The following is a 144,179-nucleotide window of genomic DNA, read 5'->3' as shown; positions in this document are numbered from 1 at the left end:
ACTGTAGGCTCACTTTTCTTAACCAATATATTTTATTACAACTTATTAACCAAGAGTACATCACTTATAGCCCAACTAATCAGAACAATAGGAAAAGTGGATTAAAGAACACAACAACAAAACCATAAGGCTATCAGTTCCGAGGAACGATTCTCCTGCATCAGCAGGATTTCTTCTGCTGGAAACTGGAGTAACCAGAACCCAGAACCTCAGCAGGAGCTGGAGCCCTGAAGCCTTCCCTCGAGCAGTTCTCTCTAGGAGTGTCTCAGAGTGGAGCTATTAACAGCCAAAACATCCGGAAGTCTCCAAAAGCCCTGCCTCCAGTTCTGGGCTCATTTATATATCTCCTCCCAGAGTCTGGTCACGGGATCTTTTCAGCTGGCAACAATCAAGCTCCCGCACGAGGTGGTTTATCTTCTAGTGGATTAACCTCACCTGTTCTCTCACAAGACCATTCTGATCCAGCCCTTGAGATCATAACAAACAGGTTTATCTCTCCTTCAGGGCACAGTGGCACACGCCTGTAATCCCAGCACTCTGGGAGGCAGGGGCAAGTGGATCACTGTGAGTTTGAGGCCAGCCTGGTCTACAGAGTGAGTCCAGGACAGCCAGGGCTGTTACACAGAGAAACCCTTTCTCAAAAAACCAAAAGAAGAGAAAGAGGAGGAAGAAGAAGAGGAGGAGGAGGAGGAGCAGGAACTTAAAACCCAGAAATGTAATGACCTCAACAGTGTCCTCTGCCCTTTGTCTTGCCTGTTTAATCTATGGGAAAAGCTGTAAGATTTTGATGGATGATTATGGATTAGCATTAGTTGATCAGGTGCTAGTATTGTTAATTAGAACTATGATTCCCAAGTTGATGTCTTATTTGCAGTTTAGAAATTTATGTATTTGTTTGTTTATTTATTTATTGAGACAGGGTCTCCCTCTATAGCACTGAACTTATAGCTATGTACTTGCCCTTGCCTCCTGAATGCTAGGATCAATGAAGTGTGCCACCACACTTAGTCTTTAGTTTTATTTATGTGTCAGTCCATGTGAATGTCCTTAGAGGCCAAAGAGAGAATTAGAGTCCTTAGAGCTGGAGTTACAGGTAGTTGTGAGCTCTTCAACACACTTGCTAGGAAGCAAACTCAGGTCAAGTGTTCTTAACCACTGAGCCATCTGGCCAGCCTTCCAAAGTAATATCTTTACTGGAAAAAAAAAATAACCTAGCATTTGGTACAAGTTGCCTTACCAGACGTCAAAAAGAGCTTGCCTTCCTGGATGTGGAACTATGTTGTTGAAAACAAAAAGGTTGGGCACTGGAAAATGGCTCAGAGGCTAAGGGCACTCACTACTCTTACAGTTCCTAGCACCCAGCTGGTGGTTCACAGCCATTTGTAATTGTTTCAGGGGGTCCGATACCTTCTTCTCACAGCACCAGACATGCAGTCTGCACATACATACATACATGCAAACCATGCAAAGAATACACTAAGATAAAATAAATCTAAAAAATAAATTTTAAAAGAACATAAAAGTGTTTATACCCTTATTCTCTAACCTCAGTGTTAACTGCTGTCATAATCTATTCCAAAAGAAAGTTGGTTGTCTTTTTTATCCCACAGACATGATGAGGACATTATTCTAATAATTATGTTGAACAGGAAGAATGAAGCACACTAGATGCTTTATTGAAAAAGGATAAAAGATAAACCCCATAAGTGTCCAAGTGTCTGTTACATGGATGTTTCTAGATGGTTAAGCCATTTGGAACATGTTAAGACATATCCTTTAAAAAAAAATCAATGAAAGGTTTTGGTACATTGCTTGGTAGAATGCTTATCCAGCATGTATGAGGTTCTAGATTCAAACTCTAGCACCATGCAAACTCTCTTGGTGCTCACCTAGAATTATAGTATAGCACTTGGGAGATAAAGATAGCATCAAAAGTTCAGAGTCATCACAGCAACATATAAAGATTGAGGTCAGCTGGGAAACATGTGGCCTGTCTCAAAAATGAATAAAAAACAAAGTGCAGCTGTTTTCTTGTGTATCAACCACCAACAATAAATCCATCTTTAGTAGTCTCTCTGGATTTAGAAGGTAATATATATTTTACTTGGGTACATCGTTTTGACCCGTTTACTGGGTAAACTGTAGGACTGCCAATTTTGAATGGGCTCCGAAGAGATGGCTCAGCTACGAATCTGGACTGCATCAGCAAATTCATACAATTACTATATGACACTATGAAAAGAGAAACATAGAGTAAAACTCTCAAATCTGCCCAAGTAACAAGTCTGATTATGTGCTTTGGAGGAATAAAAGAATAAACTAGCCTAATGTGATGGTTCATACCTTTAATCCCAGCACTTGGGAGACAGAGGCCAGAGGGTATCTTTGAGTTCCAGGACAACCTGCTACGCATAGGGAGTTCCAGGATAGCCAGTACTATACAGAGAGATCCAGTTTCAAAAGAAAAGGAAAAAAGAAAAGAAACTTTTAGCCAGGCAGTGGTGGTGGTGCATACTCTTAATCCCAGCACTCAGGAGGTAGAGGCAGGTGGATCTCTGTGAGTTCAAGGCCAGACTGATCTACAAAGTGAGTTCCAGGACAACCAGGGCTAAAATAGAGAAACCCTGTCTCCAATAACCAAACCCCTCCCCACACCGGGGGAAAAAAAAAAAAACAAGAAAAGAAACTTTTGTTTTTTTGAGACAGGGTTTCTCTGTGTAGCCTTGGCTGTCCTGGACTGGCTTTGTAGACCAATCTGGCCTCTGAACTCACAATGATCCGCCTGCCTTGGCCTCTTCCAGTGCCACTGCCCAGGAAGAAAAAAAAATACTTTTAACGCAGCTGCCTCCACCACCACCACCCAGCAAGAAAAAAAGAAAACTTTTAAACTGCACTCATCCATGTGCAGGGACTAACAAACTGGCTATTGAAGAATGAGGAAAATCAAGATTGGAATTCGGTGATAAGAAGGCACAGGAAGACATAACAGAAACAGATCTCTAGCTTGGGCCTCACCGTGAAGATACAATTGCCTCAAAGTGTACCTGGTGTGGAGAAGGCCCCCAGTGATCTAACATATGAGGAAAAACAAGATAGGAATTTGGTGATAAGAAGGCCAGTAAGAGATACACATGCCTAAGACCTCTAAAATGGGCCCCACCGTGAAGATAAAATTACCTCAAAGTGTATCTGCTGCAGAGGGAGGCTCTGGCAATCTAATGACCTGTTATTGGACCTGTTTCCTCAGCTACCCTAGTGCTTCCTCAGGAGGTACAAGAATAAATGCCAGGACTGTTTAAGTGGGGCTGATGTATATAGACTCAACAGCAGTGTTTTCCTCACTGAAGTTGATCTGTCTGCTGCCACTGTTGAAGAGGGAGCCTGCTTATCAGCAAAGACCAAACACTGAAACATCAGAATGGCTCCATTCTTCAGGGAGAACATATAGTCACTTGGTGAAAGGTTGGTTAGAATGGAACGCTTCCATCATGTCAAAGATTCTAAGTGTCTTCCTAAGATGAGAAACATACTTTGCTTTTGTTTTGTTGATTTTGGGGGGGGGGTGAGTTTCAAGACAAGTTTTCTCTGTGTATCCTTGGCTGTCCTGGAACACACTTTGTAGATCAGGCTGGCCTCAAACTCACAGAGATCTTCCTGCCTCTGCCTCCAGAGTGCTGAGATTATGGGCATGTGCCACCAAGCCTGGCTTTAGGTTTTTTTTTTTTTAATTCCCTCTCTCTCTCTCTCTCTCTCTCTCTCTCTCTCTCTGCATGTGTTTGTGTGTGTGTGAGTGCAAGTAACCATGCAAGCCAGAAGAGGGTGTCAGATACCCTGGAGTTGGAGTTACAGACAGTTGTGAGTAACTAAACTTGGATCCTCGGCAAGACACTGAGCCATTTCATTAGCCCTAGAGTGGTCCTTCTCAGTAATATTTGTTTTCCAGCTTTATACCTAGAAATCAGTGAACTAGAAGAGTCTAGCAACAAAGAGAGAGATGCTTCTACTTGGGTAGCATCAGGAATGTAGTGTTTTAGGCATTGGCCCTGGTCTCAGACCTTTTTATACTTCTCATGATGTTGCACTAACAGGCAGACCAGAGTCACAGTACTGAGCAGGGTGGTTGTAATGGCTTTTTAAAAACAAGGTCTTATGTAGCCTCGGCTGTCCTTGAAGTCATTATGTAGCAGAGGATGAGTTTGAAATTCTGATCATTCTCCATGATACGGGGCAACAACAGGATAACTGGGAGGAGTCCCAGTGAAGAGCAAATATCAATGGTGTCACAGAAGCCAGAGGCTGGGAACCAGATCGATGACTCATTGCAATGAACATTTGCCAGTGAAGATGTGTGGACAGAAGGATATACTGTGGGACACACCGGAACACACTACAGCTTCCATGGTGAGATGTTTTCTATGCTTTTTTTGTTTATTTTTGTATGTGTGTTTTTATTTGGGAGGGAGGATGCAAGGGTTGAAAGCCAATACAAAGGGACAGGGAGATGAGTGGACTGGGGTGCATGATGTGAAACTCACAAAGAAACAATAAAAAGTTGAAAACAGAAAGAAATCCTGATCCTTGGCTTCTACATCCCTGAGTGTTAAGATCAGAGGCATATATAGCCATGCTGGTTTAAGAACTGCTGGGGATTGCATCCAGGGGATTGAATCCATTTATATATAAATGCTTGCTCTAATTTTCTACACCATCACTGACTATTTTGTCTACTTTCGTCTTTTAATTTCTGAGGAAATCTCTTCAAATGGAGGTAGGTTTATGTATTTCTCCTTGTAATGCCATTAGTTTTTCCTTCACATATTTCAGAGTTTAACTGAATACAGTTAAGATTGGGATTGTTTATTTTTATGGTTAATTGAAGTTTTATGAATAACACCTATTTTGTCAGAGGAATGTAACCTTTCATAGGACTTCGGTTGTTTTTATTATTGTTTTCCCCACCCTGCTCCTGGTAGCACAGGCCTTTGATCCCAGCACTTAGGAGGCAGAGACAGGAAGATCTGTTATTTTTTGAGACCATCCTGGTCTACACACTGAGTTCCAGGCTACACAGGGCTGAATAGAGAGACCTTATCTCAAACAACAACAACAGACTTCTGTTTTTTAAACACATAGCTCTCACAGCACAGCATATAGCATTTACATTTCAAGTTCTTCTCTTTGTGAAGTGTGGGCCATTTGAGAAGAATAGGACCAAGACCCGCTGTATAATGATATGTATCAAAGCATGTTGAACATCAAGATTTACCCAGACATTAAAAAAAAAGTGAATTTTCAATGAGGCACTGATGGTGCACGCCTTTAATCTCAGTACTAGGGAGGCAGAAGCAGGTGGATTGCTGTGTGTTTGAGGCCAGCCTGATCTACAAAGCGAGTCTAGGATAGTCAAGGCTACACAGAGAAACCCTGTCTTGAATACCAAAAGAAAAAAAAAGTTAATTTTGAGAGGCCTATCAGTGATGGCCTATAGGTAAAGTCTGGTTGTTGGCTTGTTTTGATTAGGGTTATATTTTAATGGGCTGCATAAAAAAACAACTAAGCAACAACAACACAATATGTGACAGAGACACATATATATTAAAATTATCATCTGGTTTTATACAGGAAAAGGTTGTTGACTCCATTTCTGTACAAAATCAATTGAAAGAGAAAACTGTGGGCACATCATGCTGCATATTAAACTAGACACTGCAATAATGGGCCAGTGCCAACAGCACGATTCATTCCTTAAATGAGGCACTTTTGTTTGAATATGTACATTTCCAAAACAATTTCATCTGGCAAGCTGCACTGCTACTTAACTCTACTCCCTGGTAATTAGGCCCACACGTGAAATCACAGTATGCTTAGGGAAATCCAGTGAAGCAGCCTAGAGTATTTCCAATGGCAGGAGTTATTAGTGGTTTGAGCCCCCTTAAACAGTAATAAGATCTATAATTTAAATATTGTTGATAGGTGACATTGGTGCATTATTTAAATACCACCTATAACAACATGTATGAATGTCCTGATTTATTATTTGCAGAAGCAAGAATAACTAATGAACTTAGTAGATACTTAATTTAAACATGGGAATATAGCATGAATGCAGTAAAGGGACTATCTGTGGGAGGAAGGAGACATAGGGGTAAGAAGGGAACCAGTGAGGACAGACATTTGAGGGTAATGTGGAACAAATATGAGCAGAGTATGATGATACATATGTATGAAAATATCCACACAGAAACTAATTTTGTGTGCTTATTAAAATTAATTTTTAAAAGGGAAATGAGTAAAAAGGAAAACAAAATTGAAAAACTGTAACTTAAACCCTTTGGAACACATAGGATCTCTCAGTCATTGTTCCCAAACTGGCCTGGCCTTCTATGCTGGTTTACAGTGGTTGCTGAGGGAAGTTTGTAGCTTGTCAGTAAGGCTTGTTAACAAATAGTATGTAACAGGCCCTTGAACAAATGCTTTCAAAGTAAAATCAGCTCAAGGTAGTTCAACATACATGGTTTCAGTGTGTTGATTAGACAGTTCCTAGCTAGTGTCACTATATTTAAGCCAAAGAAAAGCATGATTTCCTTTCTTCAAGCCAAAGTGGCTAATCATCAAATCCCATCTTTATAAATTTTTATCTTTTGTGTAGTGCATGGAGGTGTGTATGTATGTGTGCACGCAGGTGTGCATGTGTATAAGCATAGGGGCCAGATTGATAATCAGATATCCTCTATCTTCCTCTATTACTCTTTGCCTTATTATTTGAGAGAGTGGCTCTTACGGATTCTAGAGTTCACCAAATAGGCTGGCTGACCAGTAAGCCCCAAGGATCCCTCTGCTCCTGCCTCCCTGGTGCTGGGATTAAAGGACATATTGCCATATTCAGCTTTTAATATGGTTCCTTGGAATCTAAATTTGCTTGCATAGCAAGCACTATGATTATGCATTTTCGTTTCTCAGTAAGTTGTTGAAGGTTTGGATTTTCCTTTTTTTTTTTTTTTAAAGAACGTTCACAATCCCTAAATGTCATATGTTTTATTTGTGTACATGATGTTCAACCCAAAATGCCATTGTTATTTCTTTTTGACGCTTTTAAATGATTCTAGATTAGCATACAAAGTAATGAGTTTCATTACGGCATCGTGTGTGTGTGTGTGTGTGTGTGTGTGTGTGTGTGTGTGTGTGTGTGTGATTATTTTTCATTCATTCCTCTCATCTGCTGCATTTCCTGTGATCCATCTACCTGCAGCTATTCTTCCCACTTCTGCTTTCTTATCATATGTACTCAATTACACTTCCCCCCCCCCCAACTGTTGTGTGACATATTTTTTCCTGGGAAGACCCAACACACATCTACTCACCCAAGTTAGGGAAATCATGCCAGATCAAAGAATGTATACCATGTTTCTGATTGGTTGGCCTCAGGTGGTGCTTACCAGCTGTGCAAGGAACTCTGCGGGGGCGGGGGTGTTACTCTGAGAGGATGAGTTTTTACATTTTCACAGGTGGTGCACGCCTTTAATCCTCTCACTATGGAGATAGAGGCAGGTGGATCTATGTGAGTTCGAGGCCAGCCTGGTCTACAAAGAGAGTTCCAGGACAGCCAGGCAGTCAGTGCTGTTACATGAGAAACCCCATCTCAAAAAACTAAAAACCAACAACATTGTGAAGATTTGCTTGTAAGCAAGCCTGTAGTACATTTTCTTGATTGATGATTGATGCGGGAAGGCCTAGCCTATTGTGGGCAGTGCCATTCCTGGGCTGGTGGTCCTGGGTTCTATTATAAAGCTGGCAGAGCAAGCCGTGAGGAGCAAGCCAGTAAATAGCACTCCTTTATGTCCTCTGCATCAGCTCCTGTCTGCAGGTTCCTGTCCTGCTTGAGTACCTGTTCTGACTTCCCTCAGTGATAGACTATGGTCAGAAGAGTTATAAGCTGAAATAATCCCTTTCCTCCTCAAGTTGCTTTTGGTCATGGTGTATCATCACAGCAATAGAACCCTAACTAAGACCGCTTGAGATATATTGAGTCATTGAGCTGCACGTATGATGTAATACAAATAAGAAAGGGAATGGCATGTCCTCAGAATGACACACTTTGTGAGATGACACAGTGTGAGATTCTTCAAGGAATGTGTCTTGCAGTTCTTGCACAACACTTTGGGTCATAGAAGATACGTGCGGGAGGACTTTCTGAGATATGAATCCAAACTTGCTGTTTAGAATTTTATTTACGTGTCACAGAGAATCTGGATGGGCTTTTTAGCTGCCTCCTATTATGCTTGCTCTCAGTAAAGTATGCCAATTGCATCTTTAGTGGTCCTTCTTATCATGGAAATACTTTTTCTCCCTTGAGCAAAAAGCCCAGGTAACTTGCCATGCTGTGCTGCATCCTTCCCTAGGTGATATCAGTTTTTCCCTCCTTGATGTTTTCTTCCCTGTTCTTCGGCTGTGAGTTTTACTTTGTCACGTGACTTTCTGGTGGGATAATCAGAGACACCTTTCTATTGCTGCACCCCAGCCTGCCACAAACTTTGGGTCTTACTTTCTAATTGGCAGTCTTGCTTTGGTTTCCAAGGATAGTGGTGGGTTCTGATCTTGGTTAGGGTCCACACACTTCGACTGTCCCTGTAGGGAACGCTGGCCTCTGTCATCTTTGAGAAGCTCCACCATTGCCTGACTTTGTGAACTGGTTTCTCCAGTAGGGCCTGCAAATTGTCATTTATCTGTCACTAAATTGTGAGCTTGTTTTTTACTTTAGTATCTTGTAAGTTCATCAGAAATGACCTCGGCAAAGCCTGGCTTGCATAGATTGGAACCTTTCACAGTGATTTCCCCGTGTTCCAGTTGCAAGTCCAAGTTGCTGAGACTCAAGCCTCTTTTGGAAGGAGTTACATATTTACCATGGAGGGGTGAGGGGATTCTCACCTCCTCTGGAATTCTCCCTGTCATGTTATCACCATGGATTTTGACCTTTATGACGTGTTTTTCTCTGAGAACATCCAAAAAAGAGATATTTGCCTCTAGGAGAGTTGAAAGGCTGACCAACTTTTTTTTCCCAGACAGGGTTTCTCTGTGTAACAACCCTGGCTGTCCTGGACTCCCTTTGTAGACCAGGTTGCCTCAAACTCACAGAGATCTGCTTGCCTTTGCCTCCTGAGTACTGGGATTAAAGACATGAGCCACTATGCCCGGCTGGCTGGCCAACTTTTAAAACAAGGGTCCGGGTTGTAGAGTTCCATTTTGGAGCCTCCCTGTGCCCACCTCTACTGTTATTTGGATTTTGAACTCATCTGTACTTTCAAATGTGAAGTGGAAATATATTGTGGTTGCATTCATTGCACTGGCATTATGAGGCAGATAGTTCATCACTTATTGGATTGACATTGAAGGCACCTTTAATTCCTCTTGTGGCTATTTGTGGAAAGCTGAACTAAGGGAAGAACTTGCCTTTGGGGTTACACAGTGAGTTTGGTTTGGAAGAGGAGTTACTTCATGCAGTTCTTGCCTACAATCACCTTTGTCAAACCCACAGTGAACCAGGAGTCAGCATGCTCTCAGTTACAGTAAGAAACACTGGTACACGCCTTTAATCCCAGTAGTCTTGAGGCAGAGGCAGGTGGTGGATCTCTGAGTTGGAGTCCAGTCTGGTCTACAGAGTGAGTTCCAAGACAGCTAGGGCTACACAGGGAAACCCTGTTGTGAAAAACAAGACAAAACAAAACAAAGAAACACTGTTTATTTCTTTTTGAAACGCCATCTGTCTAATACCAGTATTTCTGATACCCCTGCCTCCTGAAAAATAGGTGACTCCCCCAACTGTTAGCGAAGAAATAACCACCATCCCAAATTTTCACAAACCTTATTGAAATAGCCATCTTTTAAAAAGATTTGTATGTATGTATGTATGTATGATTAATTAATTAATTAATTAATAGATAGGGTTTCTCTATGTAGTCTTGGCAGTCCTCAGATTACTATGTAGGTTAGGCTGGCCTGGAAATCAGAGAGATCCTCCTGCCTCTGCCTCCTAAGTGCTGGGATTAAAGGAGTGTATCACTAAGCCCAGCACATTTATTTATTTTTAAATGTTAATTATTTTCCTTGTATGAGTGTTTTGCCTGCATGTGTATGTGTGCACTATGTGTATTCTTAGTGCCTGGAGAAGCCAGAAGAGGGTGTCAAATCTGTGGTGTTATAGTTATGAGCTACCTCATACAAGTACTTGGATACCAATTTGGGTCCTTTGGAATATCAGAGTCAGTGCTCCAAGTAATCCAGAAGTCCTGATAAACATTGGCACAGATTGGTATAGGTCGTATAAAATAAACCTGGCTTTGGAGTGACTATCAAAACCATCTGGATAGATGTCTTTTTCAAAGATGACATATTCATTTAGATAAATACATGTTTGTGACAGTTGTTGGATATGACATGTATGACTTCTAATAGCAGGTGAACTGAAAGTAAGCACGTGGCTTAAATTTTGAAAGAAATCCTGGCATGTGATACTGTTGTCACTCCAGGATTGTTAAGATTCAGCCAGGATGGAATATGACCATAGGGGGCAGTAAAAATATTCTGAAGCCATGGTGCATATTTTAATAGACACAGTGATTATCTCAAATCTTCATTACAGTCAAAATAGCTGGCAGAAATGTCTTCTTCCTGTAACAAATAAGTGCAGCAATCAGTTCTCTGTCAATGATGGTCCTTTTCTTCTGTTTGCTTATGAAGGTCTTGGGTATCGTCTGGGCTATTACGTTTATAAAGGCCATAGTGGCCTCTGAATATTTTTTTTACATCCATCCATCTATCTATCTATCTACCTACCTGTTTGTGTGGGTATGGGTACATATGCCCTTGTAGGTATGTGGATGTCCGAGGACACTTGCAGAAGTTGATTCTCTGTTTCCATCATGCGGGTTCCTGGGATGGGTTAGGCTTGGAGGTTGGCACCTTTACCTGCTGAACCAAAGAGACAATTCTAGGCTTTTGTTTTGTTTTGTTTTGTTTTGTTTTATAAGAAAGCCTTTCTGGCAATTTTCTTTTCAATTGATTTGTTCCTGATGGACTGGTGAAAATACATTCTGGCCGGTGGGTGGTGGTGCATGCCTTTAACCAAAGCACTCGGGAGGCAGAGGCAAGCAGATCTCTGTGAGTTTGAGGCCAGCCTGGTCTACAAAGTAGGTCCAAGACAGCAAAGGCTACATAGGAAAACCTTCTCAAAAAACAACCCTCCTCTACAAAAAAAAAGTAAGAGAGGAAAAGAAAATATACTCTGAAAACCCAAATCTCCCATTAGCACTAACGAGAGGACTTCCTTCTTTGGTATCAAGTAAACTCCTCTGAACTGTCTGTCCTTGCCTTTCAACAGTCCAGTGTGGGCATCTTCGCCATTCTGAGTACTGTTGAAAAGAATGGAAACTGTAGTACAAGAAACTTTTGGTTTTGTCTCGTTGAATACATAGCTGTCAAAATGTAAAGAAGAAAATAGACATCAGGTTCTTCAGGGTGTTTTGGCCAGGCAGGGTGTGTCCAGGACAAGTACTGGCACCTTCAACAGACATGCCAACTGCTCCTTAACTCTTGACTGGCTCTGTTATGTGCCTCACAGCATTTCTCTCACTGCTTCCTGATCCTCTTCCACCTGTTCTCTGAGCTGCTGAGGATAAGTTTATGATCTGAGCCATTCACCAAGATAGAAACTCTTCAATTGCCTGGGGCAGACAGAGCCAACTGTGAAAGGACTTCACAGCATATTGTCTTTATAGGAACCAAACAAAACATTCCAGAACTACCTCTTAAACAGGAATGTGGAAACAGTGATTATGATGATACCTGTAAAAACTGAGGTGGTACCCATACCTGTGAGACAGAAGGATCTTGAGCAGCAGTATTGCCCAATGCCACTACAGGAAGAATGGATAAGCTCGCGTGTGTGTGCATGCTTGGGTGTGTATGTGCGTGTGTGTGTGCACACGCATGTGTGTGTGTGCGCGCGCGCGCGTGCGTGTGTCTGTTTGTGTTGTGCTAGGGATTGAAACTGGAGTTAACACTTGTTAATCAAATATCCCTAAGCTACCCTCCAGTCCCTAGTCTTTAATCTAATACTGATCTACCTAGCACTGCTTTGTTTTCGTTGATCTTAGTATTTGCCTGATATATTTTCTCTTCTTTTTTTTTTTTTTTTTTTTTTTGGTTTTCCGAGACAGGGTTTCTCTGTGTAGCCTTGACTGTCCTGGACTCACTTTGTAGACCAGGCTGGCCTCGAACTCACAGCGATCCGCCTGCCTCTGCCTCCTGAGTGCTGGGATTAAAGGCGTGTGCCACCACGCCCGGCCTCATTTTATTTTCAAACATTGTGTGTCCTTGTGATTTAGGGCTATCTCTTAAAAATAGCCAGACTTCTTTAAGTCAAAATTATATATATTTGGTACAACTGCAACATTTAGTATACTTACATTTCAAGAAATTTGGACAGCTTGGTGGAGCACGCCTTTTATTTCAGCACTCTGGAGGTAGAAGCAGGTGGATTGCTGTGAGATCCAGGCCAGCCTGGTCTACAAAGCAAGTCTGGGACAGCCAAGGCTACACAGAGAGACCCTATCTTGAAAAACAGACAAACAAATAAAAATTCAAGAAATTACTTTTATATTTAGACTTTAAATCCTATTTCATTCTTTTTTCTTTCTTTTTTTCTTTTTTGGTTTTTTAAGACAAAGTTTCTCTGTGTACCCTGGGCTGACCTGGACTTCCTTTGTAGACCAGGCTGTCCTCAAACTCATAGCAATCTGCCTGTCTCTGCCTCCCTGAGTACTGGGATTATAGGCTTGCGCTAATACACAGGGCTCCTATATACTTCTTTATTCTATTTGTCCAACTTTTCCATTTTCCCTCTTTGCTATCTTTTAAAAATTCTTTAAAAGGGCTGGAGAGATGGCTCAGAGGTTAAGAGTGCTGCCTGTTCTTCCAAAGGTCCTGAGTTCAATTCCCAGCAACCACATGATGGCTCACAACCATCTACAATGTAATCTACTACCCTCTTCTGGACTGCAGGTGTTACCTGCAGACAGAACACTATACTAAATAAATAAATCTTAAAATTTTTTTTTCTTTAAATGTGTAAGTAGATTCTTAATTTAATATTAATTTTTTTAGACATACAATGGAATTTTAATCAGCTATAAAAATGAGATAACAATTCTATCAGTTTCAGACTCTTCCTGATTTTTTTTTCTTTTTTTTTTTTTTTTTTTTCTTTTTTTCTTTTTTTTTTTTTTATTATTTTTTTCTTGTTACATCTCAATGTTTATCCCATCCCTTGTATCCTCCCATTCCTCCCCCCCCCCCATTTTCCCATTATTCCCCTCCCCTATGACTGTTCCTGAGGGGGATTACGTCCCCCTATATATTCTCATAGGGTATCAAGGGGCATGTCCCACGAAAGCCTTCACTTACCAGGAAACTGGGACAGAGGGGAAGGCATCCTATTGGGACTCTAAATGAAAGACGCATGGGAGAACAGCAAAATAAAAGGATCCAGAGGGTCCTAGAAATCTACAAGTAGAACAATATGATAGGCAGATTTGGGCCCAGGGGTCCCGCTCAAACTAAGGCACCAGCCAAGGACAATACAGGAGGTAAACTTTAAACCCCTTCCCAGATCTAGCCAATGGTCAGAATATTCTCCACAGTTGAGTGGAGAGTGTGATATGACTTTCTCACGTACTCTGGTGCCTCACATTTGACCATGTCCCCTGGAGGGGGGACCTGGTGGCACTCAGAGGAAGGACAGCAAGTAGCCAAGAAGAGACTTGATACCCTATTAATTTTTAAAAACGTTTTTGTTTTTATTTTTTAAAAAAATTTATTTATTTACTATTATATAATGGTCTGCCTACATATATGCCTGCAGGCCAGAAGAGGGAATCAGATCTCATTATAGATGGTTATGAGCCACCATGCAGTTGCTGGGAATTGAACTCAGGATCTCGGGAAGAACAGACAGTTCTCTTAACCTCTGAGCCATCTCTTCAGCAATATTTTTTTATTTTTAATTTGTTCACTTTACATCCTGATTATAGCTCCCTTCCTTGTCGCCTCCTGGTCCTACCCTCCCTCATGCGGACCCTGTCCCTCTTCCCCTAGTCCTCAGAAAGGGGAAGCCCTCATCCCCTATCGTCTGACCTCAGCCTATCAAGTCTCATCTGAACTGCTTGTATCCCCTTCCTCTGTGGCCTGGCAAGGCCACCCTGCCAGGGGGAGGTGATCAACCAATGGGCACCAAAGTCCATGTCAGAGGTAGCCCCTACTCCCCATATTATGGGACCCACAAGGAGAGTGTGCTGCCTATCTACTATATCTGAGCAGAGGGGCTAGGTTCCTCACCATGCATGGTCCTTGGTTGGTGCATCAGTCTCTGCAGCAACCCTCTCTTTTGCCTAGATTGTTTGGCTCCATTGTTCTCCTTGTGGAGCTCCTGTCCTCTTCAGGTCCTTTTATGCCCCAACTCCTCCATAAGACTATCTCCACTAAGTTCCAGCTCCACCAAGCAATAGTGGAATTTGGCAGCTTCCACCCACCATGTAGTTCTGGCTTTAGAGTCAAAGATAGATGAAGGGAGTTGTGGAATCCCCTCCAGGCTAAGGGAAACACAGGAGTGTGTCGGGGTATCAGTACATGGAGGCCCAGAGAGGCCATTGTGTGAAGCTGTGAAGGTGAAGCCCGGATTACCTTGGCGACCACAAGATGTCAGAGATGCCAGAACCATGAAAAGCCAAGGAAAGCTGCAGTCCTAGCATAGAACCAGCCCAAGAGAGAGAACTATGTTGCAGTCAACAAAGCTGAAAGGGGTTGGAGAGCTGAAGAGCATTTTGACATCAGACATGAAGTTGCAAGATTTGGAGTTTGCCCTGTTGTTTTTTGGTCTTGTTTTGGTCTAATAATTCATCGCTATGCTGCCTTTTCTCCTGTTTGTAATGGTAATGTATAGTCTGTGCCATCGTGTGTTAGAAGTATATGATTTGCTTTTACATGAAGCTACACTTAAAGATTTCCTTGAGTCTTAGAAGAAGCAGTGTTGAGACTTAAAGACTATGGGGACATTAGAAGTTGGACTAAATGCATTTTTTGGCATTATGATATAGCTACAAGCCCATGGGAATGGAATGTGGCTCTTCACAGCAATAGAACAGTGACTAAGACAAGGAGAGTGAGTCCTTTAGCCCCTTCCAATCACAATAGATACTGTTAGCCGTATGTGATAAAGCAAGACACAGAATCATTGAGAATAAATTATGTGCCCAATTTTACAGTGCCAAGTGATGAAACCCAAGTTCATATTCTAGTGTTAGGGGATGGTGCTTAACCAAGGAAAACTTACTCGCCTAGCATGTGTGAGATCCCTAGTTCCATGTGCACCATGACCAAAAACCAACCAACCAAAAACCCAAGAGAACCTAAATCGCCAGTCTTTCCTCTAAGCAGTACACAGTTAAGAAGGTGGGCCCTGCTATTTGACTGAGCTGTGAGAGGGTACACGAAAATTAAATTAAAGGGCAAACTACAATAAAGCACTGACAAGAGTCTTTATAGTCTGGCTCCGATAATGCCTATCAGATACAGGGTCAGTTATCAAACTGGTTGTTTTGACAATGCTGATGGTGACATTTTCTCTTTAAGGACTCTGGACCATCCTCTCTGCCCTGCTGTTTTTCCTTCTCTGCCTTCCATGTAGCATTCCAGCTCTAAACGGAAGATTTTACTACTAACAGACAATGAAAAGGCCTTTTTCACACCAAAGAAACAGCTTGCATTAAAATGGAGCTAAGGAGACTGGCTTGACAGAAACACCTCCAGCATAAAACACAGGGGTTATTAGGTAACTTGTGTTTAGGGACTTCACTTCGTTTTGGATGTTAGGAAAACTTCTGTACACCTTTTATTATACTTTTCTTCTTCTTCTTTTTTTTTTTTTTGTTTTGCTTTGTTGTTTTTTTGAGACAGGGTTTCTCTTGTAGCCCTGGCTGTCTTGGCCTCACTTTGTAGACCACGCTGTCCTCAAATGCACAGCGATCCACCTGCCTCTGCCTCCCGAGTGCTGGGATTAAAGGGGTGTGCCACCACACCTGGCTGATTATTCTTTTCTTTTGTCTGGCTTTTATGTGCTTCTTCTTTGGTTCCATCTCCTAAACTCTCATATGCTATCAAGACTGCTTGATCTTACAATTACCTAAAATCTACCTGTCACTCCATGCATGAGACTACAGCACACTACGTACCCAGTCCTAGCCCTTTTCACAGACCCTGTTGATATCTTTGAGTTGTTGAGATCACCAGGGAACAATACTCTTATCCACTGAGACAACAGCCAGATGTTGATGGCAAAGAGCAAGCAAAAGAACAAGGATACAAACGATATGCTAGCTTTGTAATCTTATAGGGCAAGAAGCCGATTAGCTGTGAGCAATTCCTAGAGGAGTCATCATATCATGTAAAAATAGTCCTGTTGGCTCCATGGAAAGGGAAAACCAAGGCCCCAAAGGACATCACCGCACTTGTGGCACCCTGAGTAGCATGCATTTTGCACACACTTCAGAGTTTGGGAAGAGACCTCAACATGATGTGTGGCATGGCAAACCATAATGTAGCAGAAAGAGATAATTTTGACCTCCAGGTGACACTGGATTTGTGTGTGTGTGTGTGTGTGTGTGTGTGTGTGTGTGTGTGTGTGTGTGTGTGTTTTACTGGTATCTAGTGGATTAAGCCTACAGATGTTGTTCAGCATCCTACAGTACAGAGGACCCACTTCCAACACACACACACACACACACACACACACACACACACACACACACACACACACACACACTGATAGTACCTAAAATGCAGATGAAGCTCAAAGTAGGGGAGAAGATCCCTAAGTTGGGGAGATTGCTATAAAAGACTATATAGAGAAGTATACATTTTTTAAAAAGCTGGAGTTAGAGGCCAGTCTGGTCTACACAGGACAGCCAAGGCTACATAGAGAAACCTTGTTTCGAAAAACAAAAACAAACCAAAACAAAAACCCACCAAAACCCAAAACTAAACAAAACTAAATAAAAAAGCATTTGGCTGGGTGTGGTGGTGCACACCTTTAATCCCAGTACCCGGGAGGCAGAGGCAGGTGGATCATTGTGAGTTCAAGGCCAGCCTGGTCTACAAAGTGAGTTCAGGACAGCCAAGGCAAACACAGAGAAACCTGTCTTGAAAAACTAAAACAAACAAACAAACAAAAACAAAACAAAGCAAAAAAACTTCCAGGGAGGATAATAGTATATGAAGATTCACAACATTGTTCTTTTTAACTTTGTATATATTTGGTTTTTCCATAATAATGAAATATGAAGAGATCTAAGGGTAATCATACTTGGACTGTCTTTGAAACAGCATAATGCTTTTAAAATGAGCCCAATTTATTGAAACTCAATACAGTATAGCTGTCTATTGAGTAGCTTTAGAACTTTACAGTCAGAAAAGACATTAAGATATTAGTTACAGGTATGATCTAGATAGTATAAAACTAGATAATAGTCTGAAATATTTCATCCTCTATTAAAAGTCATCGCTCTGTAAAATGATACAGCTGTTGGAAAACAATAATATATATTTTTAGTTTTCTTCAGACATCCTTTGAACATAGTCTACTCCTCAGTTTATTAGCACCAATAAACATGGATCATTCGATAAAACTTGCTAACTTTAGAAGGTAATCCTAATTCTAAATTTCCAATATTAGGGACTGGTGAGATAACACAGCAGTCAAGAAGTCAAGCCTGATGACCTGAATTTGATCCCTATGATCCACGTGGTAGTTAGAGGGAACCAACTGCCACAAGTTCTCTACCTTTCACACATTCACTGTGCTTTACATGTGATAGCACATGCACACACACTGAAAAACATATGTAAAGTTCATATATTACTATGTGTAATGCCAAGAGCTGCCCTGTTCAGGGAGCTCACTACGCATGTGGGCTGTCTAGGAGGTGATCTGGTGTTTGCAAGGTCTTATACCACGATGTACCCCAAAACTGCTTCCAGCCTCTGACATGCTGTCAGGAGCCATTGATTTGGGAAAGTCCAGGAGGCATGAGAGATCTCTGGAGGTGATCTGATATTTACAAGGTCTGTATCGTGATGTGCCCCAGAACTGCTTCCAACCTCTGACTACCCTGTCAATTGTGTACTGCTGTATCTCTCTGAAATCTGGCATTAGAGCCAGGCATGGTGGCGCATGCCTTTAATCCCAGCACGCAGGGAGGCAGAGGCAGGTGAATCACTGTGAGTCTAAGACCAGCTTGGTCTACAAAGTGAGTCCAGGGCAGCCAGGACTACATTCATGGTCAGCCCAGTCTACAAAGCGAGTCCAGGATAGCCAAGATTACACAGAGAAACCCTGTCTTGAAAAACCAAAAATAAATACATCTGGCATTGGTGTGAATTGTTAGCTTCTGGGTACTGACCAGCTCTGATTGAGCAAACTTCCTAGAGGATCTTATTGAAGATGTACTTTTTGTTTTCCAGATGAATTAATCCCTAATTATGGAATTCTTGATTTGACTCAAATAGTTTTAAAAGTTAAAGTTAGTTTATGGCTGCAATAAATACCTTTGTGGACCTCCAGATGCCTCACTTAGGATAGCCTACCAGCAGATTTGTGGCTTCAGATAAGCCTCCACCGCAGATAGCACCACGAATCCTGGTATTTGACCATAAATATAGCCAAATTTGTTTAAACTCCATGTGAACCTATATGGAATGAAGTTACCTAGAGATGTCTGAATTTACTCTGTTTCTTAGAATGAAAGACAGACAGAATTATTGTCCTGACCTCATAACGAACTAAGAGATAGCTGGATAATGTATAGTCAGGTCCGTCCTAACTGATAAGTTGTGTACTCGTAACTCACCATGAACTTACGTAATGGATACATAGATAATAAATGTTTAACTTTAAACCATGTAACCTGTTGTATTTTAGAATTCATCTGCTTTTGTGATTAATTATACTCTTCTGACTATGAGGTAAATCTCTTTTCTCAGAAGTATAAATATGGGCTACAATAAACGTGAGCAGGAGAACAAAGAAAAAGAAAGGAGAACAAGGGAGAAAAGGAAGGAGAACAAAGGAGAAAAGGAAGGAGAACGAGAGAGAAATGAAGGAGAACAGAGGAGAAAATGAGAGAGAACAGAGGAGGAAAGATTGAGCAGCTTAACTTCAGTTGAAGTTAAGACACCTGACTTCATCCACCTTTTCTCCTGGTCCTCTTCTCTTGAACGTATGTGTGTGAGTGGTTTATTTTCTATCTCACTCTCTTACTTCTTATTTCTCTATAGATTAGCAAATAAGTTAGCTGACTCAGGGGCATCAGCCTTCTATGGCTAATAAGCCTAAGTTTACACCAACTTATTGGAGATCTCCGTAAAGAGGCCTATCTACAGATCAAAGAGCCTCCTTTTACGACCCCACCCCCCCGCCGTGCAGTTTCTAGCCAGAAGCCCCTTTTACAGCCTCAGCCATAGGAAAAAAGGTGGTCAGTTTATGTTCTCCTCAGCCGCAGTACAGCCAGTCCCTAGAGAAGAAACCTTGGGCTCTTTTTCCCTTTCCTTCCTTTTTCTTTTTTCAATCCTGATCAGTTGCCTGAGCCATCAGCTCTAGTCACCCAAGAGATAAAGTAAACTAGAAGGGCATCCAGGTCCAATACCAGAGAATCTACCCTGGATCCTCTCCAGAGCACCAGCCGGGCATTAACAGTGTAATAAATTTTATTTTCCCATGTATGATAATAAGCTTTCTACTAAATGTGTATTTCTTTTTACATCTTTATTTATCTATGAACAGGTTACTAGGTTACCTCCCTGGCCCCAAATATGTGTTTCTTTCTTCCTATTTTTTTGAGACAGGGTTTCTCTGTGTAGCCCTGGCTATCCTGGACTCACTTTGTCGACCAGGCTGGCCTTGAACTCACAGGGATCCACTTGCCTCTGCCTCCTGAGTGCTGGGATTAAAGGCATGCGCCACTATGCCCAGCCAAATACGTGTTTCCAAAAACCTTCATATTTTAAAAAGTTTCACGAACAGAAAAGCACCCCTGTATTTTTTTAATAGGAGGGGAAAATGTCCTACTATCCTGTTAGTGTTCATAATTGAACTGATAAAATAAATGGATATTAGATTAGAGAAAAATATTCAAATATTTCAACTAAGTATGATCAGGAATCTTATATGCTCCCTTCACAAATTGTTATTACTATTTGGACTGGGGATATGCCCCTTCCTCCACGCCCTTGCATTCATGTAAAAACCCAAATGTGGAAGTACACTTTTGTAGCACAATTACTGATAAAGTGAAGACAGGAGGATTCAAGGGCTGCTGGTCAGCCAGTCTAGGCAATAGGTGAGCTCCATATTTGATGAGAGACCAGTTTAAAAAAAAAAAAAAGTGGAGCTGGGCGCACATCTGTAAGGCAGAGAGAGGAGTTTGAGTCCAGCTTGGTCTACAAAGCAAGTCCAGGACAACCAAGAATACAAAGATAAACCCTGTCTTGGAAAAAAAAATGAAGTGGAAGAGGATAAAGGAAGATGCTCAATGCATGTCTCAGTTCTTTATCCCTACCACACGCTTATTGTACAGGGGGTATGGTTCAGTGGGTAAAACACTTGCCCTGAAAGCCTGCTAACTTAAGGAGGGGGACAGTTTCCCCAAAAAATGTCCTCTGACCTCCACATGCATGTAGTCATACCCATGTGTCAAAAACACACAATAATATGTTTTTTAAAGACAAGGTCCTTCCACATAGCCCTGGCTGTCCTGGAGCTCACTCTGTAGACCAGGCTGGCCTTGAACTCACAGAGATTCACCAGCCTCTGTCTCACAAGTGCTGGATTTAAAGGCCTGCACCACCCTACCTGGCTAAATTTTATATATTTATTTATTTTTGGTTAACTTTTCAGTTAGCATGTAAAATAATGTTTCCTTGTAGCACCTTTCATACATATACACATTGTATTTGCTAACATGTACTCCCATTACTGTCCATTGTTCATCCTATTCCCACAGTCTCCCTTCTGCTTTCATGCTATAAATACATGTGTGTGACTATCTGGACTCTCCACGAGAGAAACCATGCAAGATTTCTCTCTCTCTCTTTTTTCATTTTACAAGTTTATTCATGTATTTATCAACCAAAATCGTAATGCTATTCTTCGCAGGTAACACCCAATGAGGCCAGTGATAAAAATCAAGACTTCTAGGGATTTGCTATTGATTATTGAGAAGATAACATCCATTGAAACAGTCTTACTCTTTTCCCTCTCAAATGTGCATGTGGGAGAACAGAAGGAGGGGTGAGAGATTTGAGGACAGCAGCAGAGGCTGGGCTGGGTTCTCAGGTAGAACATGTATTTTTAGACATGTTATTGTTGCTTGTCTGTTGATTATTCACATCCAGTTCTTTATTGGGCTGAGGCACTTGACTCATTTTCTGTAATTCTCCTTGTTGATGCCCTATGTTCGTTCCTCCATAGCATTTTAGCAATTCATTTCCTTTTGTGCGGTTTACTTAAACATTTCTTTGATTGGTATTTCATCAGCACTTGTGTCACAGTTCATCCATACATTCTGTCCCTTTTCCACACTGAAAGTTTCTAGTATCATTTTTCTTCATTGCATTGCCTTTAACCAGATTTTCTTCATAGTGAGATCAGAAGACTTTTCAACTGGGCCAAAGTGCTGAAGCTATGATGAACGGGCTAATGGAGAAAGGAGAGAGGGGGTTATGTGTGTGCTATCTCTTCAGCAATGTGAAGGAAGTAGGCACTGAATTTGGACATTGAACCTTGGCTCCTGCCTTTTACTTGTATAGTGGCAATAGATGAGCCTAATGAGGTCCTGAACCATGGCTGGCACTGATCAAAGTCGTTACGGTCATTGGCTGTCTGTTCTGCTCAAATGTTGGGGGTAGGAGTCTACTTTCTTGGTTGCAGTTGTACTCAGTAATGCTTGCCATTAAATTTATAATACCCATTAAACAGGTGATTCAGCTACAGAGGACACAGCTCCTGGCATACAGATAATATGGGCTGTTTTTGAGAGCTCTCTTGGAGGGTTTTTTTTTCTTTAAAGATGCTTAATTAACTTTGTTTTTCTTAGATAAATACCCTGTGTGGTAGTCCCAGAGAAGGGCTCAGTTCTCTACACAGATAATCTGATGATTGACGTGTCCTGATAGGGAGATTTAATGAATATGGTCTCTTTCCTGATGTCAAGGGTCAAATTGCTATAGGTCTCAGAGATGGAGATTGTATCAAAGGTGGCCTTGGTGGAATTGGCTAGGGTGGCTGGACATGGTTTGGTGGTGCATGCCTTTAATCCTAGCTCTTGGGAGGCAGAGGCAGGTGGATCCTTGAGTGTTCAGACTGGCCTACAAAGTGAGTTCCAGGATAGCTAGGGCTACACAGAGAAACCCTGTCTTGGAAAAAAAAAAAACACCTCCCAAAAGAAATTGTCTAGGGTGGCAGTGAAGCTCCTGGCTGACATGTGGAAGTCATCAAAACCAGCCATCATCCCAGCACTTGGGAGGCAGAGACAAGTGGATGGCTGTGAGTTCAAGGCCAGCCTGGTCTACAAAGTGAGTCTAGGACGGCCAAGGCTAACATAGAGAGACCCTGTTTCGAAAAACCAAAAAAAAAAAAAAAAAAAAAAAACCCAACAAACAAACAAACAAACAATAAAAAAACCAAACAACAAACAAAACAAAAAACCCAAACCAAAACAAAAAAACCAGCCATCAGTAGTAGTTTCTCGGGCAACAATGAAACGAGTGTATTCACGACCAGGCATGAGACACACCAGCACTATAGCCTGTTCCCTTGCATGGAACAGTGTGGGGCTCACCAATCTTGTTTCCTCAGTAGTTTCTCCACATATAGAAGATGAGAAGCTTGGCCAAATGATGGCCCCGCATGCCCATGCCTTTAATCCCAGCACTCAGGAAGCAGAGGCAGGAGGATCTCTGTGAGTTCCAGGACAGCCTGGTCTACAAAGTTAAGTCCAGGACAGCCAAGGCTACACAGAGAAAACCTGTCTCAAAAAACAAAACAAAACAAAACAAAAAAAACCAAACCAAACCAAAATATGGCCCCTTGGATATCAGTGGCACTCAGATAAACATGACACCGTTGTCCCCAAAGTTAACACAAACCTTGAACCTGATCTGCTGTCTAGTGTGAGTCTGCTTCACCTTGAACCTGATCTGCTGTCTAGTGTGAGTCTGCTTCTGCATTGGCACGATTGATCTTTAGACCCTCATTTTTAAGGGATGCTTCCAGGAAAAAAAATTAATCTCAGCAAGAAGAGGTAGATCTCGTTCATGGACATGTGTACCACGGGGCCGGGATGGACTTGATTCTTATGTCCTTGACTAGGCTGCCCAGCTTGGTGACAGGAATCCACTCCTCTCTGGCTTTGCCTCCAAGAGCTTTGTGATCTTACCCTATTCCTAGAAGGACACTCCTTGACCTCCCAAGCCTGGGCTGCACTGATCCTCCAGGCCATCCTGCATGGGCTATAATGCACCATTGTGTGCTTTCCTTGAGAAGCAAGGGATTTTAAACAAACAACACCATCCCTCAAGCTAGAGTCTTGCTGTAGTCATCATGCCTTAACATGAGTTGTGCTGGGAATTACAGGTGTGTGACACCACATTCACTGGCTCTATCTCCCATCCCCAAAAATTATATCATCATCATCATCATCATCTTTTTTTCAGACAGGGTTTCTATGTGCAGCCCCTGGCTATCCTGGACTCACTTTTGTAGTTCAGGCTGGCCTCCAACTCACAGAGATCCACCTGCCTCTGCCTCCCCGTGCTGGGATTAAAGGCATGTGCCACCATGCCTGGTGATTATTATTTTTTAACTCCTGGGTTGATAGCTTGATATTTTTTTCTCCACTGAATACTTTCTGTATTTAATCTGGCATGCTCAGTTTTTGTTGTCTTCTTTGAGTTACATTTGAGCAAAGTCCCAATGTGAGGGAATAGCTTCCGGGTGTTTATGTAGCCCCAAGTCTCACCCCTGCTTCCCTGAATTTCTGATCCACTGTCTGCAGGTTTGAAATGAGGTGGATCTCCTAGAGGTTAACATGATCAATGAGAAATACCTTAGACATTTTTATGTCGTTACTGGTTACCAGTGACTACTGAATATGACTCAGAATGGCAGGTACTTGGATGGTCCAAAAAGGCCATCTTTTCTAGTGGCTAACTTACTTAAAAGAGCTGGACCTGGTGGTGCATACTTTTAATCCTTTAATCCCAGCACCCAAGAGGCAGAAACAGGCATATCTCTGTGAGTTTGAGGTCGGCCTGGTCTACAAAGCACGTCCAGGAAAACCAGGGCTACACAAAGAAACCTTGTCTCTACAAACAAAAACCAAACCAAAAAAAAAAAAAAAATCAAAACAAAGAAAATATCAACCAACCAATCAACCAACCAAACAAACAAAAACAACTTCCTTAAAAGGCTCATTAAAAAAAAAAAGATTTATTTATTATGTATACAGTATGATCAGATCACGTTATAGATGGTTGTGAGCCATCAATGTGGTTGCTGGGAATTGAACTCAGGACCTCTGGAAGAGCAGTTAGTGCTCTTAACCACCGAGCCATCTCTCCAGCCCCAAAAGACTCACTTTTTGTTAATCAAATGATTTTTACCACATCACGTACTTGAAATTGCTTCCACACTCTGTGCCTGGTTGGCCCTGGGCACATATCTTTTACATAAAGGCATTGGCTCTGCCACATGTTCAGGTCCCTGCCTCTAACTACTCCCTTGGCTTCTAAGGAACCAGTGTTCCTCCTGGCCAGGTCCACTTAGTTGCCTCTTCTCAGAGTCACCCTCATACCTCTGGCTGCTCCCTGAGGTAAGAGTACACACACTTTTTGCTTTGTGCCCTATAAACAGATACACCTGGAAAAGCCACCCAGGTGTACTGGCAGTCCCCCTGCTGGGAAGGCACCATTTTATCTACCTGCTATATCACTCACTCTCATTCTTTTGTTTCTTCCTCTTCTATGCTTTTAAGACCTCTTCCTCTCCTCACACAGCTCCCCATTTCTTTTTCAAGTTTTATCTCTATCTTAATCTGGATTTACATATGCTCATAAATATTTGATTAAAGCTCTCTCTTCTGTGATAAGAGAGGCTTGTATTTTTGTTGTTGCTTTTACTCGATTAATGAGTTTTCCGTGGAGATGATCCTTGACTATCAGACAATTAAGAGGTATTTTCTTTCAGACTGTGTTATTAAAAGCATGCTCCTCCCTGTTACAATTTCTTAAGCAGATATGGTCCCCGAGGCCTGTAAATTCTGCTCTGGAGACTGAGGCAGGCTACTCATTGATGCTCTAGCTACTATGAAGTAATCAGCATATTATAGGTGCATATTCTGAGGTTAGCAGTTTCCAAATGCCGTCAATGAACATTCCTAAGGTGTTAACTTTACATTTGTTTACTCAAATTGAAATCCCCTTTAACCCCCTTCTCCCCTCAAAACATATTCGAAAATAAGTTGCAAAATTTGTTATTATTTCAGTGAGACTTTTTTTTTTTTGAGACAGAGTCTGTCTACATAGCCCTAAGGTAGCTTTGTTGAGAACAAGCGAAAGAAACTTCTCCATAGCTTCTGTTGTAAAGAAGCAGTTGTGTGAGTCCAGCCATCTAAGGGACAATTTGTAAGGACACAATGGTTTGAGTTGGGCCATTTCAAGGACAATTTCTTTGTCGTGTTGGCAGGGTCAAGCTAAGTTCAAGTTCCCATGCCCAGGAACCTACTCCTATCCTGATGATAACTCTCTTGCTCAACCCCTTATGTCAAAATATGATTGGACAATGCTACATCCCACCCTGCACCCCTCCGTTCAAGTTCATGTTCGGCTCTTGAGTCTGTTTTTTTTTTGGGGGGGTGGGGAGGGAAGAAAATCCCTTATATTTCTTTTTTTTTTTTTGAGACAGAATCTTGGCATGTAACCTTTTGGCTGGCCTGGTGCTTGCTATGTAGATGAGGCTGGCCTCAAATTCACAGAGATCTTTCTGCCTCTGCCTCTGCCTCTGCTTCTGGTCTTCATATATCTTGAAGAATTACTATCTTCTATGAGCTTGACAATTTTGAAAAGTGCAGGACAGTAATTTTGTAAATATGTTTGTTGCTCCTATGATATTAAATTAATATGTAAAATTTGGGCATTAACAATTAAAAAAAAGCTGACTAGTGTTTTCCTAGCACTTCATTGGCTGCCCCATGATGTCCGTGTCTTTTCACTTGCTTGCCCACCTCCAGGCTGATGGGAAGCCGCTATTTTCCTGCTCAGGCTCCTGAGTGTTGGAAATATATATATATATATATATATATATATATATATATATATGTGTGTGTGTGTGTGTGTGTGTGTAGCTGATCTTTGCTACTTTGTGGGTTCTTCTTTTTCCCACCCTTTATTTCACACTCCCCCTTTCACCCCCTAACCCTAGATAGGAAAAAACCAAGGATATATATAGAAAAAGACATGCCTGAATCTAATTTCTTTCCTTTTGTTCCTTCTTTGACCTGGCTACTAATAAATCAGAACCAACCTCCCTGAGAGACCACCCACCACCCACTGTGCCTCTCAGGACCTTCGTATTTATGTCCTCTCTGAAAAGGTCCTGTATTTTCAAATGTCACACAATCGCAGAAATTATCTGCAGCTGGCAAAACCATGCTTTGCTAGCATATGAGGCAAATCATGCTTCATATTGTCAGAAGCAGCTCCACATCTCTACACCTTCAATTAAAACAAAAATACATTCTCATAATATTTTTGTGTTTTTAAAAGAAATTAAAATTCCAGAATTCTCAAAAATGTCACTACACACACGTGGTTTTATTATATATATAATTTTACACACACACACGCACACAATTTCTGTGTAAGCCTGTGTCTGCTTCACTTGTCCTATATAATTTAGCTTTTTTTTTTTTTTCTGCCCCAGCGGTGAGATACTAAACCAGAGCCTGGTTCAAGCTTGGCAAGGGCTCTAGACCTGAACTACAGCTCCAATCTTGGGGAGATTTATTATTTTCACCAACATAGGAAGATATCTTCCATATTTTCCTGCAGTAATGTTTTCTTTTTCTAATAAGTATTTTGTGGAGAGATTATGAGACTATAAACACTGTTTCTTGGCTCCCTAGTTTGACAGCTAAAGTAAGGAGCTAGAATTTAGGGATCATGTGTTTCCTAGAGCCAGCTTTTATCTTTTATGCCAGCATGTTACTTGGCATACCATGCATTGTTGCCCTATCCGTATTAATTTTCTATTCAGTAGTTACTTGAGATATTTCTTATCACATGTTCCTGTTTTGCAGAGGCTCATGACATGTTTTACAGTTCCAGTATCTCCAATGCCTAACATACCAAGAGCTCAAAAGATTACGCCTTTGAATTAGTGGCTTGGGGTAAATATTACTGGAGACCATTAAAGGCTACAGCAGTCCGGGCGTCGCTTTTTTGTTTTATTTTATTTTTTTTAATTTAATTCTAAAGGGAAGTAAGGGCGAGGGCTGTGGAGGGCGCGGTCCACGCAGGTACTAGAGAAAGGAGACCACTGGCGTCCACCAGCTCTTTGTCAGAAAGGGCCGGGGCTTCCGTTGGGTGGGGAGGTAGGTGGGGCGGGAAATCTAAAACCGAATTCGCAGCTTCCGTCACTCCCCGTGGGCGGTGCTCCCCTTTGACCCCTCGCTTGCGAGCTACACATCCGGGCCACTGTTACTAGCGAGGGGAAGATGGCGGCCGCAACTGTGGTGGTTCCCGCAGAGTGGATAAAGAACTGGGAAAAATCAGGGAGAGGCGACTTGTGAGTGTTCCGACCGGGGGAGGGCGCCGGGAGCGCTGAGGTCGGGGCATTGTTCGTATTGCGAAGTGGGGTGTAGGGGGTTTAGGGGAGCGGCGCCCCCTCCCCCACCCGGGCGGCGTTTGGGGATGGCTGCTTGGTTAGGAGTTTCGAACTGCCAGAGGAGCGGAGCTGGGAGCCGCCGCTGAGTGTCTCTCTTCTCCGACCTCCCCGAAAGCCCCGCTGTCCCCCGGAGCTCTCTCTTTCCCTTAGATCTCAACACAGAACTTCCGTCTTCTCCGTTCAGGTTCTGCCCCCCCCGCCCCCCCACCCCCCCCCCCCCCATCCCCCCCCCCCCCCCACCCCCATCCCCCCCACCGGTGCCCCTTCTCTGTCTCTTTTTGTCTGTCTCTGTCGGTTTGCTTCAGCTCACTTGGCGCTCTTTTCGCTCCGTGGGTTCGCAGCCAGGGGCCGCCGCTGGGTCCATACTTGTCATTTCTCTTGCGGTCCCATTTCATCCTGCCGCACGACAGGCGCCTCCCGCAGTTTGGCGCCCGGCCTCTCTCCTCTGCCCGAAGTCTTAGGAGGGCGAACTGTCCCGAACTCACTCTGCTCTTCCGCCGCCCGTGGCAGAGGAGCACCGGGCGTCGGGAACGGCCAGGCTTGGCACCTCTGCTTTCTCAGGGAGCGTCAGCTTGCACTGCCCTGGCATTGTGGTGCTTGAGGAAGTATAGCAGGGATTGCCGCTTTTTGCCAAGTCCCTACCAGCGTGTCACCTTCTGAGTGGTATCGGGATGGAGATTCAACTTTTCATGGTCAGATGTTTAAGAAACCCCATGGTGGTACAGGACTGTAGCCAATGCTCGCCCCTCCCCGCCGCCCCCGAAGGTTTTCTAGACTTCAGGATGTTTTTCCTTTAAGTCTTAAACTTATTTTGTACTCCCCCCCCCTTCCTGGTAATTTGCCGTTGCCGTTTTTTTCCCTCTCGCCCCAAATAGCCACCACCCGCCCCCGTTTAAGTAGCAAAATGAACCATTGACTTGAAAAAAAGAGAGTTCTAATTTCTTCTTCTGTGTCGCTTTGGATTGATAGCAGTCAGTCGTCTGTGAGATGAATTCTTGTTAGCTGTTTGGATGTCTCCCTCCACTCCCACACTCCAGGCCAGTATCAGGTTCTCAGTTGCTAGCTGGGAGATAGGAATCTTCAAAACTTTGTTACTTCAAAGGAAGCACCGGGCCCGCATTGCCGGCTCATGCTCTTGTGACATGACTTACTCCCGCAGACAACTCCCTTTTGCTCTTCTCTGAAACTTAACAGTGTGAGCCCTAGAATCGGATTCTCTGAATAAGAGGCTAGCTTAGCCCACTTAACTAGCTGGGTGACCTTGGGTAAATTCTTAACCACTTGGATGGCTTCCCCTCGAGTAAATTGGGAATAATAAACACTCAAAGGATTGTGTGAAGAGTAAATGTCTGTTGAGCACTTGGCTTATAGTAACTGCTCAAGTGATAGCTATTAAAAGTAATATTATTCCAGCTTTTATATATTTAAACTTCTCAGGACAGCTCTTGCACTTACAGGCTCGACCTCTGGCATCATATATATTCACTCTTGTATGCCAATGAATTGAGAGGTCCTTGGAGAAAAGGGATGACACCTCTTATTTATTCTTGGTTCAACATCTCCTCCAGCGTATACTTAGAGTGCTTTAGTGTTTTGTTAACCCACAGGTATGTTTCACATATAAGATAAGCATTCATTTTAAATTTTTATGTGCTATTTAACAGATACCTATTAGGTGCCTTGAGTGTGGAGAAGCAACTCGACTACTTCGTTGTATATTTGGGGATAATCCTCTGCACACAATCCAGTTCATTATTTAGTGTCTAAAACCTATTCATTGGTGAACTGTCATGGTTGTGGGCTGCTCAGCTTCCTTCTAGGTGGATCTTACATTGTGTGTGTGTGTGCTAATGCATCAGTGAGCTACATGTACAGGCCTAGCTGTTTTTGTTTTTGTTTTTTTTTTTTAACAGTTAAATGTTTTTGCTCCCAGTTTAGAATGAGTATTAGGAATAGGGGGAAGAGCCCTGTTTAGCTTCTGACTGGCAATGGTTGGAGAAAAATTAAGTGATGTATGAAGTCAGGAATGTCTTGTTAAAGTAGAATTTTGAGTTTTATGTGACCATGCTATATAGTGTTAAAAGAGCTACTTAAAAACTGCACTCAGATCGGGAGGCAGAGGCAGGCAGATCTTTATGAGTTCAAGGCCAGCCTGGTCTACACAGAGTCCAGGACAACCAAGCTATATAGAGAAACCCAGTCTCAAAGCAAACAAACAAACAACACCCTCCCTGCAAAAAACTGCACTTAGCATTTTCATGTGTGTATTTATTGCATAGCTTGTGGAATGTGGTTTGAATTATAGTAGATCCAAATCAGTGTAACAGCTTAATGTTTATATAAAATATATAATTTCTGTTATATTAAGAGATCTTATTTTTTTTTTGAAACAGTGACCTTGTAGCCCATGCTGACCTTTAATTTTCAATCCTCTTCTGGGTGCTGAGATTATAGGCATGTGCCACTATACTAGCTGAGAATTTAAAGTTGGATGGCATAGCTGGGTGTGGTGGCTCATACCTATAATCCTAGCATTTGGGAGGACGAGGGAGGGGTCCCATGAGTTTGAGGTCAGCAGGGGCTACATAGTAAAATTTAGTTTTGAACAAGACAACAAAAGCCCAAAGAAAATTAAATAGCTACACAGCCTGGAGAGATGTCTCAGTGGGTTAGGAACATTTACTGTGCTTCTAGAGGACCTGAGTTCAATTCTCAGCACCCACATCTGATGGCTCACAGTTGCCTATAACTCCAGCTCCCCTGGCCTTACAGACTACTCTCTCTGTCTCTGTCTCTGTCTCTGTCTCTCTCTCTCTCTCACACACACACACAAATGCATAAACACATATACACAATTTAAAAATATCTAAAAAAAAATCCAGAAACTGAAGCTATTTAATAAAATAAGTTTTGCCTTACTGGTGAATGAACCTAGAAGCCTTGTACATACTAATCAAGTACTGCTACTGAGCCATATCTTCAGCTCTTTGCAAAATGATTTACATTAGTAAACAAAGTAATAGAGTTTATTATGTCATTTTCATACCTGTGTTATACTTTAACTTGCTGACTTCCTCTCTACTACTTTCCTCTACCTACCTCTTGCTGTCCCTCTTTCTCCTCCTAATTAGTCTTGTTTTTTTTTTTCCCTGAGACAGGGGTTTCTATATGTAGCCTTGACTATCATGGAGTCATTTTGTGGACCAGGCTGGCCTCAAACTCAGAACTATCTACGTCCCAGAGTGCTAGAATTTCAAAGGTGTGCCACTGCACTTGGCTCTGCCATTTGCTTTTATGTCACATATATTCCATTATCCCATCCCTTCCCTTCTTTTCTTTTCTTTCTTTCTTTCTTTCTCTCATGTTTCCTTCTTTTCTCTCTATTTTCCCCACCCCTCTTAAATTCCAGTCTAGGTATCACTGTATAGCCATGGCTGGCCTAGAACTCATTTTGTGGACCAGGCTGGTAAATGCTGGGATTAAAGGCATACACCCCCATGGTTGACCTCCATTACTACTCTTTTTTTTTAAGATTTATTTATTATTATGTATACAATGGTCTGTCTGCATGTATACCTGCAGGCCAGAAGACAGCATCAGATCACATTATAGATGGTTGCGAGCTACCATGTGGTTTCTGGGAATTGAACTCAGGACCTCTGGAAGAACAGTCAGAGCTCTTAACCTCTGAGCCATCTCTCCAGCCCCTCCATTACCTACTGTTAATCTACCCTTTTCTTTGAGATCTTTACTCTTCTTTCATTGTCTTTTTCTACTTTCATGACTTACAAACATCTATGTGTATGCTTAAAAACATGGTATTTGATTTTCCTAGTCTAGGTAATTTTGCTTAAAATAATACATGATTTCCTGTTTCATCTGTTTTCCTGCAAATGTCATGATTTCATTTTTCTTCATGCCCAGCCCATTTTTTTTTGCATTTTCTCTCCCCTCCCCTCCCCTCCTCTCCCCTACCCCCTCCCCTTGTCCCCTCCCCTTCCCCCTCTGCCTTCACCTTTCTTCCTTCCTTTCCTTGTCCTCCTCCCTCTTCCTCCTCTTCCTCCTCCTCCTTTTTTTTTTTTTTTTTTTGCTTTTCAAGACAGGGTTTCTCAAGTCAGGTGTAGTGGTACATGCCTTTAATCCCAGCACTTGGGAGGCAGAGGCAGATGGATCGCTGTGAGTTCAAGGCCAGCCTGGTCTACAAAGCAAGTCCAGGATAGCTAACGCTACACAGCGAGACCCTGTCTTGAAAAAAACCAAAACCAAAACCAAACAACAACAAAAAACCCCAGGGTTTCTCTGTGTAATTTGGGCTGTCTTGGAACTTTGTAGACCAGGCAGCCTCTGCTGCCTCTGCCTCCCAAATTCTGGTCCCCCTTTTTAAAATATTATTTATTTTTATGTATCTGAGTGGTCTGCCTGCATGTACACCTGCAGGCCAGAAGAGGGCATCAGATCTCATTATAGATGGTTGTGAGCCACCATGTGGTTGCTAGGAATTGAACTCAGGACCTCTGGAAGAATAGACAGCACTCTTAACCTTTGAGCCATTTCTATAGCCCCTCTTCCCTTTTTTAAAAGACAGTGTCTAATGTATCCCAAGATGTGTTTCAACTACTATATAACCAAGAATGACCTTGAATTTATGATCTTCCCTCTATTTCCCAATTGCTGGAGTTATCGCCATATCACACATGGCTTATTCAGTATTGAGGATTGAACCCAGACCATAAGCCATGCTCATATAGGAGCTGTACCAATAGAATTACATTTCCAGCCCTTTAATTTTGTTTTGTAAGACGGGGTCTTGTCGAATTTACCAGGCTTCATTGAACATGAAATTATTCCATTTCAACCTCTCAAGTGGCTGGATTATAAACCTGCACTATTAGGCCATGCCATAATGAACTATTGTAAACAATCACTGCTTAAATATTTTAAACACATCACCATCCTATAGCTTGTTTTCATTTATTCGACATCTTTATGTACAAACTTTGTTTTGTATAACTTAATTTTAGAGGTTTAAAAAAATCATGTTATAAACCAGGTGCAGTGGCGCACTCCTGTAATCCCAGCACTCAGGAAGGCAAAGGCAGGTGGATCTCTGTGAGTTTGAGGCTAACCTGGTCTACAAAGTGAGTCCAGGATATCCAATGCTATGCAGAGAAACCCTGTCTGAAAAAACCCAAAATACAAACCCCCAAAATCATATTATAGATATTAGTATTTTCATCTTGTTTAAAATAAGTAGTATTGTAAATATATTATAAAAGTTCTTTGTTTGGAAACAGTCTCAAATATAAAACAGCAACTGGAAATGCTAAATTTGAGAGTAGAGTGAATACATTGATAGATTTCGGTTTTGGAGTGTGACCATATGAAAAATTATTTCTTAGGTGGATTTTCTCTTTCATGTAATAATTTTAAATGTTTTGTGTTTTTGTTGTTGTTTTGTTTTTTTGAGATATGGTTTGTGTAGCCTAGGCTGATCTGGAACTTGTTTTTTAGTTCAGGGTGACCATGATTTCCTTATGTTCCTGCTTCAGCCTTCTCACTGTTGGGATCACAGGCATCTTACTGTCGGGACCACAGGCATGTACCACCATACTTAGCTGGTTATTCCTTTGAAAAAGAGCAACAAGTGCTCTCCAGGCCTGAAAGTTTTTTTTTTTTAAAGTACGTGTTGTTTTTCATGAGATTGCCAAGTTTTTCTCATTGGTAGCATCTTACCAGTATATAGCTATTGTGGGAGTAACAGTGTCTATAGTGATAAAAGCAACATGATGCTGGGAAAAAGCAATTTGCGTAATATAGCTGGTCTTTGCTACTTCATGGGCTTTTCTTTTTCCCACCCTTTATCTTCCCTGACTTCACCTCCTAACACCAGATAGAGAAACAGGCATAGAGGGGAGAGGAGAGAGAGAAGGAGAGAGAGAGAGAAAGATCTCTGCATCTAATTTCTTTCCTTTTGTTTTTTTTTTCTTTGACTACAGCTACTGACATACCTCAACCAACCTCCCTAAACAACCAACAACCCCCCATTACATCCTTTGGGGCCTCTCATTTATGTCCCCTCTGAAAAGTTCCTGGAATTCCAAACGGCATACAATCACAGAAATTCTCTGCAGCTGGCAAACGCATGCTTCTGCTATTGCATGAGGCAAATCATGGTCACTTGCTGTGGATTGCCCCAAGCAACCCCATATCCCTACACCTGGGAGTAAAACAAAAACACATTCTTACAATATTTTTGTATTTTAAAAAAGAAAACAGAAGTCCAGACTCCTCATATGTTACTACAGCATAGCATGCTCTGGGTTCCTGGGTTTGATCCTTAGCACTAGGAAAAAAAAAATCCACAAACTATATAGGGCATTTAATAATTTTCCTTTCTTTTTGTTCTTTTTTTTTTTTTTTTTTGAGACAGGGTTTCTCTGTGTAGCCCTGGCTGTCCTGGATTCATTTTGTAGATCATTCTGTCTTCCCTCTTTTCCCTTCAAGCTGTTCCATATAACCTCTTACATTCTTTCAAATTCATGACTGTCAGAGTTGTTTTTTTGTTTTGTTTTGTTTTGTTTTTTTTTTTTTGAGACAGGGCTTCTCTATGTAACAGCCATGGCTGTTCTTGCCTCACTTTGTAGACCAGGCTGTCCTCGAACTCACAGAGATCCGCCTGCCTCCCAGAGTGCTAGGATTATAGAGTTCAGAACGGCTAGGGCTCTGTGTAATAGAAATCCTGTATCAGAAAAAAAAAAAAAAAAAAAAAAAAAAAAAAAAAAAAAAAAAAAAAAAAAGGAAACAAAAAATAAGTGACAACTCTAGAAACTAATAGTGTGTATGTATGTGAGGGATGGACTGCTTTGACAAAAAATTACCTAACAAGCTATTATTCCTCAAAGCTAAAATCTTCTGTAGACAGTTGGTTTTCATGGAGCATAGTTACATATTTGTCCTTAACAACTCTGACAGGTGCAATTTGATCACTGCTCCTTGGTGGGGCATCCTTGTGGGCATACACACAGGAAGGGTATGCAGGCTATTCTGATGTCCTGATGACACCTGATGGGCTCTGGTCAGATGGTGGGGAGGAGTGTTGAAGAGGGAGGGAGGGAACTAGAAGATAAGAGTGAGGGGATAACAATCAGGACTTAATGGGAATAAATTATAATAACTAACTAACTAACTAACTAACTAACTGTGGCAGGGGCTGGAGAGATGGCTCAGCGGTTGAGGGAAGTCTAATAGTTAGAAGATCTTAGCTTTGAGGAATAAATTTGCTTTGTAGACCAGGCTGGAATTCATAGAGATCTGACTGCCTCTGTCTCCTGAGTGCTAGGATTAAAGGTGTGTGCCACCACACCCAGATTTGTCACTTATTTTTTTAAGATTTAAAATATTTATTTATTTTTGTGTGTGTATGCGTATGTATATGTGTGTATGCACTTGTGTATGCTAGGATGGAGGTCAGAAGACAATTTGTGGAAGATTTTTTTTTTCTTTCCACCATGTGGGACCAGAGGATTGAATTCAGGTCATCAGGCTTGGTGGCAAGTGCCTTTACCCAATACAACACTTCTCTGGCTCACCAAATAGATATTTTAGATAATGAATTATAGAACTTGTAGGGCAGGAGAGATGGCTCAGTGTAAGAACATGTGTTGCTCTTCCACAGGACCAGAGTTTTATTCCCATTGTCATTGTTGGGGTGACTCACAACCAGTTAGTTACAAGTGGTAACACCAGGACTACATCATCTGGCATCCTCGGACACCTATACATGACATGCACACATTCAAAGACACATATGCACATAATTAAATATAACCAAAGTACATCTTTAGGGATGGAGGAAGTATCTTAGCATTAAGAACATTTACTGCTCTTAGTACCTGAGCTTCCAGCACTGGGATGGGGACCCACAACTGTCCATAACTTTAGCTCTAGGAGATATGTTACCTTTTTATTTGGTGGCTCCTGCGTGCACATGGTGTACACTTAAGCACACATACAAACATCAAAAAAAATTTAAACAAATCTTTAAAAAATATAAAACTTGTAACATGTTTTTTTCCCCACAAGAGATATCAAAACAGTAGAGAACTCCTAAAGCTTTATTCAATAATTCATAAGTAGCTTGTGTACGTCTGGAACTTGTATAGTTCAAGCTGGCCGATATACTAGAATCCTGGTAATTCTCCTACTTCAGTTTCCTAAGAACTTGGCCTCCAGCCTCTGAAACTTGTTTTTGAGACAGGGTGTCTATATTCCAGACTGGCTTTGAACTGGCTACGTAGCTGAGGATGACCTTGCGTTTCTAATCTCATGTGTGCAAGGATTCCATACAGACTGGTGGTATCACACCTAGTTTGTGTGGCACCCAGGATCAGATCAGGGCCTTATACGTTGGCAAGTACTCTACCAACTGAGCTACATTTCCAGCCTTGAAACCTTTTCTAATTTCATTTCATATTTTAACTTGTAGTCATGAATTAAGTGTAAATCTTGATCTGCTTTTCTGATAAGAGAAATTCATTCTTCAGAAAATGTTGATGCAACATTAGGAAGTTATTAGATTACTCCTTTGTTGTTATTTTATAGTGCTGAAATACAGGGTTTGGTATTAATGAACTGCCTCTTCCTACTTAAAAGGGTAAAACTTTTGTTAATTTGTCTTTTATAACATTTCTTTCTTTCTTATAAGTGCTTGTTTCCACAGGGTAAGATAATTTTGTCCTAGTATTTGTTTTTGAGGGTAATATTTTTGTTATAGCATTGATAATAGATACGAGTACTTTGTTTAAACAAATTGACTAAGTAGAGCACAGGTGAACATCGGTTTTATGTGTGAAGCCAGCTTGTGAGCTGTGAGCATGAGTACTTCAGGCTTGTTTGTGTTTCTTTTTTTGCTGAAAATGTGGGGAAAAAGTAAGATGAAAAGCCCAATATTCATGGTACGAAGCATTCACAGTATACTTCTGGAATCATTAGAAGAACAACTCATTTCATTTGGGTTTTCACAGATCTTTGACAGAAAGTAGATTTCTGTGCTTGTTCCCGGGGAGTTGAGGTAGCATTTCCATAGCAGCACAAAACTGTTGGACAAGTGGAAAAACTCAAATATTAAGGGAGTAAAATAATACTGATGTTTGCAATGAGACAGGACATTTGAATATTTTTAAGGTCATATTAGAATGGGCAAGGATTTGAGGTCATTTTGTCTGTCATCATCCTGTAATGTAGGTTAGTTTACCAGAAGTGTGACAGATAAGATGGTAAGACAGATGTAACATTGTGAACTGATTTTTTTGGTTTTTCTTTTTCCTTTTTCTTTCTTTTTTTTTTCTTTTTTTGGTTTTCTGAGACAGAGTTTCTCTGTGTAGCCTTGGCTGTCCTGACTTACTTTGTAGACCAGGCTGGCCTCGAACTCACAGCGATCTGCCTGCCTCTGCCTCCCAAGTGCTGGGATTAAAGACGTGCACCACCATGCCTGGCTTGGTTTTTCTTTTTAAAAAAATTTTGTTTATTAATTTTCATGTGCACTGGTGTGTTGCTTGCATGTCTGTTTCTGTGTGTGAGGTTGTCAGACCCCCTGGAAATGGAGTCACAGACAGTTGTGAGCTGCCATGTAGGTGTTGAGAATTGAACCCAGGTCCTTTGGAAGAGCAGCCACTGTTCTTAACTGCTAAGCCATCTTTTCAGCCCCTTTTTTGAGTTTTTGAAACAGGGTTTCTCTGTGTAATAGATCCCAGGCTGTCCTAGACTTGATTTGTAGACAGGCTGTCCTGGAACTCACAGTGATAATGGCTGCCTCTGCCTTCCAAGTGTTGAGATTAAAGGCGTGTACCACCACCACCCGGTTAAACTTTCCATTGTTTTGCCTCAGGTTCTAAGTGCTTGTTTTTGGTTTTCTAGTATATAAAGAATATACATTTTACAGTAAGGCATCTGTTATGCAAGTGAATTGCCTGAATGTGATGAACCATTAGTGATTTTGTATACAATTTGAACAAATCTTTGAGGTGCTAATTAATAGCTGATGATGGCAATATTATCTGCAGGCTAATAAATTTTTGTGGCCTAGTGACTGGCAATATAGAATGACATTTCAATTATTTCTTAGTTATGTAATGATGACTGTACTATAGGTAGGAGTTTGGAACGCGGACACAATCTTCCCTCAGTCATTGGAAGACTTATTGAAAAATACACGTGTGTTACCATTGCTGAAAGTAGTACTAGATGAAGCTGTCAAAATTTGAGGGAACAAGTGGATTTATTATACAAAGGAATAGAAAATAAAAACCAATTTCTACACCCTCCCATTTTGACACAGGATTTTACTCTGTATCCCATGCTCGTCTAGAACTTGCGGCAACCCTGCCTCTGACTTTTTCAAAGGTTTGGGATTTCTAGTGCATAAATTGCTACAGCTGGGTCCAGTTTCTTTCTTTTTCTCTGTCCCTCCTCCTTTCCTTCAAGATATTCTTTTTTTAAAATATATTTTATTAATTTATTTATATTATATCTCAATTGTTGTCCCATCCCTTGCATCCTCCCATTCCTCCCTCTCTCCTATTTTCACCTTACTCCCCTCCCCTATGACTGTGACTGATCATAGCACCCTTATTCATAATAGCCAGGAACATGGAAACAGCCTAAGTGTCCCTCAGTAGAAGAATGGATAAAGAAACTGTGGTACATATACACTATGGAATACTACTCAGCTGCTAAAAACAAGGAAATCTTTAAATTTGCAGGCAAATGGATAGAACTAGAAGTGATCATACTGAGTGAGTTAACCCAGAAGCAGAAAGAATCACATGGTATATACTCACTTATGTCTGGACACTAGCCCACGGGGCATGTCCCATGAAAGTCTTCACTTACCAGGGAAGTAGGACAGAGGGGAGGACATCCTACTGTGACTCTAGGTGAGAGAAGCATGGGAGAATGGGGAAATAGAAGGATCCAGAGGGTCCTAGAAACCTACAAGAAGAACATTATGGCAGGCAAATCTGGGCCCAGGGGTCCTGCTCCAACGATGGTACCAGGCAAGGAAAATACAGGCAGTAAACTTCGAACCCCTACCCAGATCTAGCCAACGTTTTTGGTTTTTGGAGACAGGGTTTCTCTGTGCAGCCTTGGCTGTCCTGGACTAACTTTGTAGACCAGGCCAGCCTCGAACTTACAGTGATCCGCCTGCCTCTGCTTCCCGAGTGCTGGGATTAAAGGCCTGCACCACCTCTGCCTGGCTTCTTCAAGATATTCTACATCCCAGATGCAAGCTTATTATTACAGTTCAGCTTTACCTTGGTTTCTGATCTTCCTGCTATCATCTCCCAGGCTCTGGAATTGTAGGTGTGTGCCACCATACCAGCTTTATGTGCTTCTGGGAATCAAATCCAAGACTTCTGTATAATACTAGGTGATCACTGTCAGCTGAGCCATATCCTGAGTCTGCAGTAAGTTTTCAGTACATGTATCTAAAGCTAAGTATGCCCAACGTATGGAAGGGGGAGGCAGGAGGATCCAGGAGTTCCTCATGCTGTGGTGACCCCAACCATAAAACCATTTCATTGCTACTTCATAACTGGAATTTTGTTACTATTAATGAATCATAATATAAATATCTGATACGTAGGGTATCTAATATGAGATCCCCAAAGGGGTTGCAATCTACAGGTTGAGATCTGCTGCCTCAGATATTTATCTTTTTTTTTGTACTGAGAACATGTGAAAATCCTCTCTACTGGCAGTCTTTTTGAGACAGGGTCTTATTCAACTGAACCATCCTGCTACCCCTGTCTGATATTCTTTATTACTTGAATACATTTTTTAATAAATGGTAGGTGGTTAAGAATTTACATTTGAGGTTTTCAAAATTTTTGGAGATTTAATTAGTAATTGCTTTTGACTGGCCTTTTAACCCTAATTTTGAAAACAGTAACTGGTGTTACTTGAGTTGAGGTAGGAGAATCATAGTTTGTGGTTTGCCTGGGCTACAGAGTGCGTTCAAGGCTAGCTTGATAAACTTGGCCAGACTGTCAAAGGAAACAAAATAGAAGGGGAATATGACTATATTTTATTGATAGAATACTTGCCTAGCATGTACAATGCCATAGTCTCAATTCCCAGTAGCAAAACAGCAAAGAAAAAAAAACTTGTAAATGAATTGTGGATGTTTATTTTGTTGGCTTTTTCTAACCAACAAATGGAGTGTCAAAATATGTGATACAGAGGCAAGGTGTAGGGATGTGGGTAACCTGTAGCGTAGATAATTAAACAAACGGTCAGGTATGTAGCCTAGGGTGGTCTAGAATTCATGGTAAGCATCTGCTACCACACTTGGGCTTAATGGTGACTTTGATAAACAGAAATGATTCGTTTTATTTTATTTATCACCTATTTTTTTAAACATTTTTTATTATTAATTTATTCTTGTTACATCTCAATGTTTATCCCATCCCTTGTATCCTCCCATTCTTCCCTCCCTCCCATTTTCCCAATTATTCCCCTCCCCTATGACTGTTCCTGAGGAAGATTACTTCCCCCTGTATATGCTCATAGGCTATCAAGTCTCTTCTCGGTAACCTGCTATAATCTTATCCATTATTTACTCTACTAGTATCCTTTTGCTTAATGCCTCTCTTTCCCACTTTTTCTTTTTGATTTTTTTGTTTGTTTTTTGAGACAGGGTTTTTGCTAGTCCAGACTTTCCTGAAACTCAAGACAATCCTCCTGCCTCAGTTCTCTGAGTGTTGGAGTTATCCTTCTTGACCAAGGTTAATGAAGTTATATTATTTTGAGAACTTAGCTTTCTTTTTGAAATCAGGTCTTGATCTGTAATCTACTCAGGAACCTTAATCTGTAATCTCCTGGAACTCTATGTAGGCCAGTTTGGCCTCAAATTCATGGCAGTCATCTTACCTCCACCTCAGGAATGCTGGTGTTATAGGCACGAGTCATGACACCCAGGTCTTGTTTTCTTTTATTTTTTTTCTGGCTGTTTGAGACAGGGTTTCTCTGTGCAGCCTTGGCTGTCCTGGACTCACTTTATAGAGCAGGCTGGACTTGAAGTCACAGAGGTCCATCTGCCTCTGCTTCATGAGTCCTGGGATTAAAGGTGTCTGTCACCAGACAAACCTAGTTTCTTTACATTTTAATTTGAAATTTAAAATCATCATATCATCATCATCATCATTTTATGTGGCATATGCATAGGGGTGTGTGTGTGTGTGTGTGTGTGTGTGTTTGCATGCGCATGTGTATGTTGCTCAGAGGAGGAGCTTTTCTGTTCTCTCCTTCCACCTTTGGGTAGGTTCTTTTCTACCTTTGTATGAGTTCCCTGGATTAAATTCAAATACTCAGGCTTGGCGGCAGGCACATTTTATCTGGTAAGCCATCTTGTCAGCCCTTCATTTTTCAGTCTTGTATCTGGCATTGGTTTTTATTAAGAGTTAGGGATTGTAATAGGTCATTGTGATTGTGAAGAAAATCTAGCCTCACACAGGTAAATAGTTGGCAAGGGCAGCACAATTGTATTAGGCTTCTTGGATAATTAAGCACATTATTGTTTGATATCATGTCAAAATTCTAATATCACCCCCCGCCGCCCCCCCGTGCGTGAGTGTGTGCGTGTCTGTGGGCTTGGTTTTCTCCTTCCACCTTCATGTGATTATTAGCCATCATCTCTGTTGGCTCTGATTTTTTATTTTATTATTTTTTTAAAAGACAGATTTTGTGTTGCCCAGGCTGGTTTAGAATACAAGGACTCAAGTGATCCTTTCTTTCTTTATCCCAATTTTAAACTGCATTAGTGCCAGGTATGGTGGTGCACCACCTGTAAATTCCCGGTCAGCCTGGTCTATGCAGCCAGCTCTATGCCAGCTAGGGCTGCATAGTGTGGGTCTGCTTTTCCAACCTTCGCCCAAACCAATAAATAAAAGAAACCAAACCAGAGCCCCCAAATCAAATACAAAGAGGTGATATTATTATTTTATAACATATAGTGGCCATTTGGAAATTTTTTTTCAATGAGTTATGCAGTTCTTCCAAATATTGACAAACTTCATTGTAATATCAAAACCACATTCCTTAATGTCACCAGCAAAGATGATCTATGAAAGTAGTAATCCCTACAGTGGTAGAAACAAATTTTCCAAAATTCTTTTAGCTTGAAAGCTTAGGTTTATCGTTGACAACTAATAGTCTGTTATTTTCCTTGATGTGGCAAACTCAGTTCAGTTTTGAGAAAATGGCCTGCCGAATATCTCAGTTTGAGTATTCATAGCTTGTTAGTTGTTTCTCAAGTGGGAAAAAATGGTGTTCTGTAAAAACAAGATAATTTAGCTTGTCCTGGGCATGTTGGTGACTCCCTATAACCCCAGTACTTTGGGTGGTTGAGGTACGGGGATTACGTTGAGTTAGAGGCTAGTCTATACATAGTGAGTACTGTTCTAACTCTAAATAAGAAGACCTTGTCTGAAAAAAAAAAAAGATTTATAAGTAGTGTCCATGCAAGCAACTGTTAATAATTTAATGTTGGGTGGGAATTCTTTATGCAAACTTATTTTATCAGAGCATCTAAATGACATTTAAAAAAAGGCAGCATGGCATATGGAGTTACACACTTAGATTTTATGTAGCTGGTGGAAATTGAACCCAGGGCCTTATGCACGCTAAGAAATAGCTTACCACAGGACTATACTCCAGTCCTGTGTTCTGGATTTACATTAATTAATAATGAATAGGGATTTTTTTCTTTATTTCTTTTTGAGACAGGGTTTCTCTGTGTAAAACTCCTGGCTGTCCTGGAACTCTCTTTGTAGAGCCTCGAACTCATAGCCTGCTGCTGCCTCCTAGGTGCTGGGATTAAAGGCATGAGCCATAATGCCTGGCTGGATGTGTGTGTGTGTGTGTGTGTGTGTGTGTGTGTGTGTGTGTGTGTGTGTGTGTGTGTGTGTGTGTGTGTGTGTGTGTGTGTTTGAAACAGAGTTTCTCTGTGTAACAGCCCTGGCTGTCCTGGACTCACTTTGCAGACCAAGCATCCTCAAACTCACAGAATCCTCCTGCCTCTGCCTCCCAGAGTGCTAGGATTACAGGCATGTGCCGCAGAGCTCTGGCTGGTATTTTATTCTTAAACAGCAGTATTTCTTTGGATAGTATCTGGTTTGTAGCTATGCTAAAAGATAGTGGCAGAGATTTTAGGGTAGAGTGTTTTTTTTTTCTAGCATGTCTACCAGGCACTTGATTCAGAGCACTTGTAGCTCTGTAAGTAGCACTTGTAAGTAGGATTTGGTGTAGAGATAAAATTGGAGGTTGATACATTTAAGAATTACTGCTTTGAAAAGCTGCGTGTGGTGGTGCACACCTTTAATGCCAGCACTTGGGAGGGAGAGGCAGGGGCATCGCTGTGAGTTTGAGGCCAGTCTACAAAGGGGAGTCCAGGACAGCTAAGGCTACACAGAGAGACCCTGTCTTGAAAAACCAAATAAATAAATGAATGAATAAATAAAAATAAATAAATTACTGCTTTGGAAGAAGATGAGATCACCCAATGTGTACTGGGGAGAAAATTGTGCTGCTAAGATCAAAAGCAATAGGCTATAAGGACAAACATGCTTGCAAGTATAAGCGTGATGATTCCTCTGAAAAAGAAAGGGAGGGAGGGACAAGGAGTTGGCCATTCCTAAGCTGAGATTGGAAGTGCTCCAAAGTCTGAAACTTCTTGAGCACTGAGATGCCCACAGTAGAAACTTCCATTACCGACAGGCTGAAAGAACACAGCTTAAGAACATGGTTTATTTAGTGCCTTCAAGGAAAACAAACAAGACCCTGTTACTTCCTTTCAGCAGCAATAGCACCTTTTCTGTGCGTGTCCAGGTTCTCACATGCAAGTCTACTTACTAAGTAATAAAATGACAAATGTTTTCTCCACTGTACAGTAAACTGCTGAATTCACAAAATTAAAATATATATATAAGATTATTGTTAGGGGGTTGTAGAAATGGCTTAGCAGTTGCTAGTACTTAACTGCTGTTGCATAGGCCCTGAGTGTTAGGTCCTGCCACTTATGTTGGGCAGCTCACAACTGCCTGCCTGTAACTCCAGCTCCAGGGGATCTGACACCTTCTTCTGTCCTACACAGACACCTGAACATGGTATACACTAATACAAACATATATACATAAATAAATATGAATCTTCAAATATGTGTAAGATATGTATGAAACAAAACAAAATAAAATTTGTGTTATGTTTCAGTCTTGTCCTCAGACATCTTAGGTACATAAAAATATCCTGAACAGAAATATAAAAAAAAAAAATTCTGGAATAGTTTTGGTTCTAAGCATTGTACATGATACTCCTCCCCACAGTATTTTAATTCACTTCTTTTGCATTGCCCCTTTTGCTGTTTTGATTGTTTTGCTTTTATTTTTGGTTGCACAAATGTTTTCTAGTTTGTTGTAGTTCAGTAGTCACTAATTCTTTGCCAGTCTTGTTTCATCTGTATCACCCCCTTTTATTATTTTATCGTACTTTGTAGCAGATAGCATGTTATCTGTAGTGTGACACTTGAAGATGAGAATGCAGTGTTTCCGTGACATTCTGATTTTATTTTCTGTGGGGTGGTGTAGTATTTCATCAGTAGCTAGGACATAATGCTTGTACTCTGTTTTTATGATGTGAACAGCCGTTGGCAGATGGTGAATTTTTTTTTAATTAGGGATCTTAAAATGAAGATGTTCTAATTCTATCATTTTATTGGCATATATTAATTGTATAAATGGGTTTTAAGATATTTTCATTTATGTATACAATTTACTGTGATCATATCCAACCTTAACCATTTCCTCTACTGTCTTCCTCCTGTGCCAGCCCCCCGCCATAGTGGCCCTTTTATGTTTTAGCCTTTGTAAAAAAGGAAAAAAGAAAGAAAAATCTAGATTCCTTATTTACCATCCCTTCTTTAGTGGCTGAAATACTTCAAGATGGAGACATTTTATTTGAGATAGGATCTTAGGTTTTCTATGTGGCAGAGGCTAATTCTCTCTTCATCTCCTAAATCCTAGGATTATAGTCAGGCACCACTATGCTCAGTAGAGACATTTCTTATTTACTGTTGAGTTACTCACTGGAGTAAAGAGAGTAAAGAGAGGTAGGAAGTTTTTATGTAATAAATTGCCTGTTTTCAGAATGATAGGTTGATTGTTCTCTACTTCTGATGGATTAGAAGGTATTTACATATATCTGGGACAGTTCCATATACATTTTAGGAGATAAAACTTGCTTCTTAGGAATCAACTGTTTTTAGGATTGAAAATTGATATTTATTTATTTATTGTTTTTTTTTTATTGTAGTTTGCATTTATGCCGGATTCTCAGTGAAAATAAAAGCCATGACAGTTCAACCTACAGAGGTATGATTTTTTTTAAAATACCATAGCTATCATGTTTTACTTGTTTAAGATTATAAATCTCCATTTGATGTTGTGTATGAGAATCAAAGGTATAAGGGTACGTATAATTGAAGACCTTATATAGTCAGTAATAAAACTGTAGTTACAGTAAAATTATACATCTTGAATACATATGTTATTTCATCTGTCTGACTTTTACAATTGAGATTTTGTACATGTTTAAATTTCTGTAGTTAGCTGTACCAGTCATAAATGTGAAAGAACGCTATCCTGGGGAAAAAAACTGTTTTGGTCATATTTGCATTAGAAAATTACCACAAACCTAGCTCAGTGTTTTTGCTAAGCTGGTTATGTTCAGGTAGTATCTAGGGAGCTTGTTAAAGGCAGTTGTCATGGAAAATATAAGCAAAGGAGTTGTTTGCTGCATATCACAAATAAGATTTATTAACTAAAATGTTGCGTAATTAAGCAGGATGTAGATTTTACGTTTATAGGATTTTACTGTTTAACATTCATGAATTTAAAACTAGGCATAAGGATTTGGCAAAAGAGAAGCCAAAATTAAGGCAATTGTGTCTGATTTATACTGTTTTTATTTGTAGTTTTTATTAAAGATAATTTCATAGTGTTTTTCTAGTATGAAATCAATATTTTTATAACTAATAGTGTATTTTAACCACATACATATACAGATTTTATTATAGTTATACTTTATAGCCTTGTGAATAGATGTTTAAGGATAGTGTTTTTCCTAAAAATGGTTTTATCAAAAATTGAATATTAATGTGAGAGAATATATTTATTAGAAAGAATATTTGGAGGTTTGTGGGAAAGTATTTTTAACAAATGAAATAGCAAGTTTTGGTTTCTATTATCTTAATAGCTCTCTTTTAAGACTTAGCCTCTTAGCTGGGTTTGGGGCACATTCCTGTGAGCCCTGAACTTTGGATGCTGAGATGCTTATGAGTTCAAAGCCAGCCTGGGCTATAAAGTAAGTACTAGGCTAATCTGAGCTGTAGAGTGGAACCCTGTCTCAAAAACAACCAAACAAACCACAACCCCCCCCAAAAGCCTTAGTGTTTCTAGCATGATACCCACAAATAATACATTTTTACCTCCTTTATAAAATTGTGTAATTGGGCTGTAAATGTATAGCTCAGCAATAGAGCACTGACCAGGCAAATCAGGAGCTCTACTTTCTGTTTCTAGGACTGCAAGAAAATGTTTATGATCAGTCATAATGACTTTCAAGGTTTATGTTTTTTTTCCTAAATAAAGTTGACTTCTAGAAGTATAGGACAGTGCTAAAGTATCTATATGTGTATGTATGTATATAAAATTCTTCTCTCATACATTGCATCCCAACTAGAGTTTTCCTTCCCTCCACTCCTCTCAATCTTCCTCCCATCTGCCCTCTCCCCCAGATCAGCTCCTTCCTCTGTTTCCTTTAAAAAAAAAAAGAGCAGGATACCCAGGGAGACACAATAAGACTGGGCACAAACACTCATATCACGCCTGATGAGGTAACCCAGTAAGGAGGAGGAAAAGATTTCCAAGCACAGGCAAGAGTTAGAGACCCATTGTTGGGAGTCCCACAAGAACACCAGACTACTCAACCATGGAATACAGAGGCCCTAGGTCAGACCCATACAGGGTCCATGTGTGTCGCTTCATTCTTTGTGAGCCCTTATGAGGCCTGTGTAGTTGATTCTGTGGATCATGTTGTTGCAGTGTCTTCATCACCTCTGGCTGCTACAGTCCTTCCTCCCCCACTTCTGCAGGATTTCCTGAGCTCTGTCTAATATTTGGCTGTGGGTCTCTGCATCAGTTGCTGGATGGATCCTCTCTGATGACAATTGAGCTAGGCACTAGTCTATGAGTACAGCAGAATATCATTAGGAATCATTTCATTTTTTTGCCAAGTGCCTTTGGTTCTATACTGGATTTCTGGATTGTCCTACCTCTGGTTCCTGGCCACCCAGGCTGTGTCAGGCATGGGCTTCCTCTCATGGGTGCTTTAAGTTGGACCAGACATTGGTTGGTCATTTCCACAAGTTCTGTGTCACCATTGCTCCAGCACATCTTACAGGCATAATGGATTATAGGTTGAAGGTCTTATGGGTTGGTGGTGTCCCAGTCCCACTGCTAGCCTTGCCTGGTTATAAAAAAATTCTGGTACTGGAGAGACAGGCAGGAGGATTGAGAGTTTGAAGCCACTCTGGGATACATTGTGAGGACCCCACCCCTCCAAAAAATGAAACATCCCAAACCACTAGGCTACTTACTTTTTTCTGCTCCATGCTTATTGGTTTTAAACTTATTTAATTTTTATCTTGTTTAATTGGAAATTTATGTGGATAAGAGATTTTTTTTTTGTTTTTTTGTTTCAAGACAGGGTTTCTCTGTATAGCCTTGGCTGTCCTAGATTCACTTTGTAGACCAGGCTGGCCTCGAATTTACAGTGATCTACCTGTCTCTGCCTCCTGAGTGCTGGGATTAAAAGTGTGCATCACCATGCCTGACTGATAAGACAATTCTTAAACATATAAAATTAGTGTGTTACTGGTCTTTCAGTTTTGAATGACAGCATAGATCTTTAACATTGTTCATTTACATTGTTGTTTTGGTTTACACATGAATCCAAAAATAGTTATGATTGTGGCCTTATTGGCTGAGTAACCATTATTTTTCTTCCATTTCTCTGTTTTCTACTTATCACATAGACCCATTGGTTGATCTTTGCCAGTTGCCAAGTTTTGGTGTAAGGTCCTATTCGGTTTTGTGTGGAGGAAACTGACTTAATACCCTGTCTTTAGAATATCCTTTGTTTTGTCTTAGACAGATTTAGTATGGGTAGTGTTCTCTCTTACATATTACTTGTCATACCTTGACGTTAGTGTCATTTCAGGCAGGCAGTTTCCATTGTACATACTGTTTGTTCTCTTGTCCTTGCCTTTTAGCAATAAAGCAACATTGTTCGGCAGCTAAGAGCTCATACTGCTCCTTTGAAAGGACCTGGCATCAAACACTTATATGCAGATATCCCTCTGTCTAGTTGTTATTTTTTTTAAAAAAAGATTTATTTTTTAATATTATATGTACAGGGCTCTGCCTGCATGTATACCTGAAGGCCAGAAGAGGGCAGCAGATCACATTATAGATGGTTGTGAGCCACCATGTGGTTGCTGGGATTTTAACTCAGGACTTCTGGAAGAGCAGTTAGTGCTCTTAACCTTTGAGCCATCTTTCTAGCCCCTAGTTGCTATTCTTAAAACTGCCTTTTCTAAAATGTTAGTGTTAATGTGGAGTAGTTAGTGAATTTTTTCATATATAAAGGTTGTATGTTTCCCTGCACATTGTGAGTATAAGGGTAAAGTTTTCTGGCTCTGGCTCACTTAGTAGTTTTAAAGGTCCATTGTCTTAGTTAGGGTTTCTATTGCTGTAACAAAACTCCATGACTAAAAGTCACTTGGGGAGGAAAGGATTTATTTCACCTTACAGCTTGTAGTCCATCATTGAGAGAAGTCAGAGCAGGAACTCAAGACAAGAACCTGGAGGCAGAAACTGCTGTACAACTGGTGAAGGGGTGCTGCGTACTGGTGTAACTCCCCACGGCTTATTTATCCTGTTTTCTTATAGTACCAAGGATCACTAGCTCTAGGGTGGCAGTGCTCATAGTGAGCTGGGCCCTCCCACACCAGTCATCACTAATCCAGCAAGTGTACCACAGGCCCGTCTCATAGGGGACATTTTCTCAGTTGAGGTTTGGTCTTCCCAAGTGACTCAAGTTTGTGTCAAATTAACATAAAACTAGCTAGCACAATTGACTCCTTATAAACTTGTCAGACAAACACACCACTGTTAGACTATAACATTTCCTTTTTGTTCATCCTTAAGATCTCATATTAATATCACAACATAAAATATTCCAACTTTAAAAGTCTCACAGTCTTTAAAAATTCAAACACTTAAAAGTTGAAGTCTCAGCTGGCCGTGGTGGTGCACGCCTTTAATCCCAGCACTTGGGAGGTAGAGGCAAGCAGATCTCTGTGAGTTTGAGGCCAGCCTAGTCTACAAAGTGAGTCTAAGACAGCCAAGGCTACACAGAGAAACCCTGTCTCGAAAAACAAAACAAAACAAAAAATTTAAGTCTCTTTGAAACAATCAAAGTCTCTTTCCAAGTTCAAACCTCTCTCAAATAATCAAAGTCTCTAAAATATCCATAGTTTCCAAATAGCGAGCCCTAAAAACTCTAAAGTCACTTTAAAAATTTAGTCTCTCAACTGTGTTCCTATAATATAAAATAAGTTACATATTTTCTTACTTCAGAGGTAATAACCAGGGCACAATCAAAGCAAAGCAAAAACCAAAGTAGAACAGTATACAAAGTTCAGTGCTTGGTGTCTGGGACCTACTCATTATCACCTGGGCACCAAAGGTCCTTGCCACATAGTAGCACTTCTGGCTCTGCCATCCACAGCACATGCAGCTAGTTTCCTAGGCTCTGGCCAGCTCCACTTCACAGCTTTGCTTTCCTTGGCATTCATCCTGTATGTAGTACTGGCATCTCCAAAATGCTGGTGTCTCCTGCTATAACTGGGCTGCACCTTTACCAATATCTTTTCTTGTGTTCTCTTCAGGGTCCTGTCTCCCTAACTTTTTCATTCTTGGGGCTTCTCCTTTAGTTGAGGGTGTTCATCCACTATGGCCTGTCTGGGTTTCCCATGGTGTCAAGCTTCAGTTGCTCTCTTATGACCTCTTCAGTCCTGGGATTTTCACTGCAGCTGAGATCAGACTATCACCAGTGGCTTCTCAGAGTGCTGCTCTTCACCACTCTCTAATGCAGTGGCTTTCAACCTGTGTGTCTCGACCCTTTTGTTGATCAAACAGCCCTCACAGGGGTTGCATATCAGATCTCCTGCATATCAGATATTTACATTACAATTCATAACAATAGCAAAATTACAGTTAGGAAGTAGCAATGAAAATAATTGTATGGTTGGGAGTCAGCACAACATGAGGAATTGTATTAAAGGGTCTCAGCATTAGGAAGGTTGAGAAGCACTGCTCTAATACCTATAAAACCAGTAGGAAACTCTTAGATGTTACCAAGTTTTCCTGCCAGCCTGAAGTACAATTTTGGCCTCCTCTGGACAACGGCTTTTGTGTGCTGACTCTGAGGAAACATTTCCCAGAACACTTTGCCTCACTGATGCTGGTCTCCATCTCCCCCCCTCTTCTTATTCTTCCTCCTCCTCCTGTTCTTCTTCTTTTTTCAAGCAGGGTTTCTCTGTGTAGCCTTGGCTGTACTAGACTAGGCTGGTCTTGAAAAACCTAAGACACATACCTCAAGGCAGCTAGGCCAGGGCAAGTCCATAGTTTCCTGCAAGTTAGGCCAGTTATAATGGATACTAGCAGATCTTTGCTTTATTAAGGGAGTTGCATACCAGGCAGACCCAGCGCTGTAGGATCTCATGACTCAGGGCAGCAATTTCCAGTGAGAATCCAATGAAAGCCTCCAGTTTTCATTTTGCAACTCAGAGAAATTATGTCCTGTTGTTGAAAGAGAAGAAAGTAAATTATAGAGTATTATGGAGTAAAATCTTGGTCAAGAATGTAGAAGAATGTCCAAGACTCCTATGTTCTACTTGAAACCACTCAAGCCAGTTACTATTGTATGCAGGAAGGAAGGGAGCCTCACATACTCTTGGCTTCAGGAATAATTGATAGCTGGGCGTGGTGGTGCACGCCTTTAATCCCAGCACTCGGGAGGCAGAGGCAGGTGGATCACTGTGAGTTCAAGGCTACTCTGGTCTACAAAGTGAGTCCAGGACAGCCAAGGCTACACAGAGAAACCCTGTCTCTAAAAACTAAAAAAAAAAAAAAAAATAAATAATAATTGATAAGAAATTACTAAGCATCATAGGAGAATTCTCAGGTGAGGGCACTATCTTTCTGTTGAAGGAGGAAATATATAAGAAGATATGGCTAATCTCAATATTTTCTCAGCCCACAATAATCAGTAAATCCACGTTACTGTATTATTTCCACTCATGACTTCTCTTCCTTGCTTTTTCTTTGTCTTTTTTACTTAAAAAAACTTTTTATTGATTCTTTGGATTTCACATCATGCACAACAATCCCACTCCTCTCCTAGTCCCTCCATATCTGTCCTCTATCCTTGCATCCTCCCCTGCAAATGAAAACAAAAGGTAAAAATTAAAAATTAAAGTAAACAAGCCCCCCTAAACAGCTTTACTTGCAAATAGTCACTGCAGTGAGTCATTGCTCTGGTTCTAGACCTCTGGCTTCTGTTACATCATCAATACTGGATTTTCACTGGGACTGATTCCCTGAGTCATGGAGATCCTGCAGCTTTGGATCTGTAGGACTGGCCCCTTCACACACTCTAATCATAGATGGGATAGATGTTGGGGTTGGCCAACTCAAAGCCTTGGATCTGGGCCTGGCTGGTAGCTGAGTTGGTCAGCCACCAGCTCTCCCTTGCTGCCCAGGTGAGGGGTATGGCTAGCTTTCCTGTGTGCCACAGTTGGCAAGGGGCAGGGTCACCTCTCCTGTGCTACTCTCTTAATCATCATGCATTTCTGTGCTCTAGCTAACATGCCTCTCTTGCTTTAGTAAATCAAAGGTTTTACTTTAGTGGTTGTAGTCTCTTGTTATCATAGCTATTTCTTCTACTCCAGCTGACCTACAGATTCTTTTTCTTTTTCTTTCTTTTTTTTTTTTTTTGAGACAGGGTTTCTCTGTGTAGCCTTGGCTGTCCTAGACTTACTTTGTAGACTGGGCTGGCCTTGAACTCAAAGTGATCCACTTGCCTCTGAATTACAGATTCTTTTTAAAAAATTTTTTATTTATTTATTGTATATGAGTACTTTATCTGCAGAAGAAGGCATCAGATCACATTACAGATGCTTGTGAGCCACCATGTAGTTGCTGGGAATTGAACTTAGGATCTCTGGAAGAGCAGGCACGTCTCTTAACCACTGAGCCATTTCTCCAGTCCCCGCCTTACAGATTCTTAACACAAAATACCACACAAATGGCCCTGCTAGAGTCTTTGTTTCCCTTTGAAACAGCAAATGCCAAGCCTGTATCATCTAAGCTCCCTGATCTCTGAGCACTCAGTGGCTTTCCTAGCTTAGATTGTAAATGTCAAAACACATGATCAAGTCTGTCATAGCAATAACTCATGATCTGGTGCCAAATTCTGTCTTAGTTAGGGTTTCTATTCCTCTCATAAGATACCATGAGACAAAAACAACTTAGATTTACCATTTCTTTAAATATAATAGGAGTTCCTGATCACTTAAAAATATTTACCTAGAAAAATTGTGAATTAGAAACTTTCTTGGCTACTTTGTGGATTATAATTTAGCTCATTCTATATTTCATTTGTTCAGCAAAAGGACCTGGGTCACTATTCTCTATTTTCATTTTCTGTGATTAATATTAGAATTCATAGAGCTCCAGTGAACAGTATTAAAAAATACTCTGGGATCACAATTAATGATAATGAGCTGTTTTGCTCTTTTAAGTGATTGCTTAAAAAGTTATCTAGATAATTTTAAATAAATAATGTGTATTTTGTCAGAAATTTTATTAACATAAGTGAAAAATATAGAAGTGATCTTATTCCTACCATAACAACAAAAAGGGACCTAGAGGCAACTAGAGCACCACAAGACCAACAGAGCCAACTAACCAGGGCACAGAGGGGCCTGTGGAATCTGAAGCACCAACCAAGGACCGTGCATGGGCTGGACCTAGGTCCTCTACACAGATGTAGCAAATGGGCAGCTCAGGCTTCATGTGGGTCCTCTAGTAAGGGGAACAGGGGCTGTCTCTGCCTGCTTTTTGGTCATTTTCCCTGATGGGACTGCCTTGCCAGACCACAGGGAAAGAGGATGAACTCAATCCTGATGTGGCTTGATGAGCTGGGGTAAGTGGGTAGGATATTTTCTGAGGAATAGAGGAGGATGGAGGGGGAAGGGAGAGTGGGACTGAGGGAAGGGGCTATGACTGGGATGTAAAGTGAATAAATACATAAATAAAATTTCTTTGTTTATATAGCTTATTTACTTTTAAACACAATGAGGGCATAGTGTTTATAGTGGTACAATACTTAAATAATAAAATCTTCATAAGGAATTGATAATCTTGTATTTGTTTAGAAAATGAATTAGTGGACACATTTATTTCATTGCTAAACAGTATCTTTGCTGTCTAATAGGAGATAGCACATTTTTATGTTCTTTCTGTTTTATGATTAAGTTGTCTTATCAGGGGAGTTTTTTTTTCCCATAAAAATTTTGTTTTTTAAAATGGGATTATAACTAGCCTTTATGTTAGTTGCTCTGAGGGTGAAATGGGGTGGGACAGTATCTCATGTAGTCAGGTTGGCCTGCTGCTCGCTGTGTAGATGAGGATGGCTTTAAACTCCTGATCCTCTTGCCTCTACTTTATTTTTGTTTTGTTTTGTTTTTTGTTTTTGTTTTTCAAGACAGGGTTTCTCTGTGTAGCTTTGACTGTCCTGGACTCCCTTTGTAGACCAGGCTGGCCTCGAACTCACAGAGATCCACCTGCCTCTGCCTCCTGAGTGCTGGGATTAAAGGCATGTGTCACCATACCCAGCTCTGCCTCTACTTTCTGAATGAGTGTTGGGACTGTGGACTGATTTTACACCACTATGCCTGGTGTTTGTATGTTTTCCTTTGAGTGCTTTTCTATTTTGTCATCCTGGGGATTGAACTTGGGGTTTCAGAAGTGCTAGGGAATCACTCTACCAGTTGAGTTATATACTCTAGTCCCTAGGCTTTAGTTTTACATTTGTGTTTTTATTATTTTGAGGTGTGTCATATAGCCCGTGCTGGCCTGAAACTTGATATATGTGCTGAGGTTGAACTTGAACTGCAGATCTATCTGTGTGCCTCTATGTCCTAAGTGCTTGGATTACTGGCTACAAGTACCTGCCACTATGCCTAGTTTTATACCATGCAAGAGATGGAACACAGGGCTTCTTGCATGGTAGACAAGAACCAACTGATTTATGTCAGTAGCCCTCTATTGGTGTTTTGTAGAGCTCCTTGTTTTTCAACATTTAACGATTGGGAGGAGAAAAAATTATTATTCAGAAATAAAGAAAAACATGACTCAAAGGTGTTCAGTTAACTTTTGACTCCCCAGTGCATAAAAGACTTTTTGTAGAGGAAATGCGGCTCTGATAATAGCATGGGTTACTTGTAGTTGGCAATTCTCATAAAATACTCATTTTTGTACATATATATTCATTTTTGTTTGAATTCTGATAGAAATGGAAGAGTAAAAGAAATTAGATTTTGGAAGGAATTCCCTACCATACTTATTCTACTCCTAAGGTTTCACTGTAGCCCTGAGGTTGAATTGAATGTACTCTGAATATATTTATACAAATCTATGAATGTGGCTGGTGGGGAAATGGTTAATTTTGTGTGCGTGTTATACACACACACACACACACACACACACACACACACATACTGGTTTTTGAGACAGGGTTTCTCTGTGTAGGCTGGTCTATCCTGGAACTCACTTTGTAGATCAGGCAGGCCTGGAACTCACAGAGATCTGCCTGCCTCTGCCTCCCGAGTGCTGGGTTTAAAGGTGTGCAACACCACGCCTGTCTAATTTTGTTTATATCTTGTTGGGGTAAAGTGCACTCACTTAAAATATTTATGTAGACTTTAGAAACATGGGGAAAATGCTTTAAAATATGTTAGTAGGTCAAGTGTGTTAGTTACATGTCTGATATGTCTGTAAATCTAGTACCAGAAAGGTTGAGGCAGGTTTGCCCTTTCATTGTCCAAAATATAAAATGGTTGGTGCTGTAGCTTATTGATAGAGCCCTTGCTAAGTGCACATTCAGCTCCAGGACTACCAGAAAAGAAAAAGAAGTATTGGAGAGGAATCAGAATACTAAATGATGGACATGACGTCAATTATCTGAGGTTTGTAACCATGGAAAGAATAGAAGGGGACGCTTACTACTACTCATATTACAGTATAGAACAGATGGTTAACGTTTCCTAAACCCATTCGTTTAGTGCTCTTTTTCTACAAGTAGTTAGGTAAGCTCCTGCAGAAAACTATTATAAATATATGTTTTGTTACTGATGTTTATAATAATTGTGAGAAATAAAAAAGAATAGATTTTTTTTCTAGCAGAGTTTGCCTTTCTTGTTGAAGAGACTGTCTTTACACTATATCTTTTATGTTTAACAGATTTTCAACAAGCTCTCTATGAGTTGTCATACCATGTCATTAAAGGAAATTTAAAGCACGAGCAGGCATCTAGTGTTCTTAATGACATTAGCGTAAGTATATATATTTAAACAGTAATTGTTGCATATCTCTTCATTTTTGCTGCAAAGATCTAGAAAGTGAATAATATGAATTTTGTTAAAACAATAGTTGTTTTAAGGTAATATTTGTAAGCCATTTTCACTCTATAGAAATTGATATTTTAGTCTTTCTCTCTGGTTGTAAGGAAGAAAATGTTACACAAACCGGGTGAGCAAAATGAATGTACTATCTAGTCCCTCGGAACAAGTCGAACAGGTTCTTTGAAGGAGGGAGTGGGGATTGAAGGACAGAGACACGAAGAAATAGGAGCCAAGACAAGAAATCTTGATCAAGGCTCTACTTGATTCCATACAAGCATGGCTTATATAGCAAGGACCCCACAAGCTCCATTACGGACTCACTTTCTCCCTAGCCTCTTACGCAGGCTGAAAAGAATACCTGCCTCTGAATAACAAAAATAGTAGATACAAGAATAATGACCATCACAAGCCCCTTTTCAGTTCTCCACAGTCTTGCAGATAAAGCTGACTCTAACAGTTAGGGTGGAGAAGGACTTCTACTAGAATAATCACTGCTGCTTGCAGCACTCCTATATGAGGACCAATCATAAACCCTAAAATTTGAGTTTCCGGAAGGGAAGTATTCCAAAGGCGTCTCTGCAAAGCACCATTTCCAAGGTACAGTTAGATCAGTACATTCTCGAGGTCTGTAAGGAGGATGCCTCATAGGTACTGTAACACTTGAATTCTCCTTTCCCCTTCAAATGCAGGAAAATCAAGCAATTGGATGTTGTTGACATACATTATCTCAAGAAACAGGTTGAAGAAAAGGAGTAACAGGAATATATGTCCAATAAAGCTCTCCATCATCTTGCGTCATCTGACACATCGTTCCTTTTATCCATAGCATCAACCGTCTTAATATTTAGTTCCAGCAAAACACACCAACCTTTCCGGCAACCATCTTGCATTATGTGGAAAAGCACAAACACGCCCTCTTCCCCATATTAACACTGGGTCGGGGCCATTCCACTGTCCTGTTAAGGATCCTTCCACTTATTAGTATACCAGAACTGATCAGCTGCAGAATTCCCCTTGGCAGAAAGGATTTTTAGGTGATTGGGGATACAGTTCCCTCTTCTTTACTTTTTGTAAATAGGTGCCTGTAATATGCTTTATTGAAAAAGAATCATACAATTTTTTTAAAGCTTTGTTAGCGTACCCTGAGCCATTAACTGTATTAAATAGCCTTAGGCACACCAATGTGAGAAAGTTGGGAGTTGATATAGTTTTAGTGTTCTTGTATTATTTGACTGTAATTATTTTTCCATTTATGAAAATTGTTTAAGTAAATGGTCTTTATATATACTTGATTCTTACTAGTTAGTGTCTCCTTATTTTGATTACTTCATTATATCTATATGCTTCCATACTGCATTGCCTTTGTCATGCCTTTTCCATAGTAATGTAATTTGTCCAGTGGATTTATGTGACTCCTAGCAACTGCCAGCTTTTTTCTTTAGAATTTCTTTCTTACAGTCTCTGAAAATAGATGAATTTTAGGCTTGCTGCAGTGCTAGAAAACTAATTACAGTAACTGAACTGTGATGCTTACTAATCGGAAACAGCTCTAAAACTGATCAGGGGAGTAGTAGGCCAAGAGGCACCCTTAGAAAAATGCTGGTGCTTTCATCCAGAAACAGGATTTGGGGTCAGTTTTTTTCCCCAAAAGCTATAAACAAGAGGGAATAAAGAAAACAAAATTTATTGATGGTCTTTCTTTAGGTACATGTGAAGTATTCTACATTTTAGTGCTTTTCTGAGGTGCTTCTTTAGATTACTGCTTTCTTATTTTTTAAAAGGCCACTCTGCAGTAGAAATTGAAATTGCTGCTGCTGCTTTTTCTTCTGTCCTCTTCCTCCTAGTCTTCTTCCTTCTTCCCCCTCTTTTTTTTCTTTATTTGAGATGGGATCTAATTATGCAGCCCTTTGTGGCTTGCCCCAGGCGTGTAGACCATGCTGATGTGAGTCACAGAAATCTGCATGCCTTTGCCTTCCTGCACTGGGGTTAGAGGCCTGTACCATATGCCCAGCACAAGTACTTTCTTCTAACCTATTTTCTTATATTTATGAAATGTTCTTTGGAGAATTCTAATGTAGAGATGTTGAAGTTTAGTTGATTTCTAGTTGGTTGATGAGCATTATTCTGAAATAATAACATATTCTGTGTGCAATTCTGAAATTTATTGTAAATCTATTGTTTAAGGAATTTCGTGAGGATATGCCTTCTATTCTTGCTGATGTATTCTGCATATTAGGTAGGTATTAAACTTTTGTTTTTGTATACAATGTGTACTTTGTGGTAAATTCATGTTAAATGTTTTCTTTTAAGATTAAAAAAAAAGATTTGTTTATTCATTTTATATCCTAATTGCACCGTCCCCCTCACTTTTCTTCTAGTCTCCTGTCACATACCCTTTCCCCATTCTTCCCTCTTCTTCTCCTAAGACATGGGGGTGATTCCCACGGATACCAACCCACCCTGGCACATTAAGTTGCTACAGGGCTGCGCATCCTTCCCACTGAGATCAGACAAGGCAGGCCATTTAGGGGAATGGGATCCAAAGGCAGGCCTCAGAGTCAGAGAGCGTCCCTGCTCTAGTTGCTGGGAGGCCCACATGAAGACCAAGCTACACATTTGCTACATGTGTTCCTTCAAGATTTTACAGATGTACAAATGTTTCTGTAATTCTTCAGTCATTTTTAACTTTACATAGAGTATAGTTTTGTAAATCAAGTGTCATCACAGTTAATTTATGAAGTAAATTTATAGTACAATTTAATTTTATGAATGTTTGACAGTGTATATTTATATAAGTTTGAACTAAAGTGAAAAAGTCAAGTTTTCTGACATTTGTCGTGATTTTCTACAATTTTAGTAACTACATAATGTCATTCAATGAGATTTCTCTGAATCTCACACTTAAGCACTGTGAAGATTTCTACTTTGCTGTTGTTCCCTTTTGGTTCTTAATTGCAAAACAAGTCAAATTAGTCATAGTAATTAAAAGTACTTTTGTTTTGAGGGTAAGAAACTGATTTGTGTTTATCCAGACATAAGAATTCATCCAGGCATGATGGTGCATGCCTTTAATCCCAGCACCTGGGAGGTGAGGCAGATCTCTGTGAGCTGGAGGTTAGCCTGGTCTACGAAGTGAGTGCAGAACAGCCAAGGCTACACAGAGGAACTCAGTCTCAAAAAAAAAAAAAAAAAAAAATCAATGTAAGACTTTTTTTTTAAAGGAATGTTTCTTTAATTTACATTTAGACGTAGTATTTCTCTAAGGAAAACATGGATTTACAAATAATGTGTTTTAAAAATTTATTTGTTTAATTTTATCTATTGATTAAAATAACTCACCATGGCTTCCCCATTAGTTTTGTGCTTTCTGAAACTTTGAATCCTAACAGATAACATTGCTAGACATATATTACCTTTAAACAAGACTTAGGCTTCGAGAGTTTGCCAGGTTGGCAAGAGTTATTTCATTATTTCAGCTCATTGTTCTTATCCATAGGATTAGGTAGATTACTTAAATGGCTTACTGAGCATCTAGAATTTGGTCTTAGCTAATATGAATTCCTGTGTATTAGTTTGTTTGTTTTCTTTTTTGAGACAAGATTTCTCTGTGTAGCCTTGGCTGTCCTGCACTCGCTTTGTAGACCAAACTGGCCTCCAACTCACAACAATGCATTGGCCTCTGCCTCCCTGTGTGCTGGTGTGAAATGTGTGTGCCACCACTGTCTTTCTTTAGTAATCATCAATTATTAGCTTCTTCATTCTATTAGTTTTTCTTAAATTGACTTATTTTGCTAAAATATAGTTTTCCTTCATAGTTTTTTTTAGACATATGAGTTTCACAGCATTTTACTGTAACATGGATTCATAATGATTTTATTTACTTTGGGGGGAATTTTTCCATACTACCCAAACATTTTTACTGGAAAGATTAGAATACCATATTTGGATTAGACTATCCTTCACTTGCCCTCTCATGTACATTCACTCTTGGCAGGAAAAACAATGATGTATGACTCCAGAACAAGTAAAGGAATTTAGATTAAGAATGATAGAGGGCTCTAGAGATGGCTCAGAGGTTAATAGCACGACTGCTCTTCCAGCAGTCCTGAGTCAATTCCCAGCAACCACATGGTGGCTCACAATCATCTATCATGAGATCTGATTCCCTCTTCTGCTGTGTAGACATACTTGGAGACAGAATACTTGTATACATAACAAATAAATAAATCGTTAAAAAAGAGAATGTTATCCAGCTAGCTGGGAAGTGGCTTAGTGCTTAGGAACACTTGTTGCTCTTGCAGTTCTCAGACTCCACATAGCAGCTCCTCATCCTTAGCTCCTTTCATAGAGAATCTTACTTCAATAGATACCACACATACTCATACACATAAAACTAGTAGACTAATTTTAAAAAGGATGAGAATATGTCTAATAATGATGATGGTAATAATGGTAATAATGATATTATGACATAGGTGCTATTTTTGGAGTTCCTTTAATTTTTTTAGGCACCATGATAAAGCTTTTCATTTAATCTTAATCTTCATAACAACTACTGTGTGGTAGGTATGCAGATTGGGAAAGAAAGGTTTACCAAGGTGGTTACTTTTTCTAGCAATGTAACTGGTAAGGCAGCATTTGAACCTCGGTCCTTTGGCTCCAGAGCCCATGATCTTTTTACTATATCATGTTGTCTTTTTAATGTGTTAAGAGTAATAAGACAAGACATTCCTATACTTTTCAGGTTAAGAGAACTTTAAAAAAAGACTAATCACATGAGGGTGAGGGAGCCTGAGTGACAGGCTGGGTGACAGGCTGATTCTGAAGTAATATGCACTGATGAGACCTTGGAGTTGGGCCAGTTGGTGATGTAGAAGACAGGAGTGGGCTTTTTAGAAAATCACAGGGGAAATTAAAAAGATCTTGCTAAGTGCTAATTTAGGATACAGAAGTAAGGTATGATAAATAAATTTAGTTGACTGGTGCTTTGAGTTAGAACAATAAATAATAAAGAAAATAGAGAAAGTATAATTAATTGTGATCACTACTAACCTGAATTGTTGACAGATTAGCTAACAAATTTACTTAGGTCCTACTCAGTATTACTACCATAGTTAAAAGCTGAGAGAATAGTACCTTGTCAGGTCAGGTAGCTAAAAAGACTTGATCACCTATGCCTGATCTTGAGGAACTTACCAATGTATATTGATAACTAGGGCTCTGTGACAATTGAGAACCACTTAAAAATTAATGAGATACATATCAATTAAGTCTTAGAGAGAAAACTTAAAAGTTGAGATTAACTGGGCCTGAGGGCACACACTTCTAGTCCCAGCATTTGAGTCAGAAGTAGGTGGATTGGGGCTGGAGAGATGGCTCAACAGTTAAGAGCACTGACTGCTCTTCCAGAGGTCCTGAGTTCAATTCCCAGCAACCACATAGTGGCTCACAACCATCTGAAATGTGATCCTGCAAGGGTAAAAGCAGGCAGAGCACTGTATATTTAATAATAAATAAATAAATCTTTAAAAATAGATTATTTGAGCTGAGTGGTGGTTGCTTTAATCCCAGCATTCGGGAGGCAGAGGCATGCGGATCACTGTGAGTTCGAGGCCAGCCTGATCTACAAAGTGAGTCCAGGACAGCCAAGGATGCACAGAGAGACTCTGTCTGGAAAAACCAAAACAAACAAACAAACAAACAAACAAACACCAAACCAAACCAAACCAAACCAAAAAACAAAAAAACAAAAAAAGAAGTAGGTGGATTTCTGTGAGCTTGAGGTCAGCCTGGTCTACATAGTGAGGTCCAGACTTGCCAGAGCTGCATAATGAAACTCTGTCTCAGAAAAAAAGGTGAAATTGTACTGTAAGTTGCATTGTTTTATTTTTTTCCTTTGAGATGTGGGGGATAGAACCCAGGATCTCACAGATGATAGGAAAGTGCTCCTACAACTGAGCCACATTCAGAGCTCCTAAAATTTTCTTAATGTACCTATGCTAGCTTTGTGCTACAGTGGCTAGGATATGGGCACTGTCAAGAAGGAAGAGTGAAGGGCCAGAAAAATTATAAGTAGTGATGATAAGTACTGTGTTTGATGATAAATCTCCTTCCTTTTTGATTCTTTGTGTTGACAGTAGAAAGTAAACTAAAGCACAACTATGATGAGGCTGTTATTTTAGAAGACCTACTTAGAGCCTCATAGTTATTATTTCACTAAGACTGATGACTTTTATTGTATATTCTGAATTAACAATTGACTTTAAAATAAGTTAGTCAGCCTGTAATTCTAAGCACTTGGGAGGTAGAAGCAAGAGGATCATAAATTTAAGGTCATCTTGGCTATGTAGTGAGTTTGAGGTCAGCTTTGCTGCAAGAGACCCAGTCTCAGAAAAAAAATTAATCAGTTAAGGCAACAATTCCGAAATCAACCTTTGTGTTATCCTGTTAATCCTATTTTAAATTTTTTATATTTGACATTTGCATTAATTGTTTTATTTCTTCCACACCATAGATCTAAAGTTGGATAAATTTTCTAGAACTGAAGGAAGTCTTTGTTTTTAAATATCTCAGTAGGAAGAAAATTTAGTGACTAGAATTATTCAAAATTAGATTTTAAATATACCATTTAATACTGACTTTTCATAGACTTGGTGGCAATTAGACTCAACTTCATTGAAAAGTGACTCTTTAAAGTTAGGAAATACTTTTGTGCCAGCACTGAGGAAACTGAGAAAAGAGAATTGCTGTGATTTGAAGATCAGCTTGAAGTTCATAGCAAGTTGAAGGCAAAACAGTGCTATAAAAGGAGACCTTTTTGTAAAACAGAAAACAAAACAAAACAAAGCAAAGAAAAACAAAACAAACAAAGGTTGAAAAGCTGGCTTAGTGGATAAATCACTTGATACAGCATGAGAATCAGAGTTTGGACCCCCAGCACCCACAAGAACAGCCAGTGCACGACTCTAGTCCTAGCACTAGGGAGGTAGAAGCAGTGGATCTTTGAGTTTGAGCCAGATGTATTAGGTAATGAGACCTGTCTTAAAAAAAGAGGAAGTGGGCAGTATGGTGGCTTACCTGTTATCCCAGTGCATGGGAGGCAGAGACAGGATATCTTGGGCAAGCTTCCTAGTTAGACTAGCCAAGTTGGCAAACTTTGGGTTCAGTGAGAGACCCTGCCTCAATAAAGTGGAGAGCAATTGAAGAAGACACTCGACATCATCCTGTGGCCTCTATACACATTGTTAATACCATACTTTTACTATGCACATTGCACATATAGACTCAGTAAAAGAGGGCCTAGAGGACCAAACCAAGAACAATAAAATAGGCCTCTTTTGCTATTGTTATTATGACTCAGCATCTTACTATTTAGTCTGGGCCAGTCATGATCTTGATCCTTCGTCCTAACCTTTTGGGCCTGAGATTACTGTAGTGTGCCACCAAGCCCAGCTAAATTAAAAGAGATTTTTGTTGTTACGCAGTTCAACTTGGCCATTAAGGAATAAGTCTTTATCTTAGCATCTCTGACAAGTGGTCACTTAAACTTTGCTAGGGTTTTTTCCTTTTTGAGAATAATATTTTTATTTCTAAGATTTTGTGTATATATCCATATACGTGACGTGACAGGGTCAGTCATCAGTATTAAGAGAAATTAAAGTGTTTATATATGTATGAAAGATAATGTTATTACATTTTATAATTTTTCCAGATTCAGAATGAGATATTATTCAATTATATTTATTTTTGAGACAAGGTATTTCTGTGTAGTCTGGTCTGACCTGGAGCTCACAGTATAGACCAGGTTGGCCTTGAACTTGTCATCCTCATGTCTCTTGCTTCTGGGTCCGGAGATTACAGGTGTGTACTAACATACCTGGCCCAGAAAGAGGCATTTAAAAATAAGTTTTGAAGAAGATGTCTCTTTTAGTAGTAGAAAGTATAGAAAAATGAAACTCTTTTCTTCCTGTTATAGATATCGAGACAAATTGTTTAGAAGAAAAAAGCAAGAGAGACTATTTTACACAATTGGTATTAGCATGTTTGGTAAGTTTTTAAATATACTTTCTCCTTCTAAATTTTGCATTCAATAAATATAATCTCAGTTAATCTTTTTAAATGGAGGAAGATATTGACATTCAGTTGACTTCATGATAAGGTGAGATTTAGATTTTGGAATGGTTTGTGAAATTGGGCACGCAATTTCTGTGAACTAATCATAATTCTAAATTACTTAATCTATGCATATAAAAACCCTTAGTGAGTGGGGCAATGGTGGTGCATGCCTTTAATTCCAGCACTTGGGAGGCAGAGGCAGACAGATCGCTGTGAGTTCGAGGCCAGCCTGGTCTACAAAGCGAGTCCAGACCAGCCAAGATAACATAGAGCAACCCTGTCTCGAAAACCAAAAATAAACCAAAAAGAAAAAAAAAAACCCTTAGTGATATTTCTGACCTAGTGAGTTTCCTAATATACAAAAAGGTAAGCAACTGTAAAGTAAGTAGAATTTATTGTAGGTTGTTCTTTTTCTTTCTTTCTTTCTTTCTTTCTTTCTTTCTTTCTTTCTTTCTTTCTTTCTTTCTTTTTGTCTGTCTATCTATCTAATTTTGATTTTTTTCGTGGCAGGGTTTCTCTGTAGCCTTGGCTGTCCTAGACTCACTTTGTAGACCAGCCTGGCCTTGAACTCACAGTGATCCACCTGCCTCTGCCTCCCAGAGTGCTGGGATTACAGGCATGTGCCATCGTGTCCAGCCTGTAGGTTGTTCTTAAGCTGATTTTTTCTTGTACTGTCTTTATTAGTTAGGGATAAAAATTTGAGGTAGTTAAAAAAAAAAAAAACCACAAGTTTGGTGTGAATGTGGCTTAGCTGCTAAAGTGCTTGCCTAGTATGCATAAAGCCATTTTAAAGTAATTTTTGAAGGAGCTATATATTTTATATTTTGGTATTTGGAGAGTCATTTTGTTGAGTTGAAATCTAGGCTTTATAAAGATATAATGTGATTTTGTATTCTTACTTTGGAAAGATTATTTGAATATTTTTAAGATTGGGCGCATAGTTGAAATGCTAAAGAATAAATGGTCTTTAACATTTTTTAATGCAGTATTTAGTTTCAGACACAGTTCTGAAGGAACGCTTGGATCCAGAAACTTTGGAATCATTAGGGCTTATCAAACAGTCACAGCAGTTCAACCAAAAGTCAGTTAAAATCAAGACAAAACTCTTGTAAGTATACGTGGTTTTGTTACAGAGCAAGTAGCTGAATGTTTATTTCTCATTTTAAATAGTAGCAGTTTCTAAAAGGTGTTTTTAAGTCTACTTTTTGTTTGTGGTCAGCATTTTTTCTTCTAAAACACTTAAATTGTTGAGTTTTCAGTGAGCTATTCCTATGTTAAAACCTTGTCCACTTTTGAGTTTGAGATAACATTGTTTCTAAGAAGACTTTTTAAAAAGATTCTGTTTATTTTGTGTATATGAGTGCTCTATTTGCTTGTACACCTTCGTGCCAGAAGAGGGCATTAGATCACATTATAGATTGTTGTGAGCCATCATGTGGTTACCAGAAATTAAACTTGGGATCTCTGTAAGAGCAGACAGTGCTCCATGGCTCTCTCCAGCCCCCTTAAGAAGACTTATTTTAAATGATGTGTTTGTGTGTGTGTCTATATGTGGGATATGTGTAGGTGCCCTCAGGGACCAGAGGTATTGGATTCCTCTGGAATTGGAGTTATATGGACATTATGAGCTGCCTCATATAGGTGCTGGGAACTGAACTTGAGTCCTCTGGAAGAGCAGCAAGTGCTTTTAAACTGCCGAGCTACTTCTTCAGATCCATATTAAACTCTTAGGTTATTAGCATTAAATATTTTATAACCATGGCTATATTCATAGTCAGTAGTTTGTTGGTCATAGTTTGTTGGTGTGTTCTTGTTAACTAATATTGCTTTTTATACTAGATGATACACAAGTTAAACTGTAATATTCATTCTCATGATTGTGTTAAGTTAATAATATTCAGAGAGAGTGTACTACATTGTGAAAGCTTGATAATGGAAATTAATTTTATCCTTTTAATGGTATTTATGATTTCAGTTATAAGCAGCAAAAATTCAATTTATTAAGAGAAGAAAATGAAGGTTATGCCAAGCTGATTGCTGAACTGGGACAAGATTTATCTGGAAATATTACTAGTGATTTAATATTAGAAAATATCAAATCATTAATAGGTAAGCCAACTTATGCCTATAATATACATGTGTTATTAAGATAAACTTTATTTTAACTTTTGGAAGACATCCATAAAGACAAAATGAATTATCCTCAGCTATTTACTGAGTTAGAGTCAAGCCTGGAGAACAGGAGATCCTTTCTCAAGAAACAAAACAAAGAACCCCCAAACCTAGAATCACATAACTTTTATTTTCAGTATTTTATCAGTATTTAAAACATTTATCATGATCTTTATGAAAAATGTGTTTGTCATTGTTACCTGTTTGTATATTAGCGCTTGTGTTCTAACACTTCTGTTTGTAAATTCTAACTGTTTCTCAGACATTTTTTATAGAGAGAAAACTTTAATAAATGTTTGGAGAACTCTAGACTCCTGGTGACATATAGTCATTTTGAACTCGATTTACAAATAAATTTATGAGGGACTTTGATACATATTTTATCTTAATTTTTGAAAGTAGCAGGATATTGCACGAATATAACAGAAAAATGTTCTCTCTAGTTTTAAAATAGCATTTCTGTCACATTACTTTTGTATTGAACATTTGACAAAAGTAGCTGACATTTATAGACAGGAGGAGTGAATAGGGTAATCCTGGTTTTTTAAGATTGGCAGGATGTCCTGGAATTATTTATTAGGTGGTGTTCTAGCTAGGGAATATTTTGACGTTGTATAAAATCATATGTTTTGTGATCCCCAGGAGGAGTGTTATTTCCTGCCTCACTAGCTGCCATTTATCCTCAGCTTGTTTTTTTTTTTTCTGTTTGTTTTGGCATTTATATCTGACTAAGGCACACAAGTTGCCTGCATCCTTATTCTCTTCTACTGCTTTATGTAGGCATTCTGATAAAGCTTTATTTATTTCAGTTTTCCTTATTCTTTGGCTTGGCTTTTGGTGACTCCAAGTGTAGAAGCTAAGGCTACATTCAGCTATAATTTACCTTTGTCTTTGAGGTCAGGTTCTGGTAGCTGATCTAGTTTCTTTTCTACTTCTATCCTATGGTGATTGAACATCAGATGAGTGAGCCACTAGCCCTGAAGGACTCTTGACTGTGTCAGTGACCTGTTTTAAAAACTCCTCTGGTACAGATTTCTTTTCTTTCCAGAGTAGGCTGTGCACTTTCCCCTGCAGATTCCCCCTTTATGTAGCTTGTGAAGCTTGTCAGTTGTTCCATATTGTACTTTTCTTCCTTGTACTGTGTCATGTCCTTAAGATAGTGTTCCCTCCCTCTTAAGATCTCATATTATGGAACCCCTCCCAGCATTTGCTATCACTTTATCTCCTTTTATGTGCATGTCTCTTTTTCCTGTTTTTTTTTTTCTTTCTGGGTTTTTACCTTTTTTATGCCTTTGTCATTTTGGGAGCATTTCAAAGACTGATTTTCTTGAAGGTATGCTTTTATGTAACTGTAAAGTGTTCAATCCTCTCTTTTCTTCAACTTTGCTCTCGTAGAAAAGAGGTTATTATCTCTGTAGAACAATGTGACAACATCTCCACTTCAGGCTCATGATCCACATGATTAATGGTCTGCATTTATTCGAATCTATCTGGCATCTTGTCAAGTGTGGTAGACACAGATGCACTCAGATACCATCTTCTCAAGGCTTCCCTGGTCACCACTCTCAGCAATGCTTATTTTTCTCAGGCTGTTTTTCTTGTTAGCACTTACCACAATATCAAGTGCAGTTGGTCCTCCATTTCTACAATGTTGAAAATATTCATGGGAGAAATCTGTTACAAGTATTTATACTGTATTAGTTTTGTGATTTAGACTATGTAAGAACATGTATACCGGGTGTGGCACTGTTGTATCATGTAGTGGTTCTACATTTAGTGTTTTCGAGGAACACTGTCGAACCACTTTAAATTCCCACCAGTAATAAATAAGAATTTCCTGTATCCTCACCAACATTGTGCTGTTGATTATTTTCTTGGTGAGAGCCATTTTGAAAACCATGAAATGGTCTTTCAAAGCAGTTTTCATTGCATTTTCTGGATGGTTAAGGAATACTTGAACACGTTTTCAAGTATTTACCATTTATATTTCTTCTTTTGAGTACTGTTCATTATCCTTTTTGCTGATAGAGTGAATTTTTTTGGGTGGGGTGGGGTTGGAGTCTTTTTTTCCCCCAAACAGGATTTCTGTGTGTAAAGCCCTGGCTGTCGTGGACTCACTTTGTAGACCAGGCTGGCCTCAAACTCACAGAGATCCGCCTGCCTGTGCCTCCCGAGTACTGGGATTAAAGGCATGCGCCACCACGCCCGGCTGTGGTTGGAGTCTTTTTAATCATTATATTCTACTTACTAATTTCTCATTTGATTAGTAGTTGGCAAGGTTTTTTTTCTTGTTCTTCACACTGTCTTTTTACTATGGTGATCATTTAATTTGCTGTGCAGAATCTTTTATATCTTATATAATTTCATTTGTCAATTCTAGGGATCATTTCCTGTGCTCTTGGAGCCCTTCACAGAAAGTCCTTGTCTAGGCCTAAATTGTGAAGTATTTTCTTTTAGTGTTTCAAAGTTTCAGGTCTTACATTAAGGTATTTGATCCATTGGAATTACTCTGGAGGAGGAGAGATGTGTGTCTACTTTCCTCTACATGTTGGTATCCTGTTTTCCTGGCACTATTTGTTGAAATTAGTTTTCAATATATGTTTCTGGCAACTTTGTCAAAAATGACATACTTCTGGTTTATTTCTGGATCATCTAGTTTATTCATGTGCATACAGTATTTGTTAGTGTGCTTCTGTAGTGTAATCTGAGATCAGGTATTGTGTTATCACCAGCATTATTTTTATGCTAAGGATTGCTTCGCTATTTAGGATCTTTTGTTCTTCTATAATGGAGTTTTAATTTTCATTGTGAGACAGTTTCTCCATGCCTCTCTGCTGGCTTAGAACTTTGTCTGTAGACCAGGCTGACCTCAGTCTTATAGAGAGTGGCCTGCCTCTGTCTTCCGTGTTCTTGAATTAATGATGTACATCACATGCCTGGCCATGTGTGAACTTATTAATGTTTTCTTGAATTTGGTCTTTTTGGACAGATTTTGCACCTCTTTTTTCAGAGAAATTGATCTGTTTGTTGTTGTGTTCTGATCTGCTATTGCTATCAGGATAAGGCTGATTTTTGTAGGATGAGTGTGCTATCTTTTCTTCCTTTCTCTTTTGTGGAACAGTTTCAGAAGTATTGGTATTAGTACTTTCTCAAATGATTGGCAACATTTGGGAGTCAGTCTGTTCAGCTGTGGGCTTTTCTTTTTTGAGGAGGTGCTTTTAGTTTCAATCTCATTGCTTATTACTGGTCTATTTAAATTGTATCTTCTAGATTTGATTTTGATGGATCTTATGTGTTTTGGAATTTATCTAGTTCTTTTAGATTTTCTCTGTTTGTAAAATATAAAAGTTATCAGAGTATTCCTTAATGGTCATCTGGATTTTATTAGAGTCTGTTATAAAATTTTCCCTTTCCTTTCTGATTTACTGATGTGGGTCTTTTCTTTCTTTGGTTTGTTTGATTAGGGTATTAATCATCCTCATTTCAAAGAACCGTTTTATTGTTTTGTTGATTCTGTGTTCATTTAGTCTCCATTTGGTTAATTTTTTGCCTCCATTTTTTGGTATTTTTTTGCCACCTACTGTTTTGGGGGGTTGCCTTGTTCTTATTTTTTTCTGTGGCATTGGGAGTATATCATAAGCTTACTGATTTTAAAAATGTAAACATTCATACTCTTTTCTCTTAAAACTGCTTGAGCTCTATATTGCATAGGTTCTGGTAAGTTGTGCTTTCACTTTTCACTTTGAATTTTTAAATATTTTTCTGATTTCTTCAGTGACCCATTTTAGTTATCCAAGAATATATTGTTCAGTTTCCAACTGAACAATTTGTGACTTGTGTCATTTCTTTTGCTATCAGTTGTTCATTTTGTTCCATCATGATCTGATAAAATAACTTACTTTAGTTCTTTTGTATGTGTGAAGACTTTTTTGTCTTGTACTTATAGTAGGCTCCATCGATCGCTTGTAAGGATGTGTATTCTATATCTATTTGATAGAATATTCTGTAGATACCTGCTCATTTAGTCTGTAGTGGACTTGACCTCTGGCATATCTCTGTTAAGGGAAACAGAACAAAAGAAAGCATCTGCCACCTGCCATGGCTGTTCATTGCTTTAGTCCTCCTGTACTTGGAATTTGCGGTCCCTTGTCTTTAGGTATCCAGTGCAGCTCAGTTTTAAGCAAAAAATTAATTCTGAAGATGATGTTTGTCTCAATCACTGTACTTTGAGTTACAAAGTGTCAAAATGAGATTTCTGCCCACCACTATTTGTGGAGGAATCACTGTCTTCAAATCCTACATTTAGATTTGAGGCTTGTGAGGCCTGTGCCCTGGTCCCAAAGTAGGCATGTCAGTCTCTTTTGAACAGGGTGACCTATCTTACCTATTGAATGGGGCTTCTGCTTTCTCTAAGCTCACTGGGGAGCCATGTGGCTGTATCTGGCATGCTTGTCTTGTTTTCTTTTCAGTGTGTTACCTGTTTTTTTTTCTTCTTGACAATTTGTAGCTGTTTAATCAGTGCCATTGAATTTCCAAGCTTTTCTACTTTCTCACTTTGGAATAGTGTATTCTTTCTTACACTGCCTCATCTCTTTAACTGGGTCATCCAGAAGCTGTTTTTAGTCCAATGTCCTATCACAGCTTCATTTGTTGGTATCTAAGGTTGAAGATTCAGTGTGGAAAAGTAGGATGTGAGTCTTTTCTCTTTCGATCTTATAGGTTCTTTTAGTTGCTTGAAATATGACCAGAGAAAATTAAATGTTAAGCCAAATAATTCTTTGGAAGATTTGTGGATATTTAACTCCTTTGACTACATTATTTTGAGAATGCTTGGTATAATCTGGATATAAAATTTATTCACTCCAGATTTATATTGTTATTGTATCAGCTTTTTAGATAATCTCTTTGAAAGGAAAGTCAATTGGTTTCCTCCTTCACCTAAACCTTTCTTATAGTAGCAGTACTACTACCGATGATGATGATGATGATGATGATGATGATGATAATAATAATAATAAATGTCTTCTTTGTGTAGCCCTGCGTATCCTGGAGTTAGATCTGTAGACCAGGCTAGCCTTGAACTCAGAGATCCGTCTGCTTCTGCCTTCCAAGTGATGGAATTAAAGCTCTACACCACCATCCTAGGCACAACTTACTTTCTTTCATTTTTCTTTCTTTCATTCATTGATTTATTTATTTTTATTTCATGTAACGCATCCTATCTTTCTTTCTTTCTACCACCTACCTACCTACCTATTCTTTCTTTTTTTTTTATTCTTTCTTACAATATATCCCAACTGGAGACTCCACTCCTCCCAGTCCCCCTCCCACTGCCCCTCTCCTTCAGATCCACTGCTCCTCTGTTTCTCTTCAGAAAAGAGGGGGCTTTCTAGTGATATCAACCAAATATGGCATAACAAGATGCAATAAGACTAGCCACAGTCCCTTGTATCAAGGATAGATGAGTCAGAGACACCCCCAGTTGACTGTGTATTTGAAGTTTCTATTCCCTACTGTGCAAAAGAAGATCATTATTAGTGTTCTCAAGCTTACCTTTTTAAAAATAATTTCAGGATAATCATGCTTTTATTTTAAGTATATTTTCTGCATCTTGAACTATTGATTCTTGGTTTAAGATGTATTTTATTATGGCTTTTTCTTTTTATAAATAGTATTTCTGAGAAATCAGCTACTATAGATTTTTATTAGCTTGTTTCTTTCTTTTTTTTTTTTAAGATTTATTTATTCTGTATACAGTGTTCTGCCTGCATGTACACCCGCAGGCCAGAAGAGGGCATCACATCACATCACAGATGGTTGTGAGCCACCATGTGGTTGCTGGGGATTGAACTCAGGACCTTTGGAAGAGCAGGCGATGCTCTTACCCACTGAGCCATCTCTTCAGCCTGTTTCTTTCTTTGTATGTTGGAGGTGTGTGTGTGTGTGTGTGTGTGTGTGTGTGTGTGTGAGAGAGAGAGAGAGGGGGGGGGGCAGTGGGAGAGAGAGGGAGAGGGAGGGGAGGGAGGGGGAGGAAGAGGGAGGGGGAGAGAGAGAAGGGGGGGGGGAGAGAGGGAGAGGGAGGGAGAGACACCTCCCCTCAGGTGTCTTCATTGCTGGAGACTGAACTCAGGACCGTACACATACTAATTAGATACTCCTTCTACTAAGCCGTGTCTATAGCCTTTTAACCTTTTAAAAAAGGAATTCTTCCTAGTTGTTATTTTTAAATTAAAAGCATGGTTTCCTCTGTCTTTTAGGTATATCCTATGATCAACATGATTATTGAATCTGTTAATTTTTTTGTCATTCCTAAAATTTATACATGGACCTCTCTCCTACACTATTCCTTTACACTGTTACCTTGGTTTGTTGTTTTCCTGTTAAGAATTCAGTTTGGCTTTATCCTTACAAAAGTCATTGTCAACTTAATCATATTTCTTGCTTTAATCTGGTTTAATTTGTTGTAATATCCTATCTGTCCATCTTTTGATAAACTGCAGTTACTTTCAGTGCATTTCTTCAGTGATACTCTTTTTAAAATTTATTTTTCTTTATTTTACATTTACTTATTTTAATTTACTTTACATTGGTGTTTTGCCAGCATGTTTGTCTGTATGAGGGTGTCAGGTCCCCTGGAATTGGAGTTACAGACAGTTGTGAGCTGCCATGTGGGTGCTGGGAATTGAACCTGGATTCTTTGGAAGAGCAGTGCTCTTAACCACTGAGCCAACTCTCCAGCCTCAATCAATGATCATTCTTAAAAAGGCATGGTCTCTCCTTATGGATTGAGGTGGCAGTGTCTTAATTGTGTATCACAAGCTCATTATACTTAGTAAAATTTAAATGGAAGAATGAGTCCATGGTCATTTCAGTTGTCATTTTTTATTTTTCCACACGTTCTATTCCAGGGTGATTTTTATATTTCTGCAAAGGCATAAAGCTCTTTCTCTCAGCTGGGTGTGGTGAGCACGCCTTTAATCCCAGCACTCCAGAGGTAGAGGCAGGTGGATCTCTGTGAGTTCAAGGCCAGCCTGGTCTACAAAGTGAGTCCAGAACATCCAAGGCTACACAGAGTCCCTGTCTCGAAAAAAAGAAAAGCTCTCTCCCTCCCCCACCCGTCTCTCTCCTTCTCCCTCTCCTTCTCCATTTCTCTCCCCCTCCCCCTCCCCCACTACCCTCTCCCTACTTTCCCTCCTCCCTCCCTCCCTCCTGTACATATTCTGCTGTTGCTGGAACTTCTGTCTTCTGCTCCTCAGGGTGTGTGTGTGTGTGTGTGTGTGTGTGTGTGTGTGTGTGTGTGTGTGTGTGTGTGTGTGTGTGTGCGCGCGCGCGCACGCTGATTGATGTAACTGGTGGTTGAGTTAGAGAGGTAGGCTTATGATTTCTCTGAGGATCACATGTCTGTTGATTCTTAGGAGAAACAAAAGCCTTTCTAAGACACAAAAACACAAGAGAGCCTATGTTATACCACAGCTGTCATTTGAAAAAATAACTTAGGATTGCTTGCTGATTGTTTACTTTTACTATTATACAAAACTCTAAAGTTAAAAAAAAGTTTCAACCCTTCAGTGTGGCTTCTTTAAACTACTACAGTAACCAAAGACATCCCATTCCACTGCTTATTTCAATTTTCATTTATAAAATATGTGGCTTTAAAAATATTCTTGAGAAGATTTTCATCTGAAGGAGAGGGACAGACTTTGAACATAAGCTATTAAAATATTTTTCTCTTACTATATATTGTCATTATTGATGACTTTACTAGAGATGACATAGAATCACTTTTGAACTTACATGTATCTCTTCTGTTTCAGGATGCTTTAATCTGGATCCCAATAGAGTTTTGGACGTTATTTTAGAAGTGTTTGAATGCAGGCCAGAACATGATGACTTCTTTATATCTTTATTAGAATCTTACATGAGTATGTGTGAACCGCAAACACTGTGTCATATTCTTGGGTTCAAATTCAAGTTTTACCAGGTAAAAACATTTATATATATATATGTGTGTGTGTGTGTGTGTGTGTGTGTGTGTGTGTGTGTGTGTGTGTGTGTGTGTGTGTTTGTGTGTGTATGTGTGTATGTGTATAGTTACCTTCATAATTTTATATGTGTAGTTTATTTTTTATTTGCACTGTATTATTTGCTAGTTTCAGCTCAAACATTTCAGCTGAGGAGAAGTGGAAAGCTAATGATGCGCAGTGACGAGAGTTATATTAATAGTATAAATGATCTGATGAGAATATCTGGAGAAAAGCAGAATTAAATTTTGCCTCAGGAGACAGGGTCTGGTAAAACTTGGAGTAGGAGTATGTTGAGAATTTTCTATGTGGAAATAACTAACTGTGAGACTAAAGATTGGTGGTGTGGGAATTTGTAACCAATTAAAGGAATGCTCTGTAGCCTTATGTGCCTGTATTTTAACATGGGAAAAGGAGTAATAGAAAATTGTCTTGGATAGATACATGCATATTAGATTGTTGTAGGCCTTTGGCTGTATATTATTTTAGGATTTGGTTATTTATATGAAGGCTATTAGAATTTTTAGGGATGTTAAGAAGTACTTGAAATATATTTTACATTAATTTTACTAAATTAGCATAGCAACTGAAGATTCCCTATTTCTCTGGTTACCTCTCATTCATTCTGTCATGTTATTGCCACTGCTATTTTCTAAAAGATTTAATGGGGGTGCCTAACTACTGAAAAGTACTTTTTGCTGGTATTAAGCTTTTATTAAAAAATTAGCCACAACTGCTTTTTATTTTCCTACCAGAGGCTTGAGAGCACACTCTTAATATAGGGAAATAAGTCCAAGCATTTCATCAGATTTAAAAAGGCATCTTGATTGTTTTAGATTTGATCAGGTAACCAATGGCTGAAATGAAAATGTAGAGGAAATTTAACTTGATACATGATTAATTAAAATAGCTTACATTTTTGGGGTGTATACCTTTCAGATCATATCACAGTGTTTTTGAGTAACAGCAAGTTAATTATCAGTTTTAGAATTTAAAAGTTTTACATGGACATATTGCTAGTGATTTAACCAGTGTGTACCTATGAATATTTTATACTATTTGAATAATACTTTTGTATTTTTAAAATATTTTGTATATTTTAAAATAAATGTTTAATATGTAGTTTTGAACTTTAAGTATAAGAAATACTTGATGCTAGAAACAACCTACTGTTGTAAGAAATACCTCTCAGACTGCTGTTTCCTATTGCTAGAACTATCTTGTTATTATGAGAGTCTAGTCTTAGGGTTGAAGGGAAGGAAGCATTGTGAGAGGTTTTAAACTATTTGTGATTGTGTGAGGGAAAGTGTGTAAATGAAGTCTTCTTTAGGCTCTTAGGAATGTGTAGTCAACCTGTATCTTGGTCCCTTCCCGAATTTCACTGTCCTCTTTTCCGGCAACTACCTGAAAATGTTAACTCCTTCTTTTCATAACTTATATATTGACAAAACCATTTAAAGGGGAAGGACAGGGATATTAAGGAGCAAGCCATTTTTATCCTATTGGAGCCAAGCTGGTTGGTAATTAGTTGAAACTAACTTATTCCTAAGTATAAAATTTTAATTGTAATACCCAAGATACTCATTAAGAAGCAGAACAGGACAAGAAAGAAATAAAAATGGCACACAAACAAAAGAACCTAGTGATGTAGGAAATAAGGAGCAAAAATCAACTAGCAAAATGCCCAGAAAGCTTGTCCTCACTACTAACTCTTTTAACCATGAAATCAATTTCTCTGATTCAAAGTCAGCTTTTGGCAAAGTGCATTAAAAACAAAAAACAAACAAACAAAAAAGTGACCCAGCGGTATGCTAGGTAAAAGAAAATAATACAAATGTATAAATAATTTGAAAGTAGCAATATAGAAGCAGATATTTTATTTGCATATAGGAGAAAGCTGTGGTGCCTGTATCAACAAAAGACAGTCTGGGCCCTGTGGTACACGCCTTTAATCCCACCACTGGGAGGCAGAGGCAGGTGAATCTCAGTGAGTTCGAAGCCATCCTGGTCTACAAAGTGAGTCCAGGACAGCCAAGGCTACACAGAGTAACCCTGTCTTGAAAAACAAAACAATACAAACAAACAACAGACAGGGTTGAATTCAGGTCAGAAATTGTTATGAAATGATGGACAGTCTATAAGACTGACAATCCATGAAGGGGTTTTATGTGTTATAGTAGTTATAAACACAAATGTGCTAATCAGCATTGCCTCTAAATTCATGAAGCAGAGGGAGCAATTTATATTTGACCTTAGAGTATGAAAACGGTTTTTTAAAAGATGTATTTATTTATTATTATATCTACAGTGGTCTGCCTGCATGTACACCTGCAGTCCAGAAGAGGGAATCAGATCACATTATAGATGGTTGTGAGCCACATTGTGGCTGCTTTGAATTGAGCTCAGGACCTTTGGAAGAGCAGTTGGTGGTCTTAACCTCTGAGCCATCTCTCCAGCCCGAGTATGAAACTTCTTGAGATGAATTGTCTAGAATAGGATTAAGGGCACAGTGCAAGTGCTTATAATATAGTCTATTCAGAAACCTCAGAAGAGATTGGCAATGAGTTAAATAAGCTTTTGTGAATTTGCTCTTTAATGAGATATTGCCAATAGACTAGACTGATGTGAAATTTATCCTGTGATAATTATTTACCACTTGTTTACCCTGTTCTTATCAACTATCAAATTAACTAGATGTTTTGGGAATGATGGGGCCTACTGTAATTCAAGTACTCGGGATGCTGATGCAAGAACAGATTGAGTTCTAATCTTACCTGGGCTACATCTTGAGACCCTATCTCAAAATATAGCAAAATAGGGGGTTGGAGAGATGGCTCAGAGGTTAAGTCCACTGGCTGCTTTTTCAGAGGTCCTGAGTTCAATTCCCAGCAACTACTTGGTGGCTTGCAACCATCTATAATATGATCTGATGCTCTCTTCTGGCCTACAGCTGTACATGCAGGCAGACCACTGTATACATAATAAAAAATAAAAAATAAATAAATGGTAAAATAGTATAAAGCACTACATCACACAAAGGATAATAAAATAGTAGCCACCCTTAACAATAAGTCAATACCCAACAATAACAGAATACATTATTCTTAATGCACACAGAACATTCTCCAATATGAGCCATATATTTAGAATTTAGACCACAGAATATTTCAGATTACAAAATGTCTTGTGATCACATTTGTAATCATATTTGATTATAGCGATAGGGATGGGCAGTGATGTGAAATTTCTAAATTGGCTGTTCTTCCAAAGGTCCTGAGTTCAATTCCCAGCAACCATGGTGGCTCATAACCACCTATAATGAGATCTGGTGTCCTCTTCTGGTGGGCAGGCAGAATACTGAATTTTTTTTTTTAAAGAAAGAAATACAGCAAAATAGTATCTTCTTTAAACAATACAAATTAGTTTGATTCTAGTCGTTTTATGTATCCCAAGTGTTTTGGTTCAGTGTTGTGGGGACAAACACTTAATATGTTATCAGTGTTTGCATTTTATTTACATCGGACTTGTTATTTATTACTAGTTGTTCTATTGACAACAGAAGTTTAAAGATTAGTTTCAGTGACTACAGTTGTTTTTCTAGACATACCAGACCCTCATAGTTTGTCTGGAATTAACTTTGCCATTCTGTGTTTTAATGTTGATTTATTTATCTGAACTGTTTTGAAGAGGAAGTCGGGTGTAAATAGACATACTTAGCATAAAGTTCAAGACATAAAGGTATAGAGGGTGTACTTCCACACTTGGCAGCTGTGCCTATCTACATTGCATGGCCGCTGAGAACTACTTGAACAGCAAGTATTAAAACAAAACAAAACAAAAAACCAAAACAACCACAATAACAAATTTTATAAGCAGAAATGCAGATGATGTTATACAGTTTAAATCTCACATTCTGTTCAAGTCTCAGCTCTTACTCAAATATTCTTTTTTTTGTTTTTGTTTTTTTGTTTTTTGAGACAGGGTTTCTCTGTGTAGCCTTGGCTGTCATGGACTTGCTATGTAGACCAGACCGGCCTTGAACTCACAGAGATCCACCTACTTCTGCCTCGTGAGTGCTGAGATTAAAGGCGTGTGCCGCCATGCCTGGCTCAAATATTCTCATGCATTGTAGAAGATGCTTAGTTTCAAAATAGATTTTTTTATTTTTTACTCATCTGAAAATGTTTTGGGTTGCTGGCAAAAATCTTTGCCCCACTATTCAGATGTTTTGTTTTATAATGGTGAATAGTGAAGTGTACTTAATTTTTATTGATAATTGGTAGAAAAAATAAGATTTTAATTTTACTTTATACCTTAAGGACTTTTTCCTCTTTCAGGAACCAAGTGGTGAGACGCCCTCATCTTTGTACAGAGTTGCAGCTGTCCTTCTGCAATTTAATCTCATTGATCTAGATGATCTTTATGTGCACGTAAGTCAAGTGCTCTGTTAAGAGTGTTTGTTTCTGCCTCCCAAGGGTGGGGAAGAGGAGTAGGCAATTATATAGCTGCTGGATGTAGATGCCTAGGTTTTATTTTTTTAAAGCCGTACATTATTTCTTTGCCTGCCTTAAAAACATCTTTGACCAACTATGGAAGTTGAATTCCTCTTAGTCACACAGGTTTCAAGATTGGATATATAGCTCTTTTTAATCACCACCAATACTTATTTCATGGGAGAAAAGTCAAGCACTGAGCAATGCAGTTTCAGGCTTTTTTGTTTTATATGTGACTTGTAGGAATTAGGGGATTGCTTAGATACTGCTAGGTAAACATTGCTGTACAGTGTATAGTATTTTACCTTTAATGTTCACTGGTTGTTTGCCTTACTTAACCGTAGCTATTGAAATACATTATGCATTTTAGGGGGGGTAGAAATTTCTCTTAGTTTCTAAGTGAAATTAAGTAACTTGGGGGGCTGTGTTTTTGTTTGTATCAGGTTTATTATTATGAAATGCTCATAGTAACAATCTTCCACATGTTCAAGGTAGAACTGGATTTGAGATAATCAACCCTCACTATGGAGGGTTGACAGGATACATGCCACTTTGTTTTTTGTATTTATCTAGAAACTAGTTTATGACTTATAATGAGATACGACGTTATTAATAGTTTTTGTAATTGAAAAGAAGATTCAAGTCTACTCTTTTGACATAGATGTCATACTTTATTTAGTTTGAAGTTTGGCTTTTAAAGGGGAAATACATGGCTTTTGTTATTTTTAGTGGTATTGGAGGTCAAACATCAGGCCTAGTCAAGCTGGGCAAACTTTGTTTTACCATTGAACACCCCTCCTCCTGTGTTTTTTCAATGGAATAGGTACATATTTTGGGTATATTTATAAATTAAGTGGCAAACTAATTTAGAACTTTTAGCATACCAAAGATATGAAACATTTACTTCTAAGTGACTTTAAAATGTGCACAAAACTCAGGTATTAACTTTTTAAAATTATTGAACAATAAATCAGACTTATTTGGAAAGAAGCCATAAATATGAATTAGATGGTCTTATTTATAGATGTACTAATTGAAGAATCATATCTGTTTTTATATGTGCAAGCTGTTTATATTAACTCTTAAAAATTTTAATGATCCATTTTTAGCTCCTTCCAGCTGATAATTGCATTATGGATGAATACAAACGAGAAATTGTAGAAGCTAAACAAATTGTAAGAAAACTCACAATGGTTGTATTGTCTTCTGAAAAACTTGATGAACGGGACAAAGAAAAGGACAAAGATGATGAGAAAGTAGAGAAGGTACATCACTTAATCTAGTCAAATTTACATTGTTTAGAATTATGAAGTTTAATTTCTCGTCGTTTATCACTTTATGGACGTATAATTCCTTAATTTTGATTATGTAGAATTTGATTTGGGTAATACTCATTTGGATTTTAATAAGAACGGTATCTTTTTTTTCTTCGAGACAGGGTCTCTTTGTATAGCCTTGGCTGTCTTGACCTCACTTTGTAGACCAGGCTGACCTCAAACTCATATAGATTTGCCTGCCTCTGCTTCCCATGTGCTGGGGTTAAAGGCATGTTCCACCATGCCTGGCCTCAAGAACGGTATCTTAACAAAGAAAATTGCTCTGTTTTTTTCTTGTAAATTTCAAAATAGAAGAAAATCACAAAATCTATTGATTTTATTTTTTCTGTCTATATAATATTCTTCAAAGCCTAAAGGGACTCTCAAATATGAGTAGATTCTAATGTCTCTTGCACAATGTAACATTAAGTCCAACTTAATTCCAAGTTTATAAATTGTAATGCCTATGTATGTGCTAAACAGGAAAATAAAACAACAGAAAATAAGGAAAAAAAAAAACCTCAAAAGATCCGATTACTTTTTTCAAGTCACTAAAAATTCAGGCAATTATTGTTAAATTTCCAGAATTTGCAACTTTGTTGATGTACATTATTATGATATTTAGCTCAAGTTTTAAAGAGAAATATATGTATACCAAATATCATTGTTATATTTGTTCATTTTTAGCCACCTGATAACCAGAAGCTTGGTTTGTTGGAAGCCTTGTTAAAGATCGGTGATTGGCAGCATGCGCAGAACATTATGGATCAGATGCCTCCATACTATGCAGCATCACATAAACTAATAGCTCTTGCTATTTGCAAGCTCATTCACATAACTGTTGAGCCTCTCTACCGAAGGTTTGTTATTCTATACAAAACATTAAGATATAAATAGTTTTGGATGACTGAGAAAATCTGTGTATTCCTATCTTTTCTCTTTAATTCTAGCATATCTACTACTATATTTTCTAAAAACGTAAGGACTATTCACAGTGCAGTCAACCATGTGTACACATCTTCTCTCCTAATTTCCCAGTGTTCTAGCTGCAGTATAACATGAAAACTATAGGTTAAGCTTCTGGAGTCTGTATTATTGAGAATGAAAATACCTTTCTCCTATTTTGAACTTTTCTTCTCGGGAGGCAGAAAGTTCCTCTCTTTTTGTTGACCTTAGTGGAACTGTTTAATCTGGGGCTAATGACTCTGAATGAAGATACTATTCTTCTGACAGTCAGGCTGTGGTTTGGGAAATTACTAATATAATTCCCTTTATTATCAAAAAATGTGTCAGCTAGTCCTATGGACGTCAGCCTATTTGTAAGGAACTTAGGAGCAGTATTGGCAGCAGCTCTGGCTTCAGCCTCATAGATAAGAGCCTGTTTCAAAAGCCCTCACCTTCTTGACTTGTGTGTAGCTGCTAGCTGCTGCCTTTATTATGACCTGGGGTGTATGTAGACAGTGTAGGCCTCTTCTTCTCAGAGATTGACCCCTACAACTTCAAAGTAAGACACCTGCTTAGCATATGAAAACTCTGGGCATACTGTCCTTTCTAGTATGACCACTTTGATTGTACAGTTATCTTACCTACTATTACTTCCTCATACTCAGTGTATGGGGTAGATCCCAGATTGAGAAATGTTTTATTTCATCTTGTTACACATCTGAAGTCATCCCTTAGTCTTCATTCCTTTAACCTCTGTGCTGGTCAAGCTTAACTTAAAATCATATGTTTAATGTTACTTGAGATGTACCCATAGAGTTCCTTTATTTAAGTTGCTATTTTGAAACATTTTTCTGAGTTTTGCTTTTACACTGTTGAATTTGTTTTTATTTTTTGCCCGTGAGTGGTAATTAGAATAGATAAAGCAAATATGAACAAGAAAACGATTGTGTGAAGATATTGGAGATTATATAGTACATAGATTTCTAAATCTTGCTTCTTTTTTATAGAGTTGGTGTTCCTAAAGGTGCTAAAGGCTCACCCGTTAGTGCTTTGCAAAACAAGAGGGCACCGAAGCAAGTAGAGAGCTTTGAAGATTTGAGGAGGGATGTATTCAATATGTTCTGTTACCTTGGCCCTCACCTTTCTCACGATCCCATTTTATTTGCAAAAGTCGTGCGCATAGGCAAGTCATTTATGAAGGAGGTCAGTAAGATTTTTCTTCCTAGTAGAAAATTAAACTTTGAAATGAAAATGTTATGAATATATTTGTTTTCATGCGTATTTCTAAAAACAAAGTAAGTATGATTTAAGGAAAGTTGTGTTGAGGAAACTTACTGAGTTTATGGAAAGCCATTGTGTTCCACTGGTGATTGTATGTATGTTTAAAGACCCAGAAATAGGTACATGATTCAAGTGCCTCCCTTAGGAAAATCTTTGGATGAATGTCTACATTGTGAATTCCATCATAACTAGCACTTCCTTACTATCCTTTTCCGTTACCTGTCTTTTATGTATTATCTTGCATGCAGTTTTGAGTCATTCCTATTAATTGTTTGGAGTCTTTCCAACCTCAAAGAGCACTAAGCCTATAATTCTAATTTTTACTTATTTTTGGTGATAGGGATCGAGCTTGGGGCTTTGTATGTTTTAAGTATGTGGTCTCTTGTGGAGTTTCATTCCCAGCTCCTTGGTTTTCTTTTTAAGTAAAGGTTTTATTGAAAGAAACTATACAGCTGGGCGTGGTGGCACACACCTGTAAGACCAGCACTTGAGAGGCAGAGGCAGGAGTATCACGGTGAGTTCAAGGCCAGCCTGGTCTACTAAAGTGAAGCCAGGACAGCCAAGGCAACACAGAGAGACCCTGCCTCAAAAAACAAACACAAAAAGATACTGTTCTTATTAAAATCCAAATGAGTATTATCCAAATCAAATTCTATATAGTCTACACAAATTCTACACAAAGAGACTGAAACATAATTCAAAGCTGTAAGCATTGCACTGGGCAGAATCTAAACTGCTAATAATCTAACAATAAACTAAAATAAACTACTTTAATCCTTATAGCCTATATATATCCAAGCACTTAACAATCTGATCCTCCTCTGGTGGCTTCACTCCTGCAGCTGCCACCTTCAACTGTCAACTCCCAACTCTTAACTGTCAACCACTCCAGGCTCCTCCCACCTCCTGCGGAAGTCCCGCCTTCTACTTTCTGTCTTTTTGTCCAGCTGATTGGCTAAACAGTGCTTTATTGTCAACTGCTACATGCACTCAAGGCATTCCTCCACAGCCATAATAATCAGTAGACTATTTCATAGCACATACTGCTATCTTCTGTTATTTTACTTAGGTTAGTTCACCCTCTGTGTTGTTGGTTTTGGTCACTATAGTTTTGCTTTTTCTATGATCTCATGTAAATAGAATTATATGTTCTCTTTTCTGATTTTTTTCACTTACTGTTTTGAGTTTCATTCATTCAAGTTATTGCATGTGTAGGTCCTTTTGCCAAGTAATTATATTTCACTATGCAAGCATAGTCATTGATAGGTTTACTAGGTGATAGAAATTTAGGTTAGTTCTGTGACTTATCTATATTTTTGGGAGGCATGTTTTTGTGTTGCCAGAAATGGTTAGTGAAATAAATATATGTTTAGCTCTAAGAAACTGTAAAATCACCTGATGTTTTGCCACACTTTTAATCCCAGAACTCAGGAGGCAGATGCAGGCAGATCTCCCTATGGGTTTGTGGTCAGCCAGGATTACAGAGCAAGCTCTAAGTCAGCCATAAATTTGTAAGCAGATCAATGTCTAATGTGTGGAACTCTTACATATCAAGATGTACATATAAGTATTGTTACAAAGATATATAGTTATTAGAGCTGTCCCGCTCTCTTTCTTTCCCCCATTTTATGGAAGTGAGCTCTTCTATCACTGCTTGTTGTGCCTACTTCATTCTATTCTTTAGTTCATTAATTTTCTTTAGTGTACAAAATAATGAGTTTCATTAAGACATTTTTCTATAGATATATATCATAGTACTGTGTTCATTCATACCCCACCCTTTTCTCTCCTCACCTCCTACCTCTTCACCTTGATGGCCTCATATCTTTCCTCCACTCCATTCTATTTTTAATGGAAGGATAAGGGAAAAGAAAGATAACCATTTTGGCCATTATGGGCAAGAAGAAGTGTATGTCTTGTTATTACTGGAGTTGTGATAGGAAAATTAGGAAAATGAATTTTCCCCAGTAGTGTGAACTAGAATTTAGGTATATTTTTGCTCATTAAAATATTTTACCAACCTAATGTGGTGATGCATGCCTGTAATTGTGGCATTTGGAATGTGGAGGCAGGAGACTATTTAAGCCCAGACGTTTGAGAATCACCTGGGCAACATAATGAGGTTATGTGACATAGCAAAGCCCTAAAGAAACAAAACTTTACGATCACTAGTCATTATGTTCTATATTATAGATTTAAAAAGGCTTTTATTGAGATCCATTTTGAATTTTTCATAAAATTGCTTTTAGATATTGTATAGGACTTTAGTTCCAAGCAATGTATTTGCAATTACAAATACTACTTGTATATTGAGGTTGTTATACAACTCCTATTTTTAGGAAGCAGCTTATATATTTAGAAAAGAAATAATGTAATCATATAACTTATACTCATTTAAAATCTTTTTTTCTCTGATTTTGTGTGTGAAAATCTTTAATAAATTTGTGGAGTCTATAAGACTTTCTTGTAGAGAGTTTACCAGACTATAGCATGTATTACAATCACCTGCAGGGCTTACTAAAATGCAGAATGTTGTCTGTAACTTCAGTTTCTGATCATTAGGCATTGGGTAGAAGGTGAAAGTTTGCCTTTCTAACATGTTGCCTGGTGATATTGATGCTGCTGGTCCAAAGATCCAATTGTTACTCTACTATTATATTAAGCTTATTGATACTCCTTTTGGGACTTAGAGAAGGTGTCAGTGACTAATAATGTAAAAATCTGACTAGTAGTCACTGCTGTCCTCTCTGTTCCACCACCCTGGGCATTTCTCTCCGTAACATACTGTGTGAAGACAAGCCTTATGAACAGAGAAACCCACAGTTCTATCATACTTCAAAAAATTTCCTCTGTATCAGACTTCTTGACTATAAAAGAATGTTGAGATTCCAAAAGAATACATGGCAGTTCACAGAGTGGGGATGTGTCTTGTTTTGTTAGTAATCCATCTTGCCATTGCCTTTGATGAACCTTTATTAACTACAGGCCTGATTTTCTACTGGTGTTTCCTAGGATTACTTGGCTGCACTTGTGTATGTCCTGATTCTGGGGAAATTTAAACTAAAATATAAGAGTACATTTCTTTAAACAGATTTAGTGTTTAAGCTGTCATTTGCTCAAAGGTTAGGTGTATATGTTATTGATTGTTTTATAATGGGAACTGTTTAAATTTATGAATATATAACACTGGAAAAAATGAAAGACTTTCCAGGTGTAACCTCCCATTCCTGTAACTCTCTCTATGAGTTATATTTTTAAACTCCAAATTATTATTCATATTTTATTTTGATATTTAGTCCAGGCTTGCTTTAAACTCAAAACCCTCTTCCTCTATCTCCTGAATGCTTGGATTTCAGGCATGACATTGCTACTACCCTCTGAAGTTTTTACTTGATTATTTATTTTTTTAATTTGGATTTATATGTGTAGATGTTTTGCCTCTACTTATATCTGTATCATACGTGTGTAGTGTCTGCAGGGCCCAGAACTGGGCATTAGATTCACTGGAATTGGAGTTACAGATAACTACTAGCTGCCTCATGGGTACTGAGAGTTAGACCTGGGTCCTCTAGAAGAGCAGTCATTGGTTTTAACTGCTGTACTACCTCTCCAGGCCAGTGCTAAATTATTTTAATGAGACCTGTTTTGGATCCTTTCTACCAAAAAAAGGGTTTTCATACAATAGTTTTGAGGCACATTTGAGATGTTTTTTGGGGGGGGAGTGGTGGTGGTTCAAGACAGGGTCTCTCTGTGTAGCCCTGGCTGTCCTGGACTCGCTTTGTCTATCGGGCTGGCCTCAAACTCAGCGATCTGTCTGCCTCTGCCTCTCTGCTGTGATTAAAGGTGTGTGCCACCATGTCCTGCATTTGAGGCCCTTTTCAATCTAATATACCATACCTAGTATGTATTTAGTAATTGGTAGTTAGTATAAAGAATATTTAAGTTAAAATAGTATCGTAATTTTTACAGACATTCTAGTCACAAATCTTAAGTTTTTTTTTTAATCACAGGTCATGTAGCATTTGAAATATTCATGGGTTAAAGGCACTCAGTTAGGTCATTAGTCATAAGAAGCTATTTGTTGTTGTTATTCTGAATATTGTTGTACAGTGCCATCATCTGTTCTGCCTTTATAGAGTGATGTTGGGACTCCTTATTTCATTCTGACGATGGCCTTTCTAAACATAGTTGAGTGTTCTCTTTTTACTTATGTTTAAAATTCAAATTCCAAAATCACTTCAGACATCTTTTAGCTGAAAAGCTGTCACCTCAAAGTTATGAACTGTGTTTTCTTTTCTCTTTGAAATCTCAGTATATTCCACTGCACCTTGTACCCACTTCCTTACATCTTTTTCCTGTTTCAGCCTGTTTACTACAGCATTGAGTATTGTATGTTACCCCCAATCTAAAAATGAAGTAAACTAAAAGAAGAAGAAAATATAAATGGGGTAGAATGTGTTTTTCTTCTTTAAAAAGTTGCTTTATCAGCACTCAGGAGGCAGAGGCAGGTGGATGACTGAGTTCGAGGCCAGCCAGGGCTACACAGAGAAACTTTGTCTTGGGGGACAATGCTTTAATTTGCATGTCCCTCCTGATTATTTCTGTTTAATACTTGCTGTAATGAGCTTTTGATTAGAAGGTTTAATATTCTTCTAGGTAGCTTTGTTTTCTTTATCATATTATTTTATTTATTTTATTTATTTATTTATTTTTTTGCTTACTAAATCTAAAGAATTGACACGTGGACATTTAGAAACTTGAGTTACTCAGGGAAGTAAACCACCTAAGTTACTATGAAAATATTTTATTTCCATGGGAAAAAACTAAGTGGTTTTTACATTTTATTTTATCAAGTTTGTTTAAGTCAGAGAATATTGAGAAAACAAAACCTTAAACAGAACTGGGTTTCCCGATTATGGCCTATACTTGTTTCTGCCTCCTATCGTATACACTGTATGTTACCTGATTTACTAGTTCCCTATTTCAAAGACAACAACATCAACAACAAACAATAGCTATTTAGTTTTGTTTCTGCCAGGCCAGTCTTCTATAAGACTTCCTTATTTGCTGACAAAATATATGTTGACTCAGGTGTATTAGTGAAAGAGAACCATATTTTTTAGAAGCTGCCAATTAGAAAAAGGAAATATGTTGGTATGCACCCTGAATCATTTTTAGGTAAAACAAAACACTTTGACTTCTCTAGTAACCTACTCAAGGCATACAAATACCCTTCCTGAACAAGAAAATCAAATGTTTGTTGTTGTACCACAGCTTTTCCTTCCCAGGCTTGATTGTTTGAATTCCACCTTTCCTTGATGTCTAGATTGCCCTTAGTTATTAGTCCTTTATTTGTATTTTTGGGTTTTCTACCCTTAAACACATGCACACCTATAGGCGTCAACTAACAGTTTTCTTGATTGCTTGAGACCAGGATCCTTTCTGTAGCTCTAGCTGTCTTGGAACTCGGTCTGTAAACTAGGCTGACTTCAGACTCTCAGGGATCTGCTTTCCAAGTGCTGGAATTAAAGGGGTGTGCCACTATGCGTAGCTTTCACAGTATCATTTTTAAGTGACTAGAGAGCGTTGTCTAACAAGCCACTTCAGGGTTCAGTCTGTATTGGGATAGTACAGACCAAAAGATGCAATTTTTTATTTTTTTATTTTTATTTTTATTTTTGTTAGCAGTGTCATGATTCTTTGGGACTTATTTTTCATTGAACACTTTGGTAGTGGTGAATTATTACGCAACTAAAGTTCATTTTCTTAATTTTCACTTTTGCTTACATTAGTATTTGTATTGCCTATGGTCTTAGGAACTGAGACACTGCTCAGCAAAATCACAGTTATGATGTAGCAACAAAAATTGTTTTATGGTTGGGGTTCATTACAACATGAGGAGCTATGTTAAAGGGTCGCAGCATTGGGAAGGTTAGGAACTATCTGGATTGAAAGTGTAAATACATTAGAGTTAAATGATTGTGATGGTTACAGTTTTATTAAATTAAGTTTAGTAATTAATGTGTAATATGAGTTTTAGGAGGCTTTGGTTTGGCACATAAAACCAATACTTAGGTTGGAGGTATAGACCAGCTTGCCTAGTGGGCCTAAAACCCTGGCTGGGGTTGATTCCCAACGTAAACTGAGTATAGTGGCACACACTTCTAATCCAAGCACTTGGGATGTGGAGCAGGAGGATCAGAAGTTTAAGGTCAACATGGGCTAGATAGAGATTTGAAAACCAGCCATGGCTACATGAAACCATGTCTCACAGACACATGTGTGCACATGCCCACATACAAACACATGTACACACACACACACACACACACACACACACACACACACACACACACAGGACTAACCACACGCTACCCCATTTATACTTAAAATTAGAGGTTAAAAATACACATGAAAATTTAGAATATTTATTTGTAATAAGTTATATTTTAAATATACACATATGTAAAGGCAAACAACTAATATGTAATTCTTTTCAAATTATAAACTAAGGCAGAAATCAACTTTTAACATTTTATTATTGTTTTAAATTTTAGTTTCAGTCTGATGGAAGCAAACAAGAAGATAAAGAGAAAACGGTAAGAGATTGAAAAACTTGGATAATGGGTATGTTTGCAGGATATAGCATGCTGAGTATTTTAATGTGAACAAGATTTAATTATCTTTGGAAATAATTATTTTATACTTTATATGTGCAATACAGCCTTTGGCAGCTCAGTGAAAATTTTCTTTTAAGACTAACATCCTGTTTTTGAAGATTGTCATACTGTATAAGGGAAAAGGTTAAACCCCTCGTTGCCTTGCTACCTTCTCTTCTTCTCTTACCTCATTTGCTCTGATAGAGAAAGGACAGTGATGGATGGGATGGGGAGTTACATATACTGTGTTATGAGATTTTAAAATGATGATTCCTTTAAGACTGTTATATGTATTTTGAGATATATTGAAATAAACCTCTTAATGAAGTAACTCTTGTTTTCTTCTTAGGAAGTTATCCTTAGCTGTTTGCTTAGCATTACTGACCAGGTATTGCTTCCATCTCTTTCTTTGATGGACTGCAATGCTTGCATGTCGGAGGAACTATGGGGAATGTTTAAGACATTTCCTTATCAGCATAGGTAAATATTTATTCAGATTGTTAACTCCTATTAATTAATTCTAGTGCATTAGCATCTGTGCATTTAATGTTTTCTAACTTTTCATCTCATTTTTAAAAGATATCGTCTATATGGCCAGTGGAAGAATGAAACTTATAACGGTCACCCACTTTTAGTAAAAGTTAAAGCTCAAACAATAGACAGAGCCAAGTATATCATGAAGTAAGTTTTTTTAAATATTAATCTCAAATATGTTGATATAATTTACTTTATTTCAGCTATCTTGTTTAGAGTCTCAATTTTGAGACAGCTTTTAAATATTTGTTAAAGGTATAGATAATTATATGTTGCAGCTAGACTGACAGTTTTTATGTTAACTAATTTTAGTTACAAGTTAATGTTTTATGTATTTATGTGTGTGTGTATGCACGTGCGCGCCCTGGTATGCATGTGAAGGTCAGAGGAGAGTGGGAGTGGGTTCCTTCTTTACTGCACTTGTATCTTAAGAGTCAAACTGTTCATAAGAGTCATAGTAATTCTACTTTCTTGTAAGTTATTTGAAGCTTATGAAAATTATATACTTTATGCTTGCATTAGTGTAGAAGCTAAATACACTTTCATATTTGTTTTAATAAGGATTTTGTCAGTTGTCCAGCCTTTTATAAATCCAGTTATGGGGGCTGGAGAAATGGCTCAGGGGTTAACAGCACTGGCTGCTCTTCCAGAAGTCCTGAGTTCAATTGTGAGAAACCACATGTACAACCATCTATAATGAGATCTGGTGCCCTCTTCTGGCATGCATGTGTATCTGCAGGCAGGACCCTGTATACATAATGAATTAATAAATCTTAAAAAAAAATAAATCCAGTTATGATTTTTCTAATTAAGAGTCATATATTCTTTGGTATGTGACTAGGTACAATAGTTTGTAATGATACTGTGTTTGCCCAGTGATATTATCTTTGGACACTGTCTACTGGGAAACAGGCATGTGCATGGACACAGTTTGTCTTGGTAGGTGTTGATACATAGAATAAATATAATGTGGTGTGAAGATAGAAAAGAGAAGAAAATATCTAATTAGTTAATTGGGGAAGAAGTTATTACAGGAAGTAATTGCTGGAGAGGCCATTTGGCTTGATGAACCTGAAAGAGTTTTGGCTTAAGAAGCCTACAGAACCCCCCCTCCCCCAAAGCTGGGCATGGTGATGTACCCCTTTAATCCCAACACTCAGGGAAGCAGGGTCAGATGAATCTCTGTGAGTTCAAGGCCAGCCTGGTCTACAAAGGGAGTCCCGGACAGCCAAGGCTATACAGAGAGACCCTGTCTTGGGAAAACAAAAAACAAAAACAACAACAACAACAACAACAACAAAAACAACAAAAACAAAATAGAACGAAACACTGTCTCCAAAACAAAAACAAAAACAAGACTACAGATATAGTTTTTAGCTTATCAAAAATCAGATTAGGTTATCTATCTATCTATCTATCAATCAATAATATCAGGTTTTGAATGTGAGGAGAGAGAGAGAGAGAGAGAGAGAGAGAGAGGGAGAGAGAGAATATATGAGAATTTGTGCTAGGCACTGAGTTGAGTGCTTTGATAAGTAATAATTATGAATTTCCTTGATTCTATTCTAATCATAACCCCAATTCTTTTATCTGGAGTAGTAGAGTACCTAGTATTATTTCCTTATTTCAAAATCCTTGGTTGACTTGACAATACTTGATAGATTGTATGTTAAGCTTTATGGCAATGTGAAATTAGAGATACTCCTTGATCTTTCCTACCATACATCCTACCTCATTTCCTAATGGTTATACTTAAGCTGTATTGATCCTACTTGTTTCTCTAAATGACTTGTTTCCCTAAACGTACCATGGTCTCCTTAGCCTTACTTCCTTCATATGTATTTTTGTTTCCTTTATTTATACAAGGTTTTTCTTTTCCTCTCCATCTTGAGCTTGAGTGTCAGCTGTCTGAAGCCTCCCAGCATATACTGCTGTTGGAATTGATTTGTGCTACCAGTACACCTTAGGCAAATTATGTTAGCATTCTACTTGGGCACATGACTATGCTAGTTTTCTTTTGTGTGATTACCTAGAATTCAGTAGATGAATGACGATGCTGGTTCTATACACAAGTATTATCATATACTTTCTTTCTATGACCAGCTTAGTTCAAGTGCCACAGTGTTCTCCAGTTTTATCTATGTTGTGAATGACAGAATTTCTTTCTTCTTTAAAGTGAGAAATGTGGTTATTAGACATTAGCAGAAGGGGGAGTATTAGGGAAAAGAGAGATTGGAAGGAAAGGAGAGATATTGATCAAAGGATACAAGATTTTATTTACATGTAAGTAATAAATCTTATTTATCATACTGTGTGGTGACCACAATCAATAAGAATAAGAATGTATATTGCAAAATTTTTAAAAGAATAGCCTTTTAAGACTCACACTAAAATAAAAACTGGTTTTGAGGCCATAAAATAATTGGCATGACTGATTCATTCTACAATGCCTATATCAATCACATTGTGCTCTTGTAAAATCTACATATTTTTAAAGGTGTATAGTAAAAAATTTCTCATCCTGTTCTTCACACACTCTATTCTCTCCTTGAGGAGAAAAGTAAAGTAACCAGTATTTAGATTGTTATTTATTCTTTCTTTAAGGCAATATGAATATCATTTACACTTTTAATATTATCAATTGAATATAAGTACTGTTCTAAAATTTGTTACCATCTAGAAAAGAACGTCTGTCAAGAGTAGGGTATTCCCTGAACTTGGGAGTCTGAGGCAGGAGAATAATGAGTTTGATCTCTGTTGTTACTACCTATTGATATGAGACAATGTCAGAAAAATTAACAAACAAAAAAGAACATGGAAAATTTAAAAACATGGTTTTAAATTTGTGTCTTTAGTTAGGCTAGGCTTGAGAGCAAAAACTGCTTTCATTTTTGTATTCTTAGTGTTAGGCATTTTGTCATAGTAAGCATTAATATCAGTGAATGCATACATGAATATAAGTTATTATTTAGTGTAGAACACTATGTTAGAATTTTTAATGTTTTAGGATTTTTGTTACATTTTAGCTTAGCTGTTGTACCAAACTTCATGAGTTTGCTGCTTAAACTTTTTACATTAAGAGTGGAGTATAATAAAATTATTTAAGTTTTCAAATCATTCATTCTGCATATGCTCATTGATTGTGTTTTATATGCCTGGCACTCTGGTAGCTTGAAGGTATAGGAGACCATCAAGAAAATATTTCTTTAATTTTGCTTATTTTTTCCTTCATGGTTGTGAAGACATGCAATAGAATTAGAAGTATATAGTATATGTGAATAGGGAGAGTGTAAACCTTGACAAGAACTACTTAGAACAGTGTTAGAAATAGGGAGAAGTGATGTTAAATTTGAAGGCAAAAGAGAATATGATTTCAAGTTTAAAACTATTAGCAGGGAATGGGAGAAACTGAGGTATAGGAAATAAGAAGGGGAAGCAGCTGATGATTACAGCATTTTAATTATTGGATTGCTTTTTTATCATAAGAAACTTCTTAACATAATTTTTACTTTGAAAATGGTTACATTCCTTGAATTACAAATTGAACTCATACTTTATTATGTTTTTAAAAAATGTTTTGTGGTGCTAGGTGTAGATTCCTTTTAGAAAGCTGCTTTCCTTTCATTTGTATACTTGTGGATGTTTATAGATTTTCTGCTGTAATTATGTAATCATCTCAAAAAAGCCTCCAATTTTGTGTAATAACTGTTTTGAGCTATGAGTTTCATTGATACAAAATTTTAGAATCTTGGAAAATGTATGGTGAGCACAGAAGAAATAAAGACAAATAAAAGTAATATTGTTTTTTGATTTTAAAAATTGTGTATCTTGAATAAGAAAATGGGAGAAGTAATCTCTGAATTGATAAATGAAATCTTGTAAATCTAAAATAATTATTATTCTTTAAAAAATTTTCACGTATTTGTACAGTAAAGTAAGTTTTATCCTTAGTAGATAGCTCTTAAATTTCCTAAGCGAGTCCAGCTTCTGCTTCAGAGTAGATAAAAATGCAGTAGCCTGCTTGCATGGATCCATTTTGTTTGTTTGGGTTTTTGTCATAATATAACAGAGAATATCAGCATCATGAGTAATGTTACTCAGTATGATCCTTGACATTTCTCTTCCTTTGTAGGCGTCTAACCAAGGAAAATGTGAAGCCTTCAGGAAGACAGATTGGCAAGCTGAGCCACAGCAATCCAACCATTTTGTTTGATTATGTATGTTTTGAAGTTAATATTATTCTAAGAGATTTTTCTTTTAGTTTTCTTTAAATCAGTATAAGTGGAAATGAAATGATAAAAATTTAAAAATGTTTAGAAAACAGATGAAATGCCACTTTATGCTAAAAACAAAATTTCCCATATATTTAACACATCAGTCTCTTTTCTAGTAATGTACAACGGAACTACTGTTAAGTTTTAGAAACATCTGAATAGTGTTTCAATTTGATTCAGTTATACCAATGTTATCTTTAAAAAAAAATATCATTATTCAAATTCTGATACAGCATATTTTGATCATATTCCTTTCCTTCCCACAAGTCTTCCCAGATCCTTCCTACCTTTCTAGCCACTCACCTTCATGTTTTCTCTCTTACTTGGAAAAAAAAAAAAAGACAAAAAATAGGTACCCGAAACAAAAAGCTGAGTCCATTTTAGGAAGACCAAATAACATTTAAAACAGGACTAGTCTCTGCTATTCCAAAATCCAAGTCTAGACTTCCTAGATGGAAAATGTAGACTTAGAAAAATACTCTATATGACAATGATAATGTATATAAATACAAAATAGCCACTTTGTTTTGGGGGCAGCCTTTCTCTGTGTATCTCTGGCTGTTTTGGAACTCTCTCTGTAGACCAGACTGGCCTCAAACTCAGAGGTCTGCCTGCCTCTGCCTCCACAGTGCTGGGATTAAAGGCATGTGTGACCTCACCCAGCTAGAACCACTTTGATTGCATTATTTCTAATTTTGGAAAAGTATGAACATTAATTAGCATAGACGTTTGGCTTTTGTTTGTTTCTTTGTTCATGTAGTTGATGTACCTTCTTTCTTGATCTTCCAGATCTTGTCCCAAATACAGAAATATGATAACTTAATAACGCCTGTAGTAGATTCATTGAAATACCTCACTTCATTGAATTATGACGTTTTGGCCTGTATCCTTTCATGTGGCGCAAAATACAGATTTCGTGTGTCCTTGTATTTAAATGTTAAATGATTATTTTTCTGAATTCTTTAGTAATGATCTAAGGTTGGTCGACCTGGCTGATGTGCAGTCAAACCAAAGTATTGAAAGTGAAGTTGTGTGTATGCATTTGTATGTATGCACATACGTGAGTGCTTTGTGTTATATAAAGTGAGAGCCTCATTTTACCAAACAGGTTGATACAGGTAGAATGTTACTTGTTCGGAGATGGAAAAGAGGGCAATGAAGGAGGGTTGATTGATATATGATGAGTATGGTTGTTATTTTTATTTCTCCCTAAAGATGTGGGGGTTTAAGGATCTTGGTTACTATGTGATATTTTTTTTTCTTAATGTGTGAAAGATTGTATCATTGAAGCTTTAGCTAATCCTGAAAAGGAGAGAATGAAACATGATGACACAACCATCTCAAGCTGGCTTCAGAGTAAGTACTTTTTTCTTAAGGATGCTAATACTAAGGAGATGGGAACTGCCATGCTTTATTTGGCTTTATTTCAGGCTTTTAAGAGCTTATTTTTCAAGAGTTCTTGAGGATCTGTAGCCCCTCAGCTTGTTCTGCAAAGTGTCCAGGACCTTGACTCCATATGGAGATTAGTTTTTAGTACTTATTTATTTTCTTTACTTAAGAGACTATTTTCTACTATGATAGAATTTGAGGAAGCTGTCTCTGGACTGAATGTGTTAGTGTCATCTGATCTGGGAAGTTAAATGGGATTGGGCTGGTCTAGGATGTAGATGGGAGAATTTGGGAAGGCATCTGGAAGGTGACTGTCCCTTTCTTTCGAACTTACTGTTATTTAGAGGTTACATGCTTGCCTTGTCTAGTGTATTTGAATCTGAATTTCCTACTGTACTGTACACTCCTTAAGTGTAGGACTTAAGTTTGGTCTAATTATGTAGTTGGCAAATAATTTTTAAGATACAGATTATTAGATACTCTTCCTCTTGTCTTTACTGGAGTTTCCTCTCCCCTCAGGAAATAATAGGGGCTATTGGTTAAAATTGCATTTCCCAGGCTGGCCACATGGCTCAGCATTTAAGAGCATTGATACTCTTCCAGAGGACTCTGCTTCTAGTCCCAGGACTGATATGGTGCCTTGCAACCCACTTTTACTCCAGTTCTGGGAAATTTGACACCGGTTTCTGATCTTTGTGGACATCAGGCACACACATGGTACATAAACATAAATACAGGCAGGACACCCATACATACAAAATTTAAAAATTCTTCCTCTCGTAAAGTTAACCATTTCTTTTGTTGTCTATAACTGTAGCATGTTCTTAGATAAAAGTAATATTTTTTGGCTCAAAAATTTTAGGGGAAGGCATTTGGTTGTTTGAGTTTAGTTGGTATTCTGCATTACTGAGTCCTAGTTTACCAGGGTGCCTAGATTGAATTACTGCTGTAGTTTGTTCTGTGACCATGAGCAAGTCATGTGTTCCATCTATTTTCAGTTTGCATCATCAGCATAAAACTAACCTAATGTGACTGCTCTAAGAATTAATCAACATAGTGTTCTTATTTATGTACGCTTATTAAATATTAGCCATTACTATGGTAAAACTCCATTCAGTCATATCAGTCAAAAATTAATTCATACAGGACTAGAGAGATGGCTCAGTGGTTAAGAGCACTGGTCTTCAAGAGGACCAATGCTTCCAGCCAGGACCCACATGGCAGCTCACAGTGATCTACACCACCTGTTCCAGGGATCTAACACCATCTTCTAGTTTCTTTAGGCACCTGCCACATATGTGGTGCACATACATACATGTAGGCAAACATGTACACACATAAAATAAAAATAAATCTTTAAAAATTATTCATACCTCATTTTGTTTTAGAAATTGAATTTGTTGAAATTATACTTGTGCTTTTTGTTTCATGAACTGTTTTTATTTTTTTATTCCATGTAGGTCTGGCTAGTTTCTGTGGTGCAGTATTCCGTAAATATCCGATTGATCTTGCTGGTCTTCTTCAGTATGTAGCCAATCAATTAAAGGCAGGCAAAAGGTAATTTATATAGAAATGAAATTCTGTAATTCAAGCACTTCTGGTAGTCTTGGAATGTTGTGACTACTGTTACTTTGAAAGATTCATATTCAACTGGAATAGTTACTTATTTATAGAATATATTTTTTCAAGGTAGAATCTCACTATGAAGTTCAGGTTGCCTTTGAAATTGAGATCTTCCCTCTCAAGTGTTAGAATTGCATGTGTAGTGATTTTTTTTTTGACACAGGGTCTCATCATATAGCCCTGGCCATCCTGGAACTCACTATGAAATTCAGGCTGGCCTCAAACTCATGGAGACCACCCTGCATGCTTCTGCCTCCTGAATGCTTGGATTAAAGGCATGTGCCACTATGCCTGGCTATCAAATCTTTAAGAGAAAGTAGAAGTCAGTACAGAGAGATAATTTCTTTAGTGTACTATAACATTTGGTTACATATGTAACTCATTAAAAAGCAGTTAACTTATTTTACCATTAAGCTTTTTTAAGGGAATATATAGGAAAAAGTACTTTTTGAATATGTACTTAGGGATATGTAAGAATTAATGTGGTTGTACTGGTTTCCTTCTTTGTGAACACTAGTGTAACCTGGGCTAGTGACAGTGCTTAGGCACCAATAGACTGATTATAAACAAATAGCTCTATATTGTTTTTATAAGATTTCTGATAGAAATTTACCCCCCCCCCTCATAAAAGCTCTTTGCTGTTTCAAACAGGTGCTAAATTAATTCTTGACAGAGTGTTAAATTGGCTTTGGGAAAACATTAAAAATATATAGACTCTAGGTTTTGTCGGGAAACCATTTCTAGTTTTGTCATCTGTCACTCCTGTATTATGCTTCTTTCTACAAGCCATGAGAAGACTAGTTTTATAATCTATAATTTAGTTTGCTTTATTATCAATACATATTTGTGGCCATTTAATTAAAAGTTTAAAAACATCTGAATGCCACATTTGTAAGTGTTACAGCTTGGATGGATTGGTAGTTGTGTATTAGTTTGCACGAAACTGCCTGGTTTAGGAATTGATGGCACATTGAAAAGAAGACCCTGATATGAGTATTAGAGAAGTAAGTATACCTTCCTCCAGTAACTTCTGTATTGAAAGAAATACTTTCATTTTTTGAAAAATTAAGTAATTAAAGAAAGTTATAGAAGTCACAAAGTGTTTCCAGTGACAGTTCTAAATGTTGCAGATTAAAGTGTATACCTAGCCAGGTGTGGTGGCAGATGGCTATAATTCCAGAGCACTTAAGTAGGAGGACCATGAGTTTGAGGTTGGCTACATAGTGAGGCTATGTCTCTAAAAACTTTACCTGTTAACACACAACTATAATGTGCTTTGTATTTTACAAAACCTTGTAATTTAGGCTCAAGCACCACAACTTGTCTGTTTTCACTTTTGTTTTTTCCTTCCCATTATCTTTTCTAATTATGTTTGATTATGGCAGGTCTTTATTCATTGTTATTTGGAATTTTGGGGGGATGAGTTTCTATTGTAGAAGACTCATTGAGCACTCTAAATTGGAGGATGAGGAAGATATTGGGGCAGCTGATGAAAGTGAAATACAAAAACAATAGAATAAGTATTAGAATTACTAAAGCTGGCAAAGGCTATAGTTATGTGAACAAGTTCTATTCTAATGTGCATTCTTAGACATTTAATATGCTCTGCATCACCCCATAGAGCAGTGAGAGTGAGAAAAGGAGACTGCTCTGTGTGTGAGGGGGACAGGGAGGGAGAGGGAAAAGTGAGGGAGGGAGGAAGGGAGAAGAGGAAGAGGAAGAGACGTAGAAACAGACAAATTAAAAAGTGTGAGAATGAGAGGGCAAAGGGGCCAGGGACAAGATGCTCCCTCTAAGAATATATTTTCAGTGTCCTGCTTCCTCTAGCTAGGCTTCACCTAAAGTTTCAAGAACCTTCTAAAATAGTGCCATCAGATTGGGATCAAGTCCTTAACCCATGCCCTTTTGGTGGATATTTTATATTTATTGACAAAACAGAATGAGACAAGTAGAGGAGGAGAGGGAGGAAGTGCAGGGAAACTGTGAGTAAAAATATATGCAGTTTGGGTAAGGGATATATGAGTATGTTTCTTATTATTTTTATTTTTAAATCCTATCTCCAAGCTTCAAGTTAATCCAGGTAAAAACTTAAAGATAAACATGAAACATTTTCATTGTAGTACTAGAAGGGATATAGGGATGTAACTATTTTATTTAAAAATAAAATAAAAAACAAGCCTTGGTGTTGTTTCTCATTCCTTATTTATGTCTAAGTAAAGATTCTTATCTTATTATTTTCATATTTAAAATTTTTACTTCAAATTGGTCAGTTTCTTTTACTTTTTTGTACTAGTTTTGACCTACTAATATTGAAAGAAGTGGTACAAAAAATGGCAGGAATTGAAATTACAGAGGAAATGACAATGGAGCAATTAGAAGCTATGACTGGTGGGGAGCAGCTGAAGGCTGAGGTAAGAATTGCTGTTTTTGTTTACTGAGTTCTTAAAATCAAATATACTATGGTTCCACTATATCCGTGGCTTTGCTTTTTTAAGGTGTCAATTACCAATGGTTAGCCACAATTCAAAATTAAAAGAAAAAACTCCAGAAATAAATAAATTATAATTTTTTAGTTTGAGATCCATTTTGTGCAGAATGGTGAAAATCTTTTGCCTTTCTTTTTGCTCACTTTTGGCACATAAATTGACCATCATATCCATACTGTATAATTTATTTGTCACATTATAGCCATCTTGGTTTATGATTTTGGCTTTGTAGATAGTAATATTGGTTATATGGCAAAATGCTTGTTTCCCAATTCTTCATTACTATGCCTAAGTGTTGTTTCTTATCATGTCATCATAAGAATGATGAATGCAGTACAATAACATACTTGAAGAGTGACCATGTTCACATAACTTTTATTATATCATTTTGATTGTTTTTTTATTGTTAATTTCTTGCTGTGCCTAATTAAGTTTTGTCATAGGCATATATGCGTAGGAAAAACAATTTTTGTGGGGTTTGGTACCATCTACAGTTTTCAGTTATGCACTGTGGCTCGTGGAACATATCTGCCACAGATAAGTGGACAATACTGTGTGTGGTCATAGTATAGAATTCAAATAGTATATAATTACCTAAAGCCTAATTTTAAAGCATACATGTTCTTTCAAAATCACTGCTACCTTCTTTTTTTAAAGAGCTGTGATACACTAGTAATTAGAACTTAAAATATAAAAGACAGTAACATATCTGTCCTGAAAAATGCTAGATCTTCAATTTCCTTAATATTTTCACTGGAATAAATCTTTATTACAGTCTATTAAATCTCTTCACTGAATAAAAAATAATTCTTTATAAGAGACTACAGAGTGGAGAATGGAAAGTGAATAAATTTAAGTACAGTTGAGTTACCATTAGCTAGATTATAATCAGTAATACTTCTATTAAAGTACATTTGTCAAGGAAAACAAATATAGAATATAGAAATGCTTTATTCTAGTGTTTTATGTTAAGCCAGGCATTTTTAAAAATTGTTTTCAGCTGGGCATGGATGCACACACCTTTAATCCCAGCACTTGGGATGCAGAGGCAGATGGATCGATGTGAGTTCAAGGTCAGCCTGGTCTACAGAGCGAGTCTGAGGCAGCCAATGCTACACAGAGAAACCCTGTCTCGAAAGAAAAAAAAAGTTCTATTTTTATAAGACAAGGTCCCTTTGTAGTCCTTAGACTTGTGTAGTTGAGGATGGTCTTGAACTCCCGATCCCCTAACTGTACCTCCCAGGTGCTTGGATTATAATTCCTAGCTCAGAAATATTTTAAAGATTATATATCAACTTTCCTCTGTGTCTTTTTCCAGTGAGATGGTATGGAGTACATTGCATGTAACAGTAAATCTGTTTCTTCTGTTATATAGGGTGGTTATTTTGGCCAGATCAGAAACACTAAAAAGTCTTCTCAGAGATTAAAGGATGCACTACTGGACCATGATCTTGCTCTTCCTCTCTGTTTGCTTATGGCTCAGCAGAGGAATGGGGTAATTTTTCAGGAGGGTGGAGAGAAACACTTGAAACTTGTGGGGAAGCTCTATGACCAGGTAAGTGAAAGAAGGTTTGCTGTTGAGGAAGACCCTTTTTAATTCTGATAAAATAGAGATTGTGGTGTCATTTGAAACACATCATTTGTACATATCATATAAATGTGAAACACCTCTAATGTCAAATAGGCTTTTCTTAAATTGGGCCTCTATTTTAAGAGGTGGGTGTAGGAGATACTATGTGTAAGGTTTTCAGTTATTAGACATTCCATAGTGAATGGCCATCAACAGATTGTGAATATAAACTTTATTTTAATTTAAAATTTTTATTTGATACCTAGTAGTTAATTATATATATTTATAGGGTATATTGTCATAATCCACTACATGTATATGATGTGTAAATGATAATATTGGTAATTCATGTTTATATCTTTTTAAACATGTACTATTTGTTAAGAAATATTGAATTATTTTCTTCTAGCTATTTATGCCAGTCTATCCTGAGCTTACTTGTCCTATGGAAGTGCATTTTGGTACTACAGCACCCGCATCTCCCTATACTCTTTCCAGTGATAATCTTAGCCTCTGGCATCTCTCCTTTTCTTTTTACTTTTGTCACGTCAGCATATTTTTAGACCATGTGTACAAGTAGGAGTATAAGAAAATTATCTTTCTGTCCCTCACTTATTTCACTGAACATAGGGTCCTTCATTTCTGTTTCTACCTGTACTGTTGAAACCTGTATCCTTAATTGTCAATTAACATTCTGTTAAAATGACATACCGTAATTATTTGAAAAAATTTTATGTTGGTTTTGGAAAATATTAACCTCTGTGTTTTTTTTTTTTTCATTTTCTTTTTGATTTAGTGTCATGATACCCTAGTACAGTTTGGTGGGTTTTTAGCATCCAATCTAAGTACCGAAGACTATATAAAGCGAGTGCCTTCAATCGACGTGCTCTGTAATGAGTTTCACACACCTCATGATGCAGCATTTTTTCTGTCTAGGCCCATGTATGCACACCATATTTCAGTAAGTATGAATGATTTCATTGTCTTTCAAGAGTAATTATAAATGGTTACACAAATACTTGATTTTTAAACATACCCTAATTTGATAGATACAGATTATATCTTTTCAAGAATTACTCTAATTTCCTGTTACTATTCTTGTCTCAACAGTGAGCAATGAAATGCTATTTTAAAAAATAGTTCTACCTGATTCCTTTCCACACAGGGTGATAGTCAGTTCATAGAAACCCAGGATAGTCTCCTTTTTTCTGTTGACTTGGATTCTGGCCTATCTGTTCTTTATTTTTAGTTCTACAATGTTTATAAAATGTTTTAATTCTGTACTCTATATGGCATTCACTCCAGTTATTGATCCTCTTCTCAAAGATTCCCTCTTTAGTTCCTGTAGGGATGCAGATGTGTAGCAGAGGTATACACAAATGAAACCAGGGGGGAATTTGATGTTCATCTGTTCCTGTAATTGAGAATACTGTTCGTGTTTACTCATGCACTGCTACAGTCTTACTTGATTTAATGACCACTTCATTGGCATTATGCAATAATTCCCCTGTCCTGTATATTCTGCAGGGTTAATGGGAGCAAGGGAGGCTTTTCTACTCCTTTAGAATCTTTCATTCCAGATAACTGAATGCTGCTTGTGTGTAGTTAATGTCTTGCACTCTAACCACATCAGAGAAGTCTTAAAACATAGGGCCTGATTTCTTGAAGAACTTAGGTAGAAAAATTGCTTTATTTCAGGAATTCCATGTTGTACTTTACTATTTTACTCTTCTGAGAACTTGACATCCTAATCAGCAGTAATGAGTCCTAGCAAACAGGAATACCTGGTTGTCTGAGGTTGCCTACACCATTCCTGGTAAAAAAATGGAACAGGTCATTCATACCAATGACTTATCTTTTTTGGGGGTGCATGAAAAGTGCTTTTCTTTTTTGGTTTTTTTTGAGACAGGGTTTCTCTGTGTAGCCTTGGCTGTCCTGGACTCCCTTTGTAAACCAGGCTGGCCTGAAACTCAGCAATCAGCCTGCCTCTGCCTCCCAAGTGATGGGATTAAAGACGTGCGCCACCATGCCCAGTAAAAAATGTCTTTTAAGAGATGTAAAGTCTAATGAAAGAAAGACATTTCCTTCTCAGTTTAGGAAGCCAGAAATACAGGGTGGCATTTATATGTTCTAGGCACTATAAGTGTCTCCCCAACTGACCCCATATTGGCCATATGCGTCTTTGGAAAGGGAGTTCCTCAGCAGCCTAGGGTGTAATTAGATAGGCAGCCATACTTCTCTGACTTCACTTCTGAGGTGAAATACTCAGTGAGCCCTTGATGAATGAGAGAAAATGTGTAAGAAAGTGATGAGAGGGATGGAGGTACAGCTTATAGAGGACCCAAGATGGTTCCCAGCATCTATGTGGGGAGAGTCAGAACTGCTAATAATTCCATGGGATTCAATATTATCTGGCCTCAAACATGACACACACCCACATATCTTCTCTGTCTTAGTCTTTCTCTCATCCATCCATCCATCCATATTTATGTGCACACACACACACACACACACACACACACACACACACAATTAAAAATGAAATCATTATTTTAAATGGTGAGAGAAGAAAAGGGGGTAACTGCAGATTCCCTTTAGCAAATTGGCTACCACAGGCCCTCTTGTGAATTATTCAACAAAGCACTGCTCAAATTCTTGGCCTGACAAAAAGCTTTTTGGATATAAATCATTGGTGCTATACTATTCTTTGTTTGACTGAAGATGTGGACTGAAGTATTAGTTTAACTTTAGATAAGGGAAATTGGTATTGTAGATGCAATATAACTCATCTTTTTGACTAAGCCTAGTTTTCTGACTAGATACTAGTAGGAGGCCTACCAATAGATTCACAGCTTCAGAAACAGAGACATGGGGAGATGGGGTCTATTTGTGCTGTTATTCAATTTCCTCATAACTATAATTATATTTTCACTTTTAATCATAGATACTCATCACAAAACAGATCTGAAAGGGTGTTTTTTTTGCCCCAGTTCTAGATATTTCCTATGTAGATAATCAGATTGTCATATGCAGGTAGTTTCAGCACTGTTTTATCTCATGTCTTGTTAGAACCTTAGAAGATGTCATTTCACTCATCTAGATTCATATTAGTTACCTTCAGCAACTCTGTCTTCTAAATGTAAAAATCCATTTTACCCTAGTTACTGTTTTAATTTCTGATATAATTGATATATTCTCCTATAGCTAATAGTTTTTGGAGCTTTGTCAACTCCGCAGTTTCGGTAGTTATCAGCATGCTCTCTATTAAGAGAAAAAAAAAAGAAGAAGAAAGAAAGAAGGACTCCTACTTCTAAAACAATTACAAGACTCCTGGATATTGCTTGACATACTGTTAGTCTAGTCAGCCTGGATGAGTTATAGTCAGTCCCAAGGCAGCTGAGACTATTTCCTGCCAGTGCAGAACTGGAGCAGACCCTCTGATTGATGATCATCTGGTTTGGGATTGTATGCTTAGAATAAACAGAACGATTTCAGTGTTTTCTAATACAAAGAAGCAGCTGGTTGTAGGACTTCTTTTAGATTGACCATAAGAATGATGATGCCTAAACCAAGTAAAACTTTCTTGGCGAGAAGTTTTTCATCATAAAATGGCTAAAAGACATAAGACAATGTATTTTTTTTTTTGCTGCATTTGACATATATCCTATGAACTAATAATTATGTCAGTATCATTGCACTAATAGATTCATTTTTATCTCATGTAGCTTCAAGTATAGCCTTCCTCTGATTGGCTCTGTAACTAGGACAAGCCAATCAAGACAAAGAAAATGTAGTATCAGTTCTCACATGGTTTCAATTTAATACACTGCAGGTACTTAAGGAACTTTTTATTTGCCTTGGCAATAGACTAAAGTAGCTCATTGCTCTGTTTGGAAAGTTGTCAATTTTAGCATTGAAGTCTTGCATTGTGGGAAACCCCTAACTCTCTGGCAAACTGAAGTAGTAGTTTCAGTAACTTTTTATGAACTTTCTTAGTCGCAGTCCAGCTTCTTGGCACATGCCCTCTCGGAGTTGGTAGGTCACATTTTATTGAAAAAGACTTTTAGTTAATAACGTAAAAAAAAACCTAAGGACTGGAACAGATTTCAGAGATAATTTATCTTGGAATAAATGCTTAGAATTGCTGCTACAATTTTGTACAAGTATACATGATATGTTTTAACTTTCTATCTCCAGTCAAAATATGATGAACTTAAAAAATCAGAAAAGGGAAGTAAACAGCAACATAAAGTCCACAAATATATTACATCATGTGAGATGGTGATGGCTCCTGTCCATGAAGCAGTGGTCTCTTTACATGTTTCCAAAGTCTGGGATGATATCAGCCCCCAGTTCTATGCTACATTTTGGTCTCTGACAATGTATGACCTTGCAGTTCCCCATACCAGCTACGAAAGAGAAGTCAATAAACTTAAAGTCCAGATGAAAGCGATTGATGACAATCAAGAAATGGTAAGTTTTGCTGTGACGATGCAAGTATAATAATTATGACATTTATGCAGTATTATTCATGCTTTGTTATTATTTTAGTTCAAGATTCTTGATAGTTCAATTTTGTTGCTCCATAATATTTTAAGTAGATTTGAGGTAACATCTCAATGGTTGGGGTAGGATCTTAGCAGATAGTTGGAAATATAACTAAGGAATAAAAAGACATTCATGTCTTTTCTACTGAACACTGCCCAAGCAACCTAATGTTATTTGTGTGGCTCCTATTTCAAGAACAGTAGGAATTCCCAAAGTATTATTATTCATTCTTTCCCCTCCCCTCTTCCTCCTCCACCCCCTCTCCTCCTCCTCCTTTTTCTTCCTCCTCCTCCTCCTCCTCCTCCTCTTCTTCTTCTTCTCTGTCTCTCTCTCTCTCTCTCTCTCTCTCTCTCTTTCTCTCTCTCTCTCTCTCTCAGGCACGCGCACGCATAGACACATACCAGCAAACACGAATAGTGTAGGGTTTAAGAAGACCTTCTCTACTCTGTTTTTATTTTTTAACAAAAAATTAGGCAGAAACTGGGTAGAATAGTAAATATGATACAATTGAGAGCTTATTTAGATAACCTAGCTGAGGAAAAACAGATGTAAAAGTGGACCTTTAAAAAGATTATGAGAGTAATATGAAGAGTGATTTTGATACAGAGAAGATCTAGTCTAAGGCTAGAGACCAGCTGCATGTCTTGGGGCACTTTGGTATGAGGTACTGAGAACATAGGCTATTCCAGAGACAGAGACAATGCATATTGCTTGTAAACAAGTGGGATATAGGGATGAAGGAAAGTCAAAGAGAACTCCATTTTTGCTTCTGATGGATACTGCCAGAGTTTGGACGGTAACCTGTTCAAAAGTTACGAGAACGTTCTGTGATACTGATTTGGATGTGTTGAATGGAAAGAAAAGTAACACATTCAGGTATATCTACTGTACCATCATGATGAAATAATTATCAAGTATAATCATTTTCAATTTTAATTTAATTTTATACATGAAAAGGGGCAATGTAGATACAGTTAGAAAAGTATCTGCCTTCACTTTGTAGCCTCCAAATAAAAAGAAAAAAGAAAAGGAGCGTTGCACAGCCCTTCAGGACAAGCTTCTAGAAGAAGAAAAGAAACAGATGGAACATGTTCAGAGAGTTCTTCAGAGACTGAAACTGGAAAAGGACAACTGGCTTTTAGCAAGTAAGTTCTTGGGCTTGTACATTCCTGCTGCTGCTAAATTACAAAAACAAACACCTTCTAACTTTGGAGGTGTTCAAGTAGCTATACTCATATTCTGCTCTGTTCACTGTTCAATTTCATGTTCAGAATCAACTTCATATGTTCACTGAGTAACTGATGACAGTTTGCTACTAAAATGAAATTAGTTTATCATGATAATATTGATAACTTAATATTCAGATTTTCTGTACAGAATCATATTTCTGAGGAAATTGTAGATAAATGTCCAAAGAGTAAAAGTGATAGGTTATAGTTTGTATTATGTTGTGATATGAGCATAGCTATCCCATAGTTTGTGGTTTTATAGCATTGTGTACATTACAGTTAAAATGTCATGTTTGGTAGCCTTGAGGAATTTGAGGAAGAAGATAACTGCTTAATGCATTCTTCTTTTATTTTAGAGTCTACCAAAAATGAGACCATCACAAAATTTCTACAGCTATGTATATTTCCTCGATGCATTTTTTCAGCAATTGATGCTGTTTACTGTGCTCGTTTTGTTGAGTTGGTACATCAACAGAAAACTCCAAATTTTTCCACACTTCTTTGCTATGATCGAGTAAGTTCTTATATTTCAGCCTTTAAAAAAATTATACAAAGACAGCTAAGTATTATAAACTCTAGAAGCATTGGGTATACACTGAATAGCATGATCTTAAAAGCCAAGTTCCTTACTTTGAATCCTAGCTCTACTTCTTTCTAACTATATGATCTTTCACAAGATATTTAACCTCTCTGTGCCTCAGTTTTTTTATTGATAGAAAGGGTCCTGCCTTGTAATATTAATTTGAGGTTTAACTATGTTACTATACATAAGAACCTCAGGTATTGCAATCTGTTGCACCCATGGTTAGAGCTATTCACTCATGATTTGAATTTAATAATCCTCTCTACTCTTTAACATTGACTCCTCCAAACAAAATGAGAGAATACAACCTTCCACCCAAATAAAAGACTTTATACTGTCACAACACATAAAAGCAGAGAAGTCTATCAGTGCTGTCATAGTCATGGCTTTTTCCATCTTGCTTTTTTCTTATGTTATTCTATTTATGGGTTTGAAATCTGTGTTGTAGCATGTCTACTGCACACTTCTAAATTTTATCACCTTTGCTTTTGCCTACTGTCTATTCAGTCTCAGTCATGAATGGCTACATCTTCAAGAAGCATTATGGAATAATAATAACAACAACAAAACAACAACAGACTTTTCTTTTATTATAAATCAGATTTCTTCATAAAAATTTACTTGGATGTTTTATTTGTTTTGTTTGTTTGTTTCCAAGACAGGGTATCTCTGTGTAGCCCTGGCTGTCCTGGACTCTCTTTGTAGACCAGGCTGGCCTCGAACTCACAGAGATCCACCTGCCTCTGCCTCCCAAGTGCTGGGATTAAGGGTGTGTGCCACCATGCCCGGCTTACTTGGGTGTTTTATGATTGCTATTTTTCCACTGAATCTAGAGTTGCAAAAATCTCTGCAGGTGTGGATATAAAAGGAGAAAGTACATTTTTAACTAAATTTATCTGTTTATTGTCATTTACTATAGTACAGTCTTAGTATTTTCAGTTAGTTTGATTTTTTCTTTCTAACATTTTTCCTCTAGGTTTTTTCTGACATAATTTACACAGTTGCAAGCTGTACTGAAAATGAAGCTAGTCGATATGGGAGATTTCTCTGCTGTATGTTAGAGACTGTGACCAGGTGGCATAGCGATAGAGCCACATATGAAAAGGTATATGATTAATAAATGTTTATATTTTACCTGTGTATGTAATTATTGCTTCAGAATGGTCAGTTTAAAACAATTTAAGATTCAGGTATAAAGTGATACTTAAAAATCACAATTAATATATTATTTTAAAAAGTAGAATTTAAAAAAAAATTGTTTCAACTTGACATTTCAAGTTAATGTCATCGGATAAGCTGAACCTTTTACATAGAGTTACTGATCTGGTCTCATTCTCCTATTTTGTGAGATAAATTTTACCTCTGATGATGAGAAATTTATTTTCCTTAGGAATGTGGAAACTATCCAGGATTCCTTACCATATTACGGGCAACTGGATTTGATGGTGGAAATAAAGCTGATCAATTAGATTATGAGAATTTTCGACATGTTGTACATAAGTGGCATTACAAACTAACCAAGGTAAAAATTAGTGGCTATTTTTCAATTTTTTTTTCTTTTCAAACCAGTCTTTTATGATAATACTTCTTTAAATGTCTGTTATAGGCATCAGTACACTGCCTTGAGACAGGCGAATATACTCACATCAGGAATATATTGATTGTGCTAACAAAAATACTTCCTTGGTACCCAAAAGTTTTGAATCTGGGTCAGGCTTTGGAAAGAAGAGTGAATAAAATATGCCAAGAGGAAAAAGAGAAGAGGCCAGATCTATATGCATTGGCTATGGGGTAACACAATTATACTTTAATGTGATTTATGAGACTAGATTACAGAAGGATTCTGAAGATGCAAAAATGTTTTACAATGTTGAAGTCTTATCTTCTGCTTTACTTCAGGAGATTATGGGAGATTATGCGATCATGTTCCCACAGGCTGGTGGTGAGAGTTGTCACTTCTGATTATCAACTTCCGGTCTATACTGGATGATAGTTTCAAAGAAATATAATATTTCTTGAAAGGCGGGAGGGAGTGTAACTTTGTCATAGCTACCATATCTGGAGGCGCAAAAGGAGAAAAACTCTCTAGTTAAAAAAATTAGTTTAGTGTGAAAGAATGACTAAGTTTGTAGAACACTCTAAAGACCTTGGAGAATATACTGAAAATTAGCATTTTATTTTCTAGAACTAAGTAGCATAGTCAATAATCTGCTAATTTTATTTGACTAAACCCCATATCTGTGTATTTTGATTTGTGTATGTGTATTTAAACACTTTGTGCGACTTTCAGCTACTCGGGGCAGTTGAAAAGTAAAAAGTCACACATGATACCTGAAAATGAATTTCATCACAAAGATCCTCCTCCAAGGAATGCTGTTGCCAGTGTACAAAATGGGCCTGGTGGTGGGACTTCTTCATCATCCATAGGAAGTGCATCTAAATCGGATGAAAGTGGCACGGAGGAGACTGGTATGCTTGTTTGTAGATGCTTCTCAATAATATATTAAAATATTTTATCACATGATAATTACAATGCTAGCCTCCTTGCTTTTTATTCCCTAGTTATGAGGATGTAACTATTAAGAATTAATCAGCCTCCTGGGCCATCCTAATTATCTACTAATCATTTTGCTGTGAAGTCATAGTTTGTGTTTAGATTTGCTAACAAAACCTTTGTTTTTATTTCAGATAAATCAAGGGAGAGATCTCAGTGTGGTATGAAAGCTGTTAATAAGGCTTCTAGTACAACACCAAAAGGGAATTCAAGCAATGGAAATAGTGGCTCTAACAGGTAGGAACACTGTACCATATGTTACAATTCAAAACTTCCTCTGTTGTGTGTGTGTATATGATGGGCGTGTGTGCACATTCATGTGTATGTAAGTGGCCTTGCATGCTTGCCACAATGTGTGTGGAGGTCTAACTTCAGATGTTATTCTACACCTCACACCTTATTTGAAATTGGATCATTTTACTGCATATACCAGGTCAGTTGGCCTACGACCCTTCAAAGAGTCTTTTCTCTGTCTCCCATTTTCCATAGAAGCTACTGGGATTACAGATGAATGCTATTGTGCTTGTCTTTATGCGGGTTTTGGGAAGTTGAACTTGCTTTTTTATACTTGGATGACAAGCACTTTATAAACATAGCCATCTTCCTAACTCCAAAATTCTCTTGTTTAAAAAGTTATCTTTTAAGCCTGGTGTGGTGGAGCACGCCTTTGATTCCCACACTCAGGAGGCAGAGGCAGGCAGACCTCTGTGAGTTCGAGGTCAGCCTGGTCTACAAAGCAAGTTCAGGACAGCCAAGGCTACACAGAGAAACCCTGTCTTGAAAAACCAAAAAAAAAAAAGTTAAAAAAAATTACCTTTTAAGTTAGCATACAGAGTAATTATGGCATTTCCATATGTATGTCTCATTATATTTTATTCTAATTTGCCCTTATATTATGTCCTCCCTTGCTCCCATTGTCTCTAACTAGTCACCTTCTTTCCAAATAATCTCTCTTCTTTTCTTACAACATATTATTATCTTTTGTATTATATATTATCTTCCTTTCTGCCTCTCGTTAATCTCTTAAGACTTAGTCTTCTTTCTTGTTCCTTTTCTGGTTTTATAATGTGTATGATAAATGCATACTTAAATCTAGGTTCTGCATAAGAATGAAAATACGGTATTTGCCTTTTTGAGCCTAATTTCATTTAACATAAAGATTTTCAGTTAAATTCATTTTTCTAGCAAATGCCTTCATTTTTGTTTTCATTTTGACTAAATTTTATTTTGTTATGCATGCCATATTTTCTTTATTCATGAGTCTATTGATAGACATGTAGACTGGTTTTATGTATTGTGAACAGTGCAGCAATAATCAAAAATGTGTATCTCCATGATATGTTGAGGTAGAGACATTTGGGTATATACCCAGGAGTGGAATAGCTGAGGTAGTCTGTTCTTAGTTATTTAGAAGCTTGTATACTGACTTCTCTAGTGGCTGCAACAGGTAACATTCCCACTAGCAATTTGTAAGTGTGACTTTTTACCCTCATTCTCATCAACTTTTTTATTTTCTTGATGAGAGCCATTCTGCCTGGTTCAAAGCAATTTTAATTTTCGTTTCTCTAATGGCTAAGATGTTGAACACTTTTCAAGTATTTATTGGCCATTTATATTCCTTCTATGAGCTATTTATGAGCTCATTACTAGACCATTTATTGATTAGGTGAATTTTAGAGTTATTTGCAATTCTTAGTTCTAAATCTCAATCTCCTGTTTGACACATACTTGGCAGAGCTTTCCCTCTCAGTTTGTATGCTATTCATTCTGATGGTTGTTTCCTTAGCTGTGCAGAAGCCTAATTTCAAGTTATCTTATTTGTCAGTTCTTGGTAATTGTGCTAGGTCCTGGAAGTGCTTTCACTATATTTTCCTTTAGCAGTTTAAGCATTTCAACTCTTACATTAAGGTGTCTGATCATTTTGAATTGATTTTGAGCAGAATGAGTAATAGAGATCTAGTTTCATTCTTTTACTTGCCAGTGTCCAGTTTTCCCACTACTATCTGTTGCAGATGCTGTTCCTTTTCCAATCTATGTTTTTGATACTTTTAGGTAAATGTAGTTGTGTACATTTCATTTCTTGCTCCTATATTCTATTCCAAGGCTCTTCGCTAATCTACATGTTTGTTCTTGTGCCAGTTCCATGCTGTCTTTGTCACTGTGGGTCTGTTGTATAATTTGGGATCAGGTATTGTGATACCTCCAGTATTGGCTTTTCTGCTGAGTATTGCTTTGGATATTCCAGGCCTTTTGTAGTTTTCAATCAGCTTTAGAGGGTGTGTGTGTGTGTGTGTGTGTGTGTGCGTGTGTGTGTGTGTAATTCTGTAATGAAATGAAGAATCTCATTTGAATTTTACAGGGATTATGTTGAATATTTAGATCACTTTGGATAATAGAGCCATTTTCACAATAATGAATCTTCTAATCCATAAGCATGAGATTTGTTGTCTTTTAAAAATTTTCATGGTCAAGTCAGTTTTGCTTTTTAATTTTTTCTTTTTTAAATTTTTTTTTATTTTTACATATACCTTTATATTATTACACATATGTACAATAAACTACCTATATCAAGAGGAACCATGAAACAATCAGGAATTATATACATTCATAGTGTTTTGGCTATTTGTATTTGGCAGCCTTGAAGAAAACATCTTTCCTATCTTGGTGCATCTAAAATTCTGAATGTAAATCAGTATCTATCATATCTCAGAATCATCAACACCTATTTAGACCTAAAACATTTTAACCGTTTAAACAACTAAGTTTAATTGTAAAACTAAACTTTCTGGTCTTCAACCTCATTAAAGACTTGAGATGGAATAAAATTGATTACCTGAGTATACAATGAGTGCAGGTCAGCAGCTTTCCAAATGAGAAGATGACACAGACAGTTTGCAATCTGAGCAGTCACCCAGAACTCTCTAAAACATTGGAGCATCTTCTGCTTTTTAATTTATATTTGTTTATTATAGAAAATAGCTTTTTCCCCATATAATATATTCTGATTATGGTTTCTCCTAGCCTAATTCTTCCCAGGTCCTCCTCCCCACCCACCCAAATCCATATCTTTTCTTACTCCTCATTAGAAAACAAACACACATATCTTTAAAAATTAATAATGTTAAAATAAAAGCAGTGTAACCTGAAGAGGACAATGTCTTCTTCAATTGGTCTCTTTTTACTTCTTGTTTTACTAGTCTTTTATTTTAACAGGATTATTCCTAAGTATTTTGTTTTCTGTGAAGTTGCTGTGGATGATTTCTTCCTCAACAATTTAATCCTTAGCCAATAGAGCTTTTAATTTTTATGTTTCTTTGTATCCTATAAATTTGATAAACGTGTTTATTTGCTAAAAGGATTTTCTGGTATAGCCTTCTGGGTCTTTTAAGAGCATATATAGGGGGAGGAGGTCTCCCTCAATCACAGACATAGGGGAGGGGAGAAGGGGGAAAGTGGGAGGGAGGGAAGAATGGGAGGAAACAGGGGAAGGGCTAACAATCGAGATGAATAAAATAATAAAATGGAAAAAAAGAATAGTGGTATACATATTTGCAAATAGAGATGATTTGAATTTTTTTTGTCCTATTGTCTCTTTCACTTTACTGTTCTAATATTTTGAGCACTATATATAATGTGTAAAGAGGGTGTAGTCTGTCCTGTTTCTGATTTTGCTTTCAGTGCTTTTGAGAGTTTGTTGTATTTCTAGTTTTCTTAGAGCCTTTTTTTTTTTCATGAAGGGAAGTTTTTGTTTAAGTCTTTCTCTGCTGCTATTGATACAATCTTGTGGTTTCTAACCCTGAGTCTGTCTATCTGTTTTATTCTATTTCTTGAATCATTCTTGCACTCCTGGAATGAAACCAGGTTGTTCATGGTGCATGATTTTAATGTGTTCCTGAATTCCATTTGCAAGAATTTAAGAACTTTTCGTATCTTGGCCTACAGAGATGGCTCAGCAAGATTTAGGACACTGACTGCTCTTCCAGAGGACCCAAGTTCAATTCCAAGAACCCACATGGCAGCTCACAGTCACTTGTAACTCTAGTTCCATCAGATCTGATACCTTCTTCTGGCCCTTGTAGGCACCAGGCATTTATGACGTTCACAGACATACATGGCATAGACATAAATGTAAGGAAAACACTCATACATATAAAATAAACAACCAAGATGTGAAATTTATTAGGGCAGTTGGTCCATTGTTTTGTTCTTTTGTTGTGTATTTATTCAGTCTGAGTGTAAGGGTAATGCTGGCTTTGTAGAATGGTTTTGGTCGTGTTCCTTTTCTTTATATTTTATGCAACAGTTTGAGGATATTTGGCATTGGCACTTTGTAAAGATTTAGTATAATTAGCCAATTTGAATGGTTCTGGGCTTTTCTCCTGTCTCATTGCTTTTTATGGATCTATTTAAATTGCGTGTATTCCTTTGATTTAATTTTGATAGGCTGTATTATCTAAGAATATATCCATTTTTTAAGATTTCCTCATTTTATTCCCTGATGATACTTGATTTCATTAGAATCAACAGTATATTCACCCTTTTCATCTCTACTGTTGTTTCATCTCTAATGTTATTAACTTGGATCTTTTGTTTTCACCATTTTTTCTAGACCTTTACCGATAGTCTTTATTTTTTTTTTCAAAGAGCTAACTGTGATAGGTTGGTTCTCTATATTCTTCTTTATTTTTTTTTTTTTTTTTTTTTTTTTTTCTTTTTTTTTTTTTATTTTTTTTTTATTTTTTTTTATTAATTTATTCTTGTTACATCTCAATGTTTATCCCATCCCTTGTATCCTCCCATTCCTCCCCCCCCCATTTTCCCATTATTCCCCTCCCCTATGACTGTTCCTGAGGGGGATTACGTCCTCCTATATATTCTCATAGGGTATCAAGTCTCTTCTTGGCTACTTGCTGTCCTTCCTCTGAGTGCCACCAGGTCTCCCCCTCCAGGGGACATGGTCAAATGTGAGGCACCAGAGTACGTGAGAAAGTCGTATCACACTCTCCACTCAACTGTGGAGAATATTCTGACCATTGGCTAGATCTGGGAAGGGGTTTAAAGTTTACCTCCTGTATTGTCCTTGGCTGGTGCCTTAGTTTGAGCGGGACTCCTGGGTCCAAATCTGCCTATCATATTGTTCTACTTGTAGATTTCTAGGACCCTCTGGATCCTTTTATTTTGCTGTTCTCCCATGCGTCTCTCATTTAGAGTCCCAATAGGATGCCTTCCCCTCTGTCCCAGTTTCCTGGTAAGTGAAGGCTTTCGTGGGACATGCCCCTTGGGCTAGTATGCAGATATAAGTGAGTATATACCATTTGATTCTTTCTGCTTCTGGGTTAACTCACTCATTATGATCATTTCTAGCTCAATCCATTTATCCACAAATTTCGGGAATTCCTTGTTTTTAATAGCTGAGTAGTATTCCATAGTGTATATGTACCACAGTTTCTTTATCCACTCTTCTACTGAGGGACACTTAGGCTGTTTCCATGTTCTGGCTATTATGAATAAGGCTGCTATGAACATGGTTGAGCAAATTTTCTTGTTGTGTGCTGGAGCATCTTCTGGGTATATTCCAAGGAGTGGAATAGCTGGGTCTTGAGGAAGCCCTATTCCCATTTTTCTGAGATAGCACCAGATAGATTTCCAAAGTGGCTGTACTAGTTTGCATTCCCACCAGCAATGAAGGAGTGTTCCTCTCTCCCCACATCCTCGCCAGCATGTGGTGTCGCTTGAATTTTTGATCTTAGCCATTCTGATGGGTGTAAGATGGAATCTCAGAGTTGTTTTGATTTGCATTTCCCTGATGACTAAGGAGGTTGAGCATTTCTTTAAGTGTTTCTCAGCCATTTGATACTCCTCTGTTGAGAATTCTCTGTTTAGTTCCAAGCCCCATTTCTCAATTGGGTTATTCGGTTTGGTGGTGTTTAATTTCTTGAGTTCTTTATATATTTTGGATATTAGACCTTTGTCAGATGTAGGGTTGGTGAAGATTTTTTCCCAGTCTGTAGGCTGTCGCTTTGTTCTCTTGACAGTGTCTCCTGCCTTACAGAAGCTTCTCAGCCTCATGAGGTCCCATTTATTAATGGTTGACATTAAGGCCTGGGCCGTTGGTGTTCTGTTCAGGAAGTTGTCTCCTGTGCCAATATGTTCCAGGCTTTTTCCCACTTTTTCTTCTAAGTGAGTTAGTGTCTCTGGTTTTATGTTGAGGTCTTTAATCCACTTGGATTTGAGTTTTGTGCAAGGTGACAAATATGGGTCCAGTTTCATTTTTTTACACATAGACCTCCAGTTAGACCAGCACCATTTGTTGAAGATGCTATCCTTTTTCCATTGAATGGATTTGGCTTCTTTGTCAAAAATCAAGTGACCATATGTGTGTGGATTCATATCTGGGTCTTCGATTCGATTCCACTGATCAACCAGCCTGTTGCTGTGCCAGTACCATGCTGTTTTAAGTACTATTGCTTTATAGTACAGTTTGAGATCAGGTATGGAGATTCCTCCAGAGCATCTTTTATTGTACAAGATTGTTTTAGCTATTCTGGGTTTTTTGTTTTTCCATATGAAGTTCAGAATTGAACTTTCAATGTCTTTAAAAAATTGTGTAGTTATTTTGATAGGGATTGCATTGAATCTGTAGATTGCTTTTGGTAGGATGGCCATTTTTACTATGTTAATTCTCCCGATCCATGAGCAAGGAAGATCACGCCATCTTCTCAGGTCATCTTCAATCTCTTTCTTCAGAGTTTTGAAATTTTTTTCATACAAGTCCTTCACTTGCTTAGTTAGGGTAACTCCTAGATATTTTATATTGCTTGTGGCTAATGTGAAGGGTGTGGTTTTCCTAATTTCTTCCTCTGTAAGCTTGTCATTTGTGTATAGGAAGGCTACAGACTTTTTTGAGTTAATTTTGTATCCAGCCAATTTGCTGAAGGTGTTTATCAGCTTTAGGAGTTCTCTGGTGGAGTTTTGAGGGTCACTTATGTACACTATCATATCATCTGCAAAGAGGGATAATTTGACTTCCTCCTTTCCCATTTGGATACCCTTGATCTCCTTTTGTTGTCTTATTGCTCTGGCTAGAACTTCGAGTACTATATTGAAGAGATATGGAGAGAGTGGGCAGCCTTGCCTTGTTCCCGATTTGAGAGGAATTTCCTTGAGTATCTCACCATTTACTTTGATTTTGGCTATTGGCTTGCTGTATATAGCCTTTATTATGTTGAGGAAAGTGCCTTGTATCCCCGATCTCTCTAAAACTTTAAACATGAATGGGTGTTGAATTTTATCAAATGCTTTCTCTGCATCCAAGGAGATGATCATGTGGTTTTTTATTTTCAGTTTGTTTATATGATGGATTACATTGATGGATTTCCGTATATTAAACCATCCCTGCATGCCTGGAATGAAGCCTACTTGGTCATGATGAATGATATCTTTGATGTGCTCCTGTATTCGTTTTGCAAGTATTTTATTTAGTATTTTTGCATCTATGTTCATAAGAGAAATTGGTCTGAAATTCTCTTTCTTTGTTGAGTCTTTGTGAGGTTTAGGTATCAATGAGACTATGGCCTCATAGAATGAAGTTGGTAATTTTCCATCCATTTCTATCTTTTGGAGTAGCTTGAAGAGTATCGGTATTAGCTCGCCCTTAAAGGTCTGGTAGAATTCTGCACTGAAACCATCTGGCCCTGGGCTTTTTTTGGTTGGGAGACCATCGATGATTGCTTCTATTTCTGTAGGGGAAATGGGACTATTTAACTTGTTTATCTGTTCTTCACTCAACTTTGGCAAGTGAACTTGATCAAGAAAATCGTCCATTTCCCTTAGATTTTCAAATTTTGTGGCGTATATGCCTTCAAAGTAGGATCTTATGATTCTTTGAATTACTTCAGTGTCTGTTGTTATGTCTCCCTTTTCGTTTCTGATTTTGTTGATTTCAATACTGTCTCTCTGCCTTTTAGTTAGTTTGGCTAATAGTCTGTCTATCTTGTTGATTTTCTCAAAGAACCAGCTTTTGGTTTTGTTGATTCTTTGGACTGTTTTCTTAGTTTCTAATTTGTTAATTTCAGCCCTGAGTTTGATAATTTCCAGGCGTCTACTCCTCTTGGGTGTTTCTGCTTCTTTTTTTTCTAGGGCTTCCAGTTGTGTTGTTAAGATGCTTATGTGTGATGTTTCCAATTTCTTTTTAAAGGCACTTAGTGCTATGAATTTTCCTCTTAGCACTGCTTTCAATGTATCCCACAAATTTGGGTATGTTGTTTCTTCATTTTCATTGAATTTCAGAAACTCCTTGATTTCTTTCTTTATTTCTTCCCTGACCCAGGTGTCATTTAGCAGAGAGTTGTTTAGTTTCCACAAACGTGTAGGCTTTTTGTTATTTCTGTTGTTGTTGAATTGCAGCCTAAGAGCATGGTGATCTGATAGGATACAAGGTATTATTTCAATCCTCTTGTATCTGTTGAGGCTTGCTTTGTGACCTACGATGTGATCAATTTTGGAGAAGGTTCCATGGGGTGCAGAGAAGAAGGTGTATTCTTTCTTGTTTGGGTGAAAGGTTCTATAGATATCTGTTAGATCCATTTGACCCATGGCATTGGTTAATGATGTTATTTCTCGGCTTAGTTTCTGTTTCAATGACTTATCCTTCAGTGAGAGTGGGGTGTTGAAGTCTCCCACTATTATTGTGTGGGGATCGATGTGTGGTTTAAGCTTTTTTAGGAGATCTTTTACATATGTGGGTGCCCTTGTATTGGGAGCATAGATGTTCAGAATTGTGATGTCATCTTGGTTGACTTTACCTTTGATGAGTATGAAGTGTCCTTCCTCATCCCTTTTGATTAATTTTGGTTGAAAGTCTATTTTGTTCGATACTAAAATGGCTACACCTGCTTGCTTCTTGTGACCATTTGCTTGGAATATTTTTTTCCAACCTTTTACCCTGAGGTAATGCCTTTCATTATGGGTGAGATGTGTTTCTTGGATGTAGAAGAATGTTGGGTCTTGTTTATGTACCCATTCGGTTAGTCTGTGTCTTTTTATTGGAGAATTGAGGCCATTGATGTTGAGAGATATTAATGACCAGTGACTGTTAAGAGTCTTAATTTTGATGTTGTTTCCAGTCGAGCGTTTGTGTAGTTGTGTTTTTGCCATGGGATAGTTATCTATTTCCTGGGTAGTTTTGGTTGTAGCTTGACCCTTTGGGATGGAGTTTTCCTTCTAGTACCTTCTGTAAAGCTGGGTTTGTGGATAGGTACTGTTTGAATTTGTTTTTGTCATGGAATATTTTGTTTTCTCCATCAATGGTTATTGATAATTTTGCTGGGTAAAGTAGTCTGGCCTGGCATCTGTGTTCTCTTAGGGTTTGCAGGATCTCTGTCCAGGCCCTTCTGGCTTTTATGGTCTCTGCTGAGAAGTCAGGTGTAATTCTGATAGGTTTACCATTAAATGTTATTTGGCCCTTTTCCCTTGCAGCTTTTAATATTTTTTCTTTGTTCTGCATGTTTTGTGTTTTGATTATTATGTGGCGGGCAGTTTTTCTTTTCTGGTCAATTCTATTTGGTGTTCTGTAGGCCTCTTGTATGTTTATAGGCATCTCTTTCTTTAGATTGGGGAAATTTTCTTCTATGATTTTGTTGAGAATAGTTTCTGGGCCCTGGAGTCTGATGTCTTCTCTTTCTTCAATGCCTATTATCCGCAAATTTCTTCTTTTCATGGTGTCCTTAATTTCTTGGATGTTTTGTGTCAGGAGTTTTCCAGATTTGGCATTTTCTTTAATGGTTGATTCAATATCTGTGATTGTATCTTCTAGCCCTGAGATTCGTTCTTCCATCTCTTGGATTCTGTTAGAAAAGCTCACCTCTGTGTTGCTCGCCTTCTTCTCTGAGGTCTCACGTTCTCGTTTTTCTTCTGTCTGTGTGTTTATCATTGAATCCATTTTCATTTTCAGATCTTGAACTGATTTTTTGATTTCTTTCATCTGATTTTTTGTATATTCCTGAGTTTCTTCCATTGCCTCTTTATAGGTCTTCAGAGCTTGAACCGTTTTAGTTATTTCTTTCATCTGGTTGTTTGCATTTTCCTGCAATTTTTCCAGTTCCACTCTATGTGCTTCTTTTATGTCTCTCACCTGTTTGTCTGCGTCTTCCTGCATTTGATTACGAATTTTATTTGTTTCCTCCATTATCATCCTCATTACTAAGGATTTGAGGTCATTTTCTTGTATTTCCGTTGTATTTGAGTTCTCTGGGTGGTTTTCTTTGGGATAGCTGGAAACTGGAGACGCCATGTTGTTTTGGGGTTTTTTGCGTATGCTTTTTCGTTGTCCTTTAGACATCTTGCCGTCTTTGTTTTTGTTGGGTAGCTTCCAGAGTTGAATGGAGGGTGTCTGACGATAGATTCACTTGTTTTCTTACGATTTCCCTAGGCTGCGAGCTCAAAGCTTCACTGGTGTGGATGTTAGGAGGTTAGCCCTGTTGTTCTGGTCTCTCACAGCCAGTGATCCTCAGTCCCCCTCTGCTGTGGATCCTGCAATTGTTCTGGGTCTCTGAATGAGCGTTGGGTCAGGCCAAGGTATCCACAGCCTTCTGTGTTCCCTGCCAAGTCCAGCCAGGAGCACTGGGACCGAACCACGGGCAGAACTCAGCTAGATTCTCAGGGCCAGAACCGTCTGCCAAGCTCAGCTAGGGATTTTGGGCCCAAAATGCACACAGGGCCCAGCCAGAATTTTTGGGCTGGGACTACGCACCAAGCTCCACTAGGGCCTTTTGGCCCAAAGTGCGTGCTGTGGTCAGTTATTGACTCAGGGCCCGAACTGACCACCAATCTCAGCCAGGAATTCTGGATTCAAACTGTACACTGTGTCCAACCAGAGTCTTAGAGCTGGTGGAACCGAGAGCTCTGTCCAGCCTGTGCCACAGCAGGAGAACTGCGGCTGCTCTGAGTTAGCGCCAGTGGTGGAACAGGTGCTCCGCCCGCACTGTGTCCCCGCAGGGGAGCTGCCGCTGAGCTGAGGTGGTGCCTAGGATGGAACCGAGCTCGTCACCAAGCCTGCGCCACAGCAGGAGAACTGCGGCTGCTCTGAGTTAGCGCCAGTGGTGGAATAAGTGCTCCGCCCGGACTGTGTCCCCGCAGGGGAGCTGCCGCTGAGCTGAGGTGGTGCCTAAGATGGAACCGAGCTCGTCACCAAGCCTGCGCCACAGCAGGAGAACTGCGGCTGCTCTGAGATAGCGCCAGTGGTGGAACAAGTGCTCCGCCCGGACTGTGTCCCCGCAGGGGAGCTGCCGCTGAGCCGAGGTGGTGCCCAGGATGGAACCGAGCACGTCACCAAGCCTGCGCCACAGCAGGAGAACTGCGGCTGCTCTGAGTTAGCGCCAGTGGTGGAACAAGTGCTCCGCCCAGACTGTGTCCCCGCAGGGGAGCTGCCGCTGAGCTGAGGTGGTGCCTAGTGTGGAGCAGCGTGCTCAACTAAGCCTGCGCCACAGCAGGGGAGCTATGGCCACGCTGAGTTAGTGCCTCAGGCAGAATTGTTTGCTGGGCCGGGCCAATACCCGGGACTCTGGGGCCGAACTGTCCGCCGAGTCCAGTCTGGGTCCAAAGGCTCCACGCGACCCAAATCCTGCCCCGAGTCCCCTCTCCCGCTGCAATTCCCACCAGCCACCACACCAATCGCCTCCACCGGAAGGCTATGAGCTGCAAACCTCAGCCGCCGCTGCTGGTGCCGCTGGTGCTGCCGCCTCTGCCGCTGCCGCTCCGATCAGAGAAAAACCACGCTCCTCCCGTGTGCAGGGGCACGCAGGTCCTCCGCACCCTGGTCCCTCTGAACCGTGGAGCACTCCTGCTGCCGTGATGTTCGGACCTCGGTGTTCCTGGCTCAGAAATCTGTGCAATTCCCTGAATTGTTCACTGGAGCCTCCAAACGCGGTCCACACTGCTCGCCGCCATCTTGGATCCTCTATATTCTTCTTTAAAGTCTCTATTTTATTAATTTCTTCCCTGTTATCAATTTCTTGCTGTTAACTGCTTTGGGGTTTCCCTTGTTCGTTTTTTGTTTGTTTGTTTGTTTGTTTGTTTGTTTTTGTTTTGTAAGACATCATTAGGCTATTTGAGACTTCTGATTTTTTTTAATGTAAGTATTTACAGCTCAAACTGCTTTCGTTGTATCTGAAATATTCTGGTATGTTACCTTCATTTTCATTTGATTCTTGAAAGTCTTAAAATTCTTCCTTGATTTTTTTTCATCCACCCACTGGTCATTCAGGGGTATGTTTTCAATTTCCAAGTACTTGTGCAGTGTCTATAGTTTCTCTTGCTATTAATTTCTGGTTATATCCCACTGTGATTTAATGAAATAGAAAAAGGTCATTTCAGTTCTGTATTTCTTCAGACAGACTTTATGATCAGAATAAGGTCTCCTTTAGAAGGCATTCTATACACTGCTGGGAAGGTTGTGCATTCTGTTTCTGTTGGATGAAATATTCTTCGGATTATCTGTTAAGTCTATTTGTTCTTTGGTATAGTTTGCCTCTGTAGTTTCTTTGATTTTTTTTTTTTTTTTAAGTCTGAATGACCTGTCTAAAGTTAACAGTGGAATATCAAAATGATCCACTGTTACTATGTCAAGACCTTTGTGGCTGTTTATGAACATTAATGTTTGCTTTATGAAATTCACAGCTCTATAACAGTCAGTGCATATGGTTTATGATTGTTACATATTCTTGTTTCATTCATATACAGCTTCATTATTTAACTGTTCAACTTTTTGTTTGAATTCTACTTTGTTAGCTACCAGAAGAACTATGACAGCTTGATTTTTGGCTTATATGTTCTTGGCACATTGACTTCTACCTTTTGAGGCTCACTCTGTGGGCATCTTTCGCGTGATATGTGTTTCTTGGAAACAACAAATAATTGTGTCTGATTTTTAATCGAGTCAGCCACACTGTCTCTCATTATTGATAAATTGAGGTCTCTGCTTCCACAGGCCACTTCTTTCTCATTTAGTTGTCATACATAGTGATAGAATGGGATTCCTGTCTACCTACCTGCTGTTGGCATCCTTTTCTTAGGGAAATCTGTCAGTAGATTTGAAGGTAGTGAGAGCTATCATTGGAGTAGGACTTCTAGTCTCCCCCCTCTCTCTGTCCCTGTCTCTCTCAGTCCCTGTCTCTCTGTGTGTATCTGTGTCTCTGTGTCTCTCTGGTGAGGTTGGAGGGTGGGTGGTGGTATTGCCAGGCTTCTATGAGATTGAAGCTATGTCTGGCCTGGCTTGCTTCTTTTCGTGTGTCACCTATCAAATGATTTACTCTGTACTTCTTTTCAAGTAACTGATTGGTACCTTTGTCAGTTTCTGAAGGTCTTTGACTCTTTTTCATGTATATATTAAAATTTCAAATAGAATCTATTTTTTATTCTTGCTCCTCAGCCTGTCATCTTACCTGAAAGTCCCATAGATTCTCCTATGTAGACCTCGTTAACCATGAGTAGAATGATAGGCAGTGGTAATTGAACAGTACAAAGGTCATATATACTGGACTTCGAAATTTTGTTTACTCGTATTTTGTTTTATTTGTTATACTATTTATAGTTTACATAACTCTGTTTTGTTTAATAGCTTTATTTCTTCTTCTAAGATAAGAGATATTCAGGTAAATATAGATGGTGAAGTCTTGAGAAGATTGAGGATACAGTTCTTGATGTATGCAATTTGAGTAATGCTTAATAATGTAAGACAAGCTTATGGTAATTTTGAAAGTAGTCCATACAGCTTAGTACTGTTTACTAATAGCTCCTTTCATTGGTTTGTTGGATATGTTTTTGGTCATTACTTTGTTATTCTCAAAGTTTATGAACATATACAAAATAATCTAGCATTACTTATCATTATCACTTTTAATCATTGTTTTAACCACAAATTCATGAATTTGTGTTGTTTATTTAACATGAAGAATTACTTATCCTAAAGCTGTTCTTTATTTTTCTGAGGGTTCCTCTTAGCTTCACAGCATTTTTAAGTCAGAAAAAAAAAGCCCTTTCTGATTTTGTTTGTTTGCTTCCTTGCTGACTTGCTTTTCAAGATGGGGTTTCTCTATGTGATAGTCTAGCTGTCATGGATCTTGGCTCTGTAGACCAGGCTGGCCTGGAACTCATAGAAATCTGCTTTTTTCTACTCCCCAAGTGTTGGGATTAAAGGTGTGCCCTACCATACCTAGATCTTTTATGATTTTAAATATGGGGCATATTTGATGATTATTTTTCTTTAATTTTTTTTTTAATTTTTAAGCAACAAAGCTGTTAAGGAAAATGATAAAGAAAAAGTAAAAGAGAAAGAAAAAGAGAAAAAAGAAAAGACTCCAGCTACAACTCCAGAGGCCAGGGTACTTGGAAAAGATAGTAAAGAAAAACCAAAGGAAGATCGTCAAAATAAAGATGAAAAAGCAAGAGAGACAAAGGAAAGAACACCTAAATCCGACAAAGAGAAAGAAAAATTCAAGAAGGAAGAAAAAGCTAAAGATGAGAAATTCAAAACCACTGTTCCCAGTGTAGAGTCAAAATCAACTCAAGAAAGGGAAAGAGAGAAGGAGCCATCCAGAGAAAGAGATGTAGCAAAGGAAATGAAGTCAAAGGAAAATGTTAAAGGAGGAGAAAAAACACCAGTTTCAGGGTCCTTGAAGTCACCTGTTCCCCGATCAGATATCTCCGAGACTGAAAGGGGCAAGTGTACCTTTTTACATTTCTTTACTATTAGTCCTAATATGCTTGTTGGTTGACTCTTTGTCTTGATAAGTTAATTACTGATATTGTTCCCTTTTTGAAGCATTTGGAATGACTGGAAATATACCTTACTCTGACTGTTTCTTTTTTTCCAAACAGAACAAAAACGCCGCAAAATCGATACTCATCCTTCTCCATCACATTCCTCCACAGTAAAGGTTAGTATAGCCTGAGGAAGGCAGCATCCGTATTAGGCTCACCTGTTTGGAATACCAATGTCCTGACTTCCTTCAAGTTTTGTGCCAAGTATTCACTGGAGCCACTGGAGGTTTTATATTGCATTAGAAAATGAAATTTGTATGTATTGGTGGACTGATTTTTCCTGTTGAGTATTTTTATTATAAAAATGTTAGAACTTCAAGGACCTAGCACTAATTTTGTTGTGTTTCAAAGTGCAAGAGAAATTTTACCCAGAAGTGCCTCACTGCTTTAAGCAGTCCCTTTTGGAGTGCAATTGTAGCTACAAGCAAATGAATCTTTTCAGCAGAATGAAGCTATTTTTCGGCATAAATATTGAAGATTATATAGTCCTGAAGACTTCCTGAATGATACAGGATAAACAAGATACCTCTGAATTAATCAAGCTTCTTGATGAGCATCATACCGATGTGCCTTCTCAGAAGGAGTCTTGAAAGGAGCTCCATTTTAAAGTCTCCTTGGTGATCAGTTCTCCTGTAGTTGTGTTTATTCAGTGAGCATGCAGCTTCTGTTGTATCTTCCCTTGGAGGTTTGTTTATGCCCATTGGGTTCCCAACAAGTTGAACAATAAGAGCAGATGTGGCATCCAGTCCTACTACCAAGCAAAGAGAAACCCCAGGCATTCAACTGCAGCACAAAATCGTGGGTGTAGCCTTCTTGAAGACTCAGGGTAGCCATTCCTTGCTCCATGTTTAATTTTAATTTTAAAGTCATCTAATTTCATGGAATCTTTGATTTGCAGTACGTTGAACTTTAAAACTGTAAGTCAATTAATTCTTCATCCAGAGCTCTGTGGTGGAATACTGTAATTGGTTTCTTTTCCTTCTTTTTTATTTTTTTCCTTGTGAGAGGCATGAGATTAAATAATCATAGTACTTTGCAACAAAATACTGATGAATGTTTTATAGAATATTTTTCTATTAATGCCACTGAGTTTTTAAGCTGGAATAAAGTTTTTATATTTGTTGGAATTATAAATGAATAAAATTAGAAATATTCTAATTAGAGAATAGCTATGAAAATATTAACCAATTTTCTTTCACAGTGACCTCCACTGCTTTCAACTCTTAGTGGAGAAAACTGTTTTTCCTTTTTAAAACCTCTTAACTAATTAAAGTTTAATATGAGATATGTGGCATTATCATTTATATATTTTTTAATTTTCAATCAACAAAATTTTAAATTTTCTATATTTGATATTTATAATTTTTAACATTACAATTCCATTATATGGTTTTGATTTTTGTTTTTATTGCTGATATTCATATTGATAACAATTTCCTAGAATTTATCCTCACAAGAAATAGCTGGTTTATTTCCAGGTTACAGACATACTTCCCAAAGTTCCTCTGGGTTCTGAGAACTATGCCAGCTCACCTGTCATCTCCATTCATTTTCTACAGGACAGTCTCATCGATCTCAAGGACTCTTCAGCAAAGGTTTGAGTCTTTTAAAATCATGCCTAAGTAAAGCAGGAATTCTTAATTTCCTTTATTTAGTAGGTACCACCACCATAGTAAATTTTGTATGCTAAGATTGGTGGGAGAAAGGACTCTTTTTATATAGACCCACTTTTAGAAATTCTTATCACAAATAACAACAAAGATGACAATGGCCCATTTAGAGATGTTGCTATGAATGTAATATGGCAGTATTTTTATATATTCTTTCTTGTTGTACTATGTATTTTTCTTTTATGCTTTACAGTCTGGAAATTCAATAAGGTTCTGGGAAAGGAAAGTTGCTGGTTTGGGGTGGGTGGCAGGTAGATTTAAATAGTGTCACAGAGAGCAAACTTGCCAGTTTTATTGCTTTGTTTATAGATAATGCAAAAGAACAGGAAAGTAGTTCACTGCATTCATAGATCTCTGCTGAATTATCCTTTTAGTAGCTGTGGCATAATACCAGGAGATACAGTAAATATAAAACAACTATTCTCCTGGAAGGGAGTACTCAACTTAGTGGCTATATATGTTTATGTCAGTATTAACTCTTTCTTTTCACAGTAGTCTCCTATGTATTCTGATTTTTAAAAACAGTGGGTAGCTTGTGTATTTTATTACAGAGTTTATTTCAGTGTTATACTTGAATTGTCTACTGTTCATGTCATTTTGTCTTATGAAATCTGTATCCTCTTTACTTTGATTTTTCTACATTTATGCTAAGAACGATTATTTATGGACCAAATGGAATTTTGAAATGGCCATTTGATTTTATTTTTAAATGAATTTTAAATGAAATTTCTGGCTAATTACTAATTCTTAATGGGTTAGATAGCCAAAGTGCCTGTGTCCTAAAAATATGGCATCATTTTTAAGATAAACCATTATTTGAAAGATTATGCACTATACTAGTTAAAATCTTTTATTGACTTTCATTAAAATGTACCGCAGTATAGTAGGTCTTTGCAGCTAGTTTGGGATTGTATGTGTCAGTCTTAGCAATCAATAGCTTGTGTGGGTTGTTTTATATTCATGGGTTTGTAATAGTTTTAATCTGCTAGTATTTATTTATTTATTAAGGAATATGTTGAAGTGGTTTGAAACTTGGTATTAAGACTAACTAGATTTTCTTGTCAGTGATGAAGATTATGGTTTCTTGCATTTGTTGTGAAGATTGTTTTGTCATTTCCCTATGTCTAGATAATAAACATTTGTCTCATCCCATGTTTATAACAGTACTATGAGTTAAATAGGGCAGATGGTAGTTTTTTTGTTTCTCGTTTTTTTGACAAATGAGAGACTGAGCTATTCCTAGTGGCATACAACTTGTCATCACTGAAAATGTGAGCTAAAATGAACGTTTCTTGGTTCTTAACATTCATTTCAACAATAGCTGTAAAGGTTTCCTTAGCTCCTTTAGTGTGTTTATATTACTTTTTAAATGTGGCAATTGAAGTCAGTTTTCCAGCATTTTTGTTCAAGATGAATTTTGTGGGTATTTGAAATTCAATAAATTATTGCACATGGAACCATAAAAATAGAAAATGACATATATGCTATTAAATTTTTTGAGACTCATTTCATTTTTCAGATCCTTAGCTTAGCATGGTATCTTACAGTAAGATTTAGCTACTCAAGAAATACTTTAAATGAAGTCTTAAGCCTTTGGTAAGCAATCCAAAGTGGTGGTTTTGTATTATAATAGCTGATTTTATAATTTTAAGTGTATAGAAAATGTAATAGCATTTTAATGGCTTGGGATAAAAATTTTCCTGGACTTTGAGCAATCTGTATAGCCTCACTGTTTCTGGGGCAGCCTTAACTTCCTAGGTTTTACTGTAAAGTTATGTGTCTGTCTTTCATGATACCTTGTGACTTGTACATAAAGAATTGTTTTCTTAATTTTATATTTTTGAAAGTTACACTTTGCCCCCAGAATTTTCTTTCTCAACAATTATTGGGTATTTTTATTTTCCAATCTATAGGAAAGTAGTGCATAGATTTAATTTTTTGTGAGTTTAAAAGATCTAACATAGGATACATATATTTTGCCAATTCATTTTCCACTCCCATTTCTACCTCACATATTTCTACTTTTGATCAGTTATGTTTTGGCGTAACAATACTAGTAGCTACACATGATGAAGAGAGTGCAACATGCTTCTTTTCCAATGAAGGCTAGATTCTTTTATTAGATATTAGTGGTCTCAATCTAAAACAATAAACTCAAAGTAGTAATAAAACTCTACAATGTTACATACAGATTGTCCTAACACATCATTAGTTTAATTTAGCAAATATGTGTTAAATATTCATTGTATCTACTAGCCACTAAGAAGTATAAAAAGTAAAAAAGGCATCTAGTTAGAGATGTACTAGAAATGACTGTGGACACAAATAAATAATAAGGGCAGTAAGGAAACCCCGTTACAGAAGATAATAAAAATAATAATAATGATGATGATGATGATGATGTCCACTGGAAAGTAAATTGCAGTGCTGAGATAGTTTAGGTGCTGATGACTTTCAAGCTAATTTTGAAAACCTAAAAATTTAAAGATAAAAGCAATCATTCTAGTAAGGTAAAAAAGATAACAGAAACTACTGGTGGCCACAGAACATTAGGTTGCCGTATGATAGGATTTAGTTGTGTGATTATGCAGCATATTTAGAATGCCTAAACAAAGTAGTATGAATTCTACTCAGTAGATAATGAGAAACTATATTTTGCAGATAAAGGTGCTGTCACAGTCATTGGAGAAGCAGGGTGGAGGAAATGAATTACTATATTTCTAAGCCTAGAATTTGATTGTATGTCAGTTAACTGACAGTTTTATGTCAAGAATGTCAGAAGTTGAGGCTGGACATGGTGGCCCATGCCTTTAATTGCAGCACTAGGGAGGCAGAGGCAGGCGGATCGCTGTAAGTTCGAGGCCAGCTTGGTCTACAAAGGGAGTCCAGGACAACCAAGGCTAACACAGGGAGACCTTGTCACGAAAAACAAAAACAAACAAACAAAAAAAGAATGTCAGAAGTTTTAGAGCAGTTACTCAATTCCTTATGGTATAGAATTCAAGTAGGCATGGATAAGAATGTCTCAAGAACCCTATCTCAAGAAACCAAAAATAAATTTAAAAATATTAAAAAAAAAATAGAACCAGTAAGGTAGAATTTACAGTTGTCATCATTTGATAGAGTTACAGTACTTTCAGAAGTAGAAAATATGCATCCGTCTTTATATTTCCAAAAACTATTTAAATAATCACTGCCTGGTTTATACCTAGGCAAAATGGACTCAGTAGTAAAATCATGGCTAGATTTATTTTTAACCCATTGTGTGTGTGGGATACTCTTAGTAGGAGAAATAAAGCAGTACTTTAAGGAATGTTTCAGTAATAAATTATTGAGTTTGTCTTATCTAGTTCATAAATAATATTAGGGTATAAGAAAAGGAGAATTATAAAAATATTTTGTCATTTAAAAGATTTTTTTCTCCTAGAAGTAGGATTTTTTTTTCTCATTTGGAATTAGAATAACCTTGATGTTTGGCTATTTCTCTTCAGATCGTATAAATCTTTTGCTTTTCACTAATAGCCTTTCTGACAGAGAAGATTTGTTCTATCACTTTTCAGTCTTTCGATTTAGTCACCCACAACTGACCTGATCGTTTCTTTAGCTATTTAGAACCAGTAAGGTGCCAGGCATGGTAGCATGCACCTTGAATCCCAGTACTCGGGAAGCAGAGGCAAGCAGATCTCTCTAAGTTCAAGGCCAGCCTGGCCTATAGAGCGAGTTCCAGGACAGCCATAGCTACACAGAGAAACTCTGTCTCAAGAAACCAAAAATAAATTAAAAAAAATTAAAAAAAAATAGAACCAGTAAGGTAGAATTTACAGTTGTCATCATTTGATAGAGTTACAGTACTTTCAGAAGTAGAAAATATGCATCCGTCTTTATATTTCTAAAAAATATTTTAAATAATCACTGCCTGGTTTATACCTAGGCAAAATGGACTCGGTAGTAAAATCATGGCTAGATTTATTTTTAACCCATTGTCATTGACTGCTTATTAGTAGATGGTAAGACTTTCACATATCCATGACTGGATAGGGATTTTTTAAAATCTTTTTTTTTCAGCAGAAAATGTCCAGTTGCTGTTTTTACATATGAGCTCCTATATACTACAGTGACAAGAAGAATGCTGGCCTGTGAATTTGCTGTGAAATATCAGTTGAGGCAATGAAGTGAGCTAAAATGGGAAATCTTTATAAGGCCCAGGATTAAGCCTTTGTAAATGAGTCACATTCTTTTATCTTAGCTCTTATAAAACAAGAAGATAACTAGTTTTGACTTTATATATAATTAACTATTGTCTTTCACTTAGTAAACAAAAATACCGAGGGCTGCCAATACTGGAAAACTAATAATCTTTAGTAATATTGCCTTAATTTTAACAGCTCTACATTAATCATACTCCTCCACCACTGTCCAAGAGTAAGGAGAGAGAGATGGACAAGAAAGATTTGGACAAGTCAAGGGAAAGATCCAGAGAAAGAGAGAAAAAAGATGAAAAGGACAGGAAAGAGCGGAAAAGGGTTTGTAATTTTTAAAAATTAGCTTGGAAAGCTTTATTGTATATATAGTAATATGTTTTCTGCTTTTAGAAAATACTCCTTTACACCATAGTAGTCTGTTTGAAGTTTTAACTGACATTTTCATCCTAAAGTGTGTTTGCATCTTCTACAGTAAATAAGGAACTTCGGCTTAGTAATCTTTCTCATTCCGTTTTACCAAATGATCCTCCAATGCTAATTAGTGATATCTTTCTTGTATAAAATAATACTTAAAGAGAAAGCATAACAAAAACCATAACCCTTGATCAATGTAGTTCACAATTCTTGGTTCTAGGATCACTCAAACAATGACCGGGAAGTGCCACAGGACATAACAAAGAGGCGGAAAGAGGAAAATGGAACAAGTAGGTAGACTTCCTAATACCTTGGAAGTGATTATCAGAATGAATTGGAAAAGCCTTTCATTTTTCTCTTTTGTAATTTTAGTGGGGGTTTCAAAACACAAAAGTGAGAGTCCATGTGAGTCTCAATATCCAAATGAGAAAGACAAAGAGAAAAATAAGTCAAAATCTTCAGGCAAAGAAAAAGGCAGTAGTGATTCATTTAAATCTGAGAAGATGGATAAAATCTCCTCTGGTGGCAAAAAGGTAAATTAGGAACACAAAGGAACTGTATATTTTTTAGAAAACATGTAATTTATTATTTTTTGAGCTTGTCATATATGAGTACTGTATTTATGTCATTTCCACCCCACACTATTGACTCTCTACCCGTGTCTTCCCCCAACTTCCTCTAAACGTCATGATCTCTTCTTTAATTATTACTGTTACACCTATATATGTTTCTATAAAAAAGCCTGCTGAGTCCATTTAGTGCTGTTCATATGTATATGAGCACTTGGGATTGGATAACACCTCAGGGGACTTGTCCTTGGAGAAGGCTGAGTCTCTTCCTCTCATAGCAGCCATTAATTGTATGTGGCTCTTCACCTAAGGCTAGGGCCTTGTGAAGAAAGTACTCATGTTAATTTAGTGCCTCAGTTTATGAATGTACACTCCTGCCAGATAATTATCTGTTAATTATCTTGGAGTGGGAACAGTAGGCACGGGAGGGAAGGAAGCTGGTACTCTGGCTGGGAAATTTGAGCTAGATCTGTCCTAAATGATTGTGAAGTTAGAATTAGTATACTTCTGAAATTCTTTTTATCTCCATTTTACTCTCATCACTTCAGTTTTTGTTTTGTTTTCTTTTCAAGACAGGCTTTTTGTTTTTTGTTTTTTGTTTTGTAACCCTGCCTGTCCTGGAACTCATGCCAGGATTGCTAGGATTAAAAGTGTGTCCCACCACCATCTGGTTCACCACTTCAGTTCTTTATGTTTACTTCTTTTTCTACCCATAGTTCTTTGGTTTTCTTTTTCTTTATTCTTGAGATATAACTATATATGTATAAAGTACATGCTGTTATATACCAATGATTAATACTCAAATTTCAAGCATACTCCATAAAATAATTGATAAGCCACTACTAAGTTGTAAACTGTTTATATAGTGTTACTGTAAACGTTAAAGATGTGTAGTGTGTTTATAATTTTAAAAGCAGTTTTAGAAAAGTGAACATTAGACAATTTAATTCTCTACGCTTCCAAAAATAGTCTGTTCTTTTTCAGTGCTTTTTAATTGAGATAAGTTCACATAGAAAGATACAATTAAGTCAATGGTTCTTGACTTGTGGGGTCCTGACCTGTTTGGTAAACTTCTATCTCTAAAAGTATTTGTATTGCAATTCGTAATAGTAGCAAAATTACAGTTATGAAGTAGCAATGGAAACAATTTTATGGTTGGGGTCATCACAACATGAGAAACCATATTAAAGGGTTACTGCATTAGGACGGTTGAGAACCACTAAAATAAGTGGTATGTGTATGGTTCCAAGACATTTTAAATGTCCCAAAGGGGAAACCTAGGCTTATGATACATTCCCTCCTCACCTTGCCTTCCCCAGTCCTGGGTAACCACTCATCTGCTTTCTGTCTCTGTGGATTTATCTACTTGTAATGTTTCATATAAGTAGAATTATAAACTAATATGGCCTTTTGTGTCTGCCCTCTTAGAATGATTTTGAGTTTCTTCCATATTGTAGTATCTGCCATTACTCAGTATCTTATGACCTAATAATATTTTCTTATGTGTATAGACCACATTTGTTTAATCATTTATTAGTTGATGGATTTTTGTTTTGTTTTGAGACAGGGCCTGGCTTATTGGCCCAAGCTGGCCTCAATACATTAGCCTACCTTCAAACTTGCAGTCCTCCTGCCCCAATTTCCCTGGGGCTAAGATTTACAGGTATAAACTACTATACCCAGCCAGGTGTTGTATTTTAGATCATTTCTACTTACTGGCTATTGAGATAATCTTATGACCATTTGTGTGCTGCTATGAAATAATTCGCTTGATTTCCTGTAATTTTCTTGGCTATACCTAGGAATAGAATTGTTAGGTTTTTGTTTTTTTTTTTTTTAGCTTTTTTGAATTGCTGCCAAACTTTTCCACAGTGGCTATATAGTTTCCATTTCCACTAGCAATAGATCAGGGTGCAATTTCTGTACATCATTGTCAACACTGGCTACTTTTTATTTAGTGGATGTAAGTGGTAATTCATTGTGGTTTTGATTTGTATTTCCTTGGTGACTATGATTCCAAATGTCTGTCTTTCCTTGTATTTGTATATCTTCTTGGGAAAAATCTCTTCACATACTTTTACTGTTTTCAAATTAAGTTGTCTTTTATGACATTCACTTTTAAGATATCTTTAGATATTCTGCATATTTAGCTGCCATTTCCTATTCTATAAGCTGTTACCCTTTCCTGTGGTGTATGAATGGTTTTACTTTTGGGGGAGTTCAATATTCCCATTTTTTCTTTTGTTGCATGTGGTTTTTGTGTTATATTAAGCACATTTTTTGAAGAAAAAAATATGGCTGGTGGATGATAAAAGGGAATTTTAAGCTGATTTTTTAAAAATGTATTTGATTTTTCATTCCTCAACTAATTTCATCATTCCTCATAGGAATCCAGGCATGATAAAGAAAAGATAGAAAAGAAAGAAAAACGGGATAGTTCAGGAGGAAAGGAAGAGAAGAAACAATATCCTTTTCATCTTTATATTTTATTCACTATAATAGAAAGATTTGATACTATTCATATTTAGAATTAAATCTTTCTTGTATACGGTCTAAGTATGAGGGAGCTTATTCCTTTTAAAGTGTAGTTAACCCTCAGTGTAGGATCTGAAAACAAGAGATTCAGTCTTCTTGATTTTTAAAAAATAATTCTCTAGTGACTGAGATTTTTTTAAGGACATAGGTTTTATAGGCTCTCTGTCTTTTTGTTATTCTTAATCCCAAGAAACAAAAGAGGAGCAGTAATCCCTTGGGCTGGGGAACATGGTGGCTAGAATAGCAGAATGATAGACACAAAAGCAGAGCTCCTAGAGCTTGAGGTTACTAGGTTGATCACAGCCAATTAGGCCTGGAAGTCAAAAGGTAGGACACTATTCTTCCCACCCCAAAGTTGTTTTCCCTTAATTTGTCATCTACTCATAAGTCCTCTGACAAGCACAGATAATGAACACTTCCAACCAAGGTGAGTATATCTCCCTCCTTTGTATTTAGATATACACCTAAAGGAGGCCTGAAAATGGTAAAGGAACCAGATCCATTTTCCAGGATACAGCTACTTGAATCCTTACCTGAATATAGTGATTATTTTGTTTATAGATATAAAACTTGTAGTTATTTTAAAACTCTTTTCACTTTAAGCTTGCTGATTAGTTACACTTAAAAACAAAACAAAATAAAAAACAACCAAGATGTATTTAAGAACATCTGGCTGTCTCTGCCACCTAGTCTCATCTTTTCTGAATTATGTTTTTAAAGCACCTGTAGCACAATAAATAGTGGTGTTATTTATACTTTACAGGTGAAGAAATTAAAACTCTGAAAGGTTGAAGCAGGGCACAGTGGCATTAAGAAATGGCGTTGGCACTTAAGGGCGGGTCTTCAATGTTTTTTGTTCTTTGTGCATTTAAGTTTTTGTGTCTCTTTCTGCCACTGCTCATGTTTTATAAAGTCAGAAATTACATTCTGTACTTTTAGCAAGATTTTAAATAGGCAAATTTGTCTCCAAGGTAATGCATTTGCTCTGTATGATACATAAAACTGTTTGAACATCTTACTTAAATTACATGACAAGCAGAGTGGACAGACAGTTCATAATCTAATTTAGCCTCCTTTTTGAGGACCTAGTTAGTCAGCATCTGAATAGTTACTCTTGGGTGTTTTAGGATTATTGACGTAAATAGTATGATTTGTGTCCTCCATTAATGACTCCAGGTAGAAATATTTGAGTTGACGTTTTATTGCTCATTTTTTGCTTCCATTGTAATTGACCCTTAATAATACTACACATATACACACTATTTATACCTTATCTCTACTATGAGCTGCTTCTAATAATTTAGGGAACTGGATATATAACAGACCCTACTTAGTGTTGCTTAAGGGTGAGAAATATCTGGGAGCTATGTTGTATACAGGTTTGGTTTAGGATGTGAATTTTGTCATAATTATTTGGTTGCAATACAGGGATTTAAGCTTGTCACATAGGTGACCTAATGAAGGATGTACTTTTTCTCCTCTGTTTTCCCGTGCTTATTACCTGAATAGTAGAGCAGGATAAACATGAATATGAAAGAACATTTAGCATTTAATATTCTTCTGCTTATTTTGAAACAGAGTGTCACTGTATAGCTCTGGCTGGCCTTAAACTTGCTATGTAGATCAGCCTGGCCTTGAACTCACAGAAATTCATCTGCTCTGCACCACCTTATGATTATAAAAGAAAGAAAATAGTATTATTAAGTCTTCTCTAGGAAACTATAATATATGTTACATGATATATAATATTACATATAGTATATATATTATATATGAAAATTTGTACATACTATATATTACTTTTTATTCTAATCTAACCTTTCAATTTGTTTTTATTTAATATACTGCTTCTCTGTTAAACAAAAACCTTCCCATCAAGTTTACATTAGGAACAGATAGATCAACCATGGCCACTGACAACTTTCACTGAGATCTTATTCGTCTGTTTTCTCTCAAAACCTAAATTTGCTTTTACACATGGACGTTTTGATACAGATTTTTATGAGCTAGAAGCTTTTGATACAGATTTCTATGAGTTATTCTAAACTGGCCCTGAAATATCCCTTGGGAACAAAAGGTGGGGGCAATAGTTTTGAACAGAACTAGATGTTTGGCTGGTGTTGCAGTAAATCTTCTAATACTAGATAATCTTTTACAGTTATATCACACATGCTTTCTTCTGGGTAGACGATTACTCTGGAGTAGACTGATTCTCTTCTGGTTATTTTCTGGCTCCCTCTGGATTTGGACTCATTCTGTGGTTGGAGAAGCTGTTCTCTTTTTCTTTTCATCAGAAAGCTCATCGTTTCCTATGGCACCTGTCTATTTGTAGGGTATATGAAAATCTGCCCCTCTTGCTCCCCTGTTAACTTGTTTCCTCATCTACAGAAAGTGCTGCTATAATTTTTATCCTATCACTAATTTTAAGATTTTCTTGTTGCTACTTAGAACAGTTATTTAAGGGGAGTCAGCCAAGAAATTATATTGATTTGTTGTATCTGTCACCCTGAGTGCAGACATACTAAAATGATCACATTTGGATCAAGAGAATATTGTACAAAAATGTGATTTGGATTACATTCTTTTCAGAGTTTCTTGTCCTTTCTCTTATTTTTAGTTGTAAAACTCTTTTGTGTTTTTACCTGGAAAATCTTTATCCAAATTCTACTTCTCCTTGATTTAGTCTCTTGAGCATCATTAGCTGCTTTTGCCTTTTACATTTTGTTTTACTTTAATCTTTAAAAATCCTTGTCTGAAGCTCAGGATGTAGCTCAGTAGTAGATTGTTTGCCTAGTATATGCAACACCCTAAGTTCAGTCTTCCACACCAAAGGGGCAAAACCCAAAACCAACAAACAAAAAAAACTCTTGCTCATTAAATTATTACCTAACAACCATCCTTTGTCTTCTCAGTTACTTTTCGGTATATGCAGCCCACAACTCATGTCCTATTCTAGCCACTGCATTTCTAACTTTCCATTCTAGCAAGCCTAATTTATTTCTTACTTCTAGTTTTATATATGTAACCTAATTCTTTATCCCCCAAGCCTGATACTGCAATTTTCTAATCCTTGAACAAAATTTGGCTTGTTGGTGAGGTCTTATAGAAGGTTTACATTTAGAATGCATGGTTTTATTTATTTGCTGGTTGGTTTGAAGTACGTTCTTACACTGTATTCCAAGCTGGTCCAGAAATCATTGTGTAGCCTAGGTTGATGTCAAACTCAATGTCAGTCCTCCAAGGTCAGCCTTATTACTGCTGGGATTATGTGCATGTACAATTCTTCAAAACACTAGATTATCCTTCTAACAATTCAGGAAAAAAAATGACCAATCAGAATTTCAGTTTTATTTGATGAATTGAAACATTTGACATTATGTTCTGATTTCTATATAGTAGCAATCAAACTTTGACCTACATGCTCTCTTCTAGAACAAGGCTTTTGTGGACAGATTGGTCGGGGGAGCGCAAGGCAGACTGTTTACTCCAGCATTCCCTGTATGGTTCATTTTGTTTGTTTCCATTATAGCTTTAGCCATTATAGACAATTGACTTAAAATTCCTGTTCTAGCCCCCTTTCCCCTTCTACTCTGTACTTAGGAAACTGGCCTCCTAAGCTCTCACAGATTTCTAACTTTAGGAATGTGTTGGCATTCCCAGGTATAGTCTAAATATGGTAGTGATCCATATTAGGAAATGAGTATTTGGTGGAACTTATTCCTTAGGAGCTAGTGGTTGCTCATATGAGCTTGTCCTAGTTACTGGTCCCCACCTATGTATAAGTACATTGCATATCCACATCCTTCAATTGTGATTTTAGTTGAACAAATGATTTTACTCGTTCTTGTATAGATAACCAATTATTTTTCCTTGTCATATGTGCTGTGATATTTAGGCATCCTGGTAACTATACATGGAAATCTGTGTACAGAAGTAGTAACTGCAATGTGAAATGATTTAATCATCGAAAACTTTAGTGAAGAACAATACTGGAAGAAAAATACTTTTTTTTTCTGCTATCAAACAAGCTCAGTTTACATACACTGTTTGATAGAAGGGAAACCAAAATGACTAACAATTGTTTTATAGTCCTGAGGATATTTATTGAGCACAAGCTTGTTTTTGCTTTTAATATGTACAAAGCTTTTGTTAGACTGAATTGCTAAACACAACTATTTTCTCTTCATTAACATTTATAGTCTTCAAAAGTACTAATTGTGGGTTCTGTAAATCAATACTCATAGACACTAAGTAGTTGAAGCCAGAAAGAATTTTGTACTTCCTTTTCCTCTTCAGGTAGACACATATTCACTAAGGTGCTATTTTGTTTTGTGTTTTTAAAGGTCTTGACATTGGGATAAAGACTTACAAAAGGGTCTCCTGCCAAATTTGCCCATGTGTGTGACCTTGTACATTTTTATTTTGACAAGCAACACTGTGTGCAATTAGGCTTTAGCTTAAAAGATTCTCATCTTTAACTTTGTGTTACATTTCACCCACACAGATCATTCCAGGAACTATACTGTGTTTGGTATAAAAAGTTCCTAAGAATACCTTCAGGTGTAATGCTAGATTAGGATGCCTGTCCCTGTGTCTTTCTTCTCATAACTTCTTCCTTGTGAATAGTCCTTTGATATTCTAAATGTCAATTTCATCCTTATATATACTTCAGCTTTGGAGAGGGAAGGGGCAAATCACTAATTCAAGATAACCAAGTGATAATGAGTTCAAGAAACACAATGCTGTGGTTCCTCCTTTGATATACTTAACCATGAGTTAGCTACTATTTGGGTAGGTTTGTATTTTGTATTTCTCTTAAATTTTTATTATCATCAAAAGGCTATTTTATGAGACATCTGTAAACTATTGAATCAGGTAAAAAAGAATTGACATTGATATAAGTACCAATATAAAAGGATGCTTCAACATGTAATCTGTTCTCAGCAGAATAGAAGGCCACTTCTTGTTTGATTGTGTTCTCTGTGGTGTTAGCAGTACAATTTTTACTTTCAAAAGAGTATATGTGTGTGATGATGGAGGAAAGCAGATTGAGCCTGCATTAGAAAATGATTTTGAGAAATATCAACAAAATCCTAAGTGTGAAAAAGATAGGTTTCTGTGACCCCTTAGATTTATAGGCTAATCTTGCTGATAAATAATTGTTAAAGTGGTACACATTTATTTTTAAAATAACATTATTTACAATAAGCTTAAAGGAATGTTGCATAGTATTGGTGTAAGCCTAGTGTTAATGAGAATAAAATTGTAACTGTATTGAGGAAAGAATCCTGGAGTGTGAGTTCGGCACTGTTTCATCACTATGCCTTCTTGTTTTGGGATCTTTGAGACAGGGACTCACTTTGTAGCTGAAGCTGTCCTGTAATTTTGTATAGCACAGGCTAGAATCTAACCCAGTGTGATCCTCCTGTCTCATAGTCTCAAATTCTAGAGTTATAAGTATGCTTGATAGCAGCTACCTCTTCTGAAGCTCATTGAGCTTTGGAGCAGATTTCAAGTTGTAACCCCCAAACTTCAGCATTATTGAATCGAATGGCACTCTTGAGATATCATGACTAACATCCAGTATCTTTCCACTTGCTCTTGTACTTGCTGATTTGTCATTCCAGGGTGTGGACAGACCCCTAAGCTGAACGTCTCCCCGAGGAGGATGCCAAAGCTCCATGAGTCACTCTCAGAATGATATTTCACATAATTAAGAGCTTCTGGTGCTGTCCATTTAATGGGAATCTGCTTTAAGTCAGAAGATGCATACATACCACCATCCTTTTGACAAGACATTCCAAAGTCAATGATTTTCAGAACATTATTTTCACCTGCAGGCAATTTCTTGGAGCAAGGTCCCTGTGCATACAATTTTTACTTGAGATATGCCATCCAGAAGCAGCATCTAATGAAAAATTCACTAACTGACTTTTAGTTCATCCTTCTTTCTCAGAAAGGAGAGGAAATTGCCTCCTGGAACCAATTCCTTAATGATGTAGATAGATTGCCTTTGTGTGTGAACTCTGTAAGTGTGAAAACATTGGGATGATTTTGTTGCTTGGAGGGTTTTGGCTTCTTGTAAAAAATTTTAAATTTAATTCCAGTTCCTGGGAAAGATCTTTATGTGTTTTAACAGCAACAGCATTTTTATCTTTTAATGTACCTTTAAATTTGTCATCTAAGTTTCCTTGTCCTTAAGGAATTCTCATAGGGTGACATCATGATTGAGGCCCCATTTCTTATTCCGCGTATGGTCATATGGATATCATGATGTTCATTTTTTTTATTGGAACATTACACAGAAATCATTGTGATCAAGAACTCATTTCTTATTCTCACAAGTATGGTCATGTGAATATCATGATGTTCTTTATTAGAACATTATTTATTTTCAATCTAAAAGCCTGAGATGCAGTCACCATTTTAAAGTGGACAGGTCAGTGGTCCTTAGTATATTCACTATGTGGTGCAGTCATCACCATAGTCTAATTGCAGAACATGCAGGTTAGCAGTCATTCTTAACTCTCCTCTTTCTTCAGCCACTGGAAGCTACTGACACATTTCTGCCTGTGAATTTGCCTGTTTGGGGACATTTCATATAAATGGAATCGTGCAATATCATGTCCTTGGGGGCCAGGATTCTTTCAACTACCATCATATATATTATCAGGATTTATCCATGGTGTAGCATGTGTCAATAATCCATTCCTTTTTATGGTTAAATATTCCACAGAATGAATGTGTATTTATGTTTTGTTTACCCATTTATTATTTGATGGGCAGGAACAATTGTTTTTCAAGTATTAAAATTGTGAGTTCAACATCAGTGTATCCAAAATTATAATTGATGATGTCAAGATTATACATGGTATGCGCAGAATGCTGTGTAGAAATGATGTGTAAATTATTTGTTGGCATTTCATACAATTTTGGTTATTTTCTAAGGCCCCTTCTAGCTATGATTTTAGGAACTATGTGAATGTAGTATTTTCATTAATAAAGTTTAATGCATTAAGCATTAATTTAAAAATTGAGAACAACATTAGGCAGATATAAAACTATTTGCCACATACTGTAATCATGTTTTGAATTTATTTCATTATACAGTATTTGAAAATGTCTACATAAAGGAAAGGAAATGAGTATAATTGAGTCAATATATTTTTAAAGCAATTTTTATAATTTAGCAGACATTGCATCTTAATATAATTCACTATTAAAATGTGTCCTTGTGAAAAAAATTGATGTCATTTTCCTCTCTCTGTTTCTATTGGTTGATATGTAAAAAATAGGTTCCTTTCCTTTGCTAAATGTTCTGTTTATTTTTGATACATTATTTCTTGCGCCTGAAGAATGTACCTGTTACTCTTTACTCTTTTTCTCTGAAATCCCGCAATCCTTCTGCCCTCTCAAATACAGAAAATATTTCAATGTTTCTTAAAAGTCATAGTATCTTAATGATTTCTAAGAATGGACAAAGACACAGAAATATTTCATCATTTTCTGAGAACTTCATCCAGGCCTTTGTTATTGACAGAATTCAATGAACTTTCTTCCTAAGTGGTTTTTTCACTTTCCTCCTTTTTCACCCCTCCTTCCTCTCTGTCCTATCCTTTCCTTCTCTTGGCCTTCCTCCCTACTTTTTCCCTCAGTCTCTCCTTCTTGTCTATCAATATAACCAATTTGTTTTTTTCAGGTGGAAAGAATGAATTGAAATCATACAGCTGTGACCAGAATCTTATTTTCCTGAGTAGATTTCTGAGAATTGTGAATGAAGCGGGCCCATTTTCAGTTATCTGCTTTATTGCTCCATGCAGAACACCTAAAATTGTTGTGTTATATGTTATATTGTACTTTAACTTGTTGCTTAATTTCTACATGTTTATTTTCAGTAATGGCTGAAAGTGTTGATTATTCCATATTTTAGCACAATGTGCTGCATATATTTCCCAATAAGCAAACAAGGTTACATGTGTACAGAAGTTCACTTTTGATGAAATATTGCCTGGGTTTTGGTCCCGCCTCCCATTTGAAATGCTTTCTTTTTAATGTTTGAAACTGAAAATAAACAGTTACTGAATGATTTTGAATTTACCTCATTTTAGAACTCAGTTTTAATTTATTTGGCCTGTTTTTAATATTAGTCACTAAAAATAAAGTGGAGCACTGTCTTATGCAACGCCTAAGAATCGTTTTATATAGTATGTGTACAACATTAAAACCTGTTCTACAAAGAAAAACATACCAGCGTTCACTTGCCCCTTGCCATTTTTTCTTGTAATTGGGAAATTTCCCTGGGGGGGGGGGGATAAAAAATTAATTGTGTTTTAATTTTACAGCTACCGGAGCTTTGTATTGCTAAACTTACATCTGGAAAAGTTTCACATGACATTTTTAAGAGAATTTTTTATCTACTGAATTCTACCAGTGTAACCATTTTTTCTAAATAAACAATAGTTTTCTCAAATGACTATATCATTGTGTATATTGTTACTTATTTAGCATAACTTAGAAAAGTTAACTCAGTAATCTTTTAGCCTTATTTTTTTTTTTTTTCTGCATGGGCTACATTGTCAACACCCAACACTATGGAAACATTATTCGATTATTTTTTGCACTTGAAGTAAGCTGTAGGATGAAAACATGCCTTATATTATCCATTTCTCAATGTCTTGATGGCATTGATATAGAATCAGAATTTTCAGAGTTGAAAAGGGATATAGTTTTTAAAAAGAAGATTAAAAAGTGACGACCCTATCTTAGAATTGGCAAAAGAATATGCATTTTGATGCTCTTTTTTGGGTAATTGTAACTTGCAGAAGATGAGCAGAACAAATATTTGTGGGAGTATGGTTTGTGCATTGATTGTTGAACACCTATAACATACCTACCATAAACATTTCAAAGGAAAAGAAAACTTCATTAAAGCAATTTGTGACTTTGAGAAAATAACTATGATTTACTTAGAAATCATCTGTGTGAGATGTTTAAGAATTGCTTTCTATTTTTTTGTTTTGTTTGTTTGTTTCCGAGACAGGGTTTCTCTGTGTATCCCTGGCTGTCCTGGACTTGCTTTGTAGACCAGGCTGGCCTTGAACTCACAGTGATCTGCCTGCCTCTGCCTCCTGAGTGCTGGTATTACAGGCGTGCGCCACCACGCCCAGCTTGCTTTCTGTTTCTTTATAATTCCATTCATGTTATAAGGTTTAAGGTTATAGGGACAGATATAGTATACTTTGACATAAGAAAGACTGACAAAACTATCACTAACACAATACTCAATTGAGATAAACTATTTCATTTAAAATCCAGAATGAGAAACAGGTTCCCACTTTATCCATTTTTGTTTACTCAATATAGTACTGAATGTGTTAGCTAGAACAGTAAGACTAGAGAAGGAAAAGGGATACTAGTAGGAAAGGAAGAAGCCAAATTATCTTTGCTGATAACATGGAACAAAAGGTTCTAAAAGACTTCACTGGAAAAATCTTAGATCTAATGGACACTTTTAGCACAGTAGGATACAAAGTCAGCATAAAAGTCAATATCTGTTTTATGTACTACTAACAAACTTGCCATGAAAGAAATCAGAAAAAAATCCTGTTTGCAGTAACTTAAAAAATAATACAATACCTAAGAATACATGTAACCGAGGAGATACCTGTAAGGGTGCTGGGAACTTAATCTAGATACTCTACAAGAGTCTAACTGCTCTTATCTGCTGAGCAATCTCTCCAGCTTCATCGTTTTGCTTTTAATTGCAAAATTATGTTAGAGGAAAGAAATTTAAGTTTGCAATATGATAGCTGCTTCTGAACATCTACCTGTTCTAAGTACAAGAGTCTAAGAACCATTTTCTGTTCTAAGAGTGTTTCTGACCATGTTTAGAAAAATAAGGTGTCAAACCTTTTCTATAAAGCACTAGATAGTAAATATTTGAGGCTTTGTGCTCATGTGTTCCTCTTCCAACTTTTCAGAGCTTGAAGATGTGGTAAGAAAGCAGTCAGAATGTCAGTGAGTGTGGTTACATAGTCTGAGGAAATTTTATTTACAAAATAGAAAGAAACCTGGATTTGGTGTGCAGGCTCTAGTTATCTGAGTCCTGATACAGAATATTTCTCCTGTTGGAGATTGAAATACATGTTTAAGTGCCTCTATATCCTAGAAGCAGAATAAAACACATCTGCCCTCGTGAACCATCCATTCTAGTTAGTGGATTCAGACAATGGTACATAATGTTAAGTAGAGGAAGGAAGATATTCTGAGAAGCCTG

At 37.8% G+C, this 144,179-nt stretch overlaps 1 protein-coding gene across 7 annotated transcripts; it reads left to right on the top strand.

Moving 5' to 3' along the window:
• Positions 1-27,827: 27,827 nt before the first annotated feature.
• Positions 27,828-142,381, top strand: Thoc2 (THO complex subunit 2). 7 transcript variants are annotated; one of them, XM_051141056.1, is made up of 39 exons: positions 27,828-27,943; positions 45,407-45,465; positions 55,744-55,835; positions 58,089-58,140; positions 63,880-63,950; positions 65,006-65,127; positions 65,995-66,128; positions 74,006-74,172; positions 78,550-78,642; positions 79,815-79,970; positions 80,709-80,881; positions 81,974-82,169; positions 88,805-88,846; positions 89,256-89,386; positions 89,486-89,587; positions 93,573-93,657; positions 94,504-94,597; positions 94,990-95,070; positions 96,564-96,660; positions 99,020-99,137; positions 100,588-100,767; positions 101,579-101,743; positions 104,980-105,255; positions 106,334-106,475; positions 106,916-107,073; positions 108,119-108,247; positions 108,533-108,664; positions 108,749-108,933; positions 109,433-109,611; positions 109,831-109,933; positions 123,981-124,411; positions 124,571-124,629; positions 126,073-126,108; positions 130,569-130,706; positions 131,020-131,089; positions 131,172-131,332; positions 133,756-133,832; positions 134,285-134,330; positions 139,531-142,381. In XM_051141056.1, the coding sequence occupies exons 1-38, from the start codon at positions 27,873-27,875 to the stop codon at positions 134,310-134,312; spliced, it is 4,785 nt and encodes a 1,594-aa protein (XP_050997013.1). In that variant the 5' UTR covers positions 27,828-27,872; the 3' UTR covers positions 134,313-134,330; positions 139,531-142,381. The 7 variants fall into 7 exon arrangements, 5 of the variants coding, with proteins under 5 accessions (XP_050997013.1, XP_050997012.1, XP_050997011.1 ...); XM_051141055.1 differs by having other exon boundaries at positions 125,992-126,108; positions 134,291-134,330; positions 141,603-142,381; XM_051141054.1 differs by having other exon boundaries at positions 125,992-126,108; positions 134,291-134,330.
• The last annotated feature ends 1,798 nt before the right edge of the window (positions 142,382-144,179 follow it).

The sequence above is a fragment of the Acomys russatus genome, chromosome X (assembly GCF_903995435.1).
Source record: "Acomys russatus chromosome X, mAcoRus1.1, whole genome shotgun sequence".
Taxonomy (NCBI): Eukaryota; Metazoa; Chordata; class Mammalia; order Rodentia; family Muridae; genus Acomys; species Acomys russatus.
Note: the sequence above shows the minus strand (reverse complement) of the source record. Positions and strands in the feature narration are given on the sequence as shown.

Excerpts from the sequence above, each read along its gene's own strand:
- Thoc2 (XM_051141053.1), top strand. The coding sequence starts at position 27,873 with ATGGCGGCCGCAACTGTGGTGGTTCCCGCAGAGTGGATAAAGAACTGG. Across the intron at positions 27,944-45,406 it reads AAATCAGGGAGAGGCGACTT|TTTGCATTTATGCCGGATTC; the intron begins GTGAGTGTTCCG and ends TTTTTATTGTAG. Across the intron at positions 106,476-106,915 it reads GGACAACTGGCTTTTAGCAA|AGTCTACCAAAAATGAGACC; the intron begins GTAAGTTCTTGG and ends CTTTTATTTTAG.